We start from the raw sequence: 133,991 nt of genomic DNA, 5'->3' as shown, positions 1-133,991 counted from the left end.
GCTGTGCTGCCATGCTGCCGTGCCATCACCAGGGTCAGGACATGGTTGTTTCTCCCCACACCAGCATCAAGGAGAAACAAGGGGGTGCTCCCCGTAACCCTGCATTGGGTGCACAGGGACAAGCACTGCAGGCAGTGCAGACCCCGGTGAGGGATGTCTCCTCTCTCCGTCCGCTTTGCATCCCTTGGTAGGACGCCAGCCCATTATGGGAGCTTGGCACCATTTATTACCAGGCTCTGTTCTTCTAATGAGAAGCAGTTTCTCAGCCCTAGTGCCGTGCCTGTAAAAATGAATCTGTGGCTGTGCTTTTGGTGCCATGTGCTTTGCAGCGATAGCAGGGATCTGCGGAGCGGGGTGGCATGGGGCAGCGAGGGGGTGGCATCCCTGTGGGTGAGCACCCCCGGGCTGCTGGGAGCCTGAAAGCTCTGGATGGCAGCCAGACGATTCCCACACCACCCTGGGTCTCCAGGCTGGGGACTTCTCAGAGACGAGTGACATCTGTCATACGTCCCGACCTCCTCTAGAAGCCACTGCGAGAGGATGGCTGCGACGCTGGCGGCCCCCAGAGCCCACCCCCCTCGGGGTCCCCGGGAGATGGGGAGAGGAGCCGCCGTGGACAGTGTTGTCCCAGGACTGGACTCGCCTCTTCTGTACTGCACATGTCAGACACGAGATGGTGCTGCCGTTCACTCCTGTTTCCCGCCTGGAAAACCAGGATGCGCTGAGCTGAGCCTCGGACCTTGTCCAGCTGGGAGAGCACCCCGCTGCTAAACACAGCCTCTCCTGGGAGACAGATCCAGCGTCGCCCGCGGTGTATGTGACCCTGCCATCGCTTCCCGGAGAGCTGGCAGCTCCCCTTGGCCACCGTGTCTGCGGGGTGCAGGCAGGCGGGTGCAGAGTGGCTGGGGGGTTGTGGGGTCTGCGCCGTAAGAGACCGTTTTGTGCCGTGTCTTTGCCAATGCAGAGCCCCACGGGGACGGCTGCTGTGCTGGCCTCTTGCTGCCAAGGGGGAGGGAAGTGGGATAGATCCGGCCATGTGTCTGCAAAATCATGCAACTGGTCAGACCCTGGGTGTTGGCACTTGCTTGACAGAGCTGAGGACTGTGCAGAGCATGTGGTGTGGATGATGCTGTATAATCATTAATAATAATACATGGCTTTATTTGTATTATGGTAGTTTCCAGCATCCTCAGACGAGAGCGGGGCTTAGCTTTGCAGGGGGCCACGTATATATACCCTACCAGAGGGGATGCGTTACTGGACCTATTGGTCACCAACGCAAGTGAGCTAATCAGAGACATCAAGACTGAAGGCAGCCTGGGCTGTATTGATCATGCACTGGTGGAGTTCACAGTCCTCAAGGATATGGGACAGGTGAAGAGTAAAGTCAGGGCCCTGAATTTTAGGAAAGCAAACTTCCAGCTGTTCAAGGAGTTAGTCAATAGGACCCCCTGGGAAACTGCCCTCAGGGACAAGGGAGCGGAACAGAGCTGGCAGATCTTTAAGGATGCTCTCCATAGAGCGCAAGAGCTCTCGATCCCCACGTGTAAGAAATCAGGAAAGGAAGGCAACAGACCAGCATGACTGAGTCAAGACCTGCTGGTCAAACTAAAGGGCAGGAAGGAAATGCACAGGCAGTGGAAGCAGGGCCAGGTATCCTGGGAAGAGTATAGGGACGCTGCCCCGTTGTGTAGGGGTTGGGGTCAGGAAGGCCAAGGTGCGGCTGGAGCTGAACTTGGCAAGGGATGCAAAGAATAATAAGAAGGGCTTCTACAGGTATGTCAGCTAGAAAGGGAAGGTCAAAGAAAGTGTACACCCTCCCCCCAGAGGAACACGGCTGGCAAACTGGTAACAACGGACAAGGAGAAGGCTGAGGTACTCAAAACCTTTTTTGTCTCAGTCCTCACTGACAATCCCTCTTCCCACACCTCTTGAGTTGGATGGACTTCAAGGCAGGGAGTGCGGGAGCAAAGTCCCTCCCACTGTAAGCAAAGATCAGGTTCGAGACCACCTGAGGAACCTGAACGTACGTAAGTCTATGGGACCTGACAAGATGCATCCCAGAGGCCTGAGGGAATTGGCTGATGGAGTTGCCAGGGCATGCTCCATGATATTTGGAAAGTCGTGGCAGTCACGTGAAGTCCCCAGTGACTGGAAAAAGGGAAACATTGCACCCATTTTTAAAAAGGGTAGAAAGGAGGACCCTGGGAACTAGCGACCTGTCAGCCTCACCTCTGTGCCTGGGAAGATCATGGAACAGATCCTCCTGGAAGCTATGCCAAGGCACATGGAGGCCAGGGAGGTGATTCGAGGCAGCCAGCATGGCTTCACCAAGGGCAAGTCCTGCCTGACCAACCTAGTGGCCTTCTGTGATGGAGTGACTACATCAGTGGAAAAGGGAGGAGCTACAGATGTCATCTATCTGGACTTCTGTAAGGCCTTTGACACGGTTCCCCACAACATCCGTCTAAGTTGGAGAGATACGGATGGACTATTCGCTAGATAAGGAATTGGTTGGATGGTCGCATCCGGAGGGTCGTGGTCAACAGCTCAATGTCCAGATGGAGATCGGTGATGAGTTGTGTCCCGCAGGGGTCCGTATTGGGACCGGTACTGTTTAATATCTTCATCAGTGACATAGACAGTGGGATCGAGTGCACCCTCAGCAAGTTTGCAGATGACACCAAGCTGAGTGGTGCGGTCGACACGCCAGAGGGACGGGATGCCATCCAGAGGCACCTGGATAAGCTCCACAAGTGGGCCCGTGTGAACCTCATGAGGTTTAACAAGGCCAAGTGCAAGGTCCTGCACCTGAGTCAGGGCAACCCCCGGTATCAAGACAGGCTGGGGGATGAAGGGATTGAGAGCAGCCCTGCTGAGAAGGACTTGGGGGTACTGGTGGGTGAAAAGCTGGACATGAGCCAGCAATGTGCGCTCGCAGCCCAGAAAGCCAACCATATCCTGGGCTGCATCACCAGCAGCGTGGCCAGCAGGTCGAGGAAGGGGATCCTGCCCCTTTACTCTGCTCTGGTGAGACCCCCCCTGGAGCACTGCGTCCAGCTCTGGAGTCCCCAGCACAGGAAAGACACGGACCTGTTGGAGCAGGTCCAGAGGAGGGTCACAAAAATGATCAGGGGGATGGAACACCTCTGCTATGAGGAAAGGCTGAGAGAGTCGGGGTTGTTCAGCCTCTGGGGAGACTTTCTTGTAGTCTTTCAATACTTAAAGCAGGCTTATAAGAAAGATGGGGACAGACTTTCTAGCAGGGCCTGTGTCGTGGTTTAACCTCAGCTGGCAACTAAGCACCACACAACCGCTCGCTCACTCCCCCCCACACCCGGTGGGATGGGGGGAAGCATCGGAAGAGTAAAAGTGAGAAAAACCGTGGGTTGAGATAAAAACAGTGGTTTTTATCATATAACAGGCGGTGGCATGGGGCACGGGATCTGCTTCCAGCCAGCCGGTGGTTGCCTCCAGCATTGTAAGCACATGGCGCTTGCCTTGGCGGGTTTGTGGGGGCGTGATCTAACCGACCTGCCAGGCCTCCCCGTATTTCTATTTCAGCCATCGTCCTCCGTACCGGAGGGGCTTTAACCGCTTGGCTTGCTTGACTGCAGCGCACGTTTCACAGTCATGGCTAACCCGTGCAATAGTGGCCATGGTCAAGTCCACCCCTCGATCACGAGCCCATCTCTATGTTGCATCTCTTCCTTGATGGCCTGAGGTGTTGTGGGCCCACCGAGCTATAAATAATTCACCCTTATGCTGCCAGTCCAGAGCCACCCGAGCCACTTCAGTCTTAGCAGCCTGACCCACCTGTTGGTTGTTTTGATGGTCTTCAGTGGCCCGACTCTTGGGTACGTGAGCATCCACTTGACGGACTTTGACAAGCAGGTTCTCTACCCGGGCAGCAATATCTTGCCACAATGCGGCAGCCCAGACGGGTTGGCCTCTGCGCTGCCAATTGCTCCGCTTCCATTGCTGCAACCACCCCCACAGGGCATTTGCCACCATCCATGAGTCAGTATAGAGACAGAGCACTGGCCACGTTTCTCAGTCAGCAATGTCTGAAGCCAGCTGGATGGCCTCTACTTCTGCAAATTGGCTCGATTCACCTTCTCCTTCAGCTGTTTCTACAACTTGTTGCATGGGACGCCGCACAGCAGCTTTCCACCTCCCACGCTTTCCCACAAGGCGACAGGACCCATCAGTGAACAGGACATATTGCTTCTCATTTCCTGTAAATATGAGGCAGAAGTCTCTTCGTTAGGATCAGCAGTAAGATCGGCCCTTCTACTCTGTCTGGGGAACTGCCCGCTGGAAACTGGAGCGGCAGTTTTCCTGGAAGAACCCCCTTTTGTGATTGTTTTTCCTTGCAACTCACGTACCCGTGCCCCTAGGGCTGAGGCAGGTTTTCCATCCCGCTTCCTCATGTCCTCTGCGTGGTCATGCAGGTAAAACCACAGGGTGCCCCGTGGTGTGTATCCTTTATATTCTCTCTCTTGATCAAAAGAACGCTGACTCCTAATAGCCGAGAGACTGGTCTGTACAGGTGGGGAGTAGGACGTAGCCTCTTCGAGTTGCTGGACCTTCCAGGACAGTTTCTCCACAGCCGAGATGAGGGAGGAAGAGAGACTTTCTTCGTATTGCTGGAGTTGGCCGGCCAATTCATCCACCGTTTGTCCCTCTCTGCCTTTCCAAGTCATCACTGCCAATGAGTTGGCATACGATGATGGTGCACTCCATGCAAACTTCCACACAAACATGGGTCGTGTGCACTTGACTTCATATGGATCTTTGGATAGCTGCTCGTTGTTCAGGTCATCAAAAATCACCTCCAGCATGGCTAATTCCCTCAGGTACTGGACATCTCCTCTCCATGGTGGTTCACTTGCCTGGGTGATACATAACATCTTCCTTGAAGGGGTACCTTTCCTTCACACTTGACAGGAGTCGCCTCCAAAGGCTGAGGACTTGTGTCCCTTTTCCAATTGCTTTGTCAATGCCCCCTTCCCTGGAAAGGGATCCCAGCTGCTTGGCTTCTTTACCCTCTAATTCCAGGCTACTGGCCCCATTATCCCAGCATCGGAGCAGCCAAGTGACACTATGCTCGCCTGGACAAACGGCTGAAATCTTTTCATATATCTCACAGCTCACTCAGGGATAGAGAGCGGGTGGTTACCGCGTTGTTTATGAGTTCTTCCTCTTCTTCCTCCCCGGGCGGCGGCCAGCTCTCCTCCGCCTGTTCTCATGATAGCCCTACTCCGGGCCAGTCCGCCTCGTACACTTCTTCCTCCGGCTGCCTTGTAGAAGAAGTTTCTTCCTCCCTTACTACGCGAGTCGCCTTCCGCTTCCAAGATTTCTTCTTGTGTCTAGGGGCGACTGATACCGGCACAAGCTGGTTCTTTGGTCCAGCCGCAGGGCCCGTCGCCGGGGTTAGAGTGGCCGCAGGTCACTTTATCGTCACAGCCAAAGACCTCCTCTTCCCCTTGAGGGCGCTGAATGGTGTTGAACAGGGCTCGGTAGGCATGGGCCAGGCCCCAGCACGTTGCCGTGATCTGTGCTCCCCTGGAGCTGGCAACTCCAGCATAATGACATATGGTGACATAATGGTGACAGCGTACTTCTTCCAACTAGTCTATGAATTTTTCAGGATTCTGCACTTGCTCAGGGGTGAAGTGCCAAAACACTGGGGGTGCCCACTGGCCTAGGTACCTGCCCATGCTATCCCACACACCCCGCCACTCAGAACTATCCAGCCTTGGGGCAGATCTCTGGATGATATTCTTAAATTGGTTATTGACCTTAGACAAAACCGAAACAATAGTCCCAGGAGATACCAACAGAAGTATCTTAACAACTACCCAAGGATGTCCAAGGTACTGAAAAGTTACTGTAATGAAGGAGGAAACATCATAGAAGAAGGTAGCGATGCTGCCATTCTGTATTTCCTCCATAAAAAAACCTCTCACAGGAAGAACCATAATCGCTAGTTTTCTCCACGAAGTACAGTAACGCTTCAGTACAAAGCTCAAATACCAGGTTAAGCTCAAGGCCAGTGTCTTAATAACAAACCTCCCAGGCAAAACACCACTAATCGCTGCAGGCCACAGCGAACTGCAAAAACCAACGCTGATCTTTAACTCGTACGGACAAAAAAAAAAGAGCACGATGCAGGTCAGATAAACTAATATTGAGAACAGATGACCCAACATTGTGACCCGCAACTGTTAACAGATACAAATTAATGCCCTCTGGTTAATCTGTTGTTATCTCAAACCCTTTGTGCCCCGTGTTGGGCTCCAAAAGACAGTTGTGGTTTAACCTCAGCTGGCAACTGAGCACCACCCAGCCACTCGCTCACTCCCCCCTGCCCACCAGTGGGATGGGGGAGAGAATCAGAAGAGTAAAAGTGAGAAAATGGGTGGGTTGAGATAAGAACAGTTTAATAATTGAAATAAAATAAAATACTACTACTACTAGTAGTAATAAGAAGAAGAATATACAAAGCAAGTGATGCACAATGCAATTGCTCACCACCCATCAAACGATGCCCAGCCAGTCCCCGAGCAGTGGCCCCCCCCCGGCCAGCTAACCCCCCACCCCCCAGTTTATACTGAGCGTGACGTCCCATGGTATGGACTACCCCTTTGGCCAGTTGGGGTCAGCTGTCCTGGCTGTGCCCCCTCCCAGCTTCTTGTGCCCCTCCAGCCTTCTCAGTCGGTAGAGCACGGGAAACTGAAAAGTCCTTGACTAGTGTAAGCACTGCTCAGCAACAACTAAAACATGGGTGTGTTATCAACATTGTTCTCATCCTACAACCAAAACACAGCACTGTACCAGCTACTGGGAAGAAAATTAACTCTATCCCAGCCGAAACCAGGACAGCCTGTTGCGACAGGACAAGGGGTAATGGTTTTAAACTAAAAGAGGGCAGATTCAGACTAGATATAAGGAAGAAATTTGTTACGCTGAGGGTGGTGAAGCACCGGCCCAGGTTGCCCAGAGAGGTGGTGGATGCCCCATCCCTGGAAACATTCCAGGTCAGGTTGGACGGGGCTCTGAGTGACCTGATCTAGTTGAAAATGTCCCTGCTCATTGCAGCGGGGTTGGACTAGATGACCTTTAAAGGTCCCTTCCAACCCAAACTATTCTGTGATTCTATGATTCTATAAGCTTAAAGAGACCATCTCCATCCAGAGAAACTCCCAGGTGAAGAGCTAAGATGGGAAAAGGCTGGAAGAAGGTGCTTACCCCAGTCTGGCAAATGGAGAAGCTGAGGTCTGGACCTGTGCATCACAGATAGATGAGCTTTGAGGACTTCACGGCTTGCTGGAGGGTGGAGGGGATGTTTTATGGGGTGGACTGAGCACTGCAGACCAGGCATGGCAGATCTGAAAGGCCAGTGCGGGGGGGCCAGGCTTTGCACAGAGAAGTGCAAGGGTAGAAGCGGAGGCAACTGGAAGGGGAAACTCACCTCTAGCACAGGAACGGGAGGACAGTTTGGTGCTCTCTGTCTTTGTTGTCGCAGCCAAGGGTGTTTCCTGACTGTCCATGAGTCATTCCCAGTGGGGTCTGTCCTTCAGCCCCTCTTGTGCAGCGGTTCTTGGGGCTTGTGTGTATAACCAGCACCTTGTGCTCCTCCCAGGTGAGCTAGGGTGGCTGACACTCAGTGCATCGACAGCTGCCATCGGGCCCCACAGCCTCCATCCTCATGGCTCTCTGCAGCAATTGGGGTCTCCACTGGTGCCGGCACGGCCAGTACAGCCCCCTTTCCTGGTACCACAGGCTCCATCCTGCCCAGTCCAACCCAACCCTCTGGTTTCAGCTCTGCCATCAGATCAAAGGCAGGGATCTCCCTGGCTTCACCCGTCCCAAACCCCCTCTGCGAGTTTGAAACAGTGGCTGAACCACAGGGCTTGCAAATCCCAACCCGCAGCCACGGGGCGCTTGGCAACAGGCAAACAAACAGCCCGGCGCTGAGCTCGGCTGCTGGGCTCTGTCACACTGCAGCCCATAATTAATAGCGAGGACGGAAGGGCCCATTCTGCTGCTTGGCCTCTCCTGCCTGGGACAAAACCAAGACGAGGCACTTTTACATCACATTTTTCCTTTGATGTTAATCTATTCATTTCCAGCCTCCGCTGCCTTTTACGTCCAAACCCCATTAAGAAAACTCCCATTGCTCCTCCGCCCACGTACCCAGAGATGCTGCAGAATCAGCTCAAATTAGCAGCGCCAGCGAGCCTCTGCCGCATGGGTGCTCCGGCTTCACCCCATGTTGCCGGCCTGCGGCTCCCCTTACAAACCATAGCCCGGGCACTCCCGCTGCCATTTTGGGGGCTCTGGTCCCTTCCCCGGAGCCAATATGCAGAGCTTCCCCCCATGGGGCAGATTTGTTCACCCTGCTTTGGGGAAAGACGTTTTTGCACCCATAGCATAGACGAGAGCAGCCTTGGGGTTGCTGTAACTCTGCAGGGTCTCGGCTGGAGCAAGCAGGTAGTAAATCCTGCATCCCTCTCACTCAGATGGTCTGCGCCATGCTCTGACCATGGCTTTGTGCAACGTCCTGCTCTCATTTCTGCAACGGAGCCCGTTTCTTTTTCTCCTTTAATCTGCGGGACTACCCCAGCACTTCCGTTTTGCACTATTTTGAGTGCAGGTTTTTTTTTATTTCGCTTTTTGCAGCACTAAAGTGTGGTAAAGCCAGCCAGCCCACATCCCTCTCCTCTCCCGCCCCAGCAGAAAAGCTGAGCGGTGCTGGGAGGGAGGGGTGGTAGTAAATGGTGGGAAAGCACCCCTGTTGCAGAAAGCTCTGTAAAGGGAAATGAATGAAAGGCAGCTGCTGACGCACCCGTCTGGGCTCACAGTGTTTGGCCGGCGCAGCTTTCCCTGTTGATGGGTTACAGGGAGCTCCAGGAAATACAGGGGGGTACAGAGGATGGGAGGTGCTCGGCTGCCAGCAGAGCAGCTCCCACCGCCCAGGCCCTGAGCACGGCTTGTGTCCCCCCCCCCGGTGCCCAGCAGTGCTGCGGGAAGGTGGGTTCCCTCCCCAGGAGGCTGCAGCCCCAGCACTGAGAATCGTGCTGCTCCGAGCAGCTCTCCACCGCAGGAGGAACCCAGGGGACGCTCAACACGCCAAGTGCAGGGGGAGTGTGAGTCAGGCCTCGGGACCGGGAGATAAATCGCCATAAATGCTGTGTTTTTCCCTTCAGGTCCTGCTCGCTGAGCTTTTCAGTGTTGCTCGGTCACACTTTTAAGTTGCCTCTGCAGCAGCAAGGGTTTCAGATTTAGGAGGAAAGAAGGGAAGAATTGAGATTTCTGTATCCCTGTGATTCAGAGCTGAAAGAAGCAAACACCGTATTTTGTATGAGAAAATGTCTGGGACGTTTCTCACAGCATGTAATGAAACTGAGGAGTTCATTGCTGTAGGATCCAGGGTGGCCAAAAGGACAAACAGGCTCAAGAAAGGGATGAGATGGTGTGTTTGGAGGACTAGTGAATTTATGAAACATCTCTGGCATAAGAAGACCTCGAGCTGCTGGTAGCTGGGTGTGCTGGGGCTAGATTTCCTTCTGCCGGTGTGTGAGATGGGTCATTCGCTCTGCTCCCGGGTGGACACGGATGCCAGCATCTGGAGATATGACCCCTTCTCCAGGGAGCTGCCAAGAAGTGACAGAAGGAGCCATCCCCAGCTGTGAGACGGTGGCACCTGCCCAAGGAGACGGAGCTGCACGGGGACTGCTGGGGAGGTGGGGAAGCTGTTTGGAAACACGGAGTGCGTCCGCTCTGTCCCATCTGCGCTGAGGATGCCAGGAGGGACGTGCTGAGGCTGGTGTGCGCCAATGCTCACGGGCCACCCCTGGCCTCTCCCTGGTTCTCCCTTTTAAAGGCAGCTAAAAGGGATGTGAATATCTGCACAGTGGGTATGGGGCTCCAGCTGTTTGTCGTGGCACTGTCCCAGCTCATGTACCTTGTCCCTGTCCCCATCCCTGTCCCCATCCCTTCCCCAGGGCCGCAGGAGTGAGTGAGTGATGCCCAGAGGCTGCTCTCTGGTACAGGGCAGCCTGGCCCCGCACAGCCCCCAGTAAAAGGTGTTTTTTAATAATCCCTGTAGCTGCCCGCAGAGCAGGAACAAAGCTGCTGGGCTGGACGTTGTGTACAGGGGCAAAATGTAAAAGTAAGAGAGGTCACCTTAGAGGCAGGATTAGTTCATCCTGAAACCACCCCTGCAGATATTTGTCTCGTGGGATCCTAAAAGCCCCAAGCAATAGAGACCTTTGAGCACATGGCTGTTTTACTGCAGGAGCAGCAACAGCCCCTGGCTGCAATTTCTTGCACCCGCAGCCTTGGGGCTTCCCCGGGGATTAAGGAAAGGCGCCGGGAGCACTGCCAACCTGGGGACATTTGCCCTGAGGCCAGGTTTGGGGCTGGGCTGGAGTCATGGAGGATGCTGGGGAAGCTCAGCAGGGCCGTGGTGAGCCCTGGGGGCAGAATGGCTTTTATCCACCTTTCCTGTGGGCCTGGGGGAGGCTGAGCACCACGAATGTCCTGGATCTTCTCCAGCTCCATCCTGCACAAACATCCCCTTTGGCACCTCCGCTGCCCTGCGAGGAAGCTGGTGAGCTGCCGCCCCGTTGACACAGCCGGGGATTTCTCTGGCCTGGGATGAGGGCAGGCAGATCCGCATCCTGCCCGCGGTGTTGGCTGTCGGACCTGCCAGGGCTCGGAGGCTCCGGTGTTTTGCATGCCAGGACGAGCTGGCACAGACCACACAGGAGGAAAACCTCCACAGCCCTGCAAACCACATCCTTGCCCGTGCATCCCTGGCCATGCCACAGGCTGCCCACGGCTGGGCGAGAGGCAACACTGCAGGACTATCCTCAGCCCAGACCAGCTCGAGTCATGGGGGGGGGGGGGGGGGGGGCTCAGGAGGGAGCCCCCAGCCCCGTGCATTGACACCACAGCCTGGTTGCAACCAGCCCATCCCTACCTAGGAGTATCGTAAGGGACGTGGCTGCTTTAGACCTTTTCATAGCACAAATAGTGAGAGCGGCCAGGAATCACCACTAGCAACTCTGCTTTTTTGTTTGCAAAGCCTCTGGTCTCCCCACTCTGCCCTGCCTCGAGGCACCACATGTCTATGGAGAGCACCCACTGTGGGATATCCCCCAGCTCCCCACCGCAGCAGAGATGACTCTGCTGCCGCCTGTGTGGGAAGCAGCGATTAATTTCCAGCAGCGGTAAGGTTCCCCTAATTTGCCCCAGGTGTCTGGGCAAAGCGCAAAGGGATTTTTTAACTCCTTCGAGCCCCCTTCCAGATCGATGGGGGTGAGCCAGGCTCCCACCGCTCAGCTGTGGGTATGGGTGTCGATCCCGAGGTGGCATTTAACGGGGCACATCCCAGGCTGGTGCGTATGTGCGTGCCTCCGTCCTCTACCCCACGCCGGCCTGGGCTGGCGCCAGTCCATTGTGTTCGTTTTTCCTGCGTGCGCCAAGCTCGCTGCTTGGGGAAAAAATGGTTGTTAAAATGTGAGCATGACCCCAACCCAGCAGCGCCAGGGGGTTGTGGGGAGCAGAAAACTGGCTTGCTCAGGATTTTACACTCAGAAACTTGCTCCTTTCAGTGAAATGGGATATTCCGGGTGGATGTATGTGTGGTCTACTGACTTTATGGAAAATAGGTTGATCCTGCTCTATAGGAACGACCCTCAGCAAAGTTGGGAAAGGGGCAGGAGAGCTCGGCATCCCATCCACCCCTGATCCCCAACGTACTTAACGTGTGGGTTGGGTAACGGGGCCACAAAGCAACGCGACACCAAAACAGCTTTTCCTTTAAAACCCTCCCCTCCTGGGGAAGCCATGAGATGTATTTTCCATTGGGCTGCCTGGAGCGGCTGCGTCTTGCCACTTGGCAGCCCAGCTGCAGCACCAGCGCTCCTGGGTTTGGCGAGAGTTTGGGGGAGCGCAGAGCATGCTGCAAGCCCCAGGGGATGCTCCCCTCTGCCCCAGCACTTTGGGTGTGCTCCTGTCTCTGCTGCTGCACCCATGGGTTCCTTCACCCTTGGGTCCCTGCTGTCTTGCTAAAGGGGGATTCAGAGGCTGGATTTTAGGGATGCTTTTGCTCCCGAGAGTGAAGCACAGGACTTGCGGGGGGACACAGGCATCCCCTCGGTTCTTGCAGCGGGGCAGACATCTGCCCCAGCCCAAGCAAACAGAGCTGTTCCCATCTCAGGAGCTCAAGCAGAGCAGAGGTGACTTGTTCCAGTGTCCCAGAGGGACACGGCAGGGACCCTGTGAGCTTCAGTCTGCACCCGTGGAGCCCCATCCTCATGTTTGGTGTGTCTGTCTGTCCATCCGCTCTGCTTTAACACCTTGGCTGCTGATCACAGGGTGGGTTGCAGGTGCTTGTGGTTCCCAGGCTGTCTTGGGCAGAGGGGCTTGAACAGGATTCGTGCCAGAGTGGCTCCGCGGCTGCTCTCATTTCTGCTGTTGGCATATCAGAGCACACCCATCAGCGCTGCCCTGGCTGCTGCTCGCTGCAAGTTTCAGCTCTCTCAATAAATACAACTGGTAAATCTATTAATTTTACAGCTCTAATTGATGTATTGCTGTAATTACCTTTTATAACAAGGCAATTAAACCCTATTAAAGATTATTAGCTAATTAAAACTCCTCTATAGACACACAGCAACCCCCTTATGTGCACAGATTGTTAGTGGGGGGAACTGGAAGCCCATCGCAGTCAGGGCCTTGCAGGTCAGCACGATGCATGGCATGATGTGATGGGTTGGGATGCTGGACGGGGAGATCTGGGTCCCATCCCTGCTGCTACCACCATGTCCCTTTTCATCCTTGGGAATGTCACTTACTGCCAATGCTATAAGGGAGAGGGACTGCTGCGTATGCCCAACCCAGCGATTTTTGGCTGTCTGGGATCAGATGGGAAAAAACTTGGAGGCTGGGATCTTCTCCTCCTGGTAATAGGGTGGTTGGGGATGTAGGGTTAACAGTGCTATGTCTTCTTGGCCAGAAGAGAGGGTTGGAAAGGGAAAATCCCCACTTGGAGATGGGGTGTGTCTGCTTTGGAAAGGAAATAGCTGGAGAAACGGCCCTGTGCTGGGGCCGGGAGTGAGGGGAGTGCGTCGGTTGGGGAGAGCACTTGGAAGGTGTCTGTGGGATCGGGGTGGCTCAGTCCTGGGTTGCTCTGTGCCTGCAAAAGCAGGTGACAAAAGCTGTGCACGGCCTGGGAAGTAAACCCCAGGGGCCTTGGAAAGAGCCAAAAAGAGCTGAAAAGCCATCTGAAAAGCAGTCTACAGGGCTCCCACCTGGGGCACTGCCTGGCCCGATGGTGGGAGCCAGCCCCTTCCCGCATCCCTCCGTGCTGGAGCAGCCGCATGGTGTGGTGGTCCCCAGAGCTGCAGCTCCTCTCGCCACCCCTGACCCCTAGAGCAGCTGTGCTTCATCACTGCCCACGCGTGCACATGTAAGTTTGCATTGTGGCATTTGCAGGCACTCAATGTTTCCAGGCTTTTTTGCAGGCCAAAGAGCTTTGGAGGTTGAAAGGGGTTTGAAATTCCAGGGATGTGACCCCTTTCTGCCTTCTGAGTCACGCTAAGGAAGATACAGCCCATGCTGAGAGCCTCTCCTTGAGCCACAGCAGCCTCCCCGTCCATCCGTCGCCCCTCGCCCATCCCCCTTGCTCTGCTGCAGCGTCATGCACGCCGCTCCGGCTCCCTGAGCACTCGTGGAAACCGCAGGAATTCACGGTTGTGGGCTGAAGCATCACGCTGTGCCCCAGCCTGTGCCGTGCCATGGCGGGGCTGGCCGCAGCAGGGAAGGGAGGTGCAGAGCAGAGCCTGTCCTCCTGGCTCGCCTGTTATGAAGCCTGGCTCATCTGGTTTAAATTAAACCCCTCCTGCCTTGCACAAGTGACAAGCGCCTCTTTGCCAGTTGTGAGCCAGCCAGACCCAGTGACCGGCTCATGGCTGTGCCAGCGATGGGCTCCTCTGTCTCCCCACAGGCGTGCCGGGTCGGGATCCTCCTGCCCTGGTCCAAGGCAGGGCTGAGGGCATCACCCCTGCAACCTTGCTTGGGGCTGGTGGGGAAGACGGAGCAGCGCAGGGCTGTCTGCACCCAGGAGAAAGGGGGTTTGCACGGGTGCAGTGTGGGGGGGCATCACTGTCCTGTCCCAGAGGGGCTCTGCATGGAGCAACTAGTGCAAAGGAGCCAGAGTCTGACCCTCCCCAGGGCCTCTTTACTCCAGGCTGCCAGCACCACCAAGGAGGATTGCAATAGCCCTGCGGGCTCCTCAGCCAGCAGACTCCTTCCAGGCCCTCCATGTCGTCCTGCTGCCCCCAGGGTCCCATGCATGGCAGGAGTTCTGTGGGGTGTGCAAGGAGCCAGGACGTGCCGGGGGCTGCCAGAGCAGGGACAGGCTGTGCCGATGACCCTTAGCTGTCATTTTTAGCTATTGCCCAAGCTGGTCCCTCCCTGCCTTTGCCCTGGCCCTGGTTTCCCACATTAAGGCAAGGAACCTTTAACCCTGCTGTACTTGTCCCAGGGGATGCTTGGACCCTGGCGAACAGCGCCTGCTCGGGGAGCACCGGGAGGCAAAGGGCACAAAGCGCTTTCCTTCCCACCCCGGGGTTACTTTTTAAAACAAAACAAAGCTGCGGAGTAGAAGGAGGGCTGTTTGCGTCCCACAGTGCCCCGCGGCTTGGCAGCTGCTGCGTCAGAGCCGTTGGCCAGACCCCGCCTTCGGCAGCGAGGCTGCGCGGCACGGGCGTCCCAGGGGGCCGCGAGTCCCCAGCCTGGCCTGCCACGGTGCCAGGGCCACCGTCACCACCCCTGTCCATGTCCCTTGCCTGCATTGCCAGGATCCAGGGTCCTGCATGCTTTCACCTCCCTTGGGGATGTGACATGCGTGGGGGTCCCCAGAGCTGCAGTGTGTCGTCCCCCCCCCAGGGAAGGGAATAAGTGCATGGGGGAATGTGGGGGAGGGAAGGCAGCCCAAGACAGGCCAGGAGGCAGAAGGAGGGAGGAAAAGGGGAATTCAGCTGCAATTGCAAAGGAGGAGAAGGACTGAGCAAAGGAGTGGGGTAAAAGAGAGTAGACACCCCCGGGGCCAGCAGGGAGACCAACACTGGGGTGGGTGGTGGCACAGTCACCTCTTGCACACAACACCCAAGGGTGCCTCCGGGTGCAGAGAGGGACCCCCAGCCAGCAGGGATCGGGAAGGGGGTGCAACAAGGCTGCGGGAGCTGAGCACCCCAGATACCCCCTGAACCTCTCCCCACTGCAGTGCCAGGAGGGCTGTGCCCCAGCTGCCCTCCCCCAGCTCTGCCATGGTGCTGGGGTGGCTTTCTGGCATCGGGCTGTTGCTTTTTGAAAGTTGGACCCTGGATTTTTGCTCCAGTCCCTCTCCCCACCCCGCTACTGTTCGCTGGCAGCAATGACTCATCGGTGCTGGGAGAGGAGCGGGGATTAATCATTCATAAAGTGCGCATGCACACGCATGTGTGTGTGTGTGTGTGTGTGTGTTTGCGTGTGTTGCTCTGGTTGCTGTGTGAGTCATTCCCAGCCTGCCTGAGGCTTTGCTGCACTTCGATTAGCTGGGAAGCGAATCGAGCTCGATTGCAGCACAGCCAGGACAAGCTGGGCTGGCCGTGGCTCGGGAAGTGGCACTTTCGCCATGCCTTTGGCCTTGCATCTCGCCAACCCCGGACCCCTCCATCTGCAGGAGATGGCTGGGGTGGGTTGTGCTTTGGGGTGGGCACCGATGCCCAGGCTCTCGCCAGTGTCCCCAGCCGTGGGGTGCAGCTCCCTTTCCAGCTTTCCTTGCTGCTGAGCCCAATTTCGTGAGCAGGAGCCCACAAAGGAGGAAGCTGGAGCCCCCATGACCACCACCTGCCGAGGTCCTGGCTCAGCCCCTCTTTTGTGGGGTGCAAAGGGGTTTGCTCCTCCATTCCCCTTGCCATTCCCAGTTCTCCCTCTCCAGTGCAGGAGGGATTGGCTTTGTAGTGTAAAGCACGGGGGGGATGAAGTCCGAGGAGGGGAACCTCACACACACTACTGCGCTGGGGGGGTGCCAGGAAGCGTGTGGCAGATCTGGAAGTCACGAGCTGCTGAGTCTCGGCAGCGCTTCATGGGAGGCAGGGCACCCTGCTCCAAGCTGGCCAGCAGCTGGGAGGACTGGAATCACCCGTGCTGGAAACTGGAGATACTGGAGGAATGGCTCAGCGCTGGTGGGACTGGGAAAGGCTGGCATTGGGAGGTGGGAGACTGCGAAACAGCTGGTGCAGAGAACTGAGGCAGGAGAAACTGGACTCAACCGGTGCTCAAAATTGGGGGAGTTATAAACTGAGCACGGCTGGCATGGGAAACTGGGAGAAAGGATAAAACTGGGCACAGCTGGTACTGGGAAGAGCTAGGAAATGGGGGCAGCCAGTGCTGAGAGAACTGGGCAAAGCTAGTGCTGGGGAAACTGGGGGGAGGGGGTATCCTCTGGTGCCCCAGGGCTCTATGTCTGTGATGCCTCGGGGTGCTGGGGTACCCTAGCCAATGGTGTTTTGGGTGACCCAGGACTCTCTATTTGGGTCCCCGAAGCCCAGAGTTTGGGGTGCTCCAAGGTCCTGTGCAGCCTGGGGCTCCTGCATTCAGGGTATGCCAGGACCCCCCGGCACCCTGGGGTCAGCTGCTGAGATGCTACCTGCCCTATCCTGTGGGGCAGAGATGTCCTGGGGGTGCCCGGCTGCACCCCATTGCTGCAGCCTCTCTCAGGGTGCACTTTGCCCTTGCCAAGCCCCCCCAAGCTGAAAGCCAGCTTCAGCTGGGGGAATTGCACTAGAAAAGGGGGGGCACGGGGTGTTTGCGAGGGGGTCACCCTGGGCTGCGCGCCCCAGAGCCGTCTTCCCGAGGCCCCTTTTCCCAGGGATGCTTTTCCAGCCTTTCCCAAGCAAGGGCCTTGACTGATGCAAGTGGATTGTCTCCACCCAGGTTTCGGATAACTCCACCCGCCTCCTCCTCGCAGCTCCTCCTCCCAGTGCACAGCCCAGCTGGGATATAAGCAAGTCACTCAGACAACCAGGAGCAGCCGAGACAGCTGGGTGGGTGGCGTGGGACGCCGAGCTGTGACCTGTGCCGTGTCCTTCGCCTTGACGCCGGACCCCATGGCAACGCCTTCGCAGAAGAGGAGCACCCGCAGCGGGGCTTCGGGGACACCCTTGTCCCCCACCCGCATCACTCGCTTGCAGGAGAAGGAGGACCTGCAGGAGCTCAATGACCGTTTGGCCGTCTACATCGACAAGGTGCGCTCGCTGGAGCTGGAAAATGCCGGCTTGCGGCTCCGCATCACTGAATCGGAGGAGGTGGTGAGCCGTGAGGTCTCGGGCATCAAGGCTGCCTATGAGTCGGAGCTGGCGGATGCCCGCAAGACCTTGGATTCAGTGGCCAAGGAGAGAGCTCGGCTGCAGCTGGAGCTCAGCAAAGTCCGGGAGGAGCACAAGGAGCTGAAAGCCCGGTGAGTGCCCTGGGGACAGGGGGGAACCGTGGCAGGACGGTCCCTGTCGTCATGCTTGGCAGGGAGCCGGGAGGGAGGAAGGAGTGACCTGGAGGAGGCAGGGAGAGGGGAAACCCGTGACCCGGCTGGGGCAGGAGTGTCTGTGGCAGGGACCAAGAGAGGAGGGAAGCTCTCCCAGCATTCCCGCTCTCCCTCCAAGCGCCATCTTTGGCCGGGATGCCCTTGGAGGGGGGGATCTGGGAGCAGAGCTGCGAAAGCTTGGGGCTGGGGCTGAGCAGATGCGCCCTGGGCTCCTGGGGAGGGTCTGCGCAACGCAGGGTGCGAGCGCTGGGCTGGCGGCCCCTCCACTTTCGTCATCCTGGAGCTATTCCTAAATGCGCTCCAGCGCAGACCGGGAAGCGGTGCCAGCCAGCTGGCTCTGTCCTGCCCACAGATCTTGCCTGCTCGTCCTATTTTCCTCTGCTGTCTTTGGCACCAGTTAAAGAACCTGCTCGGGTTTTGTTTGCCTTAACCCTCCCTGTGCCATGCTGTTCCTGCTCTGCGGGGTCCCCTGCTTTGGGGCAAGCAATGCTCGGGCAACGCCTGCATCCCTTTCCCATCAGCTGGCTCTGGGTGATGTGTTCCAGGTCTGATTTGAGGCTCGAATCCCCCCAGCCCCTTCCCATCAGGTTTATATCTTTCCCTTCCTGACATCAGAAATGCCCACCTCATTGCCACCTCCCTGCTGCTGTTGGGTGCCTCTTCCCTCCCCTCCTCGGGACTGTGGGAGATGCCCAGCGCAGGTCCCCTGAGGATGCAGGTCCCTGCACAGGGCTCCCTGGCTGGTGTCACGCTGCTGGCCAGGCGGGGACCGGCCACTGGGCTTCCCCGGGGCTCTACCAGCCCATGCGGCATAGGGACCGCAGCCCTGTCATGCTCAGCTCCCTGAGTCCCGCTCCACAGAAGGAGCGAGCGGGTCCCCTTCTGTCATCAGCTGTTGCTCAGGGCAGGATCCAGGCTGGGCAGTGGTGGAACAACCCCTCTACCTCCATTTGATCTTTCGCCTCTTATTCTGGACACCTCATTTTGAGTCTGTACCAAATGAGGCTAAAATTAACTGCCTCAGAAGGTGCCATAAATATTCTACCTACTGGGAAGGGAGTGAATGTGCAGCCTTTTACAGCTGTCTTTGAAAGCTGTGCGGTGTTTTATATTTAGCTTTCTATTTCCCGTGCGCTGCTGCGGCTCTGTCCTTAGATAAGGCGGCTTTGCTCGTCCTGCTCGCTGCAGGGCAGATCCCTGCTCGCCAGATCCCAAGGATCTGAGAGCTGGCAAGATGAGGAGCTGTCTAAAGGCTTTTGCTGCCTTATGCAAACCCAGAACTATCTTGGCCGCGATCTTTTGAGGGCTGGAAAAAATGCCCGGCCTGCAGCTGTCCCTGGCTGAGAGCTGCATGCTCAGCCCGGAGCTGGTTGTGCTGTAGAGCGGTCCCTGCAAAAAATATGTGTTAAGCTTTTTCCTGAGACGGGCTGCGCTCCTGGAGCTTGCTGTGCTTGTTCCCTAATGCTGACAGATCCCCCTGAAAAAGTGCTTTGACTCGAGGGGATTCCCAAAGAGCAAGCTCTCGGTTTGGAGGTGGGTTTCAGTGGCGTTTCAGACTGCCGGTTTTTGGAGAACGGGCGGTGAGCACGGTTTCGGAAGGAGAGAGGTGTTTCAATGTGTTGAGTCGTCTCTGAGTCATGGTTTGTGAGATGGAAGACCGGCTCCGCCGGGGGAAGTCGGTGCTATTCATTCCTGCCTCTACCATGCCCCTGCTTCCTTGGGCGGCTGTATCAGGGCTGCTTTCCAATCCCCAAAATCCTTGCAAAGGGGCTGCAGCTCATCTTGTGTCACTGGGGACCTTCCTGGTGTGGCAGAGCTGCTCAGAGAGGGGCACAAATCAGCTGCCAAGCCGTGATGTTGCTCCTAGGGCTCAGTTTGGCTGGGGTGCCCCAAATCTTTCAGGAATGGGGGAAAGGGGCAGCTGCGAGCCTGACCCTGTGGATGGGTCAGAGCCATTCACGGGGTCAGGAAGGATCTGTGTGCTGCTCTCGTTGGCGGGGCCTGGCGTGGGCGTTGCTCCACTCTCTGCCATCCGGCTGGGCAGGGAAGTACCGGTCCTGCCGGCTCTGCCTGCCCACCCCGAGCCCCTGGGTCAGCGCCTTGTCCTGAACAGTTTTGCTGACCTCGGTTCAGTGATACTTTGCTTGGCTAATAAATAACTCGGCAGCCCTCTGCTCTCCTCACTCTCCCCCATCAGCCCTGGGGGAAGCGCTAGGTATCTCCCCCGGGGCAGGCGGCTCTGGGGCCACGTTATCAGCACCCGCAGCATCGCCGCTGCCCGCAGCCGGGGTTGTCTCGCCTGCGCAGAAGGGAGGGTGGGGGGCTGGGGGTGTCGGGGCATGGCATGTCTGGTTGCGGGCATGGTGCCCAGCACTGGTGGAGTCAGTGGGTGCTGGGCCCATCCCAGGAGGGGGAGAAGCTGGGTGCTCCGTCTGGGGTGGGGGAAGAGGTGCTGGCTGGAGGGGGACAGGTTGTGCAAACAGGAGAGCAATCTCACCAGCTGCTGATGTACTGGTGCAAGAGCTGTGTGGGTGGAGGAGGGTCTGGCCAGCCTGGGGCAGAGCTGGGTCGAGAGGTGCAGGCAGCTGCCTGCTCTGTGCCTCCCGCCACCCCTCTCTTCCCGGCCGGCTGCTCTTCCCTTCGGGCTGGACCCTTCCCACTGCCTGTTCGGCTGCTCTCAATGCCAGTCCAGGAGGGGTTTCCCAAAGCACCCACACCGGCTCCTTGCACCAGGTGACCCTCATCCCTGTGCAGCCTGGCACTGGCTGTGCCCCTGGACAGGGGGCACCTCTTTGGGCACCGCTGCCTGCCCTATGCCATGCGTGTCCCCAGCCCCTGGGCTTCCCTGTCTGCTCCTCAGCCCTGTGTGGCCTCTGGCTGTGCCGGAGCCATATTTGAGGCGAAGCAGAGGGTGCAGCGAGGGTAGCTGGTGACTCAGGGGTGCTGGCAGCGCCTGGCATTGTTCTCTCCCAGACGGTGGGGAGAGCCAGGACCAGCCTGAAATGCCCCTGTCCCAGGTGTCCCTGACCTGCGGTTCCCGAGGAGGGGCAGGCAGGTGGTTTTGGAGGGCACAGGCTCCAGCATGGCACGGGGCTGCTGTGGAGAGATGCTCTGCCCCCCCGGTCCTGCCCATCGCCCCCTCTCCCTGAGCTGGCTCCTGACTCACGGGGTGAAAACAGGAGTCACAGCCCTTGCCTTGCTCCACTGAGGATTCACCTCATCCCAGATCCTTGAGGCAGAGGTGTTTGTCAGTGCAAGCCCCAGTTTGGGAGTGCAGGGGTGTATGGATACAGCCCTTGGGCACCTCCGTCCCCAAGAGAGGAGCCCCGGGGGCGGGGGGTCTCGGTGCCCCGCTCCTGTGGGCAAGGGGTGGCTGTGCTGTGGCCGGCTGCGTCCTCCGAAACAGGAACCAGGCCCTCGTTAGCAGTGCAGCTGATGAGCGATGGCTTCCTGAATTGCAGCCCCTAACCCGATTAAGCCAGTGCTTTGGCAGCGCCTCTTCCTCCCCAGGCCCAGATCTCATCCCTGGTCCTAATGAGGAAAAATCTCCTGTTTTCCAAAAGTCATTGCAAGGGGGAGCTCGTCCAAGGGCAGAGCAAAGGAGGCAGCAGCGAGGATGCCAGGAGGGCTGGGGTGAACCCCACAGCCCTTCCTTATCCCAGGTGGATTTTGTCCTGTGCTGGGTTCAGTGATAACCTTCCAGGAAGGAGCAGGCAAAAAGGACCTGTTTACTGGAAAAAGAAAAAAAAAAAAAAAAAGCCTCCCTGCCGCTGGGCTGGGCGCTGCCTCTGTGCCGCCTTTAGCAGCAATGTGCTTGGGCTGGAACATTTTGCGTGGGGGAGAAACCTCAGGCTCCTGAGCTGTTTTCCCCCCCCTCTGTCTCAGAAACCCTGCCAGGGAAGGAACGGTTTGGCTGGGAGGAGGCTTTGCCCTTTCGGAGCAAACAAAGAACAGCTTGTGCAGCCGGGTGATGCTTTGGGGGAGCAGGCGCCGTGGAGCCAGGGCTGGTCTGGGACCCTCTTAAACACGCCGCCCCTGAGTCTCCAGCGCTCTGGACAGACTTATTTTCCCCTGACATCCACACCTGGCAGCTCGGGATGGCTGGGCACGCCTGTGTGCTGTGGGGCTGAAAGGCTCCATGGCAAAAGCCCTGTTGCTTCGAGGCTGAGATTTTTTGTTAGCCCCTGGCTATTTCTCTGCGGCGGTATTTCTTGTCTGTGTGAACATCCAGCCCCCTTTTTTCCCCGGCTCCCTGAGCAGGATGATCTCAGGTGGAGGAAAAGGCTCCAGCACTTTAGTTTTGTGGCTCTGCTCTCATCTCCGGCTGCGTTTGCCGATGTCTTCCAGACACTACTGTTACCCCGTCCTGCTACAGCGCTGGGCTGTCCCTTTGCTGTGTGGTGTGTTCCTGGGGATGAGGGTAACGAGAGGAAATCCCGTTGCCTTAAACATTTTTATTACGATAGGATCCACCCTGGCAAATTAGCGACCTTAACCTCAGAGCTGGGGGATTAAAGAGAAGCAATTGCAAAGGGAAACAGGGCTGGTTTTGGTGTGGGAACGCATCCATCCCCCGTGCAGTGCCTAGCACAGCACGTCCCAGCCTGCCCTGGCTGCGCTTGCTGCCACAAGTGTTTTTCAGCCTCGTGCGCGTCACTTCAGTTGTCTGAATCCCATTAACACTTAAACTTGGGAGCTCAGCAGAAGTGAGAGCCTTTCCCGGCGCAGCGCTCAGCAGAGGCATGTGAAGAGCATGCCGGGGTGGGGCACGCCGAGCTGCTGCCAGCTCCTTATTTTGCTAAATCCGTGCCCTTTGGGAGCAGCAGTTTCCTTCCCTGCTGCTGGCAGCCAGGATAGGAGGAAGCCACTGGAGCTCTCCCCCTGCTCCTGGCCAAAATTAGGGCTGGCATGGAGGAGTCCCTGGGAAGCATCAGCCCAGTGGGTTCGGGATCAGCTGCCCTAGGGTCGAGCTGGGAATTTCTTCCCTCTGTCCTGCCACCAGCTACGTTACCCATTTCCCCATCCTGCTCTCTTTGCGAGGCCGTTTGCTGAGCCTGTTCCTCTGTGACCTATATCTGTCCACAGCCGCCCTCAGTCACCCGCAGCCCCTCACCGGCATGTCAGGGCAAGGGTGCCCACCTGCCTCCGCTCCCTTCCCCTCCCTGTCGAGGGTTGAATAGCCCCAGTGTGAAGCTGAACAACTGCAGGGGGCTGGCACGGTCCCCCGGCCCCGCTTGGTGTGGTGGCAGCTGCAGCCCCATGCACCAGCCCCCTAGTGCAGAGGCCGCTGTGCTAACAGCCTGGCCCTCGGCCATCCTGGAGAAGCCCTGTTTCGGTATGTGAAGGGCGTCGCAGCATGTCTGTGAGCCCCATGGTGCGATCTGGGGCAGGGTATTAAGGAAAGGCAAAGGGGGTGGAACTTGGTTAATGAAGTGCATCGAACCGAGCCCGCAGAGATGCCACAAAACCAACCTGGGGTTAGGACACCTCTGTTCCTGAGCGACGCTGAGTCAGCATCGCTCGTTGTCAATCGTAAACCAATTTCCTTTCCACAGTGAAGGCGAAGGCGCCTGTGGCTGGGGTTATCCTCCAAGCCATAGCCGGCTGTGATACGCTATTGCTGCCTTCCTTCCCGTGTTTACAGCCAGGAGGTGCGATAGCAATAGGGACAAAGCTCCCCCAAAGCCCGGGGAGCGTGCATGGTGAATGCCCCACTGCCTGTACTTTACCCTGCTTAATTACGGGATTGCGCCATTGCAGGTGTTGGCGCTGTGTCCCTGCAAAGAGGTGATTAAGCCAGGGTTAGGAGCAAACAATGGCTCTTCTGAAGCTTTTGAATTTTTGCATCAGGGCTGTGAGTTGAGTGGCCCAGAAGCACCTCTGTAGGAAAGGGTTTCCGATAGCAGAAGTCCCTCAACCCTCTTGAACAAAAGCCACCTCCAGCCACTCGCTCTGGCTCCTGCTTTCAACATCTGCGTCCTCCTGCCATCCAGCTCGGTGCCCCTAGCCCTGACTGAGCAAAGCTTGGTGTCCCCCTGCCATGGTGCTCAGCTGGAGGCTGAGCTCAGTAGTGCCAATCTGTTGGGGTTTTATTTAATACCAGTTAGGGACATGCTTTCTCCATTAAAGCCCCAGCTCTGAGTCATGTGAGCCCCCAAAAAAGTCCAAGCTCTTGACATGGATGTGTTAACGTGTGGGCTTCAAAGGGACAGGAGCCCCAAGGAGACTTGGCCCTAGCGCTTACGGGCACCCGTCTGTTTTCCAGCACTGGGGGTGGCCAGTTGCCCTATTGCAGCTCCCAGTCCCCACTGGGAAGAGCCACTTGTCCCCCTCTCCTTGCAATATGGTGGCTGAACAGAGCTCTGGGCTCGCCGGTGGCTCTGGGGAGGGCTCTGGATCCAGCCCTGGCTGCACTCGCAGAGCCTTTGCAACCCAGTTGTGAAGGAGGACGTGAATGGTGGCAATAAAACCTCCCTGCCACTCTCCATGTTTTTTTAACGCCTGTCCCCCTCCGTGGGGACAGGGAGGGAGGTTGCACCGCGGCAGGAGAAGGAGGGTGAAGACCAGTACTGGGACACGAGCAGGGAGATGAGTCACGCTCAGCTGCACGTCTTTGGGCTGGAGCAGGGTGCGGCCGCCGCAGGGCCATGCTTTGCCGCGTCTTCGGGAGGCCCCCGCCACTCCAACAGTCACGCTCGCCTGCCCATTCCTTCCTGGCACGATGGGTGCTTGCAGATAACCCGTGCCCCAGCAGCATCTGTGGGGTGCAAGGATGCCCCCCCCCCAGGGCACCGTGCTGCACTCACTCACTCCCCCAGTCATCTCCCCGCAACCCTGCGGGCACTAGGAGAAATTAGGGAGAGTTTTGCAAAGCTGAGCCTTCATGCCATGGGCTTTAGGGGGGAAGCAGAGTGCTGGGGAGAGCAGATTTGCTCCTTGGCATCATACTTTTGCAGGCTGGATTGCAGCCGGAGCCCCCGTTTGCAGGGCAGAGATGCAAACTTGCAGCATGCGTGTCCCAACTATCAAGCGGTGCTGCTTTTTGCAACCCAGCCTTGCCTCTGTCGCTCCAGTGTAAAAAGCTGCCGGACTAGGGCTTGGCCTGTGGTGAGTGCTGTGCGGGCACGTGGGGCTGAGCAGGAGGGAGGTAACGGGGAGGCTGAAGCCTCTTGCAGTGGCCCCGTTTGCAGGGCGATTCTGTGCATGCAGCAATTGGGGCTAAATTGCACTTTCTAGGGATGCCTCGTCTGCAGTCCTCACTGGTGGGGAGGTGGTTATTTCCTGCACACACGCCGAGCAGGTCTGGGCTTCATCCTGGCACAGTGCGTGCTGGCAGGGAAAGTGGGCAGAGGTGTGCTGGGAGCATCTGCCACACCCGCTGTGTATGGCAGAGCGCAACAAAACACCGGCATTCATCTTTGCTGCCGCTCGTCCCTGCGCTGAGCTGCGTTTTCCCAATGGCATCGCATTCAGACCCGTCCTGGCAGCCACCCTGCCAGAGGCGGTGCAGCCGGGAGCTCGCAGCGCCGGCGGTGACTCACACCGGCAGCCGAAGTGGGCAAACAAGGCAGCTCCAGTGCAGTCCGCGCTGGCCTCGCCACTGCTGCATGCAAACAAACCTTGTGGCAATGTAAACACCTCGCCCGCCTTTATCTGCACTCTCGGAGCTGGGATAGCAAACCCTTTTGTTCCCAGGAAGATGGGTGCCAGCTGGATCCGACAATCCCCCACTTTGTTTCTTAAGCAAATTTTGCTGGCCGGAAGCTTTGCTTACCCAGATTTATGGAAAATGGGGTGAGCTGCTGCTGGAGAGGAGAAAGGAGACCTTGAGCTTGCTCCCTGTTTTGCCTCTTAGGTCCTCTCCGCCTTGTCCCATCTTGCCCAGGGACTCTGTTCCCAGCTGTGGATCGGTGCAACGCAGCAGGCACTGGCCGGGGTGCAGCTTTCTCCCCACAGCGTAGTTGGGACAGCGATGCCCCCATAAGCAGAGCAACCTCCTCATTGCTTTCCCTCACCCCGCTTAGGGGCTGCAAAGCTTTGCATTCGGAGATGCCGTTGGACCCACGTGCGTGTGCAGAGGGAAAGGAGGCGATGCCACATTTGCATGGTGGCAATGCGTTTCCTTGCTCCTGGGGCTGGGATTTGCATCCCTGCTCCTGCTCTGCTGCCCCAAGTCCTGGCCGCATCACCAGTTGCCAGGTCACAGCGAAACACGAGCTTACAGCTGTTTTCTGCCCCTGCCCCAACGCTCCCAGTCCCGAAGACGTGATAAATATGAGTGACTCAGCTCACTGTTTTTAACTACATTTGTAAGGCCTCCCCCCCACCGTGTCAAATCCGCCAGGGAAACACTGGGAAACTGCAGTTTGTCTTCATCCTTTAAGGCGGTATTTTATAGGCTCTGCATTTCTCATTCATCAAGAGAAGGATGTATTAAATCTGATGTGCTGGGATTTCTATGGAGGTGCAACACTAGGAGTCATTTTAGGTGCAAAAAAAAAAAAAATTACATGCAAAACTTTCCCATTAAGTTTGAACCCAATTATTGCAAAACCTGGAATTTGCCGTGTCGGGGTAAGATAGTCAAGATTGAGCAAAATCCCTTAGATTTCATTCAGTCCAAAATGTCATTGTTGTGTGAATGTTTGTGCATTATATTAAAGATACGAAACTGCACTTGTCACCATTGTGAACGTTCACAGTATTGCAACAAATACTTTGTATTTCCTTGTTCTCTCCTCTTCCCAAAGGCAGAAGCATGCACAGTGCAGGGTTAAGCTTTAAACAGGCTTGTATATTATATACAACACTACAAATTGTTAGTAAATTCTGGATTGGAAAAACAAGCTTTCTTCTTGTGCCTTTTCTACTGAAACCTTGTCCTCAGAAGATGGAAAGTGAGCAACGTGGAAGGTGGTGTATTCACGTATTTGAGCTACGTCTAAAAAAATTGTCTTTCCAGCACAAGTCCAGTCTTTTTTTAGAGAGTTCCTTCTTCCTGATGAAGGACGTTATTGCTTTAATCTATATTTAAGATGGTTTCAGTCCAGGCCATCAATTGTCTTTTAGATAACCTGATTCAAAATTCTATGGAAAGCCAGCAAAAGGCAAGCTGGCATGTTCATAATACATGGGTTTGGGCCGTGCCAAGCTTGGGCTGGCGAGTGGGGATTGATCAGTGTTTGATCGTGGTTTTCCAAGCAGTTGAGATGTTCAGGTTTGTAAAGTCTTCGGTGATTTTTTTCAATGGAAAACACAGTTTTTGCAAGCGAGGAACCAGCCCTCCCTCTGGAAACTCCGGGATCAGCCAATCCCCTCGGGACCTGCACAGACAAAAACATTGGCCAGGTTTTTTCCTGTGCGCCATGCAGACAGATTGCTGAGCTCTGCGATAGCAGCTTTGGGGACAAACCTGGGGCTGGACCAGTTTCGCTAAATCAAGTTTCAACTGGTGGCACTTTGCATGTAATCCCAGCCTGGAGGCCTGGGTCTCTGCCGTTCCAGGTAATCCAGGGGTTTGGTGGCGAAGGGAATCCGTAGGGAAATTCTGGCCTCGTTTTGCTCGCTCTGCATGCTCCTGGCACTGGTGGCTTCCAACGGCCGATGCTCACTTGCGCTTTCCCAGCTCTTTGCAGCCTTTTTGCATCTGTCTCCTGTGGCTTGCTGCACCCTGGAAAAGTTAAAGGCAGCTGTGAACGGGGGTTGCACAGGCAGCAAGGCACCGGCAGACCTGGTGGGAAGTTGTTATGCCTGCTCCACGCTGGGGCACGTGTCTGTGGAGAGTAAATCCTGCCCCTTGTCTACGCAGACACGTGGATTTATGCCTGATGCAAACCTCGCCTGGGGCCCCCAAAAGCGCGGCGCAGGCAGCGGAAAGCCAAGTCCCGTCTGTTCCCCCATCGACTCCCACATGGGAGCCGGCAAAACCCCCTTTTCCAGCTATAAAACCCCTCTGGTAATACCATCCGCCCTTCAAAACCATGGAGCCCTCCTGTTACTAGGGGGGACCCAGCCCAAACAGTAACGTCACTTGGTGACTTGGGATTTCCATTTCGAGCCGCTGGCGAAGGCTGGGATGAGTCACCAGCACTGGCGTGACAGCCGGGGATGGGGAGCGAGTGATACTGGGGCTCCCCAGCCAGCATGGGGTGCATGAGGCTTTTAATATGCTATTTATGTTCTGAAATCACGTTTCCAGCTTTTAAGGAGTGAGGGGGGGGGCCATCGGTCCACGCCATGGTCACGTGCATCGATCTGTTGCAGCGCTGATGAAGTCTAATTGCTTTTCCTCATCATGAGAGGCGAGGCTGCAGGGAGACAGTGCGTGTGTGCAGGGCGTTTGCTCTGGCATATCCAGTGAAAGGAGAAAAGCTCCTAAAGGCTTCGTGGGGAGTATTTGTAGCTGATTCCTGGAGGTATCAGCTGTGATTGGGTCCAGTCGCGCTGGATTTTGTATGCGCCCGCAACTCCCAGCAAGGCTCCTGGTGATGGGGTTTGTGGAGGGACAGGAATGACTTCAGATTTTGGGAACCCCAGACTGAAGGGTCCGTTTGCATCCCTGTGAAATGCTCTTTTCTGGTTCCCAGCGAAGCAGTGGTTCTGGTTCATTTTTAGGGTGCAAGGAAAGGCCAGATCCCAATTCCAGGAGGGGAAAGCCCAGCTCTTAGGAGATGCCAACAAGCTGTTCTCGCTCCGCTGGGGCCTCTGGAGCTGAGCAAGCCCCTCGGCCCCAGGGATGAGCGTGCCAGGAGCGCACGGCATGGCCGGCACCAACCCTGGCACCGGGAAGGGGCTTTGGCACAGCTGACGCTGCAGGGTGGGGGCTGTTTCCGTGCATCCTTGAACACAGGCAGCGCTGGCATCCCCCGGCTGCCATTTGGCAGGGGTTTTGGTGCCTAACAGGATGCTGGCTCTGTGCAGATGTTGTCCTCGCTATACATCGCTCTGGCTATTTACAGCTCCCCTGCTAGGAGACCGACTTATGTTTATCCTGGTGATTTGGCAAAGACACAGCGGCACAGATGAGTCAGGAGCTGGGAGAAGCTGCTTTGCCACATTCCCATTGCCCCACTGCAGAGGTTTTCCCAAGACCGCCTTTCTTCATGCTGTCCCTGCTGCTTGCCCTGTGGGGCCCTGGTCCCTGCGATGGGGGAGCGATCCCTGGGATAGGGGGAGCGATCCCTGGGACTGATCCCAGGTGCTGGAGGCAGCACAGCGCAGAGCAGCAAGCCCAAGGTGGGGCGGAGCAGGTTTTCTGGGTCCTCCCAGCAATCAGATCCATCACAAACCTTGTGCACATGATGCCTCTCTTGCCTCAGTTTCCCAAGCTGTAAATATGTCATAAAGCCTTTTCCAGGGTAGCGTTTCCCCAGTCTTGTGGCAGGGTTGCAGGGGAGCAGGCTTGTGTGTCGCCTGGCTCCCTGGTAGCAAAGTGGGAAAGAAACCCGCGGCCCCTGGGGATTTGCAGATGTGCAAAATATATAGATGGTGCATGAGCCTGCGAGCTCCCCTGACTTGGCACCTTGTCTGGGGTGGGGCGGCTGCGATTTAGAGGCAGGGAAGGAGGGGAACGCCCGTTTCTCCCACTGGCTCCATCCCACCCTGTTGGTCACCTTCCAGCGTGCGAAGTTCGGCGCTGCCCAAGCGCCGCCGCGCTGAACGGCAGCCGCTCTGCCCGTGGGAGCAGCCTCGTGCTTCAGAAATGGCTCGTGGTGATTAGTAGTAGGGTGAAACCAAAGGGTGTTTCCTAAAATGCATCTAGTGGGCTTTGGCTTCTTGGAGAGGGTTGGCACCTTTCCAGTGCTTGGCGAGGCATGTGCCCAAAGCTGCTCGCCTCCCGTGAGCTCCGACGGCTCTGGCCTGTCTCAGCTTTTCCAGAGGGAGAGCCCAAATCTGCCAGGTTTCTAGGCTGGGATTTTGGGGCAGAGCGAAGGGGAGCAATAGCAGATCCTGGGCACTGCTCTGCAGGGCTGCCCCTGAACCTTCTGCAGGGACGCGTCCGCCCCGAGGGTCTTCAGCCCTGGCCCTTTTTGAAGCCATCGCGTCAGCTTTGCAGGCTTGTTTCTGTGTCTGTGCTGAGTACAGTCAGAGCGGGTCCAACTTTCCATTAACATTTGGATTTTCTGGCAGCTCAGCTGCAATTTTTTTTTTTTTCCTCCTTCCTGCTTTTAAAAGCTAAAAATAAAACGTCTTGAGGCCCCTTTTCCCTCCATCTTTTCTCTTGAGACATTTGTTTCTTGAGGATTTGGTGCCTCTGTTGTGTTTTTTCCTCTTGGCTTCGATAAATGCTTGTTTTTACACCCGACTCTCCCGGCACAGGGGATCAAATCCTGCGGGAGGCTGAGCCCATGTCCCCTGGCCACAGGTACGCAGCCCTTCAGGGTCAATCTCTGCTTCCTTTTTGGCTGGCAGACGATTTGGGATCTTTTAGGCTCTAGCAGGCAGGATGGGGAGACCAGTGAAACCCTCCAGGGAGGAGGAGGAAGGTCCCCATTCATCCCCTTGCCGAGAGAAGTGGGAGTGACGCAGCTGCCATGAAAGTTTTTATTTTTAGCCCAGCGCCAGCTGGAGCCCTGGAGGCTGCAGGGGAAATAAAAGCAGGACCCAACGGGAGGCGAGGGGAAAACCCAAACCCTGGCTGGGATGGAACGGGGAGCACACAGGCTTGCATGAACCGGTGGGCACAGGGGTCCTGGCGCGGGAGAGGACTTGCATGAGTGCTGAAATCTCATCTGGAGGCTGCCGCATTCAGGGTCAGGGCTGTGTTTTGAAGGAACGTGGGGGGAGATGCTCAGGTCCCAGTGAGCCGTGTCGTGCAGACCTCCGGACTCACCGGAGGAAAGGAAAGGACAGGACAGGGTTCGTCTCACCCCTCTCCTTCCTGCAAAACTGCTCCCAAACTCAGCCCTGCAGCCCAGCCGGTGAGCTCCGAGCTCCTGCCTCTGCTCCTCCGCAGTGTAACCCAGAGCTGAGTACAGGAGGCTTTTAAGGAAAAGGGATTTGTCCTTGAGTCTTCTGGGATTTACCGTGGGGCTTTCTAGGCATCAGTGCATTTTGCCCTGAGCCCTGGCTCCCTCCAGTCCCTGGAGAGGACGAATCTGTCACCACTGCAGAGACACAAGCGTAACCATCTAGTCTCAGCATTTTCCCCTCCGTATTCCACTTAAAAATGGAACTGGTGTCCCCTAAAGAGTCAGAGGCTTCAGGATGTGCCTGGCACGGCACATGCCACAAGCCCCAAGCGTGCCACATTCCCAAGAGCCAGTGACCCCCAGCTGTACCCAAGTCTCTGCAGCTGACATGGTGAGCAAAGAGCTACAGAAGCAAAACGCCAAGGGCAAGCTCTTCCCAGAGTTAAGCGGCGGTTAACTCGATCAAGGACAGCAGGATTAAACCCTGCCGGCAGTGCCGGGGTGGCCACGCTGGCTGCAAGGGTGAGCTGCTGCCAGATGGGAACACTCAGCCTCAAATGTTGCTTGCAACGAGCTGAGGAGGCTCCGGATCCGCTCCCAGATGGCATTTTTGTCCTATGAGTCACTGGCATGAAAGGAGTGGGTTGCACGGGAAGGATCCGCCGGCGTGGCGCTCGGGCGGCCTGCTCCGGCAAGCGGGACTGTGGTTCCCCGCGAAAGGGGGCTAATCAAGTACGGCAGGGCCTCGTGTGATGTGAATATCTCGGAACAACTTCTCCATGCTGGCTCAGGTCAGAAAGCAGAAAGAAATGCAGGACAGTCTGCTGTTGGTCAAGCAAGGAGCTTCCCACATACGTGCAAGTCTGGGAACGCTGGTCCCTGCCCATCCTGGGGTCCCAGTCCCCATGGACAGGAGGAAGAAGAGTCAAACCGCCTCCTCAGCGTCTCGCTGCCAACGTTCCCCATCCTGCCCTGGGGCCGCATCCTGCAGCTGGGGCAGGCTGAGCGCCGTCTGTGCCGCAAGCCCCTCCCTGGTATTTTTTACACATGATCTAATGGTGCGGGTGTGTGCTCACCGCCCCAGGAACGTGCACCACGCGCCGGCATGCAGCCAGTGCTTGCCCACGGCCGAGGGGGCACTGCAGCTGGCACCGGTCCCCAGGCCCATCCTGCCTCCACAAGTCCTACACCCAATTTTGAGGGAGGTGGGGTGACAATCTCTGTCATGAGCCGACAGTGCAAGCCACCCCGGTGCTGACGGCCACTGGGTGCCGCAGAAAGAGCATTGGGTCTTTTCTTTTTATAGGGCCTACCAAAATAGTGTCAGGTTGCGTTTTCATGGTTTAGTCAGATCAAATTCCCTAGGCACACAGCAATGTGTCTCGGGTCTGCTGCCTGTAAGAAACGGCCTTGACCTGCTGTTGGAGCATTTAAAAAGCAAGGGGGGAAATGGAGGCATGGGATGGCGCAGGGGCCCTGAGGTTGCACAGCAATGCTAGAGGCCAGGAGACCCGTCCACAGTCCTGTGCTGGGAGGCTGAGCCTGGCCTGGGGCCACGAGGGGCCGGCATCGCTGCTCTGCACCCACCAAGTGACAGCAGCGGGCTGAGCTCATGGTGAGGCATGTCTGCACCTGGGGCAGCCCCCGGCCCCAGCTCATCACCCGGTGCCCTCCATCTGCTCCAGGGAGAGGCACCAGCTTCCCAGCACTGGCAAGGTGTCGCAGGTTTCTCTGCCCTACTGCTGCCTTGGTTGGGCAACTCTGGCTATGGGGCAGGTTCTGCACGCGCCAGCACCCTCGCTCCTTCCCAGCTGCCGCCGCACCACGTAACCTCGTGCTGCACTGTGCTACACTATGCAGCACTGTTCCGCACTACGCAGCACTGTTCCGCACCATGCCACATCGTGCCACACCATGCTGCACCGCACGCCACTGTATTACACCATGCTGCACTGTGCCACACCATGCCGCACTGTGCCACGCCACCCCGTGCTGCACCGTGTCATGCCACGCCGCACTGTGCCACGCCACCCCGTGCTGCACCGTGTCCCGCCACGCCGCACTGTGCCACGCCACCCCGTGCTGCACCGTGTCCCGCCACGCTGCACTGTGCCACGCCACCCCGTGCTGCACCGTGTCCCGCCACGCTGCACTGTGCCACGCCACCCCGTGCTGCACCGTGTCCCGCCACGCTGCACTGTGCCACGCCACCCCGTGCTGCACCGTGTCCCGCCACGCTGCACTGTGCCACGCCACCCCGTGCTGCACCGTGTCCCGCCACGCTGCACTGTGCCACGCCACCCCGTGCTGCACCGTGTCCCGCCACGCTGCACTGTGCCGCTCCGGCACTGGCCTGGTCCGCACTGACCTCTAGTGGGTGCAGCCAGGCCGTGGGTGTACATATTGCACACGGGCGTTACAGCCCTGAGACACCTCCTGCTCACCCAGTTTTTCCCAGCCCTTTCTGCTTTCCGGTATCTAAACCGGTGCTGGACACACCGGGTGGCCGGGACCTGCCGGTCCCTTTGGCGGGTGGGTGTTAGGTACAATCCTGCAACTCTTTTGGGGGCAATCAGAGGGGTGCGGACGTGATGCTCGGTGTGCTTGGGGTGGGGGTGCAGGCTGCAATGTGTGGTTTCTCTCTGCTGTGCCGCTCACCTGTGCTGTCCGGTGTGTTGCAGGAATGCCAAGAAGGAAGGGGACCTGCTGACCGCTCAGGCGCGCCTCAAAGATGTGGAGGCTTTGCTTAACTCCAAGGAGGCTGCGCTCTCCACAGCCCTGGGCGAGAAGAGGAATCTGGAGTCTGAAGTGCGGGACCTGAGGGCGCAGGTGGCCAAGGTGAGTGGTGGCAGCCCTGTCCCCAACTGCCCCAGGGACCCCCCAGGTCCCCTCTGTGCCAGGGGACTGTGGGGCAGAGGCACGGCTGGGTGGTAGGTCCCTGGCCAGCGCCGGGTGCTGTGCCTGGATAGTCCCCAGGAGCCGGCCGTGACGGTCCTTCTCAATTCCCTGCAGCTGGAAAGTGCCTTGAGCGAAGCCAAGAAGCAGCTGCAGGATGAGATGCTGCGCCGCGTGGATGCTGAGAACCGGCTGCAGACGCTGAAGGAAGAGCTCGAATTCCAGAAAAACATTTACAGCGAGGTGAGCCGCGATGAGCCGCTGTGGTGCCAGGCTCGCTTGGGATAACGCCTCCCGTGTGTTGTGTCCCCATCCCCAAGCCGATCCCACTCTGAGGTGACACTGTGTCCCCTGACCTGTCCCCAGGAGCTGCGGGAGACCAAGCGCCGCCACGAGACCCGGCTGGTGGAGATCGACAACGGGCGGCAGCGGGAGTTTGAGAGCAAGCTCTCTGAAGCCTTGCAGGAGCTGCGGAGCCAGCACGAAGCCCAGATCAGGCTTTACAAGGAGGAACTGGAGAAGACCTATGGGGCGAAGGTGAGCAGCACCCACACGCCGCCATCCTCTTCCCACCCTGCCCTGCGGAGTGCCGGTGGGCAGAGGGTGCTGAGGATGCTAACCCACCCGTCTTGTCCTCCAGCTGGAGAATGCCAAGCAGTCGGCTGAGAGGAACAGCAACATGGTGGGTGCTGCCCACGAGGAGCTGCAGCAAACCCGCATCCGCATTGACAACCTGTCCTCTGAAGTCAGCCAGCTGCAGAAGCAGGTGAGTCAGGACCAAGGGATTCCTGTGGACGTCCTCCCCTGGGGATGGTCCCCTCCTGGGGATGGCCCCAGGTGGAGCAGCCACCCTCACCTTCCCTCCCCACACAGCTGGCCGCCAAGGAGGCAAAGCTGCACGATTTGGAGGATATTCTGGCCAGGGAACGCGAGACCAACCGGCGCCTGCTCTCTGACAAAGAGCGGGAGATGGCTGAGATGCGGGCACGCATGCAGCAGCAGCTGGACGAGTACCAGGAGCTGCTGGACATCAAGCTGGCTCTGGACATGGAGATCAATGCTTACCGCAAGCTGCTGGAGGGCGAGGAGGAGCGGTGAGCACGGGGCGCTGCACCTGGTGGGCTATGTGAGTCCCAGCCTTCGTGTTCTCACTGGCTCCATCTACCCTTCTCCTCCTGCCCAGGCTGAGGCTGTCCCCCAGCCCTTCCTCCCACAGAGGTGGATCCCGTAGCCACTTGTCCACCCCGGGCTCCTCCAAGAAGAGGAAGCTGGAGGACAGTGAGAGTCGGACCAGCTTCTCCCACCACGCCCGGACAAGCGGCCGCGTCGGCGTGGAGGAGGTGGACTTGGAGGGCAGATTTGTCCGTCTCAGGAACAAATCCAATGAGGTGCGTTTGCATTCGGGGAGGAACCCTGGGATCCCTCGGGGTGTAGTTCAGCCCCACTTCACCCCGTGGGCAGGAGGTGAACTGGGACAAGCTGGGGAGGAATCAGGGGATCTCAGGGTTGCTGCTCGCTCTCTCGCAGGACCAGGCAATGGGGAACTGGCAGATCAAGCGGCAGAATGGAGACGATCCCCCCATCACCTACCGCTTCCCCCCAAAGTTCACCCTGAAGGCTGGCCAGGTGGTCACGGTGAGTCACTGCCCGGTGAAGGATCCAGCCGAGATCCCAAACCCAGCTGGGCTGTTGGTGACGTGGAGCGGTTGGAGCCAGGGCGCAGGCTCCTTGGCGCATGGCTTTTTTGGGGGGACAGACCCACGTCCCCGGGGTCTGGGCTCTGCAGACCTGAGACGTTGCTTTTCTCTGTGCTTTTCTCCCTAGATCTGGGCCTCGGGGGCTGGGGCGACCCATAGTCCCCCCAGCAACGTGGTGTGGAAAGCCCAGAGCAGCTGGGGCTCTGGGGACAGCCTGCGCACTGCCCTGATCAACTCCAACGGGGAGGTGAGAGCCTGATGGCAGCACCGGGTCAGGGCACAGGAGGGTTGGCAGACACCAAACCCCTCCAACTCCTTTCCTGTCCCCCGCAGGAGGTGGCCATGCGGAAACTGGTCCGCACCGTGATCATCAACGATGAAGATGAGGATGAGGACGACAATGAAGTTAACATCCACCACCGCCATCACCACGTGAGTATGGCACCAGGGAAGGCGCTGGTCCCGGGGGTTCTGTCACAGGGATGCTGGGGGAGCTCGGGTCCAGTCCCAGTCAGGGTGGGAGGCAGCTCAGCATCACACAGGATCAGGTCTTATGGGAGAAGGCAGTTGGGAGGCTGCTGTGGAAACGACCACACGGGAGAAGTCAACAGACCTCTGGCACCTGGAGAAGATTACTGCTTGCCAAAAAAGCTCTAGAGACCTTGCTGGAAGTAATCTCCAACCCTGAGCAACCTTGACCTGCTGCGAAAAGGGCTGGAGGAGTCGGGAGGGAGGCTGAGCTCGCACCTCGCATCGCTTGGAGGTGGAGGACAGGATGGTGGGAAGTTGATGGATGACACTTCTCCGCGGCAGCTGCTTCATCCTCTCTGCTTCACAAGGGTGCTGGAACAAATCCAGAGGTGACTTTGTCCTTCGTCTCAGCCCATCGCTCCCCTCACGGAGCTGAAATATGCACCAGGAAGAGCAGCAGGCAGCAGGCAGAGAGCAGGCAGCGTGCCAGGAGCAGAGCTGCAGCCGCTTCTCCCCATATCAAAGAAAACGTCCCTGGCTGCAGCCCAGGAGCCCCCACCAGCCCATCCCGCAGGGAGAGATCTGTCTTGCACACGAGATGCCCACAGGAATCATGCACGGAGAGATGCCGTCACCGCCACGCTGTGCCTCAACACTGGCGAAAAATCTTCCAGATGCCACTCCCCAGTGCTCTGTGTGACAGAAGCAGGATGGGGCGTCCATCATCCGCTTCCTCTGAGTTCTCTGGATCTGAAGAGCCGTGCCAAGACGGATATCGATTATCCCTGGGCAGAGGAGCCAAGCTCCTGTGGGCCAGTGCTGCCCATCCATCTGGGGGCTGAATCCTTTCCAAGAGTGAATTTCCCATTGGAAAGCAGTCAGCCTGCACTCTCCCAGGCAGTGAGGAAGAGGATGCTCCTAGATAAGCACAAGAGAAACACGGTTAAGATGTCTCCTGTGTGCTGAGAGCCCGGGGTGCAAGGACAGGGCAGCAGGGACAGTTCACCCATCTGCAGTGTGCCAGCCCCAGTAATTTGGGATTGTAAATACAATAATAATAATAATAATAATAATAATAATAATAATAATAATAATTTATTATTTTTAAACCACGTGATGGAGAGGATGGGTGGAGTGCGGACCCTCTTTGAAGACTAACTTGAAGAGCCCTCCTGGGTCACACCGGTGCTGCCGTGGTGCTCAGGGCAGGGTGCTCAAGGCAGAAGATGCTTGGGTGGGTGCTCAAGGTCGTTTTGTCTGTCCCCTACCATATCTAGGGTAGCTGCGGTGCCTCTGGGGACCCCGGTGAATATAACCTCCGCTCGCGCACGGTGGTCTGTGGCACGTGCGGTCAGCCGGCTGAGAAGTCGGGCAACCAGAACACTGGTATCAACACCATGTCCTCGGGCTCGTCCACTTCCAGTGTGACCGTCACCCGCAGCTACCGCAGCATTGGCGACTCTGGCAGCATCGGCCTTGGGGACAGCCTGGTGACCAGGTCCTACCTCCTGGGGAACTCCAGCCCCCGTAGACAGGTTAGTGCCGTTTCCAGACCCCGGGTCCAGGCTGTTCCTGCATCATCCTTTCTCAACGAGGCACCGCTGCGGGGGTCCCTTCCCCTCCTTTCTCTCCTCCTCTCTGCTTTTCCTCTTGCCTCCGGCACCTTCGGGCTTGCACAAACCTCTTTGTAAGGGGAGCATGGAGTCTGAGAGGGATTGGAAAAGGATGTGGCCGTAGCGTCTCCCCACCACATCCCATGCTCGGCCCCCTCGGCAGCCCCGGAGCATCCCTCATCCTCCGCGGCTCTTGTTCCACCACTGCCGAGCATTATTCATGCTGGTAATGTGAATATTTCAGCCCTTGAATATTAATACCCTCAATATTAGTCAAATTAGTCAATATTGTTACCCTCATATATACCCTCATATATTACTAATTCTCAAATTTCTGACTTCGGTGCTATAAATACCCCAGCCAAGGGGTATTTATTATACCCCGAGAGCCAGGGCAGACGAAAGCCAGGGGCACACGTGGTCCAGGCACCATGGGCATCCAGAGGGTCCCACTTGGACATCGCTGCCTCCTTCGCAGCCAGAGCAAATGGACAGTGACACAGGGTTATTTTTAATTTTCTTCTTTTTCTTTCTTCCTCCCAGGCTCAGGCTGTGCAAAACTGCAGCATCATGTAATTCTGTGGCACCATTCCTGTGTTTCCTGGCCATCTCGAGCTTTTTTCCCAAAGCAAAAGAAATTTTTTTTTTCCTTTAAAAAAATTATATCAAAAACCAAGGTTGGGTTTTTTGTTTTCTATAGCAGGAATTTTATATATATATATATATATATTAAAGATGCTAAAAGATGCTTTGATTTTTTTTTTGTAAAGAAAAAATCTATTTCTATAAAAAAAAAACAAACAAAAAAAGCTTTTCAGCTTCAAAATTTTTTTAAAACTTCAGCCAAAGACACCGAGGAATTGTGTTTACCTGAACAGCCATGCAGGAAGAGATTGTAGTTTAATAGGTCTTTAGATTATATCTTTTTTGCCAAAGCTTTTTATATAGGATTGGGAGAAGCAAAGCCATCCCCGTCAGAGCTGCGCGCTCCTGCGCGCGTCGGGCATTGCGCCGTGGCAGGAGCGGATCCGCAGAGGTGCTGGGGCAGAGGCTGAGCTGAGAGCCCCGATGCTGTTGCAGATCATCCTGACTGCGCTGGTGGGCACGTGCCATGGAGGGTTGCTGTCTCAAGCAGAGCACAGCGCCTTTGCAACCTTTTTTTAATTTTTTTTGGAGCTGAACCCAAAATTCCCTTTTCTTTCCTTCTTTTTTTTTTTTTTTTTTTTTTAATTTTTTATTTCACTGCAGTGCTGGCGCGGGGGGGGGCTCCCGGCAGCTTGTGGGCAATGCCCCATGTCTCTCCGTGGCCGTGTGGGCATTACCCCTCTTCCCAGCCCCTTGCCCGCATGCACTCCCGTCGCTCCACGTACTGTATCGCCCATCTGAGGCACCTCTTGCCCTTTGGGTTTTCTTTTTTTTTTTAAGCAGCCGAGTTGTGCCTTAGCCGAGCGGGGGGCCGCTCCGGAGCAGGGCTGGGAGCCCCGCGGGACCCCGCATGGCATCGAGGGTAGGTGGAGTAGGGGAAGTGAAAACCCGCTGGAGCTGCATCCCGGGACCAGATGGATTTGGCGGGTGGGATGATGGAGCTCGCTCCCATGGGCTCAGACCCAGTGGGACCCCCTTGGACCCTCTTTTTGGGGGCTGCTGCATCCAGTGGGGTTCACCCCTGTTTTTCTCAACTGTGGTTAGTTGGGCTCTTCTCCAGTGGTGGGAGCTCACGAGCCCATTTCAGGGCAGGATGAGGCCAAGGATGCTTAGTCCAGGACAGGGCTGGTTTGCCAGGAGGGCACTGAGGAAGGCTTTTTGTTTGAGTGAGGGGGATTTTGGGGTCCGGCACAGGCAGCTCCCCTCTCTGCAAGGGTCCATCCAGCCGTTGACAGAGATTTCAGCTTTTTGCCTCGACTGGGGAAGGCCCGCAGCACCCCCTGCCTCGAGTGCAGCCTGGGGGCAGGATCAGATCCCTGGCACAAGCCCCCCACTCCGGTGGGATCTGGTGAGACCACGTATGTATCTGTGCTTGCAAAGCTTCTGTATTACTGACTGTATTTCCTTCCAGAATCAATACAGCCGAACCTTTCCCACCCTGTGTGCTGTCGTCATTGCTGTCCTGGGGGGGGGGGGGGGGGGGGGGGCGCTTTGCTGCACCCCAGCCTGGCGCTCACTCTTGGCCTGGGGGGGGGGGGATCTCTTTTAGCCCCGCAGCCAGGGCTGGGGCTCAGCACCTTACCATGGATAGGGGGGAAAGCAGGGTGGCTCCGTGCACCCTGACTCACCCAGGGGGGTGCCCGGGGTGGGATGCTGAGAGCTGGGCCAGCCAGGGTCCTTGCAGGGCCAGGAGCCCCCTGGACCCGGCACTGATGCAGAGAGGGGCTGGCGGGGAGGGGCTGGAATCTGGGGAGAGGGCTCAGAGATTTTCTCCCCCTGAGGTTCTGGGGAGTAGACATTCCCCTGGATGAGATGGACTGGGGGGGGGGGGGGGGCGTGCAGAACCTGAGTGAGCCCCTGAGTGCAGGTTTGCTCCTACCATGGGGATGGCCCCGGCACCCCGCCAAGGGGACTCGCCTGCCCCCCCCCAGGGCCGTGCCAGGCACTGGAGCGAGGCGGGAGGAGATGCTGGGGAGAAGGAGAGAGCTGTAAAGCCGGTGTGTAATCGGCTTTACCGGGCACAGAGCTGGGGAGCCACGATGTGAGGGAGCGCAGGCAGGCGGCCGGGGCACAGGCACAACCAGGTAAGTGCCCGGGGTGCCCATCCTGGGGGTACCCCTCCGCCCCAGTGCTCGGATGCCTGGGTCCCCCCAGCCGCACGGGGTCACATCGCCCTGGACTTGGGTGCAAGCAGGGCTGAGCCTCGTGAGGGCAGGGGGTGCCAAGGGGTCTCCGGGGCATCACTTCCACCTTCCAGCTTTGGGCTGGCTTATGGGGACCCAGCGAGGTACCCATCTCCCCTCCCAGGAGAGGAGGTTACAGTGGGGGATCCCAGAGGTAGGTGCTTGCAGGGTGGCAGGGGACACACTGGCTCCAGTGCCACCCCCTCCCTGTGCCCCATTTGCCCCCTGTCTCTCTGCCAGCTCAGGGATGCCAGTGCCACAGCGCCGGGACAGGTACCCTGCACAGCCAGCAATGCCAAGGAGCTGCAGTGTGTCCCCTCCGTGCTGCATCTGGCCCCCGAGGTGGGAATCCAGCCTGACCCCGAGCCCTGCATGGCTGGGCCCCAAAAGTCATGAGGTTGGGCCCAAAATAGCAGGTTATTGAATGGCGGGGGGAAGCCAACAGCGCTGCTGGGACCTCGTGCTCCTGCCCAGCCATGCCACGGGGAGAAATTAGGTCATGAGGCAAGGGGAAATGTCACAGGTCCTCCCCATGCTCCCCCTCGGGACCCAGGTGTCCTGGCACGGCAGGGCTGGGTCACACTGGTGAAGGGCTGAGCTGGCGGCATTGCTCCATGTCCCTTCGCCATCCTCGGTGCCCCACTGCTCACACAACCTGTGGGGTCCCTGCAAGGCCTCATGGAGACCTTGCTCAGCCCCTGGGGACCTTGCACAGCCCCATGGGTACCATACGCATCCCATGTGGACCTTGCACAGCCCCGTGTAGATCTTGCATGGCCCCATGGGGACCCTACATAGCCCCATGGGGACCATGTACAGCCCATGGGGACCTTGCACAGCCCTGTGGGGACCTTGCGCAGCCCACGTGGACGTTGCAGAGCCCATGGGGAGCATGTATGGCCCATGGGGACCTCACACAGCCGATGGGGACCACGCACAAGAGTGCCTGTGACAGAACTGCAGCCCCGCTCCAGACGAAGCACCAAGTCAGGTCAGTCCCGCAGGACTGAGGCAGGCTCTGGGCTCTCCCGGGAGGCTGGCAAGAGGGAAACGGGAGCCCAGAGCAGGGGGCCATGACCCGGCCTCGCTCACTTGTGCACTGAGTGTCAGGGTTTCCATGGAGGCACCCTGGGGTGCATGGCTGGGTGGGAGCACCAAGGTTTGAGCACGGCAAACAAACACAGGGGGGCACACGCTGGGGACCATCAGGCTTTTCGGGGGAAAAAAAAAAATCTAGCACAAGGAGCCTTGGAACAATCACTGGAATGGGGTAGAGCCAGGACTGACCCCAACCTCTAGCAGCCGCTGGGGTTTACCGGGCTGGGGCATGGCTGAGTGGGTGCTGGGGGCCCCCGCGAGCCCCACGCGGGCCCCTTCCAGGCCCCTGCATGCCCGGGGGGATTAAGGTCAGGCCACCCCGCTAATCCCAAGGGTGGTTTAAGATGTGAGCATGTACCCGCTGTCACACCCCCCCCCCCAGGGTTGCACCCCAAGGTGCTGCACATTGCCCCCTCAGGGCACCCCTGGGGGGACCAGGCAGGGGTGGGGAGCTGCAGCTCAACCCTTGGGGTGGGAGGGGGCCAGGGCAGCTCTGCCTCCCTGCAGCAGGCTTCGGCTAAGCCTCCAGTGCCAGCGGGCCGGCAGGCACGAGGCACAAGCTCCTTACGACTCCCAGGCAAAGGGTCCCGACCTCCTGAGCCCCATGGGAAGCGGGGCAGCAGAAAGAGGGGAGCTGCTGAGAGGGCACTCAGGTCCGCTCCCCAGCCCTGGGCAGGGCAGGTACCCCCAGTGTGGGGTGGAAAGGGGCCCCTGGATGGGCCTGTTTCTGGCTTTGCTGCTTTTGAGGGTGTTGATACTGGCACCCCAGCTTGTGCAAAGCAGCAGGGCTGGCACCTTTCCTGGGTGCCTCATGCATGCTTGTGCAATTGCAAGCTGGGGACAAAGCGACTCACCTGAGGTCATGCAGGGAAGGCGGTTGCAGAGGGAGGAAGCAGCGATGGCGGGGGATCCTGTTTTGGGGCTCGGGGCACCCAGCTCCCACACGGAGGGCAGGTTCCAAAGGAGAAGTGGGATCTGCTGGCGCCAGTTGGGCCAGGCTTCCCCACAAGGGAAGTTTCGAGGGGGGGAGTGCCGTCAACCATAATTGGGTGCTGTGGGTGCTGTGGCAGTGTGGGGATACATGTGGCCTGCTTGGGACCAGATCCTGGCAGCTGCTGGTGGTGCCACAGCTCGACCCTGAACCCCCTCCTGGGACCCCCCCAAAGCCAAGCAGTGCCAGAGCCAGCACAGCTCATCTGGGACGGATGAGTGGCAACGGGGGGGGGGGCTGAGACAGGGATGCAGAGGTGGGGGTGCAAGGATGCTGTGTGGATATGGGGGTGCAGTTTTGGGGGTGCAGGGATGGGGGTGCAGGGATGCGGTGTAGATTTGGGGATGCAGGGATGGAGTATGGATATGGGGGTGCAGAGATGGGGTGCAGGGACGCAGTACGGATACAGGGATGCAGAGCTGGGGGTGCATGGACGTGGTGTGAATAGGGGGGGAGCAAAGATGGAGTGAAGTGACACGATGTAGTTATGGGGGCACAGCAATGTGTCAAGAGAGGCGTTGGATGGGACACACGTGGGTGCACCATTGTGTGCATGTGGGTGCACGGGGGTGTCTGCGCCTGTGTGTCTGTCCACACGTGCGGGGGGGGGTGGGGGGGGTGGGGGTGGGGTGTGTGTGCATGTGTGTGCACGTTCATGTGTGTGTGCATGTGTGTGCAGGTCTGTGCGTGTCAGCGTGCATGCCGGTGTGCGCCCATCCGTGCCTATGCATGAGCGCAGGGTGCGCAGCCGTGCGTCCATCTGTCGAGCTTGTCCGTGTGTCCGTGTGTGGCTGCGTGTGGGGGTGAGGCCAGCCGGAGCCGGCCGAGGTAAGCCGTAGCCATGGCGACAGGAGCGGGATCCGGTGGCCCCGCAGGGATGCTGGTCCCGCCAGGCCTCCCCGGCCGCCCGGGCGCGGGTGCTGCCACAGGTCGGTACCACCGCAGCGGGACCGGAACGGGGCTGGGGACGGGCTGGGGATGCCTCCTCGGGGGGCGTGAGGCAGAGCCGGGGCTGGAGGCAGTCGCCATAGTGGGGATGGGCTTTGGGGACCCCCAGACAGCTCCGATGCTGCCAGGCAGTGACAAAGGGGCTGTGGTCCCAACCTCAGGGAGACCTTCCCTGCATCTCCCACCTTGCATCCTTGCCTTTGCATGCCTCCCATATCCCCCTTTCTTCTTCCCGTATCTCCTTTGCATCCCTCCATGTCCCCTCTACCCTCCAACTCCCTCCTGTGCATCCTCCTAGCTCTTTCTTGCACTACCCCACATCTGTCCCCACTCTTTGCATCCTGCCCTTTGCATTTCCCACCTCTTGAATCCCTCCCCTATCTCCCCCCGCACCCCCCAGATTCCTCCCCTGCATCCTCACATATCCTTACTGCATCCCCCTCCTCCCTTGCTTTCCATCTCCCCTACACCCCCTCCTGCTCCAGGTCTGGGGGGGATCAAAGGAGCCTCCCCCAGTCTGAGCCAGGCTGCCCCAGCCCCTGACTTCTGCCTGGGTGTTGGAAGCATCCCTGCATTCCCCATGCCACAGGGATGCTCCTGGGGGGCAGGACACGGGCAGGGGTTTGGGGTCAAGCAGCAGAGAAGGACCATACTCTTCCCTGCTGCAGGGGGATCCCAGTTCTCAGCCACTCGGGAAACTGAGGCATGGGGAAAGTCTCGGCAGCCAAGAGATGGCAGTGCTGATGTGGCCACCAGCTTCACGACTGCCCTGTGCCACCGTGTCTCACCTTGCTGAGCACATTGGGCTGGGTCTGGCTCTGTCCCAGGGCAGGTTAAACAGCTCTTTGCAGGGAGGATGTGTGTTTATTGGCAGCATAATATTCCTCAGCTTGGAGGTAATCTGGAGAGTGGGTGGGACAGGGGACCAAGTCCCATGGAGCCACAGCCGTGGTGAACCCGAAAGCACCAGGGAGAACGAAACCACCCCAATGTTGAGAGGCCCTTGGTGACACTCGCTTCCACTTGCCAAATCCTACGCAGGGAGGCTGTAATGCCCCCTCCCCCGCCATGTCCCCAGACCACTTTGGCCAGGGGACCCAGAAAGGAGGAGGGACAGGGCTGTGATGGAGCTTTGGCTCCCCATGCCACTGGAGCAGCCTTGAGGCTGCTCTCGCTTCACACCTTGTATCAGAGCTGGCTCACACCAGAGGCACGCTCTCTGGGGGCTTTCCCCAGCCCTGCCACCGTCCCCCTGAGCCTTCAGCCTCGCTGAGGAGCCTCCGCTCCCTTTCCCATCCCTCCTCCCCCTCTGCTGGCCCCGGTGGCTCCAGCCCAGGGCAGAACAATGCGACCGGTCCAAGCCTCCGTGCGGCCCCGTTTCTCAGCCAACCCTTCGCCAAGTGGGAAATCCGGGGCAGAGTAACCTAGTTTCTGTGCTTACAAGGAGCTTTCTGTCTTGGCCAAGCAAGGTGGTGGGGAGAGCGCTGCCCTCCTGGGGCTTGGTGTCCTGGCAGATGGTGGCACCGGGGGAGGCAGGTAAGGAGGCCCCGGCAGGGCAGGATGCTCCTCAGCCTTGTCTGGAGCGGGATATTGGGGTACCTCAGATGTGGCTATGGTGTTGGGGGGACCCCAGGGCTTTGGCTTCGGTGGGTTTCTTGCCCACAGCCATCCCAGAGCAGCCTGGGGTGGAGGATGGAGCCTGCAGGGAGCCTGGCTGCCAGGACAGCTATGGGCTGTTTATGGGGGGGCGATGTTCAGCCTCATGGGACTGTTTGTGGGGGCGATGCTCGGCCCCAGGGGGCTGTTTGTGGGTGAGATGCTCAGACCCGCTGTCGTTCCTCACAGTCAGCAGGAGAAATGTTGCTTTGCTCTCAGCCCAGAGATTTCCCCAAAGCTGGGAAGGGAACCCAGGCATCCGGGCGTGCCATTCCCCCCCACATCACTCCCCGGGCACGCCAGTCAGAGGAGCAGAGCACCCCGGCTCCCATCCCAGCTCCCTCCGCCAGGCTTCGCTGCCTTCCCCGCGGGGATGCAATGCAGGCGAGGCAGGAGCAGGCGCCTGCTGCCCCAACCTGCTGAGGCTCGTCCTCTTCCAGCAGGACTTTCTGGTTCCTGCAGTCCCCGGCGGGGCCACGCTGGGCTGGGCTGGGCCGCAGTGAGCCCTGCCACGAGCCGGGCTGGGAGCCTGGCAGCGCGGCTGGACCTTGGCTGGGCCCTGGGCATGGGCCCGCAAGGGTCTTCTGGCCGCAGCCCCCTGCGGCCAGGCGCCTGCCGGGTGCCGATGCTCCAGGGGCGGAGGTGAGCCAGCTCTGTCCTCGCCTGCCGGAGAGGTAATGCCGCTCGCTGGGGACACGGTGACTGCCCGCAAGGGGTCCTGGGGACCACACAGTTCTCAAGACATTGCTGTTTCCCCATTACTTCTGGCAAGAGCTGCAAAAAGAGCTGCAAGAGGCGAGTGTCCCGTCCCCCCCCTAATTTTGTGGACCCTCTAGCCACTGATGGAGCTGCACGGAGGAATCCCTGATGGGGACGGGGACGGTCACTGTGGGGCTCTGTGGGGGCAAAGGCAGGAGCATCTGGACACCCTTGTGCCAGGGGGGTCCCAGTGCAGGGAGCCCAGCAGGGCACGGGGACGTGTCCGCCTGTGCCGGGGTGGCAGTGGGAAGCTCTCACCCATACTCGCCACGGGCCACGAACAGCTTGAAGCGCCGGGGCCCCGGGGCCCCCCCGCACCGGGTGCTGGCTTCCCCCCTCTCATTTCCGCATGGTGACATACAGCCCGGGCGGCGCTTGCCCTAACCCTCACCCTTCACGCAGGGATGGTGCCAGGACCCTTGAGGGGTGCATCCCTGCTGTCCCCCGCCATGCCCACAGCCGCCCTCCGCCTGCTCTGTGGTGTGGTGATGCCGGCTGCCATGCTCTGCGTCGAGCCCCTGCCCCGCGTCGCCTTCCTCAGTGGTGAGTACAGCACTGAGAGAGTAAAAAGGGCTGGGGAGGGGATGGGGACGAGCTGGGTTGCAGGGGGACAATGTTGACTTGGGAGAGCGTCCGTCCCCAGGGTTGAGCATCCAGCATCAGGGACCCACGGGCTGCTCTCCATCACAGCCTCCCCGTCTCGTTATTCCTCTCAGCCCTGCACAGGGCTGGGGCAGTGGGACGGTGGCTACGGGGCTGGGGACGGGTGCGGGTGGCAGCAGGGCAATGCAAAGGGCTACGGGGCCACTGCGGGGACAGATGTAATGAGGCTGGTTGGCACCCAAACACTTTGGGAGTGGGAGCTGGGTGCACCCCAGGGTGTAAGCTCTAGCAGAGCGATTTTGGCACCCACTTGACACCCAGGGATCTGCTCGGGGCCACCTTGGATGGAGGAAAAAGCTGCCTCCTCGGCGGGACAGGGCCTGCATGTCCGGCCAAATGGCAGGTGGCAAGAAAGGGGTTTGGCGGTGCTGTGGGATGGTGGCGTTCGGGCAGGCAGGAGCGGTCTGTGCCCACATGGCAGGCCCACGCTGTCCCGAGGCCCCTGCCCACACTGCCACTTCCCCTTCCCCATGCAGCCATTCCGAGAACTGCAAAATCTCCCTTTTCTTTTTCCCTGTTTCGGTGGCTGGCAGGGGCAAACAAGAAGCCTGCAGCCCCCAGCTGTGCTTGAGGGCGCCGCGGGGGCTTGTAACAACCCCCCCCCCCTGAGGCTGGCACCTTGGGGCGGTGCATCCCCCAAACGGAGCCGTGGCCGTGACCCTAAAGCATCACGGCAGAGCTTGCAGCCCAAGAGGAAAAAAATGCACTCCGTTTCTTACAGGACAGCAAAGCAGTGTCAGAGGGCAAGGGATGCACGGGCTTTGCAGCCTGGGGACGTCCAGCTCTTGCAGCAGGACCCAGAGGGGACGGGGCGGGGGGGGGGAGGTGGGGATCTGGGGAGGGAAGTGGGGACGGCGATGGGGGGGGCCGTGGGGGAAGCAATGCACCCCATTTCCTATGTGAGAGGCGACATGAGCCGCAATGGCAGCTGCTACCGCATCCGCCCGGGGTTGATGGTGGTGGTGGTGCTGGGACATGTGTGTGTGTGTGTCCCTTGGCCCCTGTCATCCTTCTTTGCTCCTGCCAGGGGACCCCCGACGGACCCTGACCCATTTCAGCCAGGACAACGTCTCCCACTATGACATCTTCCTCTTGCATGAGAGCGAGGAGGAGCTGTACGTGGGGGCACGTGACCGCGTGCTGGCCCTCACCGTCGGCACCCCAGGCAGCATCCGTGCCAAAGCCTCGGTGAGCAGCAGCTGCTTTTGGGGAGGCTGGGGGGGGGGGGTGTGCCCTCTGCTGTGCCTCAGTTTCCCCACTCAGGCTGGGCGCTTGTGGCCTGGCTCAGCAGCTGTGGACCGTCTCCCTTCCCTCCACAGATAATGTGGGGACCCACAGCCGAGAAAACCTCTGAGTGCGCTTTTAAGAAAAAGAGCCAGGAGGTGAGACAGCACCAGGAGGGGCTTGGGGCAGGTCCCACGGAGCTGCAGGGATGCCCAGCCCCTGCCTCTGCTCTTTCCCCCCTGCAGACTGAGTGCTTCAACTTCATCCGGGTCCTTGTGGCCCTGAACCAGACCCACCTCTACGTCTGCGGGACCTATGCCTTCAGCCCCGCGTGCACCTACATTGTGAGTGTCCCCTCCACCAAGGACGGGGACGAGGGGGGCTCTCCGGACATGTTGTGGCATTGCCGCGAGAAGCCACAAAATACTAGCCCAGGAGCCCCAGTAGGATGGGGGATTTGAGCTAATTGCATCACGGGAAGTCCCCTGGGATGTGAGGTGCTAGGTGCCCCCCACCACCCAGGTGCATCTTTGCGTTTCATGCACTAAAGGAGCCCATGGTGTTTCTAACCACGGCTGCCAGAGACTTTTCACCTGCCAGGTCAGATACAAGGTGGTAAACCTCTGATTTTGGGTCCCGGTTCCCTCAGGTGACCCCAGGCAGCCTGTCCTGCCTCAGTTTCCCCACTTCGCTGAGCACGTGGTGAGCACCGCAGCTTCCCCACAGGCCAGAGGGAGTCCACAGCCATTTCTTGCAGATTTGGAGTTTGGTTTAACTCCATCAGCTGATTTTTCTCCCCTTTCCCACAGCACCTGGAGAACTTCACACTGATATCCAGTGGCAGAGGACAACCTTTCCTGGATGGGAAGGGCCAGTGCCCCTTTGACCCCCAGCACACCTACACGGCCCTGCTGGTGGGTGAGTATGAGGCCAGTGGCCCCCACGGGTGGGCACCCATCCCTGGGATGGAGTGGAGGGTGACGACGGGGGAGTCCCTGCTGCAGCTCACCCCCCTCCCATCCCCGAGCAGATGGCGAGCTCTATGCCGGCACCATGAACAACTTCCAGGGCAACGAGCCCATCATCTCCCGCTCGCTGGGCAGCCGGACCCTGCTCAAGACAGATGCCTTCCTCCGCTGGCTTTCGGGTGAGCAGGGAGACGGTCCTTGGGAGGACCCCCTGGCCCCCCTCACCCTCCCCGTGCCGGGGGTGCCTGCAGCAGCCCCCCCCCCTCATTCCAGCTCCTCACCCACCTGCCCTGGCTGTGCCCCACAGCTGATGCTGCCTTCGTGGCCTCCTTCAGCATCCCTGGAGATGACAAGGTCTACTTCTTCTTTGAGGAGACAGCTGATGAGTTTGATTTCTTCGAGCGGCTCCTGGTGCCGCGGGTGGCCCGTGTCTGCAAGGTGGGTGCAGAGACGATGACGAAGGACGATGACGGGGGACGATGGGGGTACCCAGCTCCTGTCGCCCCAGGGCTGAGCATCCTCCCGGCTCCCGCAGAGCGATGTTGGGGGTGACAAGGTGCTGCAGAAGAAGTGGACGACGTTCCTGAAAGCCCAGCTGGTGTGCTCGCAGCCCGGCCACTTCCCCTTCAACGTCATCCATCACGCCTTCGCCCTGCCCCGCCGCAACGGTGGTGCCGACTTCTACGCTGTCTTCACCTCGCAGTGGTGAGTCCCAGCACCCAGGGGTGCTGTGGGTGCACTGGGGACCCACGTCCTCCCCATGCCCACCTTGCTGTCTCTGCAGGCAGGCGGGCAGGGCGGGCAGCGCAGCCGTCTGTGCCTACAGCCAGGAGGCTCTAGAAGAGGTCTTCGAGGGCAAGTACAAGGAGCTGAACAAGGAGAGCTCCCGCTGGACGGTTTACAGCGGCCCCGACATGAGTCCCCGGCCCGGCAGCGTGAGTGCTGCCCACCCGGGGGACCAGACCCTCCTGGGAGACGATACTGGTCCCCATGGGGAGGGGTTTGTCTGTCCCAGTTTGCCCTGTGTGCTCGCGTTGGGGTGAGATGGTGGTGGTGTCGCAAGCGGGATGGGAAAGGTGGAGGGTCCCTTTGCAGCCAACTGATGCTGGCACGGGGCAGCCTGGTGCGTGCCCCCTCCCTCCCCCTGCCTCAGTTTCCCCACGCCAGCACTGACTTCTCTCTCCCTGCAGTGCTACATGGGTCCCTCCTCTGACAAAGCCCTCACCTTCATGAAGGACCATTTCCTAATGGACGGGAAGGTGTCACCCACCCAGGGGCGGCCGCTGCTGGTGAAGACGGACGTCACGTACACACGCATCGCAGTGGACGAGACCCGTGGTGTCTCGGGGTCCACCTACCGTGTCATGTTCCTGGCCACAGGTGGGTTTACATGGGGGTCCTCACAGGCCACCTGGTCACCCCTCCTACCCTTCCCTTGGCTCCCCCAAAACACCAGTGATGTCCCGTGTGCCCCCACAGCGGAGGGTTTCCTGCACAAAGCAGTGGAGCTGCCTGGGGGTCCCCACATCGTGGAAAGCATCCAGCTCTTCGGGACGCCGGAGCCGGTGAAGAACCTACTGCTGGCCCCGGGGAAGGTAGGGGCTGGGAATGACCCAACAGCCCACCCCAAACCCAGCACAGGAGGGTGGGGGGGAGGCTCAGCCCTGCGCCTCTCCCTCCCCAGGGCATCCTCTACGTGGGCTACTCCGGTGGCGTCCTCCAAGTCCCGTTGGCCAACTGCAGCCTGCACCGGAGCTGTGCTGAGTGCGTGCTGGCGCGGGACCCATACTGCGCCTGGCACAGCCTCGAGGGCTCCTGCCAGCCCACCCGCGCCGCCGCCGCCGAGGACACGTGAGCCAGAGAGGCAGCGGGATGAGGATGGGAAGGGGGGTGTGAAGGGGACCGGGATGCTGATGCCACTCTCCCGGCCGCAGGAGCGTGTGGCTGCAGGACATCGAGGCGGGGAGCCCAGCCACCATGTGCCACCGCGGGAGGAGCGTGGCCATGCCCCGAGCCTGGGGGACACAGGAGGATCCCGCCGCAGAGAGTTGAGTATGGGGGTGTGACGGGACGGGGGGGGGGTGCGGCGGGAGGGGGACCAGAGGGTGGGACAGGGCACGTGGGGTGCACTGCATCACCCTACTCTCCCCCTCTGCACCCTGCAGGGCTCAGCCCCCCACTTAACGCCGTGGTCCGCCTACCGTGCCCCCGCCGCTCCGCCCTGGCCACCTACAGCTGGCAACAGCCCAGCAGCCGGGGGGGCCGGGGGGACACAGCGCTGCTGCCTGACCACACGCTGGTGGTCATCATGCAACGGGGGACTGCTGGCACCTACAAGTGCCAGGCCACTGAGAATGGCTACACCTGGACCGTGGCTCATTACCAGCTACGGGACCCCAGTGGGGCGGCCCCCCAGCCGGACGGGCTGACTGAGGAGGGGTTGGCCTGGGCATCCCCAGCCCCCGGCACCCCCCGGTCTTACTGGCCCCAGTTTGTCACCGTCACCGTGCTGCTGGCTGTGACGCTGGCCGCCGCCGCCTGCCTGGCCCTCCTCACCTACCACGACCAGCTCAAAGCCAGGAGCAAGGTGCGGGGGTGCAGCACGCCCCACAGCCCCCCATCCCAGCGCCGGGAGAAGGTACCCCTCAATGGAGAGACCGGAGAGCCCCCGGCACCCGGAGTCCCCACCGAGGAGGAGGAGGAAGGCTCCCGTGCTTGCTGCCTCCAGCTTGATGGGGACATCGATGCTGATAACAACAGGCTCCGTGTCCCAGCGGGGGACACAGCGTGATGCCGCCACCGGGTCGGGGAGACCATGGGGAAGCAGTGGGGTGTGGGAGGGGTATGAATGTGAAGGGTTTTTTTTTCTCTTTTTTAATTTAATACACGTGTTTTAACATAAGGTAACCTTTTGGGGTAGTGGCAAGGGGCAGTGGGGTGGGATGGACCCCTGGGAGCAGCGGGGGAGGCAGCAAGGGGGTGGCATGGGGCAAGGAGGTGGGATGGGGAGAGAGTGGGGGGGCGAGGGAAGGACACGGGGACAGGGAAAGGACGTGGGCACAGAGGAGGGACGTGGCCATGGGGCAAAAGACATGGGGCCGAGGGCAGGACGGGGCCGTGGGGCGAGGCCGTGGGGTGGGGATGGGCAGAGTTGGCGGATGCCGACACAGGAAAAAAACCGCTGGGGGTCCATAAAAGCTCCAAAATGGGGAAAGCCGAGCCTGGACGGGCTCCATGGGCCGACCCCACGGGCACCCACCCTGCACTGCCAGACCTCCCCACCCCGCTCCCCACCACCCTGGGTGCTGGGGGGGACACCTCATCGCTCTGACCCCCGACAGCCGAGGCGGTAGAGCCCCCCACCTTCTCACCAGCTGGGCCCCCCTCCCCCCCCCCCCCCCCCAGGGTTGGCCCCTGCTGCTTTTTTGATGACGTTGAGCCTTCTTTTTTTAAGACGAACCAGCTGTAAATTTTCCTGCTCTTTGTACATTGGATTTTTTTTATTAAAAAGGAAAAAGCTACTGCGTTGTGCCGCTGGGTCCAAGGAGCAGCCCCAGGAGGGCGGCGCCAGGCCCCTCGGCCTCAGGCTTTCAGGCGTGTGTGGTGCGCGTGCGCATCTGTGCAACATGGGGGGTGTGCAAGATGTGCCGGGGGGTGTGCGTGTGCAAGGGGAGGGTGTGCAAGGTATGCGCAGGCGCAACATGTGCATGCACGCGCAGCGTGCGTGCGGGGATTGTGCATTCATGCGCAACTTGGGGGTGCGCAAGGGTGCAACGTATGCATGCGCGTGCGACGTGTGCGGAATCTGTGTGCATGTGCAACGTGGGGGTATGCGACGTGTGCATGTGCAACGAGGGGTGAGGAGCCGGGGGGGGGGGGGGGGCACACCCACCCCCACCCCACAAGAGGGGGGAAACGGCCCTCTTACCCCTGCCCATCACTCCCTTCCTTTCGGTGCATCCCTGCTGTCTTCCCCACCTCGCCGTGCCCTCTGCCCTTCCAGCAGCCAGCACGTGAATTCTTCCCGGGAAACACAAGAATCGCACCCAGTCGTTAAAGGCCGCTGGCCCTTTAAGAGGTGCAATTCGGCGCTGTCCCTTTAAGGTGAGGGCGCGGGCGAGGCCTCCCGCTCTGCGCATGCGCTCTCCGTTCCCTGCGCGTCGTCCCGCGGCACAGCGAGCGGCCGTCCTCTTTACTGCGGCCGGAAGTGCGCGAGGTCTCTTCCGGAGCGGCGTCAGCCCTTCCCCAAGATGGCGCCGGTGCTCGGGCGCTGATTGCTCGGGCGGCGCACGAGGCCCCGAGGCGCTGCCGCCGCCGCCGCCGCCGCCGCCGCCGCCGTTCACTTCCGGCCGGCGGCCGCCGAAGGGGGAGCGGCCATGGGGGTGGCGGGACCGGCCGGCGGCGGGGCGGGGCGGGGCGGGGGCTTCCCGCCCGCCGGCCTGAGGTAAAGGGGCGGTGGAGGAGGCCGGGCCTGGGCCGCGGGGCAGGGGGCTGTGGGGCGGGAATGGGGGGCTTGGTTGTGGGGCGGGAAGAGGAGGCCTGGCCTGGGCGAGCGGTGGCCCGGCTCGGGGCCGGTGCTGGGGGCGGCTGGATGGCGGAGGGGGGGGCAGCTGCTGGGAAGGTGCGGTTGGGGGTCCCGGGGCGGGGCAGGGGGGGCTGGCTGTGGTGGGGGTCTGCGGCAGGCTGGTGTTGGGGAGCGCCCGGGGCAGGCTGCGGAAGGGGGGGGCGGCTGGCGGGGGCGTGCTTCGGGACGTGCAGGGAAAGCGGGGTGAGGGGGAAGCGCGGGGCCGGAGCGCGGTCGGAGGGGGGCGGTTTGGTGCGAGACCCGCTCGGCTGAGGAGGTGGGTGCTGCGCCACTGAGGAGCCCAGGGGCGCGCGGGGAAGGGGGTGGAGGTCCCCTGCGCCTCCGGGGCCGCAGGAAGCACGGCTGCGTGGGGGAGACGCCTGCGACACGAAACCGGGGCGCTGGGAAAGGCTTCTTGTCCGCACAGCCGCTAATCTGCTCGGTGACCTTGAGCGGGTCCCGTGCCAAACTTTGCACGCGTTCGCTGCCTTTAGAGCACGTTGGGGGGTTTTGGTTTTTTTTTTTTGTCTGGCCAAACAGAAGCGCTGATGGCTTTACCTCTAAGGTAGGAGGGTGGCTGGCTGCACCAGCTGCCCGCCTCCTGCGCAAGGCCCCCTGCGTGCAGGAGGTGGGGGGAAGGCAGCACAAGGCTGTGGGTGTGTTGGGAAGTGCTGGCCTCGGAGTGTCTCTGCCTCATCGTTTACAGAGAGGCAGCTGCTCGCGGAGGAACTGCAGATCTTCAGTGAGGCTGTTTTTATATCCACTTCCATCCTGGGGTAAATTTAAGGAGTGCAACTGTTGAAGATTATCTTAAGTTTTACTGAATCTTTCTATGTTTGAAAGATGACTTACAGTAACACAACAGTAAAGACTTTAAAAACGGAGCTGCCTACTTAGACCAGGTTCGGCGTAACGTGGCGCAGATAAAAGGCTTCAAATTTGAGAGACTTGCAGTGGATTTGTTTGATCTCGTGTTTTCCTACTTGAGAGGATCTCCACAGGCAACCGCATATAGCGGTTGGGGCTTGGAAAGGCGGCCTCACCGCCTGCTTCTGGATGGTTCCCAGGCCGTCGTGCTAAGGCATTAGTATGCTGAGCAGGAGACACCCTTGGCCAGGGGTACACAAAGGCCCTGTCTTTATTTGCCAAAGAATCATATTTAGATAACAGCTGCAGTGAAAACAGTTTGGAGAACGGATTGATGGGGCTGCATTAAAAAGGAGGTAAATTGGGGGGGGGGGTTCATACTAAGTTGCAGTCTGTGTTTAGGAGACTGAAGCTGTATCCTGTAGGTCATACTGCAAACTAGCAAGAGAGCAGAAGCAGGTACAATCTGCTTGGTAATCCTTCGCTTTAATTTCTAGGCAGAAATTCAAGAAATGCTTTTCTATTCATGGCGAGAAGTCACCGTCTGTATAGCTCTATTGAAGTGTAGTTTTGGCACGGCAGCTGTTCAAGGGGTGAAGTACAGAATGGCTCCGTGACCTGGGAGGGAAGCTGGTGTACTTGTATTTCGTTTTGGAGGGCAGGTCAGTTCTTTTGAGATTTAGCAATTACTTTTATATCGATCTCCCCAAAATTACTTGAAAGATCGTCAAAGAGTTACTGAAACTGGATGCGACAGGATCACTGCTCTGAGCAAGGCCCTAGATTTAATTTCTGGAAGAATAAATGCTCTGAGCAAAACTCTCCTCCTGGCAGAGCAAGAATTGTGGCCGTGGTGGTCAAATTGAAGCATCTCTGGTGATGCCAGGATGCCTTCCCTCTTCACGTCCCCACAGGAGGAACTTACGGCTTTGATTGCTTGTGGGCCCTGGGATTAAAGTGACATTGTCTTTCTAATTTAGATCCTGAATGAAAGTAGTTACTAGTAAGAGTCCAAAGAAAGTACAGTTATTTCCTCAAGGAGGTTATGGCTAAAATTCTAAAACCAAAGCACTATAGCCCATAAAACTAAATAAAAATCAAGGATACTTTTTCTATTATTATTTATTTGTTTTCCTTATTGCAGCAATGAGGATTTTTCTTAGCAGGTACACCTTACCTTTCACGTGGGGAGCTCTGTTATTATTTGGATGTAAGGAAAAATGTCTTTACTGAAAGAGTGGTGAAACATTGGAACAGGCTGCCCAGGGAAGTGGTGGAGTCCCCATCCCTGGAGGTATTTAAAAGACGAGTAGATGAGGCGCTGAGGGACATGGTTTAGTGGGCATGGGGGTGTTGGGTCGACGGTTGGACTCGATGATCTTAGAGGTCTTTTCCAACCTCAATGATTCTATGATTCTATGATTCTATTTATTTGTTTTCCTTATTGCAGCAATGAGGATTTTTCTTAGCAAGTACACCTTACCTTTCACGTGGGGAGCTCTGTTACATATGGTTCAGTTTTTGGGTGGCAGAGGAATTTGGAGTGCGGACTAAACCCTCAGGCTTCACCAGGAAGTTGCATTGGCTAGGCTTTATTTTATTTTATTATAAAATATTAAGCTAGTGGGACTCCTAACAAGAACAAAATAACGTTTTCATAGGTGCTGTGTGCAGATAATTCCTGTGTAGGAAGCTTTATGCTGTCTAATTGTGCATGTATTAGCAAGCCAGTAATACTGTAATTACAATTAAAACAATACAAGTTTTGTTTAGACAAGCCATGGTATTTGTTCTGTGTTATCTGTCAAGTCAATTGACTGTAACAATGAAGTGTAGTTTTCTTTGTACTAGGTAAAATAGGGTTTCCCTCGCCCTCCCTGTTGGACCCAGGTGCCCTCGGGTATTTTTTTCACTGTCCATCAGCAGGAGCCGTGGCAGCCTGTAACGCTGTTTGCTGAGATGTCGAGCAAATATTTTGTTGGCAGATAGGCAATGAAATGGTCTGTTAATAGCACCTCCCCAACATCCCCCCCCCGTAATTTCTTCTCCGTGCCAGAGGTAAATAATTACCAGTTGTTTTGTTGTTGCATTTCTAACCAAATGGCTCTTGACTGTTCGAGCTCTCTTCGTGAAGCCTGCAATTCGGAGACATTTATGCTCTGGCCTTTCTGCATTACACTGATAATGTAAAATGGCCCCTAAATTGGCGTATGGTGTTGACTGCATCTCATGCTAAATTTGAGTTCTCACTCGGTCTAGATTCAAAGTGAATCTGTTTTCAGATCTCTGATTTTGGCACGCTTGTTCCAGTTTCTGCGTTTGCAAGTGGAGCCACTTGGTATTGCTGTGCTCTCCAACAGTTCAGCTTGTGCCTGTGCACAGACTTCAAATTTCCATTTGCCAGAGCCTGGAATATAAGCTGTGATGCGGCTGCAGTCAAGCCCTTTCTAATAATTTAGCAGTCTGCTATTCCTGAAGACCTGTAGGCTTTTTCTGATGTGGGAGGAAAGTCCTTGTGGTCAGTGAAATAATCAGTTTCATGTTGGGTTGATTCTTTGAGGTGCTCCTCTCTTTTTGCTTGTACATGCCTGGCCCTGCGAGGAGGTTAGCTTATTCCAAGCTTGGTTAAACCTACACCAAGTTAGAGCAAATTACAGCCAAAAGGGAGACGGGTGGAACTACCGAGAGTCTCGTCTGGGGAAGCAGTTGTTGGTGACTGCCTGCGGGCTGAGACATGGCGATAGTGCATCAGGGGCAGGAGCCAGGCTCAGGAAGGGTCTGCCGGAGGAGTCTGAACCAGGACCTCCCCTCCTCGTCCTGCAGTTCCTGGTACTCTGAATGCTGCCAAAACTGGAAGGTTGGCAGGTTTGTGAGTGTTATCATACCAGAAGCGATGATGCAGTATTGGAAGTGAGGATGAACTTTGCCCACCTTAGCTGGAAAAGCACATTTAGGCACTGCTCAACTGAGAGATCCCTGGGCCGTGATTTTTAACCCTTTCTTTTCAGGGTCGTGGTCATCAATGTGGAGACTCTACATGGCTGTTTGCATTTGCCTTGTTCTCCCATTGTTGCTCCTCTTTTCACGACTTTCTCTTCCCTGGCTTGCATCACCCTCCAGCTTTAGGAAGGTGAAAATGGAAATGCCCAGAAAAACATGTCTGATTTGTGCAGGGAATCTGGGAACACAAGTGGACACTTGTCACTTCCTTCTTTGTACAGAGCCTGGAACTGAAAAGTGACATCCTGACATCTAGGAGCATCACAAACACGGAATGACTGGGGAGAAGCTGCTGCTTTGGTTGACAATCCGTATTCCTGCATGCTCGTTAAAAGGTAGTGCTTGCTGTTGAAGCAGTGCTCTTCCTCTGTGGATCTCAAACTGCTTTGCAAAGTCTGGCAAGCTTTGCTTTGCAGCAGAGTAGTCTGGACCGTGGTGAGAACTGCCATGTGTGCAGGCTGCTGTTAGAGTTTAACAAATAGCTACGGTGACGTCAGAAGGTGCTGCCATCCACCACGTGATACGGCCCTGCTTCCTGAGGTTACAGTCCCACCGCTCTGCCAGCAGAATGGTTTATGCAGGGGCTTTCTGTGTACTTCAGGAAAATCAGCAAAGTTAGGTGACGTAGGTGTTTTAGCTAACTTAGGTGCTTCATCATCTACTGAAAGTGTCTCTCGTTTCAGATGCCAGCACTTCCAATCTAGTCAGTCAAGACTGGGCTGAGCCTGGATCTGCTCTGTACTTTTGAGGTAGATCTGGGGCATACCGTCTCTCCTACGCCACTCCAAGGAGTCATGGAGGACAAACGCAACATCCCCATCATTGAGTGGGAGCACCTGGACAAAAGGAAATTCTATGTGTTTGGGATTTGCATGACTATGATGATCCGGGTGAGCGTTTACCCTTTCACACTCATCCGGACACGGTTGCAGGTTCAGAAGGGCAAGAGCCTATACAACGGGACTTTTGATGCCTTTGTGAAAATCCTGCGGACAGAAGGGACAGCTGGGCTCTACCGTGGCTTTTTGGTCAACACTTTCACCCTGATCTCTGGACAGTGCTATGTGACAACATATGAGCTCACTCGAAAGTATGTATCACGGTACAACAACAACAATGCCGTGAAGTCTCTGGTGGCAGGCGGCTCAGCCTCCCTGGTGGCCCAGAGCATCACGGTGCCCATTGATGTGATCTCCCAGCATCTCATGATGCAGAGGAAGGGGGAAAGCATGGGCAGGTTTAAGGTGCAGAACCAAGATGGCAAGCGGATGTTGGTCTTTGGCCAAACCAAGGACATCATTGTACAGATTTTCAAGGCCGATGGCTTTAGAGGCTTCTACAGGGGCTATGTGGCCTCGCTGCTCACCTATATTCCCAACAGTGCAGTCTGGTGGCCCTTCTACCACTTCTATGCCGGTAAGTGGAAGGACACTTTGAATGTATCTTACTCCAGGAGACCTAGAAGCCCCTCAGATAGACTCCGAAACTGTGGACCCAGCGTGATTTGCTTTCTCTCTCTGATTTGGGGTGGGAGCAGAACCTGTCTTGAAACAAATAGCTGTATCCAATTTAAAGGAATTCTGCAGATGTTGGGTGGAAGTTTAACAGAACAGCATGGTTTTAAATTCAGAGTTAAAGAATAGGGGTCTGAGTGCTAGAGGACTTAAAACTAGGTGGCTCTAGGCAAGAGGGACTTGATACTTTAACTTTCTCTTCCGCTAATCCCAAATAATGCTTACTTTCTGCATGGAAGTGAGGAAAGCTGTTGTCTGGCATTGGGCAGAGTTTTGAAGCCACCGTGTAAGTATAATTCATCTTTCAGTTCACATGGACTCAGGAGTCTCATATATGGCAAAAAGACTTCTAGAGCCACAAATCTCATAGCAAAACCAAACAACAGGCAGAGACAAAGGTCAAATCTTCCATGGTTTTGTGTCTTAACATTGTGCTTCAGTTTCCGTAGCTTTAAAACTGGCACCAAGCCTTGTGATATAAAACTACACTTAACAGTATGTTCTCTCTCCCTAGCTCAGCTCTGGTAATCCTCAGGGTGTTTCCCAAATACTAAAGATATTGGCCAGCTAAGATTTATCCCCCCCCCCCCCCCCCCCAATAATCCTTTAGATTTCTGTCATGCAGCTTTGCATGTGACTTTTAGACTAATATTTACCTAATAGCAATCTGCCTAAAAGTGGTGATATCGAGAGGCTTAGACTTCACTGTACTAGGCTTAAAGTATATCTTGGAAATCACCTGCTTTTAAAAATACAGGTGTCTCGAGTGTCTAGTTTGCTTTTCAGATTGGGCACATTCTGGTAACAATGGGGAGCACTGGTTACGCATCAGTGCTGCATTTAAATGGCGAGAGCAGCTTGGGATGTTGGTCCATCCTGAACTTTGCAGGAGCTGTCCCTTCACTCTCCGTGTCAACAATTTTTAATACCAAAGTCCACTGTATTAATTGTAAAGCTTGCGTGCCAAAAAGGTTCAAAAGTGGACATCTAAGAACAAGCAAGTTGATATGGAGAGAACGGAGCTTGCCTCTTTCAGACGTTTGCTCTCTTTCCTAGTCTTCTGCAGTGGAAATCAAGATGACACCAAACGTAAGCCCCAGGTGTCAATACATCTCTACTTTGGCTGCCTTTTCTAGTCCTCTGTCCCTGGATAGTGTGCTGGTCTTGGCTGGCAGCAGGAGGAGTCACTGAACCTTCCTCGGGGCTCAAAGTACGCTGCTGGCAGTGATTCAGATCGGTGTTCTGGGTCACGAACAGAGCAGCTTCCTTCCCTCTTGCCAGATAGACACAACCACTACATCATCCAAAGAAACTGGGACTTTTGGACTGTCTTCCGTACAACTTTAACCAATAAAAGCGTGGGAGATTCAAATCCCGTTTGCCAGGTAGTAGGAGCAGAATGAGGAAGTCCCTGGGATGAGCAGTACACAGCGCTTTTCTCCTTAGAGATCCCACAGCGGGATACCATGTAGATATCTCTTGGACAGTGTGTTTGGTGGTAGTGACAGCTTTCTGGATCTGTGCAAATCTCTGCGGACAACTTCTGATAGCCTTGTCTAAAGGTTTCCCCCCCTGCCTTTTAAAGGGGGGCGAAGGTTTCCGTGCTCTGTTTTGGGGACATACAAGCTTATTCTGCCCTGTTTGCCCAGCAGGTCTGAGAGCCTCTGTTGGAGCTGATCAGAGAATGTATGATGGAGCACTGAGCCGCCAGGGTGTTTACGGGCTTGTTCCCTGTGCTTTGCTAACTTTCTGGTTGATGTAGAAAGCACCACTTAGACATGCTGTGGGAGGAGGTGACAGGCTGTAAATCAGGGGTTCTGCCCACTGCAAATCAGTCTAAATTAGCAGGTGGAGGTAAGGAACTGATAAGCAGCCACTTGTTTGAAACTTTTCTCTCTCTCTCCCATTCCCAGAACAGCTTTCTAGCTTGACTCCTAAAGACTGTCCCCATCTCCTCCTGCAAGCTATATCGGGGCCACTTGCAGCTGCAACAGCTTCCACGCTCACCAACCCCATGGATGTCATCAGGGCTCGGGTTCAGGTAAGAGCTCAGCCTGCTTGGCATGTCTGTCTGCAACAACAGCATGACGCAGGGGTGGGGTTCGGTCTCAGCTCTTTGATCTCTGTGGCTTCAGGTAAACGGCTCCCCTTCTCTCTCTGTTTGTAGGTTGTTTTGTCCTAGATATGCTGCTTAATTTGCACTCGGCGTTAATAGGAGACAGCTCAGGTAGCAAGGCTGGCTTCGCCTACCTGGACTGCTCAAATGAGGTTCCCTAGCAGATGTGGCATCCTTCAGAAAAGGAGAGGTGCTTCTAGCAGTGTCAGTTTTAGTGAGACTCAAGCTGTCGTGTTGATCCAGCCCCTTCTACATGGGGGCAGATGGGAGGAAGGAGGAAACAGATCTAAGAATCCCACTTACTGCTGCCTCTTTAGGACTTCTTGTTTCTCCCCCCCTCCCCCCACAGGGAATTCTGGATTCTAGATCAAGGTTGGCTGGACTGGCTGATCTGTAGTCTCTAGAGTCCTCAGTTGGAGCAGAACCCCAGAGCAGCTCAGCATGAAGTCTGGCAGCTCTGTGAATATTTGTTCTGGCTTTGCAGGTGGAAGGCAAGAGCTCCATCATCCTCACCTTCAGACAGCTCATGGCAGAGGAAGGTCCCTGGGGCCTGACTAAAGGCCTCTCTGCCCGCATCATCTCGGCCACTCCTTCCACCATCGTCATTGTGGTGGGGTATGAAACTCTGAAGAAGCTGAGCCTCCGCCCAGAGCTGGTGGATTCGAGACACTGGTAGAGGCAGCTGGTAGAAGAGGAACCTTGTTTTGAACCCTCTGAATTTGGACCATCACAGTTGAAAGCTCGGGAGGAGAGGCAGCTGCTGTCTCCTTTGTCTCTCGCTGGTTTCACGGTACAAGGCAGAAGCAGGAGCAACTGCAATTCACCTCTTTAGATTTGTGATACAATGCTCTGCTGCTGTTTCTGCTTAAAACCATCAAAATGTGACCTTTGGCAATGCTGTTTGCCTGTGACAGTTCACTCAAGAGCAGCCAGGTGTGCGAACGCATCCGGGCAAGTTCTTAATTCCCTTTTTTTAAATTAAAGACTTACTGGCTGAAGCAAAAAGCCAGTTTATTCTTTAAATTATTTTAATCTTTGCCAAACTTCCGAGGAAGAGAGTCTAACGGACTGCAGCAGAGCCCTCTGGTGGGTTGGGTGCTGATCGCAGTTGTACTGTGGGAAGCTGGAAGAATAGAATAGACAAGTCAATTTCTCCAATCGCCCACAGTTATTTCTAGAAGATGTGAGATGAGAGTAACCTGGAACTTAAGACCTTATTTACTGCGTTTTGAATAGATCTGTCCATACCTTTTTTGTATGTTCTTGGAAAACGTTTCCTATCTCTCATCCTTCAAACAGCAAGCTGGCTAATAGGCAAGTTAGGAGTCGAGTTGGCTGTTTGTGATTAGCTGATGGCAATTTTGACACCTAACCTATGTTTTTAATCCGTTGTTATTTAATTTTTTTATTTTAGGGAAGCTTATTCTGATTTCTGGGGGACTTAGTGGTTGTTCTGTGGCCTTGTTCAATGTGAGTGTCAATACTGCATGTTCAGGTGGCTGCTGCCACTTCCCACCTTTAGTTAGTTTAAGCACAAACAAATGCAGAGTTTGGAAGTGTCAGATTGCTGTGCTGCCAGGAGCCAAAGCGAGAACTGAACGTGATTTGAGCTACAACTGGATGTGAGGTGGGGAAGGAAAAAAGCTTGTACTGGCTTTTGATCCAGTTCAAACCTGATTGGCATGTTCATATTGAATAAGAAGTAATGGTTCACTAATACTTTGTAAGTTTAAATCCTGCTTGTCCTGTTTGGGAAGGGCAAGGACAATTCTTTGCAGACTCTTGCTGGATCAAAATCTTAAGCTATGGTCTGTGTTTTTTTACCAGATGAAAACTTGCAGTCGAGGGATGAAGCGGGAGGCTGCTCGTTGGGGAGGAGGAATGAAGGGATTGTTTGACTTCACTCTGCTGGTCTCAGTATTTGAGATTTGCCTCTCATGATGCCAGCCCACACGAGGTGCTTGTCCCAGTTAGTTGTATGTCCGAGAGGCGAGAGATAACACCTCTGAATAACAGATGTATTGCCGCCTCTGTTCATCTCACTGCCATAACGAGGAATTCTTGGTTGTAGCGTTGATCCTGCTGAACTGTGGCTGCCGCCAGGCTCTTGGCTGTCTTTTCACCTGGGACTTGCTAAATGTTGCTCTTGCCTTCATCCCGACGTCTGCACTTCAGCCCGTGCAGAGACTGGATGTGCCACAGTTTCTGCTGGAGGTGGAACAAGTACAGACAGATGCTGCTGAAGTCGGAGAGAGACTTTTATGTTTAAGGGCAGAACTTGGTTATAAGATACAGTACTCTTTGATGGGTTTGCAGATGAGTCATCAAAGGCCTTTTAATCCCACCTTTTGTTTTCTGCAGCATTAAATAAGGTGATGTATGCCCGAGCCGCTGACAGAGCTGTTCCAGCAGCGTGTTCTGCAAGCTGCTCCTCTGTCATGTTTTTGTTGTTTGAAAGACGACGCCAGTCCGCTCTTTCTGTAATAGTGGATTCTGCTCTACGAAGTGGAACAGCAGCATCACAAGATTGCAAGGAAGTATCCCGAGCGTACGGTAGCCCTGTTCTCACACAAAGGCGGTAGTAATACCAATATTAAAAGAAACAATAATAACCAGGCTCTGCTGATTCCCAGCAGGGTGATTCTCGGTGTGTGTCGCGGAAGTGGCAGACAGCACGAAGGTAGGGAGACACCCTCAAGCTTAATATTCCTCTCTTAACCAGCGAAGTCCTTGACAACTAATAAACTTCAGAGACCTGCAGTTTGACACCCGAGTTTAAAAGTGCGTTAGTCTCAGTGGGTGCACTTGCCAAGGGAGCCGGCCAGTTTCTGTCACTTCCCAACTGTGGTCGCTGGTTTTGATGCTTTGCCTTCTGAGTAGCACTAGGAGAGACCTGACCGGCAGAGGCTGCCTGAAAAAACAATGACAGTGACTGCGCACAAAGGTGAACGAGCCAGAAAAAACCAGGGCTAAAGCAGGTGTAGTACCTGAAACCATAGGTCAGTTGCCAGCCCAGATCTTCCTTTACAAACCGTGGTTAGTTCTGGTTAGCTCTTACAAGCAGTATCTTGACAAGGGGAAAATTGCTTTTCCCTCTCTTTCCACACTGAACTTGGATTATTCTTCCCCTTTTGAGTTCTTCAGGCTTGATCGTTTGTTTAAGTGATGGAGAACATCGGTTGCTCTGGGAGCGGACTCAGGTGGGTGTTTCTGCAGGGATCATAGAATCATAGAATCATTGAGGTTGGAAAAGACCTCTAAGATCATCGAGTCCAACCGTCGACCCAACACCCCCATGTCCACTAAACCATGTCCCTAAGTGCCGCATCTACTCGTCTTTTAAATACCTCCAGGGATGGGGACTCCACCGCTTCCCTGGGCAGCCTGGTCCAATGTTTCACCACTCTTTCAGTGAAGACATTTTTCCTCACGTCCAATCTAAACCTCCCCTGCCGCAACTTGAGGCCGTTTCCTCTCGCCCTATCGTTTGTTCCTTGGGAGAAGAGACCGACACCCACCTCGCTACAACCTCCTTTCAGGTGGTTGTAGAGAGCGATGAGGTCTCCCCTCAGCCTCCTCTTCTCCAGGCTGAACAACCCCAGTTCCCTCAGCCGCTCCTCATCAGACTTGTTCTCCAGACCCCTCACCAGCCTCGTTGCCCTTCTCTGGACACGCTCCAGCACCTCAACGTCCTTCTTGGAGTGAGGGGCCCAAAACTGAACACAGTGTTCGAGGTGCGGCCTCACCAGGGCCGAGTACAGGGGCACGATCACTTCCCTGCTCCTGCTGGCCACGCTATTTAATGATGGTGCTCTTTAATTCACTGGACAAGATTGTGGAGAACCGGGAAGAGCCCGCATGGTATGGACAGTCTTGTGGAAGGTAGTCTGGGGAGCGTGTGTGTGTGTGTGTGTGTGTGGATCTCAAGGGGGGGGGGGTTTATTGTACTTGTCACTCAGCTTCAGGGGTTGGCTCGCTGTTTCCTGCCGTGGTGCGGCGGATGGACCCTTTCAGCCCCCCCCTGTGATCTTTATTACTGGGGGGGGGGGGGGGGTTTAACGCTTGAGCCGTTCTGCCCCGTCCCGGGGCTGAGCTGCCGCCGGCCCCGCCGCTCGCGGCCCTAAAGGCGCGTCCTCGCGCCCCTCTCCGCATGCGCAATCGGCGTGGGCGGGCTCCGCGCGGTGGCGGCGGCCAATGGGCGGCGGCCAATGGGCGGCGGCCAATGGGCGGCGGCGGCGGGGCCGTTGGGCGGCTGGACATGGCGGAGGCGCGGAGCGGCGGTGAGGAGGCTGCGGCGGGCGGCGGCGGCGGCGGCCCCCCCCCATCCGTACCGGCGGCGCCGGGCCGCGCCCAGGTCTTCACCACCGTGGTGGACACCTTCCTGGAGAAGCTGGCAGCAGCCGGGAGGTGAGGCAGGAGCGGGGTCTCGCCAGGACGGGCCGCTCTGTGGGAGCCGGGGCCCGGCCGAGCCCTGCCCCGAGGAGGCCCCGGCCCCTGGCAGTGACACCCCTGCAGTGACACCCCTGCCCCTCCGGTCTTGCAGCTACCAGAGGTTCGCAAACTGCTACCGCTGCTTCTACAAACTGCAGCCCGAGATGACCAGGAGCATTTACGATCAGTTTATATCCCAGCTGCAGTCGTCCATCAAGGTGAAGGGGGAAGCAGGCCCTTCGGGGCAGGGGCTCGGGGACGTGCGTGCCTTCGGAGGGGCTTCAGGCCCTCGGCGTGAAGGCGCTGAACGCGTTGATATTAAGGGTAGCAAATGCATTTCTCGAATGGCGAAACCAGAAAGTTAAGACTGCTCCCCAGGGATTCTTCCGGACCTCTTTGTCTTCCCCAGAAAGAGCTGTAGAACCATAGAATCGTTTTTAGGTTGGAAAAGACCCTTAAGATCACCAAGTCCAACCGTTAACCTCGCGCTGCCGACTCCACCACTAAACCATGCCCTTGAGCGCTATGTCCACACGTCTTTTAGGTGACTCAATACCTGGCAATTCCCAGGATGTAGCCTCCATCCAGGGAAAAGCGGGGGCTCGCAGGCGGAATGATGCCCGTGTCAGTTCAGTTTGGGTCCTGCTGAATCCCTGTGGTGTCCTTTCTTCACAGGAGGAGATCCAGGAGGTAAAGGATGAAGGGAATCTGGAGGCGCTCTTTAATTCACTGGATAAGATTGTGGAGGAGGCAAAGAACCGGGAAGAGCCTGCATGGTATGGACAGTCTTGTGGAAGGTAGTCTGGGGAGCGTGTGTGTGTGTGGAGGCGTGCTCCTTCAAGGGCAAAAGTGTGATGTTTTGGTCATGTTGATGTGTCCTGTAGGCCTTGTGCTGCAAGGGGATATTTTTAAACCTCTTGTATCTTAACAGTAATGTTATTGTGTCTAAAACATCCGAAAATAAGTTTTATCTGTGCTTCTCTAGGTCAGGTATCTATGCTTCCTCAGTGCAAGGAGGAGGTTAGTGCTGCTGAGACCAGAGGGGAGGTAAACTCAATTCTGAATAATTCAAAAGGCTGACGGCGTGTTTTAGCCACGGCTATTGCTCTAATAGCAGAGCTCACATCAACGTGTCTTGTCAGGATGCCTTGCTTAAGGACTCGGCAGACGCTGGACGTTGTACGCTCTGCCTTTTGTTTGCCCTGAAGGCAGGCTGAGTCTTTTAATCAAAAGCGTCATCACGATTTCTTGTTTGGGGAAGTTAATTACATCCTGCCTGCCGCCAGACCTCAACTAACAGCTGGGTTTTGGGAAGGACTCCTCCCGTTCCTTCATGTAGGGCGTTCGGGGGCTACGCAATGGGGGTGCCCGTTAGAACCACATGTTCTAGCTGTCCTCAAGCATCTGGTGCCAGAGGTAAATTGCTGGAGTCGGTCAGCTGATACATTATGGCAGCAGCTCAGCTTCCAGTTGAGGTGCGCAAGACTAATTGCTGTGCAAGATTGTTGCCCTCTGGTTGCTTCACATCCCAGTTTGTTCCCAGGCGTCCCAGCGGGATCCCAGAAGAGGACGTTCGCAGCGCTATGGTGCCATACCTCCTTAAGCACAGGTCATACTTGCGGAAAGTCCTAAAGGAGAAGGAGGAAGAGAACAGGAAGGTAGCGGAGTCTGTGCTTGCAGGGAGGGATAGGATTGCAGAGCTGCAGCAGCTGATACAAGCTCGCAAACATGCCTGGCAGGTAAAAATAAACAATAAACAAATAAAAGCCCCTTCTCTTTGCAGCATCAGCCTGAAAGAAACACTATTCTGTGGCTTGACTAGCAAATGGCTGCGCTGTATTTAAGCCCTCCACTTGTCAAAGGCCTTACCAGGAGCCAAGTACTGCTGAAGTTGACTGGGGAGGCCCGGGTATTTTCACTGGAGGTCTTGGATGTTTCTGTGGGTGAGCGTGTGGGATTAGCGGGTTGTGTTCCGTACGTGCTGGGGACGGCAGTATGTATGACGCTCTGTGTTATATCAGCCTGCTTTGTGTCCTGAACTCTGGCATCTGTGGAGAAAACCACTTTGCTGAGTTCAGTGGTGGGTGTTTTACTTCCAGGCAATTAGTAAAGAGCAACGAGAACTCATCATGACATTCAAGGAGCCCCAGTGAGGATGCGGGAAGATTCTGCAGGGGGGAGTTTATCCTCATCTCGGAAGCACTGACAACGCGTTGGGAAGCGGGACTCTGCGCATGGCGTATACGAACCAGGCAAACTCGCGTTCCTCTTGTCGGGCCGGAAGAAACTTGAAGCGGGACTGCAAAGCTGCTGGGCTCGCGCAATTTGATCAAAGTTTGTGAAGAAATAAAAAAAGAACACATCAGGGTCTTTGGAAATAGATGACAATTTCCTATTCCCCGCCCAGCTCAACAGGGAGGAGAATCCTACAGATCTGATAGCCAGAGCATGTCTGTACACTCACACGCTTCTTTAGCGCTGCGACGGGCGTGATTCTAGCTTACCAAAGCCAAATTTGTGGCCTTGAAGCTATTTCAGATGTGCATTAGAGAAAAATCGGTGTCTTATGCACAGAGGCTGTGCTGTGCACAGGAGCGAGGAGCCAGGGAGCTGTAGCACACGAAGCCAGCCACCGGGTAAACGCTACCGTGGCATTTTGTACAGCTGGAGTGTAAATAGCCACATTGGACTCTTTTGCCGCATTTTTGCAAGTGTTCATTTTCCGTATCTGCATCTTTTAAACAATTGTCCGCCCGTGACCCATCAGAACAGACATGTCAGCAGCTGCTTCCTTGTTGCCATTTATTCTTTTTTTCCAGTTACTTTCCAACCCTGCTCCCCTCCCAGCAGATACACGCTGAGGGCTCTTCTCCAAGGACCACAGTGTGAAGGAGCCGGGGATGTGCTGTTCGTGCGTGTGGAGACGAGCAGAGGTTAGAATGGTCCTGCCTCGACTTTGTGGGCTCGTGGCAAAGGGATTTGATGTTTTCCTGTGAAACCTCCATGTTGACTCCTGGAACCAGACTGGGTTTGGTTTTACCCATCTGGAGTTGTTCTTTACCATCTCATCAGAAGTTTGCCAGCCAGGGAAGCAGGGACTCGCTGGAGTCTGCCTGCCGGGGCGTTAGTGAAAGCCTGCAAGTGAGGTGTTCCTTCAAAATGAACAAGAGGGCCTTCCTCCGGGCTGGGCAGATAATGAGGAGAGTCTTACTGAGCCTGACAAGGGCTGACTGTGAGTCTGTTTCCAACAGGCACCAGGGCTGCCAAGGGCGGCAGGTTCTCTGGTCACCTGTCGTCCTCTGCGCCTGTTACATTTTTCGGCTGTTAGTGCATGCTGTCCCAAGGAGAGGCTGTGCCCTGCGTGGTGGGGAAGTACAAATTCTGAGAACAATGGTGGCGATTTCCACCAAGCACAAGCCCCTGTTTTCAATTAGAGGTAGCCAGAGCCTGCGATTGACTGACTTAGGGCATATTTTCCTTCTGTCGTAAACAAGCCTTCCCTCGCTGCATTATAATCTAAATAAATTGGAGCTGTTGTTCCCCCGGTCTTGGCTCCCGCTGTGTGCGCTTGGCCCCCGTACTCTGTAGTTTATGGGTTGGTTTGACAAAGGCTCTGGCTTCAACATTTCTCTCCTCCTCCACCCCAAAGCCTCCAGTTCCGCTTTTCAAGACAGGGCTGGGATTTATAGGATCTGAAAGTCTGGAAAGTGGTCAGGATCCTAAAGAGGAATGTGACCCCAGGCGGCCCTGGGAGCTCCCGCTGCTTGGAGCCCTCCTGGAATTAAATAGGAGCAAACTCTGGAGGTGGGTGACCGCCCTGAGCGTTGCTGGGGTCTTGTGGAGAGTAGGAAGCAAAAGGTGGGATGAACGAGAGATTCTGCTTCTCCAGCAGCTCCACTCCCCTTCACCTCTGCTCGGTGCCTGAACCACACCAGCAGCACGCTTTTTTGTTCTCGCAAAGCCCTGTTTTGGGGTTTTAAGAGGTGCCGGACCTCTTTCTGAGGTCCTGTTCCCAGGAACAGGTGCTGCCTGGGGCCCTGGCCCTGGCACACAGCATCTACCCATGGGATGCGGTGTGGGAGAGCTGCATGGAGCCCGAGGGCGAGGGCACCTGCTCGCCCTCTCCTCCTGGGTCATGGCAGTCAGCCCCAGCAAGGGGCTGTGATGACGATGCCACAGAAGGAGCACGCACTGGGCCCCGAGGCAAAAAAATTGGCCGACGAGTCCCTGTTGGCCCTGCGCGGAGAGGAAAACCCCGCGGGTTTTGGCAGGAAACTCTCCTAGCGTGGCAGCAACGCTGCTGGGATCCAGCAGCGGGAACTGGGACAGACCAGTCAGTGACTGAGGAGTATGGCGAGGAGTCCCACCAGCGCCCCGTCTCCCATCCCAGTTAGGGGCTGGGGGACCGGGTGCTGCCAGGCCGGCAGGGCTGGGCCCACCAGCAAATCTCCACTGGCCTGGGGCTGCGTTTTTCCTCCCTCTGGGCTCTGGCTGGTCACGGGGGAACCAAGTTCACCCCAAACCACAATTGCCGCCTGTGCTGGCGGCTCCTGGCCCCAGCGGATGTGCTGGAAATAGCTCTGGCAGGGCCACAGGGCCCCTCCTTGACAGCAGTCGCAGCACCCTATAAAGCTGCTCAGGGACCAGGGGCTGCACTGAGCACAGCGCCTGTGCGGAGAGGCACCATGAGGTCCCTCGTCCTGCTGACCCTCCTGGCCCTTCTCACCCTTGGCCTCTGCCGCAGAGGTAGGGGGTGTCCAGGGAAGGCGATGGGGCCCGGGGCTGGGGGAGGCTGTGCCCCAGGCAGGGCTCTGCTTTGAGCTGGAGGGAAGCAAAGGGGCTTGGAGAGAGATTTGCTGAGCCTTGGGGTGGAGGGTGCAGGGCTGGAGCAGGGGAACAGGGATTGGGACTCCCTTTGCCAGGTTGGGAGGGGGTCTGGGTGAGGGGTCAGAGCCGGGGGGGGGGGGTGGGCCGAGAGCCCCAAAAGGAGGAGCAGGGTGAGGGCACAGCCTGCACAGGGCCCTCCCGAGCCCACCGGCTGCCACGACCGCTCTGCACCATCCCTCACAGCTGCTGACCGCTCCATCAGCGCAGACGACTCGCCCAGCTCCGAAGGTGAGTGTCAGTGACTGGATTCGGCCCTGCTGCCCCAGGGATGGGGGGACCCAGCTCTCCCTGACCCCCTGCTATGTCCCCGCAGCCTTCGTCTCCAAACGCGCCAGCGCCGAGGTGGTGCGGAGACACAAGAGGAATTACATCTATGACAGGTAGCGCTTGACCCCGTTGTGCTGGGGACCATGTCCTCCCGGGTGACACCAGGGAGGGCATGCATTCCCCATCCAGCACATACAATGAAATCCCATTTTTGGGAGGGGGGGGACCCCGCTGGCTGGGCCCTTTCCCAGGAGCCTCCAGCCCCCACAGGGCTGGGACCCTCCAACATCCCCCACACCCCTCATCTGTCCCCAGCAGTGTCTACGGTGCCGCGTGGGACCCACTGGAGGCCAAACGCGAGGTGTGCGAGCTCAACCCCAACTGCGATGAGCTGGCCGACCACATCGGCTTCCAGGAGGCATACCGGCGCTTCTACGGCCCCGTCTAGCCCCCACTGCCCCCCAGCCATGCTGTGGCCCTGCAGGTGCTGGGTCTGAGCTCAGAGCACCAAACCTCCTGCAAGCAGCCCTCCTTTTACACCCCTTTCTGTTAACCGTGGAAAGAAATAAATGCACAAATGGTGTAGCCAGCTCCTTCCTGGTCTGAGGGCGTGGGATGGGTGTGAGACCGCAGCGGAAGTACCCCGTGTCATCCCCATGAGGCTGAGGACCCCCGGCCCCTTCCTCCCTCTCCCAACACCCAAAGGCCCTGGGGCAGAACGGTGTCCATCACCATCCGACGCCTGTCCCTGGCAATGATGAGCCCAGCGCTTGCACCGCCGTTATTCCAGTTTAATTTAAAGCTGCTTGTCCCACGCGTGGGGTTATTAGGGGGTAGCGGGGCTGCTCCATGTGCCCCAGAGCCCTGTGCCCTTCCCAGTGGCAGGGTTGCCTTAGCAAACCACCATTTCATTAAGGCCGGGGCTGGGGGGGGGGGGGGGGGGGGGGGTGAAATGGGGGGGAGATTAGGACCCTAGTCCCATGCATGGTGCTCTGCCCAGCCACAGCCACAGCATCCCAGCCCTTTGTGTGCGTGCACACACACACACACACACATATGCTGGGGGCTGCTGGGTTCTGTCTCTCCTATCCTCCCTGAACCACCTGCAACGTTGCTGCTGGGTCCCCACACGGGGCAACATATCGCCCCCCCTGCCCCAAATTCATCTCCTGTATGGCCCTGGCCACAGCTCCTGAGGTCCCACAGCACAGGACCCCTGGCCCACGCTGCCTGGCTCAGCCAGGGCACTGGGGCCAACTCCATGCCAGGCACTGACCCCTGCTCCCATGTGCATGGCCTTTGTGAGCCCCCTGCGTGCTCACCTCAAACCCAAATCCCTCAGCTCCGCATCCAGCCCCAGTCCCCGCAGCCCCCAGACACCCAGTGCCTGACACTGAGCAATGGCCGTGCTGCAGCTAGAGCCACCCACCCCACACCCCCCCCCGACACACAGACAGACAGACAGACACACACACACACACACGTGTCCCCAAGGTTACTACATTGAACCTGCTGGGAAAAGGGCCAGTGAGGTGGTCCATGGATTTGGGGGTCCCACGCCCTGGGGCTGAGGCTGGGTGCCTCCGTGCGGGGCTGCTACATGGGTTAGGTGCAGCATAAGTGCACTACAGTGGCCTCCCTGCAGTGATGAGTAAGATTAGCCATATTTAAAAGGTGGGGAAACTGAGGCACTGGAGGGGCAGCTTGGCTGGCTGCAGAGGGACCGGGGCTGGGGGACATGCCTCATCTTATGACACCCCAAGACACTCAACAGCAGAACCCAGGCATCTGAGCCCCTCACACTCTTCTCCCCACACTTGGGGGGGGGAAAGCTCTGGGGGGGTGGTAGGACATCTGGGTCCCCACAGCCCCTGCAGCCCAGCCACTCACCCTGCAGTGTCACGGGTCCCTACAGCGCCCAGCCTCGGTGGGGACGCTTGGGGGGCTGACAGAGCTGCCAGGCACCCAAGGCAAGGCAGCGGTGAAGGCGCCGATGATGGCAGCATTGCCCAAAAGGGCCAGTCCGGCAGTGCCAAAGGTGCCGGAGAGCCCGGGGGCGGGCAGGCGGCCCCGCAGCCAGGCCCGGCGCGAGCACGCGTCACAGAGGATGGCCTCCAGCTGGAAGTGGGTGCCCAGCACAGCACAGATGTGGAAGAGCTGGTGGCTGTGTCCTGCCCGGGGTGAGAGGCCAGTGTCACCCTGGGTGCTGGGACTCCTTGCCCAGCTCCTGCTGCAAGGGGTTGCTCTGGGGGGCAGGGGACTGGAGCCGTGGCACTGGGGGCTGCTGCTCACCGATGTAGTCAAAGCGGCCGGGCGCCAGGCGCTCAGGCAGGTGGGATGTGAAGAGGAAGCCGGTGAGCAGTGCAAAGAGGAGGTGGTAGCAGTACCCAGCCACAGCCTCATTCCAGGCACAGTTGCTCCAGAAGCAGAAGAGGAGCTGTGGGAAGGCGGGTGAGCAACAGACGGGGGGACACCACCTCTGGAAGCACCCTGTGGTGGTGGCACCTGACCCCTGCCCCAGGACACCCTGACTCACCCGGTAGAAGAGTGGGATGTTGTCGTAGAGGAAGGGGTACACGAAAGCTGCCGTCCGCAGCACCTTGCTCAGCCGGGGACGCTCCAGCTCAGGGAAGCTGTGAAGGGGGAACAGGGCGGGGGGGGGGGGGGGGGGGGGGGGGCATGGACCCCTGTCAGCCCCCACAGTGAGGACCCTGCAAGCACCTTGGCTTTGGGCCAGACCCACTGCCTGAGCAGGGGGGACCACCCCCAGAGACACTCTGCAGGACCCCAAAGCTGAGGAGGAGGAGCCCCAGTCTCCACCCAGCTGCAGTGCTGGTGCTTTTACCCAAAACATACCGGGAGTAGCAGGAGAGACCGGTGCAGACAAAGGAGTTCAAAGCAGCCGCAGGGACAAAGTAGTGGTGCAAACCACCGCTGACCCAGTGGTCTGGCATTGCGTAGGCACCGTATGCAAATGCACAGCCTGCAAGAGAAATGCAGCATCATGGGGCCAGGGGCTCCCCGTCCCTGCCCCCATCTCTGTCTCCATCCCCGTCTCCGTCCCCATCCCTATGCCAGTCCCTCTCTGCGGTGGCTCACCCAGGCTGTAGAGGCTGAGGGCTCCATAGTCACAGAAATAGCAGATATGGCGGGCGCGTGCCGACATGGAGCTGAAGGTGTGGGCGCAGCTGGAGGCGAAGGGGTAGAGGCAGACGAGCAGCAGGTAGATGAGCAGGGGCCAGTGGTAGGGCTCCTGGCAGAAATCCAGGGAGGATGAGAGCACCAGGAAGCGCCACACGAAATACCTGCGGGCACAGCATATATCGGGGTGAGCTCCATCCCTGTCCCTATCCCCATCCCCGTCTCTGTCCCCGTCCCCATCCCCATCCTTGTCCCCATCCCCAGCCTTGTCCCTATCCCCATCCCCATCCTTGTCCCCATCCCCAGCCTTTTGTCCCCATTCCCACCTCCAGCCCCTCCTCATCCCCATGCTTGTCCCCATCCCTGTCCCTGTCTCCACACCTGTCTGTCCCCACACCTGTCTCTGTCCTCATTCCCATTTCCATCCTTTCATCATTCCCAGCCTTGTCCCTGTCCCCATATCCATCTCCATCCCCATTCCTGTCTCTATCCCATATCCCCATGCCCATCGCCATTCCTGTTCATGTCCTCGTCTCTGTCCCTGTCCCCATCCCCACCAGGTCGGTAGGAAGTGCGTCCAGATGTTGACTGTCTCGTTAGTCATCTGGAAGGAGCTGAGGATGCAGTCAAGGGCTGAGCTCTTGGGGTGCCGGTACCCTGACATGATCCCATCCTCCCAGAAGATCTGTGGGGACAGTGGGGCTGGTCAGGGGACACACCAGGGGGAGTGGGGCAGCCCCGGAGAGCTGTTCTGGCCTCATGGTGGGTGGGGAAACTGAGGCAGGATGGGCTGGGAGTGTCTCACCAGCTGGAGCAAAGGTGGGTGGGGACACCAGGTGATTTTTCCACCTTGGATGAGGGAACTAGGGGGAGAAACCTGGGGGCAGAGCCCCACCATCACCCAGCCACACGTACCCGAGGCACCTGATGGACCCTGAAGATCTGCGGCAGCTTTATCGTCAGCATGGCAGGTCTGAGGCGCTCAGGGCTAGAGGTGTTGGGGCACCAGGCCACAGCCCATGTCCTGCGGAGATGGGACAGAGCCCACTGGGTGACGGGGATGGGGCCGCAGGAGCCAGGACAGCCGCCCCCCCAGCTTGGCTCTTGGCTCAGGTCAGCATCTTTTTCCAGGGATGCGATCAGCAAAGCCTGCTCCCCCTTTGACTCTTCCAGAGAGCCACAGCGGGTGGTGGGGGGGTGTCTAAGCAGGCTCATCCCCAGGCCCAGGATGGGGGCGAGCACGATGGGGCCACGGGTGGGGGCTGGCAGCAGTTGGGGGGGTTGCAGGAAAGAGCCAGACCCTGCCCTCGTCCCCTGTCCCACCACATCCCCCCTCCCCGTGGTGGCTCACAACCCTGTTTACCTGCTCTGGGGATGTCCCTGGTAGACGCAGGCTTAGGACCAGGCCACCACAGAGGGGGAAAAGCCCCATGGACGCCTTGCAGGCTCCCCGAGCCCTGGCCCAGCCAGAGAGGTTGTGTTACGCAGGGGCCAGGATGAAGCTGGACACTGAACTGGGCGGCTGGGCAAGTGTTTCCCCAGTGGGGAAACTGAGGCACGGCACAGGGAAAGCACGAGGGGAGTCCTGAGTGTCCCCACCCACCCCCCAGCCCAAAACTCACCCAGTGGTTTAGAAGGGGGGGAGAAAAAGGAAGAAAACCAAACAACCCGAAAGCATCCGGAGACACCTCCCACCACCCTGCGTGGAGCAGGAGCAGGAGCGCGGAGCCAGCGAGGAGCACTGGTGGGATGGTGGTGGGCGATGCCGTGCTGGGCGTCCCCCTCTCTCCAGCCGCCCTGCGGAGCCCCCTCCTTGCCACCGCAGGCCGGGGGACTCGGCCCCACCACTGCCGCTTGCTGCCCTTCTCCCCGGCTGCCTCCCCGGGCTGTGGTGGTGGAGAGCGGCCAACGGGTCCCTCCCTGGCAGCTCCTGCTCATTGGCGGAAAGGGCAGTCGGGGCCTCTCCGCAGCGGCTCAAAGAGAGCTTTGTGCTGGACACGCCGCCTGCCTTGCCACGGGCCTCGCTGCCTGCTTTGGCTGAAATCCCCCCCCAAAATCCCCCCCCCGGAGGCAAGACTCCTCACTGTACGTGGGTGGGGTTTGCCTCCAGTGTGCTGCCGGAGGGGCACATGCACCTCCATCAGTGGAGGGACTATTGGAAAGTGGCTCCGGGCATCAGACTTGAAATGCCAACGAGCTCTTCAGCTGGGAGAGCTGGGGTGCGTGATGGAGCCAGGTCCACATAGGGACCCACAGCAAACAGCAGCCAGGTTACACCACGGGGTTCCACGAGTGCTGCAGATGGGATCTGGGAGATGGAGAGAGGTGGAGAAAGCAAAAGCAAGTTTGGGAAAACATCCCCAACTGACCTGACCGTGTCCCGCTGGCACAAGGAGGGCTGGAGGTGGCTCAGGCTCAGTCCGTGGGAGCAAATGCCAGCAGAGGCGTCCACGCTGCCGTTGGATGCAGTCACTGTTCAGGAGGTGGAGGGTCGAACTGTGAGCGGGATTGATGCTTTCAAAGCCCCCGTCTTTGGGGATTTATTTACCCCCGGAGGGCTCATGTTCCCAGCTCAGCCGTGGGTGCTGGGCACAGCACGGGGAGCCGCAGCGCCCCAGGACAAGCAGCTCAAATCCACCACGCTCGGTAGGAAGAGCCGCAGGCGTGGGGCTGCTCTGCATACAGGGCTCTGGTGCACCAGCAGCCCCAGCCAAGGGGAAGCCGCATTTCTCCGGTCAGCGTTGCCAGGAGGGCGGTGGGAGGGTTTGGGGCCTCATTGCCTGCCTGCAAAGGGACCTGCCGTATCTACACAGGGATGCAGGCCCCGGTGCTGAAAAGCCCCTCCAAAACAACCTGCGTGAAGCACAGCAAACCCTGGGTGGGGATGTACCGGGGGCAGGGAAATCACATCTCTGTGCAGGGAGAGGTGGGAAGCGGAGGTGCGGAGAGGGAGGGGAATGGCTGGTGAGCGGGACTGGAGAGGGGGAGGCTCCTGCAGCTTTCTGAGAACTTGGCACCCCAATGAGCAGGACCAGGAGTCCCAGCTCTTGATCAGTGTTGTAAGGCTTTTGTCCCGCTTCAATTTTGTGGGAGAAAACCCCTCGGTTCATTTCCAGCGCGAGGGGTGTGGGCCGGACCCACACCGCTGGGGCACCCCTTGCAGCCTACGCTGGTGCCTACGCCGACTGAAAACAGAGGCACAGAGAGTTTGTTAACAGGGCAGGTAGCGCAGCCGCAGCCCCCGCCAGGGCCATTAATGCTGGGCAGCATCTTGGCACAGCCCTCTCGAGGCGCAAGAGGCATTTCCAGCCCCTTTGGAGGGGACAGAGCCGGCAGTGACAGGTCCCTTTTGTGCCACTGCAGGCAGCGGCATTGGGACGCAAGGCACATCTCGCCCCGTGGGAAGAGGTTGCCCACAGCCTATTGTTCCGCTAGGGACTGAAAGCCGGATTCGCCTTTTCACAACCTCCCTCTCCGACATTCCCACTGCTGGCAGCCTCCGAAGAACTGGAGAGGGAGAGGAAATTATATCGGTGCCTGGCTCAATACTTTCCACTAGCAGAGCAAATAGAGGAGCTTTGGTGTGAATGAATACAGGGAATGGAAGACTTTTTTTTTCTTCTTCCCCTATAAAACACCGCCCTGCGGCTTCCCTAGTCACCAGTGCCTGGCCTGGACCCTCAGAGCCTGACTTCAAGTGTGCTACCCAGCTCTGGCCCTGAAACCAAGCCTCTTAAAGGCACTTCAAATTAACACTTAAAAGTTGCACATTTTTAAAAATGTATACTTTCCAAACCCCCTTTTAAAACCGAGCTGAGAAGCCGCCCAATAACCACGGTGGTTATTTCTGCTGATCCCAACGTTGCCGGCGTTGGGGATGCTCCTGTGGGCAGCAACATGCAGAGTCCTGGCAAGAGGACAAACTCATCCTGAGCCACAAAGGCAGTGAGCAAAGGGGAAAAGAACAAAGGAAATACTATTCCTGTTACAGGGATAAGGAAGGGACCCACCTACATTTCATCCTATCAAATCAAAAGCAAACCAAGGCTCTGCCTTCCTTCACCCGAGACAGGTAACATTCAAAGGGGTTGGGAATGGCAAAGCTTTTTTTTCTGAAAAGCAGAAAGTTTGGTCAGCAAAGCATACCTTTGAGGGTGGATTCACATATCAAAAATGTACCCGTCTCTGGAGCTGTGTAGGAGAAACACGGGCTGGGCTACGAATCACCACGAAAGAAGAGGTACAAACATCTTGTATTTTATTAAGCTAGTCAATGTGTTCGGATCACAGTCAAGACACATGCTGTGAGAGCCCCCGAGCTCCTCCTTGTCCCAGCTGGGGTCCAACAGCCATCCCGTTGGTCCCCCAGCAAGAGCTATCTGAGCACAAATCCACAGGCTGGGCTTTTTTTTGTGCTACAAAAGGACTGAGGGAGAGATGATTGTCCCTCGCCTCAAACCAAGCAACAGTCCTCTCCCTGACAGAGGCAGGACCAGCGACACGGGGATCCTGGGCCGGCCCCCCTTCCTTTCTCCATTCTCACGGCCACCCCGTTTTCCCCACCCTATTTTCTGCCCCAGCCAGACTGGCTAGCTCTGCTAGACATCAAGAAGGAGGAGAAGGAGAAAAAAAAAAAAAGAAGATCTAAGATGCAAGCAAAAATCCAAGGCATTGCAGGTGGCATTGAGCCGAGCAAGGATGGGAGCAGAAGGAAGAGTCGCTTGGCACAGCCCATGAAAACCACTGAGCAGAAGTCCAACAAGGACCAGAGTGACCGTGTCCGCCAACCATGGCACGGGGACAGGCCCTGGCCCCTGTGCTGCCTCCACGGGAAACCCAGCAAGCCTCAACCACTGCAAACCTGCGCTCTCCCAGCTTAGGGGCAGCCCATAAACTTCCGAGAGCTCAACATGGTGGTAATGAAAAGAAAACCCAAAACCAAGAAACACACAAAAACAATGCTTTCTGCCCACAAGATTGTTTTTCTTTTTGCTCTCCTTCCCAGTACAGTGGGCTTTACGGGACTAGCTTGGAGCATGTCTCAGCAAGCTTTGAGTTGGTCCAGAAATGGCACCATAGGGATTAGCAGTGGACCAGAGCTGGCTTTCACGTGGCTCAATCGTTGCATGACGCTAGCTTGGCAAGTCAGTTTGCGGCGCTCTCAGGCTGGCATGAGTATGCTGCGGCGAGCTCTTGGGAAACCCCAGCCACAGCGCTCAGGAGCCATGGGCAGAGCAGTAAGCCAGGATACATGGAGCCTCCCCACTGACCTTCAAGTTTTCTTTAGCCCTGGAGAACTGCTTAGCATCAGCAACCACAACGAACACAACAGGCCGGGGAAACCAGCCTCCTGCTTTTGGCTTTCTCAGTTGGGATTTGGAAGCGATGCACCAAATCCCGTGTGGGGCAAACTGGCACAAGCCCTTAGATGCAGCAGATCTGTATCAATTTATACCCAGGGAGGAGACTCCAACTCATCATGAGTGCTGGGATTGGGGCTAAGAAGTGTCTTCCTTTACCCCAATCTTAAAGACGTCAAGTTGAACCCCCATTAGAAGGCAACACTTGCCGGAGGACACAGCTTGCCATCTTCCCTGAGGCCGCTTTGCAGCTGCGCTGTTCCGGAGCTTTGAAGTCTCCCACTTTTTCAGCTTCATGTATCTCTGACTGGGGACGTGCATCCCAAAAGAAAAATTCATCAGGTCCTCAACCATAGTTGCATGTTCTGGAGAGGAAGCAGGGTAGCACAGGGATCTTTCAGGTGCCTTTTTTAAAAGGTTACTATCCCACCCCGCTCAGCCCAGAGGTATGATGTGCTGAAAGATGCCACTGGGCAGTTCAGATTCACTGTTGAAGGGGCCTTTTCCTCCTCTCCAGGTGTGCAAAACTTCAGGGTAATATTAAAACAATCCCTCAGGAGACCAGGTCAGTTACTAAGGGATGGTTACGAGGAAAGTAAGGCAGCAGCCCTGCTGCCTTTTAGAAAGAAGCCCTCTGATTTCACCGTGTGGGGTGGCCTGGGCTCACTGCAGCTCAGCCAACCTCTTGTTACAGAAATGTCAAGTTTATTTACTTTTGTTCTTAAACTGCCTTCCGTGTCCAGCCCAAACAAGCCATCAGTCTGATTCAGGACATGGATGGACTGTGTTAGCCCATCTTCTGCACTGGACTGTGACCCCTTGCTCCCACCCTGTTCAGTGACAGCACCAACCTCATCTGCTGCCCTGACCCCACAGCACTTGGCTCCCAGCTCTCACTCTGCACCACCGGCAGCCTGGGGAGCTGTACGAACCGAGACACTCATGATCGGCATGACAGGCATTCCCTTTTGGTTGCTGCTTTATTTGCATTGCTCTTTTCTCCCCTCAAGATCCAGCTGTGGCCACGGGAATACCTGGCCCAGAGCAAAGCTGAGGAATGCCTCCAGCTCCTCGCTGTTTTGATTTCAGCCAAGCAACGCTCTTTTCTTTACCGACCCCAAGTGCGCAATTTGCACTGTGCAGCCAGAAGGGAATGACAATTAGGCCTCTCAGGACTGCAAACACAACCAGGCTTCAGCTCAAGCAGACCTCCAGAAGGGAGCTGCAGCCTGCAGACCCTTCTGATGTGCTTTGCAGTAAGGAGGTGGACGGTTTTCTGAAGCAGCACAGTCCACCAGCTATCCATCCCACTGAGCCAGGCTTCCACTGAACAAGGAGCGTATTTCAGCATAACTGAGCAGCACTCTCCAAGTTAACGGAGGGGCAGAAGGGGAGGTGACTCTGCTCTCCACTTCACCACATTGCTCTGGGTCATACACTGAAGGACAAGTCCCACAAGGCGATCCTCTTTTCTTTTCCCACCCCATCAAACAAAAATAACAAGCTAGACAAACAAATGGCTTCAAATAAAAACACTGGCAGCACTGGAGGAAAGAGTGACTGACAAACTTCACAGCCCATCTTAGACCTCTATGAACACCCAAGATGAGCCAGAGTCTTTGACCTGCTGTTCTGCTTATGTTGTTTCCTTGGCTTAGCCTAGAAAAGCACCGTGAGTTTCAGGAGAAGCTGCAAAAAGAAAAACCTGTAGGGAAACCGTGCCACCCTACCCCCTCCACCTGCCTTTCAGACCACAAGGTATGGACCTGGTAGGGCCAGCTCCAGCTGTAACTTAAAGCTCAGCATTTCTCTCTGCTGTGCTACGAGGCTGCATGCTGCAAAGGAACTGAAATTGGAATATAAATGAATCCTCTGGGACTTGTGCTGGTTTTTTTAGTTTTTACCTGAAAACAAGGAACATCCTGCCACTCCAGTACAATGCATCATGCTAGGAAGTCTGCATAGATTGGAGTATGTTACTTGTCTTTCCGTATTATGCCCCTTTCGTAGCAGCTTCTGGCTGGCCCATGGGAAAAAACACACAAACATAGAAGACTAGTGGTTTTTACTTGCATAGCTGCTGTTAGTTCATGTGGATGGAGACATCTGTTTCTTGAGTACATTGACACAGATGAACTAAAAAGAGGCCGTTCAGCCTATCTCCCACCGCTCTGCTGTCCTGGAGCAACCCATTTCTTCATTTCCAAGCATCAACGTGTGACAGGATGTCAGACACAGGTTGCTTGAGATGCTGTCAGGATGGAGGTCTGAAAGGTCCCTCACAGGTCACATGGGGAATTAGCTCTTCCAGCATCCGTCCAGGTAGCATCATCCCTTCTTTTTGGGATGCTGAAAGCACAACGGTTTGTGAGCTCAGTCCTGGGCAGCGGCAGTCACTGCGCTGCCTTTGCCTTCCCTGGAGGGATGTGAGGAGGGGGGATACAAACACTCAAGTTCTGCCACCCTCTCTAGCATGGCATAGCAGCAGTGGTGTGTTGGAACAACCAGCAGAAGAGATAATGGCTTTGAGATCCTCCTTCCTCCTCCACACCTCACTGCAAGATTTAGAAAAGAAAAAAAAAGGGAAAAAAGAGAAGGGGGGGGGGGGGGGAAAGAGGAGGCATTGGATCCTTCGGAGATACCTGCTCCATCCCAGGGTCACAGCACTCAAGCCAAGTGGTTGAGCCTTATCAGTGTTTAAATCCCACACGGCTCTCCTCTCTCTTCGAGCAACTCTGCTGGATTCTACTCCTTTTCTCCAAGGTCTAATGCTGGAAGCAAAGAAGCGGGAGGGACTGGGGAAGGAGGAAGAGCGTCCTTTTCACCTCTCTCAAGCAGCTTGGCCAATCTCTTGCTGCTCATGAAGCATGCAGCTTGTAAGGAGAGCAAGAATGTGCACCAAGCCCATCGGGGCACTTCAGACTGCTCTCTCCTTGCAGGCCAACATCCCTTTGCACTGAGCCCGCTCCATGGGGGACAGGGAAAGGAAATAAATATGCTTGTTCAAAGAAAAAAAAAGAAAAAAAATTATATTAAGAGCTTTCCCCCCCCCTTTTAAATAGCATAATTGTTTCCTTTTCTCTCTGACATTGGAAGAGTATCCAGAACCCCAAAGGAACTCCACTTTTTCTTTTTTAATATTATTTATATATATAAAAACTAAGAATTAAAAGGAAAAAACCCTTGAAAAATAATTAATTCAAAGGGGGGGGGGGGGGGAAGAATATCTGCTTTCCTGTCACCAGATTGCCAAACAAGAGCTAAACACTCCTTGGATCTTCTTTCCCAAGCTAAGAGGGCTCCATTTCTGCTGCGCTGGTTTGGTTTCATTTAAGTAAAGTCCACGCTTTAGAAGCCGCCTGCCCATTTCAGATGACCAAGCAAGCTTTGGGGAGGAATGAGGGGGGAATGAATGACTGCCCGTCTCTCGCCCATCTCTGCCGACTGGGAGAAGGGCAGAGCTCTGCCTCGGCCGTGCCGAGGTGCCTCTCTCTTCTCAGAGCAGTTGGCGCCGTCGGAGATGTACAGCCGTCTGGTCAGGATACAGGTGGAGGGTGTCTGTGTGCGTGCCCAAATTGGATTTTTTTTTTTTTTTGGTAGATATTTTTGTTATTGTTGCTGCTGCTGCTTCTTCGTGTCTAAGTGTCACCCAGATTTTTGTTTCCTTCGTTCAGACGCTGCACGTTCCGAGAGGGGGAGAGAAAGGTACACCAACCCGATGCCTTTCTGAACATCAGCCCATCTCTTTCCACTGCTTGTAGAACTCCAGAACATTTTTTATTTCTACGCTGGCATTGGCGGCTGCCTGGATGGCAGACTGCAAGCAGAGACAAAACAGGTTATTTTTTTCTTGCCCTGTCAAGAGGACTGCCCTTCACAACTTGGAGATTCTCTGGCAGAGTTTGTCATGGCTAAAAGGCCCAATTCTCCTTCATGCTAAAGTTGCTCTGGCATGAGAGGCCTGCACAGACATGCAAATTACTTCTCCTACCTCCCCCAGGACACTTTGCACCACAAAAGCATGACAGATCAAGGGGCCTTCAAGGAAATAGGAACCACGACTTATAAACTAAATTTGGGAAATCCAGGACAGTTATTACCCAAGGCAGAAAACATTTAAAAAAAAAAAAATCCCTTGCCAATCAGCCAGATTTTAATCTTGCTAGGAAGCAGAAAGGCTCAGCTCAGCCAGCCAAAGAGCTACTGACCTGCATGGGCACCGAGAACGTGCTTGGGTCCTCCAGCTGAAAGCCCGTGATGATGGTGACCATTCCTGTGGTGTCGTCCTCCCCGCTTCCTTGGGACACTGTCAGTTGTTTGCAGCTGTCCAGTATTTTATAGAGATTCCTGCCAGACAGATGCAAGAAGAGAAACAAAGGGGAAAGTCAGAGGGAAGACCACTTGTTTGTGCAAACATATGCTCAGGAGAACATGTGGAAAGCAGGACTGTTTCTCTGGCGCCTGTTGAAGGCTTTTCTGAGACCCTTCTTAGCACCAAGTGTTTGGTGCTATGTGAGATGCACAGATGGATGGATGCCCTAACACCCTCTCTAAGGAATTTTATAATTACTCACATAGAGCACCAAATCAAGCAAGCTGCATGATGGGTCCCAGTGCTAACACCTCTCCCCAAAGCCACCTGCCTGCTGGGAATCAGGCTCAGACATCTCCAGATGCTGTAATCTTACCAGGCATCTAAATCTTGTCTCTTCAATTTATGCCTCTCAAAGCTCTTCCCAACATCTTTCTGGCAACGAATGTACCTAAGGAAAGATCAGAGTCACTGAGCTCACATGGAGACCATCACACAGACTGAAGTCAGTGCTCTACAGCACTGCTGCGTGACTACCAGATGCTGCAGGACCCTTTCGCAACGCTGGCTTTTATCAACCAAAGTAACACCCAAAGGCCTGCCCAAGGAATCCCCTGTAAGGTCCCTTAGATCACCTCCCCTGTCTCCTCCTCATCATCGCTACGTGCGGTTCACAAAACCACAAGTGGCCCACCAGCCCTGACATAGGCCTTGAAGATGCAGTTTGTCTTCACAGAAGCGCAGCTGTTTGTCCTTCTACAGCTAACTTGGGCAATAATGCCGTACAGCTCTGCCAGCACTCCCAGTGCATCAGTAAAAGGTACTGCTCAGTTTTATACACTGATAAAGAGATGCCACTCCCTCCATTCCTCAGAAGCAGCTACATTTCATGGCCGAGCAGCAACTACAAGCGTATCTGGAGAACCAGATGCCAAATCTGTTACTTCACCACCTTCCCTCTTGCCAAGTGCATTCCTGAGGCCTGGCTTTTCCCTTGGCCCACTCCTCACTCTGCTCCAAGGGATGCACAGGCTGCTCCCACCATGGACATTTTCTTCCACCCCAGAATATACCCATTCCAAAAGCAAGGGCAAATCGCATCGCTCTCCCACTCTCACCTGTTTCCCTTTTTAAATTCTGCCTCCAGATACCGGATGCTGTCCCGAGCACCTGCGTTCTCCTTTTTCAGGAAGTCTAAGCCATCAATCACTAACAGAAAAAAAAAGAAACAAAAACATCTGGCTTACAGCTATACTGCTGCAAACTAATCCAGATGTGTCAAGAATTCCTCATCCCACTGAACTGTCTCTGATGCACAGCAGCAGTGGCTGCCACAGGAGGCAGACGAAGCAGAGGGTGAACAGGGCCTCTCTCTTTCCAGCTGTTCTTCGATACACGATGTTAGATTCCAAGCATGGGCCACACATAAAACAGGCCCCAAAAGCGACATGTGGAAACAGCGTTTCAGCTGCTCCAGCCGAAGTAAAGGACAACAGCAGCAGGAGAGAAAGCCACCATCTTGGCCCACAGGGCTTGCTTCCTAGCAAGGAGGGAACGAAGGGAAGAGAGGCTCAGTTATTTGACATGGAGTCCCCATACCTGTTCGAGGGATGATGATTATGAACCTCCCGCTGGTGGCCAGCTGCTTGACAACAGCCAGGTGCTGGCAGAGGGCCTGGGTGTCCGGGACAAGATAAGGTGACATGGCTGACTGCGCTTTGGGCTGCTGGAGACTTCCCTCCAGCTGAGAAACCTCCAGCTGAAAAAAACACACATGTAGAGACACTTGCTTCACATTTATGCTGAAGCAAACAATCAAACAGGGCAAGACTCGCCCTGCAAAGCTCCGTCAGGTCCTTCCAACCTCCCAGCACATGAAGCAGAGGGCTGGATGCAGTCAGAGGGAGGTGACTGTCCCACTCTACACTGCACTGGTGCAGCCCCACCTGGAGTACTGTGTGCAGTTTTGGGCACCTCAATGTAAGAAGGACATCAAACTATTACAGTGTGTCCAGAGAAGGGCGACCAAGATGGTGAAATGTCTCAAGGGCAAGACTTAGGAGGAGCGACTGAGGTCACTTGGCTTGTACAGCTTGAAGAAGAGAAGGCTGAGGGGTGCCCTCATCGCAGTTTACATCTTCCTCAAGGGGGGCAGTGGAGGGGGAGGTGCTGATCTCCTCTCTCTGGTGACCAGCGATAGGACACGAGGAAATGGAATGAAGCTGCGTCAGGGGAAGTTCAGATTGGACATTAGGAAAAGGTTCTTCACTGAGAGGGCGGTCGGTCACTGGAACAGGCTCCCCAGGGAAGTGGTCACAGCACCAAGCCTGTCAGAGTTCAAGGAGTGTCTGGACGATGCTCTTAGGCATATGGTTTAGTTTTAGGTAGTCCTGCAAGGAGCAGGGAGTTGGACTCAATGATCCTTATAGGTCCCTTCCAACTTGAGATATTCTATGATTCTGTCTTTGCAGAACAGACTTACTGCCTACGTGTGGGATGGGAGCAGAGAGCTCCCCCTTCCTTTCCTACTTTCAGACATCTCAGCCACTACCCTGCCAGTTTTCAGGAACCAGCATCTCCTACCTGCAGTCGAAGCTGAGCCATATCTCTCATTAGCCTGTTCCGACGAGCTTCCTCTGCAGCCTAGTTACAAAAACAAACTTCCGTATCAGTTAGCAGGAAGCACACAAGCTGACACTAGCACATGCTTCCACAAACAGGGTGAAAAGGGGACACCTGAGTAGCTTTACGGAGCAAAACGTTCATCTCCCACCAAAGATCTGTGATTACAGTTACAATCTAACAGTAATCTACAGGAAATTGTGCCAAGTACAGAGAATTAGCCCACCTCTGCCAACTCACCATGTGAAACTGGGCTTGGGCCTGGTGCAGCAAGTTGTCTTGCTCCGACTGTGCTATGCTGATGAAGATCCCAAGCTCTGAGTTGAACTGCAGGATGCTGCCTTGCAAGTGGGTTATGAAGTGGCCAAAGCTCCGAATGCAGCAAATCCGAACAACAGACTGCAAAGAAGCAGACAGGCAATCACTAGCCATGTCTCCCCATGGGGGTTGTAGCCTGAGCCAGCTCCGACCCTGCACGCTTTTGGAAAAGGCAGAAACTGCTATTAAAAAAAAAAATCCAAAGGAAACATTTCTGATGGAAATGTGCTTCTGAAGACAAAGACTGCAGGAGAGGGCTGCAGGAAAGCCTACACTTGGCCAGAAAGCTTAGAAGTGCTTGCAGTCTGGGCTTCCCCAACTCAAGAAAACCTCAGAAAACATCAACAGGCTCTCCCCCATAAATCTCTGGTCAAGCCCCCAGTGCTGGGAAAAGGAATCAAACAAAACAACAATCTATATCTGATTTTGGGGCAGGCACTTCTCTTGGCTGGGCTGCTGAGCAAAGGCAGCAAAAGGTGAGCTCACGTGGGATGCGAGATTGCTGCACTTTGCTCCAGCTGCCCCAGCAGCTTGAGATGACATTCAAGACCTCAGCCGGCTGGACTGTGATTTAACAAACATGGGTCTCACGTCACGCATCAGAACAGCGCCCTTAAATCAAGGCAGAAGATGGAATATATTCCCCACTCCAAAGGAATCAGATTGGTCTAGCAAGGCAAGACAGGAGAAGAACAATTGCCTTTTTCTGCACACCTCCGCTACCCAGAAACGATCACCTTGGCCCTTTGTGCTTGGGAAAACAGGCAGAAGTGCTCTACGAGGGCACAGAGTGCCACATGAAGTGAGATCTCACCAACTTTTGCATTTGCTAGAGAAGGATCACAGGAAGTATCCTGCAGCTCCAATCAAATTCTCTTCATTCAAGGCAGGGCAGAGATAACAACGCTTCTGCCCAGCCAGGGAGGTCAGGAGACTTCATGCAGCAAAGCTGTCAACATGTGACTGTACTTCCTTTCATAATGACTGACAGGGAAGGGAAGGCAAGGCAATTTTTTTGAACACTGATTTTTGGATAGACAAACGACTGCAGCAACCACCAATAACATGAGCCCATCTCAGACTCAAAAGTTTGAATCAGTTTGGGGTCTTTTTTGGCAAGAAAGAACTAGATCTTCATCTGCACAGCTAAGACAGGCTGCACCTCCAGAAAGGTAAATGCAGCTTGTGCCGAGATTCGCGATTTACCCTGACTCACCTCCTCAACTGCTGAGAAAATGGGCCGGTCCTGCTCAAAGTTAAACCTCTTGTGTGCATTTTTCAGAGGGGGAAGATTTCGCAGGGCCACATCTTCTGGGAGCAGCAAGTTGGCTTTCAGGTCTGGGAGCTCAGCGCCACTCAGAATGTCCTTGACTTCATTACATAGGGCCAGCCCTGGAGAGGATGGAGGAGGTGCACAGCAATATATGGTGACTTAAACAACTGATGTGGGGACAAAGAGGAAAACTGCTTTAAGGCACGCAACCTGTAATGATCGAGGGCAAAGGTTTTAAATTACACATGTACTGTGAACACGTGTTGAAGGAGGAACAAAAAGGCCACCCACAACATAAAAAGTAACTGTCCCCAACAACCTGCTAAGGTGCACCACTTCAGAAAAAACTCTAGTTTGGAAGTTAGCTTTCCCATTCATTCCAACAGACAAGCATCCCTGTTTAAACTATGCTTCTCATGAATCACGGGGTTCTTTAGGCTGAGGTACAGGGCACATCACAAGCATTTGGAGCTTCAAAACTAGTTTCCACGATCGCCGTGAAAAATCATACTCTTACTTATGGTCTTGACAGTTAATTACAATCATGTTGGCCACACAAGGATTTCACACACACAGGTGCGAGTGTTTCAGTATATTGTCAGCCATATATAATGCATTAATAGAGCTAAAGTCTACAGGACAGTATTTAACTGGAATGGTGTTTAAACACAAAAACAACAACACAGGCATGGTGTCGCTTCCCATTGTGCTTATAAGCAAACTGCTACTGGCAAATCTCTCACCCCAGGATCTATCACACACCATGGAAATCACTGATGACTAGGCTTGCTGAAACATTACATTGCCACTTCCTTTTCCAGTACCTGATTCCTGCAGGTCTGCAGCAGAAGGCAGAAGGTTGAGGAGCACAGACAGCCTATTCCACAGGCTCTGAGAGCTCTGCAGGAACAAAACACAGAAGGCCACAGAAAACATCAATGCAGATGTATGCAATAACCAGGCTGCTTGGGCTTTCCAGCATCTTTCACAGACCTCAGAATGCTTTATAAAGAGTAAACTACTACACTTCTTAGGACAAGATTATCTTAATTCAGCTGGTGGGGTATTTAACATCACCTTCTGTCCAGGACTGGGACAGCAGTTTCAATATGCCCCTATCGTCCCAGCCCAGGGGAACCGAACAGACGCAGCCTTGGACCGAACACCGAGCACAGTTCCCACCTGAGCACACATGATGATGAGGTCCGTGTTTGTCCTCAGCCAGTCCAGGAACACCTTGACAGCGAGAAGCAGCCCTTCGTTGGTCATGATCTCTAGCTTCTCCTGAAGGGATCGCTCATTCCTGCAGGATTTGTTACTTGAAAAGCTTTCCTCAGAGTCAGACACATCATCTGGAAAATGAAGGGAAAAGCAGGATGGTAGGCATTAAACCCCTTGAGAAGCCAAGCCCTACTGGTATGAGAACAGTGCTGGGTTGGTAAGAGTTGAGTTGAACTTCTCAGTGCCTCCACACATCCTCGCAAAACCAGTTCCCCATCCCCTGTGCTGTTGATATGACTGTATTACTGTTGCTTGTTCTTCTTCGTTGGGAGAAGATTGCTAAAATCTCCCTGTGAAAGTTTGACGAACGCCTTAACCCCTCCAGCAGCTTCTGAGACGCTCGCTAACAGAGCAGGGGGAAACAGCATGTGCCACCACAAGGAACCATATCATTTACTGCAGAGAACAGAGCCAGTGATCACTGTTTAGGTCAACGTGCACTAATCTTCGGGCTAGGCAAGAGAAGAAAATGGTAGGGCTATTTCATGAGCCAGGGCCCAGGTGAATTTAAATATTGAATATGCTTTGCCATCTTGTCATTCTACAGACCAGAGGATCTCAAAGCCACTGCCAATGAAATTGCATGCTAGCTACATGAGTGACCTGAGGTCAAGGTAGCAGCAAGCTGGGAATCAACGATGCATTTTGCTACAGTCCCTTATTTTAATTGCACAGTCACTTCTGCCTATTAGCACAGCAATTATCACTCAATAAACCCTCAGAATCAAAAGGGAGGAAGTAATTTATTCAGAAACCATCCCTGATAGAGTGTTAAGACCATTACATAGCTCAAGTTTTGAAACAGTACAGCTGAGGCAAAGAGAACTCAGCTAAAAAGCCCATGGGTTAATTCATTCAACCTGGTTCATTCAACCTCTCATTTTCTACATCTATAAAAGTATCATGGCCACGCTATTCAAATACATGCCTGGAGCTGCAACATCTGTGTAACCCACTGAAGGAAAATGTTAAACAGACCAAAAATCGTTTGTTTCTTCCTTTACCCCCATCTCTTTCAAGTGGCTATGAAGCAATGCCAGGAGTCAGTAAACATTAACATGATCTAATACTCCCCCTTCAAATCCTGGCCCAGGCAAAGCCTGAATCTTGCCAGTGCTGCAGGCCCATTGAATTTGGCAGCAGGACACAAAAATGTTTCCTTGCTCCAGGGAAGCTGGGGGGAATGACAAACAAGACTGAACAGGCCCGTGTGGTTTTATCTGAAATACAAACAACTCCCTGTAGTGCATCAGATCTCCCTTTCAAGCTGTTTTTTCCCAGAACGTTACTCAGTTGTCTAAGCTGTGTGGCAATAGAGACATTGCAGCTCCACCTGCTGTGCATCTGCAGTTGGGTTCAGCCCTGAGCACTCAGCGAGGCAGCATTCAGAGGGTCACAGAAAAAGGCCCTCAACTCGCATGCACCTAGGTCACATCTTACAGACAAGCTCCTTTGACAAGAGCTTTGCAGAGTTGGTAATCTGACATCTCATGGAGAAATTCCTGGACCGCATCTGCACTGTCCATCACCAGAAGGTCTAGTAAGCATCTGATTACAGAGATTTTACATGGGGAAAAAGGAAGATAATCCAAATTTTTAATACCTGCTGGAATTATCCTCTGTATTATCAAAACTGCTCAGCATTTAGCCTGTTGAGCAGAACAACAGATAACCCCGGCTGGCTGCAGGTGTTTCCTTTGCTCAGTGCACATATTCCTGGATGTCGAGCAGTAAGAGTAAAGTTCCTCCTTCAGGAAACACCCAACCCAAGACCTGCCCAGTACTTGGGCAACCTGCTCCTCCAAACCTGGATGAAGGAGAACTTGAACCATGAGAAGGGGTGGATTTTAGCAAACAGACTGCTATAGCTTGCAGTTTTCTACACAGGGCTGCAACAACAAATATTTTGAATGAGGTTGCTGATCCTTACCTTGCTCTGACAAGCTGGGCTTCTCCAGATCTCCATTGATACATGGCTTGCTTTCTATTCCATCCTTCAAGACGGGTGGTTCACTGTTCGGTTTCAGAAGGATGTTGCTGAAAGTGGGAGCCAAGCGAAAGCAGCGTTTGGTCTGAAACAGCTGGGTGGACATGGCCTGGAGATTACTGGCTATGCTTGCGTCATTAGCGCTCAGGGAAGCTGGCCCATTGACTGCTGGATCCAGAGCCTCAATTTTAGAGATGCTTGGGCTCTTGGAGTCCCCCAGCCCACTGCCATCCACACAGTTTTTTAAGGCCTCTTTGGGCCCACTTTTGCCTCGGCCACTTCCCTCCTCACCCGGCTCATCCTCCATGTCCTCCAAGTCGGACCGAGATTCTTGGCTGTTCATGTCAGAGTCCGTCTCCACATCAAAAGCAGCTTCTGCTTCCTCGTCACTCTTCTCTGAGCCACTTTCTGAGCCATCGCTGCCCTTTGTGGAGCCCTGGCTGGAGTCAGAGTCAAAGCCCTCGCTCAGGTCACTCTCATCCACCTTCTGGGGGTGGCGGCGGCGACGCAAACAGGAGAGGCGGGAGTATTTCTTGCTTTTCTTGCAGTCATTCTTCCGTTGTTCCTCGCTGGGCTGATGATTGGCCAAGTCAGCTTCAGCTTCCTTCTCAATCAAGTTCAATGGCTCCCGTGGCTCCTGGTCATCTGCAGGCATTTAAAATGAGACCACAAGTTAAGAAAGTCCCGATGCGTCACACAAGCTGCTTGCCAGCCCTGAGCCTGGGGAACCAGTACTGCAAATTTCAGCCATCACTTCTATTAGTGTCTTTAACCAGAGAACAAGTAATGGGCAACCCTAGAAGAATGACTCACTTTCTAAAAGGCGCCCAGAAAGACTTGGGAAGCCTGGATTCCTACTGCCCAAGCTGTGCTGCTCCGTTATCAGGCAGCCCCAGTGCTGAATGCTGCCAGACCAACATAAAATACACAGTTGCATCTTAAATCTTTTCCCCAGCTTTCTACAGACCGAGAACCAAGTGACCCACCAAGCAGGGCAAGGGCATGTGCCAGTCAGCTGGATTAAACCAGCCACTCCACCCTGTAACTAGACTGAGTTGATCTAATCCCTTCCTTGACCAACATGCTCACAGACTTTCCAGCAGCCCTATGTCACCCTGACAGCTTCAAAACCCATGCAGGGGAGGAGTCATTCATTGTTGCTTTTGACGAGGTAAACTCTGGTCCTGCGTTCGGTGAAATATTACAAATTGACTGTTTGCAGGGAAAAGATTCAGCAGTTTCATTCTCTGCTCAACAGGATCCCCCGGAAACTAAAGATCTGTTTTTGTCTGAGCAGAGATGAGGTGTGCTGAGCAGACACTACTCTGCCCAGGTGTTTCACCTGAGATCACCTCCTCAGTGGAGAAGAAAAGAGTCCAGTAAATAACAGCAAATAGAGAGACAGAAAATAAGGAGCACAGATTGGGGTAAACAGATGATGAATGAGCTGCCAAGAAATACAGAAAGATAACTCCTTACAACAAGGAAAGCAAACATTTTCATCCTGTGATGATTCTGATACTCACAGAGAGCGTCTAAGTGGAGACTGTCTCAGCAGATTACCTATCTTTGGGGATTTCAGCCCAGCAGTCAAAGATCAAGATGTCTCTAACACCACTCAGGTACTATACTACAAAACGCATGCCCAGGAGATTTAGGAAAGAAAAGTAAAAGCCAGCCCTACAGGCAGGCAACTGGGGAGACTCAGCTTATACTCTGTTCTCTTACCTGTACCATCACTCTGAAAGGCTGGGACTGGATTCTCCCCTTCTTCTAGCTCCGCCTGCAGGCGAATATTGACGTGATTTATCAGGTGAGAGAAGAGGGCCAGCGTGAAAGCGATGGCTGCACTGTACTGCTTTGAACCTGCAACAAGACAGCGTAATGAGGTGGAGGAGGCTGACCACTAGTCCAAAACATGAATGCCAATTAGGACAACATCTTCAGCCTAACTGGACTGCTGAATGTTAATCACTAAATTTCTGAATGAATTTGCTGAATAAAGCACTGGTTACCTGCCCTCTTGAGGCTGTGAACACTCATAAGGCAGATGATCACCATGCGAAAGATCAGGAGATCAGGAAGGAAGGAGTAGCCGCTCTCATACTCTTCTTCATCTTCACTAGCTGAGCTCAGATTAGGAGGAGAAGGCAGGTAGAACAAGCACAGGTTGAAATCCTCCAGCACAGACTGGCAGAGAGATGTCAGCTCAGAATCCAGAGAGCTTAACAAGAGGCAAAAATAAACAAGAGTTATTATTCAAGACTCAAGCTCCTGGCAATGTCTGCATGGAAACTGAACCAAAACTGGCAGTTAGGCTATCCTTTAGCACTAGACAGGATGAAGCACCAGGGAATATACTGTAGGCAACAACAGCTATGGGAAGCAAGTGAGATGAATCAGATTATGTTTTCCTCTCCAAAGCTGCTAAACTAAAGACAAACGATACTACAAAGAGATGAGTCACCAAAAAAATATTACTTTTTTACTGGGAGCTCAGGCAGTAGCCATTAAGATACACAGGGCACTTCAATGCTGAAGGTAGCAAAAGTTGCAGATCCGCTGCTCAGTTAAAGGACTACATTGCAGTGCACAAACTGGGGACACAACTTTTCCTCCTCCCATGGCTCTAACTTGCAGCCCTGTAAAAACATTCCAAAATCCTCTGTAGCTATTAGCTACTTCAAAGGAAGCACCCACGGTAATTCAGTGTAACGGGCTATGGGAGTCTCCTAGTTACAAAATAAACCCATCTGCAAAATATCTAGCAAATCTTTTTCAGGGGCAACGTGCTTGGGAAACTGAAGTAATTTCCAATTTTCTTACGTGCTAAATATGTGTTAAGTGGATATTAAATGAGCCTTGAAGTTCCACTCCACTATAAGTCAATATTTGAAAGCTAATCCCATACTGGGCTTCATTAGCAAGGGCACAGCCAGCAGGTTGAGGAAAATGATTATCCCACCCTGTCTGGCACTCAAGAGATGGCATCTGGAGTACTGCATCCAGTCTTGGGGTCCCCAGTACAAAAAAAAAACAAACAAAGAGATGCTGACAAGCTGGACTTAGTCCAGCAGAGGACTGTCAAGGGGAACAGAGAACATGAGGTATGAGAAGAGGCAAAGAGAATCGAGTTTGTTCAGCCTGAAAGAGAAAAGGCTCAGGGGGTATAATCTTCTGTTTTCAGATGCCAAATAGGTGGTTCTAGAGGACTAAGACTCTTCTCAACGGTGCACAGCAAAAGGAAGGGAAGTGATGGGTACAGGCTGCAGAACAGGAAAATGAGACTAGATGCAAGGAAAAAAAAACACCACAGTGAAGGTGGTCAAACACTGGAAGGGGGACCAGAGAGGTGTGGAATCCCTGTCCTTCGATCCATTAAAAACTCAGCTGGATGAGGCTCTGAGCAACCTCATCTGACTTCGCATTTGAATCTACTTTCACAGTGGACCCTACTTTGGGGGAGGACTGGACCCCTAAGAAGGTCCTTTCCAACCTAAACTATTCCATGATGAGTTTAACTGTAGCCTGTGTATAAGCCCTTTAAAACACCTGCTCTATTTCAAGCAGTAAGAGGTTAATTTACAATCACCTGAAAACCTCCCAGCAGAGACAGAGAAAATCCAAGGGGGGGTGGGGGGCGGAAATCACACAGAATAAATGGAAAGCTTTGCACAGCTAACATGAACGGGCTATGCTATTTGTTTCTTTGAACAAGGTATTTGGTTACAGATTTCCAAATGCAACGAACAGCTCTGCACACGTACAGACGGTGACTCTTTGCTGTCCTATCAGCCTAAATCCAGTGCTTGCCAGGAAGAAGCATTTGATGACTGAACAAGGCAAGAAAACACCAAAGGCATAATACAGCACAGAGATGAGCTGCGAGACTCAGGAGTTCAACATTCACTCAGCTACTGGCTTGATTTAGCCAGAGTCACAAAGTATTTAACCCTTTGGTATTTCAGCCTCCCTTGGAAGACAGTCTCCTTCACTCTCCCTGCAAGGTTAGAAGACTAAAGTCTTGGACCTTTTGGCAGAAAGCCTCAGCACAGGCACTGTTATCCTACAGGGAACAGTCTCTTCCAATTCTGAATGACTGCTACTGTGAGTTATCAATAGAAGATACAATCTACTGTAACCTTACCTGCTCTTTGGCTGCAAAAGACTCTGCAGGTACATAAAGCTCACCAGCAACCTCTTAATGTCTTTGCCTCTAAAAAGATTGAGAAGAAAACACTGTAAAGGAGGTAACCCATCACAGAGATGGACTAGACTAACAGAGCTCTATTAATAGGTAGATCAGGTCTCAATTGAAAACTACATTCTGATGAAACTGGAGAAAAAAAGACAGCTTATACACTTTTAATTTTCACCAGTATGCCTCAACCCTCATAAGCAGTCTCCACCTCCAGGGGAGAGTGAGAAAATCTCTCACCTCAAATTCTACACCTAGCCAGCATTTAGCTTTTCTCCTGAAATTATGACCTGAGAGATCAAGAATGGGATCTAGACTGGGGCTCTCAAAATTCTGGGAACAGTCACTGCCTCGAACGGGCCATCTACCAGTTCCCACTTCCCAGAAAGACACTACTCTCAGCCCAGAGGATGACACTGGTGGCATTGCAAACCCTCACCCTGCACCCCTCTCCTTTTCTTTTCCCTCTTACCGTTTCTTGCTTGGAGACAACTTCCTGGTTTCACATTTCTTCAACTGGTGATACATTTTGGCTGCTTTGTCATACAGCCGCTTCAGGTTCCCATAGGCACCTTCAAAGGACACTTCAGACTGGATACTGAGATACCAAAATAGAACACATCAAAAGTTACTTTGCCACAAGGTTGCTCACATTTTATGGCTTTAACTCACTAGAAAGTTATTCAGACATCTAAGCACCAAGACAGGTACCTAGTGCTTTTGTTTGAACATGCTGGGCTATTTAACTCCCACTGATGTCTGCAAACCCTACTTCAAGCTGCACCACAGCTCTATCTGCAATGTTTACACACCTTTTCAAATTTGTGCCTTAAGGTCATGTTCAGATAACTGAATTCCACCCACCTCACTATGCAGGGTGCCTCACTCAGCACCTCCACTCCCCTTCAGACCTGGCTCTCTAGCACAGGCAGAGGGTCTCAGATGAAACCCTGCCCTCCAAGTGCAGCCCTGCACATGTATTTTAGCGACCAGCATGACGCTTTGGTTTGACCAAGGCTCTTTCCTATTATCAGTCCTGCTCAAGGGTGAAATAAACCCATCTCTCTTCCCCCTCCCCTGAAACTCATCCGCTGAAAACAGTCACAAATCCAAAGTGAAGGAGAAAAGAATCTGGCACCAGCAACCACAGTGCACTGATTCTCTGTCCAGAAAGCCAAGATCCTCACAGACACTCACCAGCGTAAGTAGCAATACGTAGCTTCCACATTGTAGTATTTGCTCCCTGCCAATGTCCCCAACTGGTTAAAGGGCATGCCTGTCATGAAAGAGAGGGGCAGTGGAATTAACTTACAATTCTCCAATGGCCCTGCTAGAAAACAGATCCTTTCCCTCTCACCACATTTCCACACAGGAGGGAAGCCAGGAGACACAAACAGTAGCAAAGCTGCAGTACAAAGGTCTGGACTACTGGATCCTTTTGCCACCCTGGGGTTTTTTTTTCTGTTTTTATGGTGCTTTTAGATCCTCCCCACCTTCCTGCCAGTTATCTACATAAGAAAGCAGAGCAAACAATGCCTCCTCCTCTGTATTAATGCTGCCATGGCCTTGACACTGTATTCCTCTTGACATGGACATCACCTTATCAGCATTTAAGAGTTCTGTTCCAGCTCACTATGGTACATAAATTTTTGTTGGTATTGGTATTTGGGATCAGCCTATCAAACAACTCAGTGAGAACTCTGCAAAGACAGCACAGAGAAAACATTTTTCTGGAATTGCACACTTTTTAAGATGAGACAGGCCCTCAACTCTTGCCACAATGTGTTCTTATAAGGTAGTCACTTCCGAAGGAGAAAGCAGCACGTGAGATTTTTTTGCAAGGGTAAAAAGAGGGAGATGACCAATAATGCTCTGCTTCTGGCAATGGACAGCTGGATCTTCCCTTAGCCGGACAAGCACAACTTTACCATATTCAAGGAACTCTGAGCTTCTCAGAGGTTATCAGATGACTAAGTTGAGGTCACTGGTGAAGAGCACCTTTGCTTTAACTCCTCTCTTTGGCTTGCCAGCAAGAGAGAGATTCTCAAAGAAGGAAGTAATTTTAACCAGAGGATAAAACCAGTCCTCTCTCAGCAGCAGGATATAAACCTGACCAGCATAGTATCACGGAGTATTGTTTTTAGGTTGCAGCAACATGATTTTAACAACTAAAAATTCATGGTAACTCACTCACCAATTTGTGGCGCAACAGAAAGGGCTTGATAGTAAAATCGCTCAGCCAGCAACTCTGTGTCCACACCCGCCAGTTCATTCTGATAGCGAGCTGAAAGAAAACCACACACCGCACATCAGAAACCAGAAGGCAGTGTCTTCCCTTCTGCAGAGAAGCACGGTTTCCCTACAGATGAAAAATACCACAAAACTAGAAATACTGGCCAAGTCAACAAATCCATCAAAGAAGAACTGCTCTTGGCAAAACACAGAAACGTACAGGGTTTGCCAGGCCCATTTGAAGCACTTTTATTTTAGCTGCACTATTCCGCACATCACAACCCCTGCCACTTCAAGCAAAGGGGATATCCCTCAACACTTGTGGTAGCATGTGAGCAAAAGGAAGAAGTTCTTCTGCTCCATGTGTTAAGTGCTGATTCATTTATCCTTGAAATAACTCAGAGCTGTGTTCCATTTTCCAGTACCTCAAACAGACTATATTCACACAGCAGAGTGTGAAGTCTAAAGCAAGTCAGCTAACCTAATAAAATACCTGGCTGTACCTAGAGTGGATTTTTTTTTTTTTTTTTTTTTTTTTGGACAACAGTAGGCATTTCGGAAACCTTAGGTGAAAGCATTGTGAAGAGGTGAGCACATTTCTCTCACACCAGTCAGGTAAGTCATTCTTACTACCCCCATAAGACATTTATTTGCAATGCCATTTTTAGGCTGATTCACGTGCAACGATAATGCCAAAGAGCTTTCAAGAGCTTGAAGGCTGCTGCGTGTCAAGCACATTTACCCGCGCCACACTTCAAATAGTTGTTTTTCACACAGTTACATGTTTTCTCACTGCCGTCACTCCCACATGTTCACAATCAAGCAAGAAGCTGACACACTTGCCACACACTTCAGGAGGTCGTGACTGTGGGATAGACAAGTCTGCTCTAAAAAGGATGACATGCAGCCAGACACAGTGACAAAGAACATGGGGCTCTGCAGTGGCCTACCACTCTGGATTGATTCACAATATTGCTTGACAAATCTGATTCAGTCACACTTGTGTTGATGACAGCAGCTCCATAAGGCAACCTTAAAGCAAGTCTGAACTGAGAAGTCAGCCCACTTTGAGTTTCCTTCACACTGTCCAAATAATATAAATAAAAGCAAAGGCTTCCATTCTTACATGGCCACGGATACAGCTGTTTATCAATAGCAAACACCTCATCTACTTGCCCAAAAACAAGGCTTCTGCAATTTGTAGTGGTTCAGTTATCGACAAGGATTTCAGCTTACACCAGTCATTGACAAATGTGTCCGAGGGAAACCAGTGTCTGCAAGTAACTATGGCTGGTGCCTAACAACAATGGACACAGCACTGTACAGGCACCATCTTTTTAATGTATTACAGGTTGCCCTGAAAGACGATGCTGTTCTTACCTAGATCTCCCAGATAAACCAGACATCTGTGACATGCCATCTGTGCCCACTCCATCTCCTTCTCAGATGCAGACACAGGTTTCTTGCAGCCTACATGAGAAATATGAAATCACATACACCATTGGGTAAAGGCTGCTGGAAAGCATGAGCAGCCTACGCCTCTGCCTGAGACACCCAACATTTCACCAGATGAAAACAAAGACCACATGGTCAGACGACACTGTTGGTTGCCGCCCATAGCATCTTATAGACCAGCACTGGTTCACTCTTGTTGTCAAAATGTAGAAAATACACGTAGACACTGACGCTCACCCACTCCCCCTTCAATTCCCTAGTGATTAGGGGCAGTGCATGTCGCTGCATCACTAACAGTAACTGAAATGACTGTCACTCAGACTTTGTCTATAAGGTATGCCACGGAGAGCTGGCTCCATTTGCACTCAGATGAGAGGACAAAGGCCAATTCCTGTCTACAAGCCATGTGATCGCGTTAACATAGCATTGAGCACAAACTAATAAGGCCTGTTGAGAGGCTGATTTTGTCAGCATGGCTAATGAGGCCTTTGGACAGGAGCCGGCGCAAATCCCTGGAAGCCAGAACGAAGTCTGGGCACACTTGCCCCTGGCAGTAGCATACAATATGGATGTACCCTCCCCGACAATGAAGATGGAAACAAACTCATTGTCTCAAGACTGAGATCTAGATTTAGGACTGGCCAACCAAAAAGGGAAGAAGAGAAGTAAAACAAGGAAAAAATCAGGACAGCAAATCTGTGTTGTAGACAGGGCAGCTACAGTCAGTTAGGAAGAACTGTCTCCAAACAAAACTGCCTTTGCGTCCAGAGGAGGGCAACAAAGCTGGTGAAGGGCTGGGAGGCATGTCCTCTGAGGAGCAGCTGAGGACTTTGGGCTTGTCTAGTTTGGAGAAAAGGAGCCTGAGTGGCGACCTCATTGCTCTCTGCAGCTTCCTGGGGAGGGGACGTGGAGAGGGAAGTGCTGATCTCTTCTCCCTGGGATCCAGCGATAGGACGCGTGGGAATGGTTCAAAGCTGCCTCAAGGGAGGTTTACACTGGACATTAGGGAGCATTTCTTTACCGAGAAGGTGGTAAAACACCGGAACAGGCTTCCTAGAGAGGTGGTCGATGCGCCAAGCCTGTCAGCATTAAAGAGGCATTTGGACAATGCCCTTAATAACAGGTTTTAACTTTTGGTCAGCCCTGAATTGGTCAGGCAGTTGGACTAGATGATCGCTGTAGGTCCCTTCCAACTGCAATAGTCTAGTCTAGTCTAGTCTATACTGAACTTAAAAAAAAAAAAAGCGCAGTTCAGGCAGTGGAAAAGTGTCAAAAACAACAGGGGAAGGCTCCAGCCAGCTGATCTGAACTAACTTAAGCCATCAAACATGACTCAGTTCCTGGGAGGGACTGCTGCTGGCAAGACCGTGCTTCCCATCTCCCCATCAGCACCTTCTCCCCAGCCAGCAGGGCCATGGTTCAGCCAGAGATCAGGAGGCAAAGGCTACCACGTTCACGCTTCCTCTCCAGAGAACATTTACTGCCACCGGGCAGACCAGTATCATGGATTCAGTCTAGGTTCAGTCTTCCTGTTGCCAAGGACTTCCACCTTCTGGAGGAGAAAATTTCCTCAAGCAGGAATCCCAAAGGAAGACTTTTAAGACCAGTCCAGCCTGCAGTCTAAGTTGCTCCCCTCTTGGCTTAGTTTAAAAGAGTGGAAGTGAAATCTGGAGGCTTAAGTGACCAGTGAGGAATGGTTCCCATGTACTAATGCGCATTGTATGAGATGCATTATACAAATACATGGCCTTCAAATCTGTCCATGCATGCTATTGGACCTATCCTCCCTTTCTTTTTTGCTTTGAATCCTCTTGCTCTCATTTATATAACCATCAAGTTGTGTCCACCCTAATTTGTAGTCCATACGGGATTCCTACACACCCATCTTTTCCGCATATGCAAGGTTACATCTCTATTATCCAGTTACATACTCATCTGCTGCATCCTTTTAATTAAAAAGCCTAAAAACATTAAGAAGCCTGAATAAGGGGAGCCTTCCAAATGCAATCACGCACCACAGGGTACAAACCCATCTGGAATGTGCATTTCGAGAATTTATTAATTCTGCAGTACTGAGATACATTTCTCAAAGCAACAGTTGCCAGGGACATCTGCCTTTTAAACCGACATTTCAAAGCCGATCATGATACAATCATCTCCCAGAACTAAGAATAGGATACCAGCAACTAAAACATTCTATTGCTAAAGACATACCAACTTGTCTTATGCCAGTTTCTGCTGTCCTCCCCGCTGCCAGCTTTAAGAATGTCAATTAAACCCTTGCTAATACAGTTCACAAAACATACAGAGGCTCCGTTTCTCACCTGGACCCACCCGAACAGAAACACGTGCCTTGAGGCCACTGAGCACAACCCAGGAGCAAACGTGAACAAACCATTACAAGGTAATCGAGGATGTGAATGCATACGCAGCCTTGAGCTGTTTCAAGACTGTAAACACTCTTATTCTTCCTCCCCTAATAGGTAAGATACCTCAAATTACCCTGCATCTAAGGGCATGCACAGAGGCGGTTACCTGAGACAGCTAACATACCTTACTGCGTTACAGGAACTTCCTCATGTTCTCAGTCCAAGATTCAACAGCAGTTTCAAAGCTACACACAGTACAACTAGGATGTACGTGAAGGGAGCACAGACAGAAGGGGCACCAAGAGGAGAAGCAATATTTTACACCTAGTGAATAGGATGTGCTGACAAAAATCTGTTGATTTCAAGAACCCATTCCCCCAATGGCCCGTTTGTCTGCTTTAATTAAGCTTTTAAAAACATTCTGTACAGCCAGAAGAGCTCTTCAATTTTCCATAAAAATCTGCCATCACCAAACACTTACTAAAGAATTTTCTAACAGCATTGTCTTCCTGTTAGAAACCCTTCTTTCTTCCCTAGTTTAGTATTAAAAAAACAACAAAACAGTGCCATAGAAAAGAGAGTAGGACAGACAGTCTGTTCTAAACAGAAAACTGGCTAAACAGAGGAGGGGGGGGAAGATAATCCCTTGAATGCTGAAACAAAGATGGACTAGTGCAAGGGGAAGCCTCCTGACTGGGATTCAGGCCTTGCCCACGAGTCCAACACACTAAGCACTAACCTATTAGAGGGTCTGTTACGTGCGTCCAGTCAATACAGCACTGCAGCTCCAGCTGATAGTGAGACTGAATGTAGAGGAGAAGGTGCTGGTAAAACCCTATGCCAGCAACTAAGTGAGTCCGGTACGCACACTCCAGAGTGCTACGGCTGTGAATGTGCTGGAGGGAAGAAAAACGAGACTATGTTAATGCAGTCCGGGTAACATTTTAGGCTGGCCACCAAAGTTATACCAAGTATGAAGCAGGATAGTGGGTAGCTCAGCTGTAATTGGTTTTGCACAGTTCTGTACCTCCTCATGCTCAACAATGTTGTATCTAGTGGTATTTACTAAGAGTCAACATCAAGGAGGAGAAATACTTGCTGCAACAACAAATAAAAAAAAAAAAAATCAAGGTGCCTGGTTAGAGCACCTTAAATACATTCAGACAACCAGATCACCAGGAGAGAGTTCATGGCGTTAGAAAATACAAGTGTGAATACTGTGAGTATTTTCCAGTGATCAACTCTAGTAAAAACAATCAGCACTGACAAAGCCTCTTAAGACCATCGTTCTACACGGAGATGTATCTTTTGAAGATGGGAAGACAAAAATTAAGCAAATTATGTTGAAATATCCTCTGCAATGGCAGCTCTCTCAGCAGATCATTAAAGCTTACCTGCCCACAGCTAGACAAAAAGTATATGTCAGCTCCAAGATTAAAATTGAGGAGTGCCTGGCTTCCTGCCCTGTGTTCAGACCACAACTTCTCCAAGCAAATGAAGCTTTTAACTTGGTCTCACCCATTGCAGAGCCAGAGACTTTCTCATGCCAGAGCCATAGATACCTGCCTTTTTATTTGTTTTAATGAGCTGGATAACTTCATAGTAAACTTTTCTCCAGAGCAGTTCTTCTGCTTTTCTTCCATAATCCACTGGATGCAAGAACATCAGCTTCACACACAGCTCCCGCAGCCTGAGATAGACAGCAGAGAATTCACATTTAGCTACAGCAGCTTCAAATACAGCTGCCACTACATAAGCACGGAAGAGGAAAATCTGAATGGATGAGCTAGGCCATCTGGTGATGGTACAGCTTGTATCACTCCCACACAAGAGCATGTGGAAAAGCCATACACCTAACCAGCTACCTTGGCTCAGCTGGCCATCGGTAACTTCCTAAATTGCAGTAATGTCAAGAATTGTCTTGACAGCTTAAAAAATTAGTAAGAAAAATCATCCCTGCTAGGCACACTCTGAACCCGATAAAAGATTTCACACACACATAAGAAGTTTCTTCACCACACAGGCTTTTTTATAGATAATTACAAGGAAGGCATTGGCCAACATGAACATGACTTATTTGTATTACGACGACACCCAGGAAAGCCCCCAGCCATGGACTGTATGGTTAGGTGCTGTTCAAATACAGATCTGAAATCTAGCCTCTGCTTCAAAAACCTGGAGGGATCCCAGGTCAAAGGTATACTACAAATCGAATACACGGTGAAACTGCAGATTCAAAACCTCCACGTGTTGCTTCACATGGATTTTTCCCAGCCAAATATAAAAAAACAAGTGCCCTGCCCAACTTACTTGTTCCTCAAGCTGATGTTCTCCGGCTTGAACACTTCTTGATACGCTGCCTTATTACCAAGGATGAGATCCAACCGATGAACGGCCTCTACCACTGCTCTGCAAGGTAACACAGAAAGCAGAGTTTCAGAACAGCAGGCTCTCTGGGATTATTTCATGAGATCTGGGATGTCTGCTCAGAACCATACTAGCCTAGTTAATTCCATTATTAGCAAGCCGCATTATACCACCACACCACATTAATTGATTTCCCTTCTGCACTCTATTTTAAAAAGCTTATGGAAAGAAGAAGAAAGCAGAATTACATACACTGTAATGATTTTGCTGCAAATCAGCTGTTTAATCACCAGTTACCACTGCCTGTCTGGTCAAAAACGTCAATTATTTCTACAGTAGCAAAGTCAGAAATGTCTTTGGACATGTTAGCAATTTTTAACCTCAGCAATTAAATCATGCTATACATACCCTCAGATTAATTTAAACATCTTAAACTTTATGCATAAAAAATTGATTGATTTCTAGCAATTACTGTTTTGATAGGGTAAGAGTCAAGCCTCCACCAATTCCTGTTTCCTTACCAACTTGTCTATGAAAGAAGGCAACTCACGTCATTCTCATTTGCCAAAACTTCCTGATCTTCATTACAGTGATTCATTGATTAAAGCCCTTAAAGATCTCTCAGAGATAGGTAACAAAGAGATTCAAAACCAGCCTAAAAGATGAAATTTGTTATAAGATTTTTTCCCCTGAAAGCCAGCTAAAAGACAGATCAAGCAACCTCCAAACCTCTGAGTCATGCAAAAAAATACTTCTGTGAATCACTGCCCAAGACTCTCCTCCTAGAGGAGGAATACCACACCGTGTGTAAGATCTCAAGCACTCAAAAGTTTGTAGCTGCGAACAAATCAGACTACAATTCAAGAACGTTGCAGTGAAATAAAACCAGGGACTTACAGAAGCATCAGTGCTGACAGAAGGTACCCTCATCAATATCTGATGGACAGTTCGATAAAGCAAAATCGACCAGCCATGTTAAACGCTTCCTACCAAGAGAGATCATCTCTAAACCTCTGCCTTTGTCAAGCCTGTATTTGAGGTCAATAAACTGACTCCTGAAATTAACTTTTCCCAGGTGTTGACTCTATATGTTCCTCTTTAAGAAATATGTCCTCCAAGCCATCCCCAGTCATTAGCTATCAAACGCCACAGGTACTTGTTCCCTCCTCAACTTCACATTCATCTACCTGTCATTCCTCATTTGTTCTAATACCTTTACTGCTGAGCCTGCCACACATGGAGAGCTGTTTGAACAAGAAGCTGAAGACAAGCAAGATGCATTGTAAATACAGAATGAGACAGACCTGATCAGAGCAAATTTCTGCAAAGCAGAACAGTTAGATTCTGCTACCAGCCTGCTCCCCCTCCCCAAAATCTCCATCGTCTGCAGAACGCAAACTCCCTCATCACACTCACAGCGCAATGCAATGACTGAACCTTCTTTTCGTGCACATGCACAAACGGTAGCCAGATTGAATACAGGGCACTCGCATGGCACTTGCAAGCAAGAGCATGCAAAACCATATGCTAAGGAGGTAGGTTGAAACCACCACCACTTCCTTGAAAACTACAGATATTACTGTAAAGTAACCGACGGTTTCATATACCAGCCCCTTACTAGCAAGGCAAATCTCTTTTCACAAACCCACCACACCAAAAGGAACCTCCCTGAAAAAAACCCAGAACATTCAGGACCTCGAAGAGAAAATGTCCCATCTCGTGCTATGTCACGGGAAGCCTTTCATCCAAGGATAACTGGAAATCTCATTTGTCTTCAGTAAACCACAGAACCCGACAGAAGAAGAGAAGCGTAGGGAATAGGACTGTCTTACACAATGGCTTGGGAGATCAAAACACCACAGAGCTGAACCAACTTCTTCCTAAATGATCATGAAGAAAACCAAGAATAGAGTAAGAAGCACACACAAGTCTGCTACCAACCTTGATATCCACAGCCACTTCTGCTCACTAGCATCTTTCTCACATGGCCTGAAGGTCCTTTGCAAACTCTAACAACCTAATACCCTCAACAGCAAGTAAGGCAAGCGAGTAAAATGCTTTTTGGTTTAGAGGTAAAAGGCAGTAAGTATGAAGCATTCATCCAAGCTCACAGCGTACTGGCAGGGGGAGAAAAAAAAAAGCCCCACATACACATTTAGTTTCCCCAAAATAGATCTCCAGAAGCAGCAGGCAATACACATATCCTTATTGCAACCTGTGATTAATGTCCTGTCACCGTATCTCTCAAAGACCCTCAGCAGGAAACGAACAGTGTGGCTCACAGGGAACTGATTTGTTTCCTATGCAGAAGGGTGACCAGAAGAAAGGGGAACTGCTGATTCATTTAATTCCCAGAGAGAAGTATAGGAAATCTATCCTCTTCTATTCCCAAAACAGGCAGTCTCTACATCTGCAAAATAGCTGTAAAAACGTGTTCGCTGTGCACCGAATCAGCAGCCGCTGTGTGTCTGATACAAGCTCACATGTCACTGACACCTCAAGGTGGGAAATGATTTTACAGTGACTACAAGCAGTTGACACCTGCATCCAAGGACATGGTCAGCCCGTAGGGTGGGATGTTGCACGTGCAGGTGTGAACCCGCGTGTCCAAATCCTCATGTGCAAGTTAACTGTATTCGAAGGCTCAACACTGACTCCTTCTCCTGCCACTTACTCAATTCAGATTCCTTTATGGGCACATGGTCCAGGTTCTCTCACTGCTCAGTAGCTCACATGCCAAACAAGCCTCTATTTTTTTTATACCTAAAAAAAAGGGTCACAAAACCTCATCTAAGAATCCTCCTGAGTTCAGCAGTGACAGAAATGCATCTTGATACTGTGCAGCATGACACCCATGAAATGACAGGAACTACTCAAAAAGCAGTTGCCAGAACCCCCTTTCCAAGTTGCCAGCAAACAGACAGCTATTTGGCTGCCAACAGTATCGGTGGGCAAGAAATGTGATCAAGCAGTTAAGGAAAGCCTACTCACATGCACCAGGACTCAAATGCCTGCCAAATGTGAAGTACAGAAGAGTTTCCTTCCAGGGACTATGCGAGCAGTGATACTGGAGGGTATTTCACCTTCCCCTCGAGCACAGGGTGGGAGGCATCCCGAAGGGCATCTCCCATACAACCCTGTTTCCTACAACAGTCAGGGATGGGCACATGAAGATACCAGTTGCTTCTGCTACTTTTTAAAGGTTCATAAAGACACAGAGAGTTGGTGACTTGAAAGCAGCAAGGTTTATCTTTTAGGATGTGGGTTCCTGAGCCGTAAGGCAGAAGGCAGACCCCACACTAAAATGTCTTCTTATCAGCACCAGCTCCATGGTGCTGCTGGAGGAGGCGGAGGCAGGAGTAAAGAAGAATCTGTGACAGCCAGTGATGGCCTGCAAGGATCCTGTGTCCGCAGTGGTGAGGAAAGGGGACACAGTGAGGACAAAAAGGTACAGGAGCCAGCCTCACTTCAAAAATGTTAGGAAACATCAACACAGGTGCTATAGACCACGCACTGGCTAAATTGCATTTTAATATTTGTGCCTTGGGTGGCTTGAGACCATGGGCTGAATTTTACTTAGAAGTTAAGAGGCCAAATTTTGTCCCAATACCCGTTTTTATACCTGCTGGGTTTAAACGTTGCTTTCAGACAGCACATCAGAACCATAGAGGAGGCAAATCAGATGCCAGTCTATTAAAAGAACCAAGTACAGCACATCATGCCAAGCAGGGTGGAAACGGTCCAATGCGAAGTCCTCTTCAGCCACGCAGACACTGATCTACCACTTTCCTTCTGTGCCATTAACATTCTGGGATGGGGCAAGACGGCAGGAAGAATTATCTGTCCTCTCTCTATTTCTTTATTTAATACATCACTAAGAGCCACAGTCTCCGAGAAGTAAGACATTTCTCAGAGAAAAGAACTGCAGCCATTCATTTGTATTATGGCATGTGTCAGTACACAAACAATACTGCCCAGAACAAGGCTGGCAGACAAGAATAGTAACGCAAAGCGAATGAGCTAATGGTTACCCAGAATCTGGAAAAGAAATCTGTAAAATAAATCCGGTCACCCTACGCTAAAACATACATTGCAAAACAGCACCCAGGATAATCCAGTTGCCACATTCTGAGGTGAAACTTGGGGATTATCAATCCAGGAAGACTTAAATGGAAAAGATCAAAGACCATCCTATGAACAGCAATGGGCAACCTCATCTCCAGAAGGACACTCCAATGGCCAACATACTTGCCAAGGACCGTGGAGACCTGAGCTCAGCTCCCACTGCTCTCACAAGCAGACACAAAGCTGATCCCATGTGAGCACAGTTTATAGCTGGGACTGTGACATTCAAAAAATCTGTGATTCAAAGGCACTGTTTAATCCGATGGCCAAAAATTTCCAGAGACAGTCAGCCATCACACAAAGTACAACGTGCTTCTTAGAGGACAGGAAGTTACCGCTTCATCTAACTGAACTTCAGGCTGAAATAAGGAAGAATTGACAAGAGACTGTTAAGATAGAAAGCTTGCTAAGAGAGCTATCAGCTATGTAACAAGAAAATTTGTGGCTGCTGCAGGTATTATAAATCCTGCACTAAAATCACAATACTTACTTCCAGCTAAAAGAAGAGCCATCTCTACAGGAGCATGGTTTTCTTTTTCTGCTGTAAAAATGCTATAAAGCAACCACACACCTTATTCCGCCATAAAAAATTTAAACAGAAAATAACCGCTTCCTTGCCTTGATGACCAAACCAATCTGGCCAAGGGACATTCAACTGTGAGCTCCAACGGCACAGTGAGGTACCGCTTGTCAGGTGAGCTAAGAAGCACAGACATTCCTGGTCCACTGTGACCGCAAAGTAAAACACATCTTAAACCATGATGAAGGTGATTTAAACAAAATGCTTTCTATTTTGCAAGCAGGAGCACATACTTCCTCTCCAATCCTGTCCACCACACCTCAGGTGGCAGTGGGCAAGGCGTTACGCTGCACTAGCTCAACTACTAGCAGATGCGGGAAGCCACCCCTGAGATCAAATGGGGTATCTCAATGTGACAGCAGATACAGAGCTCCACAACCCTGGAGGCGCTGCCAGCACGACAGCGCAGCCCACACCTCCGGTAATCCAAGCCATTGTGTTTTACCACTGACCTTGCAATAAGAAAAAGAAATGCACCTAATATAACTTCAAAGTGCAGGGAACGTGCTTGTACGAAGCGCATCATGGGAATAAACAAGTTCTAGTAACTACTGCTCAAACCTGCTATTACTGCTTTGGACTTTTGAGCAAGGATATTGCCAGATTTCTCAGAGGAAGGCAAGCCTTGCTCTGTTTTAGAGGAGGGCAGTGAGGTTCCACAAGATGAAAGGACATGCCCAATGTCACTGAGCAAGTCAGCAAGACAAAAAGAAAATGGACCCCGACATAAAAGCCATCTCTTGCCTTCATCATTTTGCTCATCTTCGAAACCACACTGTTGCTGCTGAAACTCCACTATGAATCTGCTTTACTGATGGAGAAACTGAGACAGAAGGGAACAATTTCTGGGCCACACTCACAAAACAAGTCATCAGCAGAGCAGAGGCCAGGCACCTCAGCGCTGACAGCTTGGCACCTCATCCCTGCTGAGTTGAGCTGACCAAGGCCGTCATTATCTCCTGAATCTTGTCTTCTGACGCTATTTCCAATACACAGTGCAGGGATGTAAGTAAGAGTGGAGTCCCGGTGAGTGTTTTACTGGGAAGATCTGCAGCTAGAGCAGTCTTGCCCTCCATACAGCAGGAAAGTGCCCTGGCTCAAGCTCCTGCTCATCACATCCTCTTCTCCAGCACTTCCCATGTAATCCCTATCTACTGCCAATGCCAGGGACCCCCTCTCCAGCCCCCCTCTCCCTGGATGCCTCCCACATCTTGCCCTTGTCCCACTGCATCCCCACAGCTCCTTCACTCTCAGCCCCCATCATCTCCTACCCCACCTCCCTGAATCCCGCGTAACTCCTTCCTCCATCCCCCACGTCCTGACCCATCTCCCTGGGTGCCCCATGTCCCCTTTCCCCTGATCCCCTTCTTTCCTTCCCGCCTGCCTTCTTCCCCCCATCTCTCCATTGTTCTCCCATCTTGCCTGGATCCCCCACAGCTCCTTCCCTCACCACCCTTTGTTTTGACTCATCTCCCCTGGATCCCCCCTACTTCTTTTTCACCAGTGCTGCCCCCCACCCCGTGTATTGCTCATCTGCTCTGGATCCCACAAAACCCCCTTCCCCCTGTTCCCCTCTCTCGAGTCTTCCCTAAATTTCCCCCTTCTCCTTTCCCTTAGCACTGCCCGCTTCCCCTGGATTCCCTGCAATTTTCTTCACCTCAGTCTTCCCTAAATTCCACCATCCCCTTCCCCTGTTTCCCCCAATCTTCCTTAAATCCCACCATCTCCTTCCCCATGGTTCTTCCCCCATCTTTCCTGAATATCCCTCCAACCCCCTTCCCCCTGGTTCCCCCCAGTCTCCCCTGGATTCCTCCCCTCTCCAGGTTCCCCTCCAATCTCCCCTGGATCCCCCCTATTCCCTCCCCCCGCTAATCCCCAGCCTTCCCTTGATTCTGCCATCTCCTTCTCCCCAGCCCCCCATAATCTTCCCTGACTACTTCGCCCATCTCCTTCCCTTGAATCTTCCCTAAATCCCCCCAGTCCCCTTCGTCTTGGTCCTCCCCAGTCTCCTCTGGGTCCCGTCCCCCCCGCCCCAGTCCCCTTCACCCTTGTCATCGCCAATCTTCTCTGGATCCTCCCCGTCTCCTTTCTTCCCTCCCGGTCTCCCTAAGCTCCCCCGGTTCCCCTCCCCATCCCCTTCCCCCGACCCCCCCCCGCCGACCCCCCCCCCAACCTCCTCTGGACCCCGCCCCATCTCCTTTCGGTCCTCTGGTCCCCCTAGTTTCCCCTGGACCCCCCTCATCTCCTTTTCCCGGTCCCCTCATCTCGCCTGACCCCCCTTCATCTCCCCCCGGTCCCTCATCCTCCCCCCCATCTTCCCCTCCCCCGACGCCCCTCTCCTCACCGGTACAGCCGCTTGGTGTGCAGCACCTTGGCCTCCGGCTCGCCGCTCTCGCCGGTGGCCCCGCCGCCCTGGCTCATGGCGCCCGGCGAGGGCAAGGCTCGGCCCGGCCGGCCACGGCCCACCGCCCCCTCAGCACCGGCCACGCCGCCCCCCCACTCCCCGCCACCGCCGCCGCCCCCGGCCCCGCTCAGCCGCCATGGCTGCGCGGCTGCCCCCTGCCCCGCGCCGCTCTCGCGAGACTTGCCACGAGACCGGAGAGCGGCGGGCAAACATGGCGGCGGCGGAGCCGGCCTCACCTCGCGAGAGTTTACCCTCTCGCCTCACCAGCACTTAGTGCTGGCAACATGGCGGCTGCGCGGCGTCATCTCGCGAGAGTTCCCCGTCCCCCCCCACGCACACACGCGGCCGCCGCGCCAGCACTTAGTACTGGCAAATATGGCGGCTGCGCTGGCGTCAGTCAACGCGCTTTATTGGTCGCCCTGCGCGCCAGATAAGGGCAGCGGCGCTGGTGGCCGGAGCCGGGCTGGGGGCTGCGGGGGTGACCCCCCCCAGCCCCGGGGAGACACCAAACGCCGGTTCCCACTGTGGGCCTGGTGGGCCCTCCCTACGGCTGCCCCACGCCATGGGCCTGGCAGGAGCTGTGGGGCAGGCGTCCCTCCACCTTGGTGCCTCAGGGCTGCCGGGACCTGTCAAACAGAGGCCACCCTGCATCGTTGTGGGGGCTGTGGGCGGCCCAGCAGGACGGAATGGTGGGAGGAATCCCTCCCCAGTCCCAGGAATCCCTTCACGCCGCCGTGTAGCACGAAAGTCGGGTACTGCTGGCTGGGGCGGGGGCTCCCCAGGGCCCCCCGGCCCTTTGGTGTTTCACCCCTTTGGCATGGCCATGGCTCTCACAGGAACAGCCCGGACAGAGACCCAGGCCGGTCCTGTCGCTGCCGTGGCAGACAAGCACTGGGGCTTCTCCTTCTCCACCAGGCCCTGGCCCTGCTGCCAGCCCCCCCCCCCCCCCCCCCCCCCAGCGCAGAAACCCCCTGGAAGGGGGATGTGCTGCCCTGTGCTTGCCCTTACGTGGTGGCTGTCCCACTCCGCGGAAGGGCCTACTGAGGACATGTCCCTGAGCGCGGGATGGGCTGGGGAGCCGGCAGAGGACTGAGGGGGCCGCCTGCGGGCTCAGCGCTGCGTCGGGCGAGGCTGCTGCGCCTGCCCTGTTTGGCCTGGCCCCACCTTAGCTGGTTAAACAGGTTTGAAGTCCAGACGGTGGAGAGACCGTGGAAGCGTTTTGCAGGCTCCCAGCACAGCTGCCGCCGCTGCACAGCCCCTAGGCCCATGGCCTCTCGCCTCTCTCCAAGTAAGTTTTGCAGTGAGGGGAGCCCGGTGCCAGCTTCCTCCCATGTCCCATGGGGCGATTAGTGAGTGGGGCTGGGAGAGGGGAGGTGGAGGTGGGCGAGAGACAGGAAACTGCTTTAGCCATGCTCCCTTGTGCGGACCTCGGATGAAGCCCCATGCCACTCTGTGCCTCAGTTTCCCCCTTCCCCATGGCCAGGCCAGGGCTCTTTCTGGGGGTGCAGGGATGAATGCGCCCAGAAGGGAGGGAGAGAGAAAGAGATTTTCATGCAGAAGGCTCCCGTGCCCGCAGCCAGCAACACCTGGGGTGGGCTGAGAGACGGGGATCCCCTGCTAAGAGGGAAAAATGTGAGATTTCTGCCTGGATCTCCTGCTCCCCCACAGCAAGTGGCACCTGGCAGCCTCCTGTGCCCGCCCCAGGTCAGTCTCAGCCACAAGAAGCAGCAAATCTGGCTTATCCTGGCTTTAGCTGTGGTTCTTAAATGTGGCCTGGCTAGCTCTCCCCAAGTATCGGGGCTCGGCTGATGCTGGCGTGGGACAGAGCTGCGGGTGGAGCCAGTTGCATTGGCCAAGCAGTGTCCAGCTCCCCCGAGTCACAAGGCTCGTGCCCAGCCAGAAACCCCAGGATGTTTGGCCAGGTGGGGAAGATATTCCCAGGCTGCCCCCATTTTGCAGCCAGACCCTCACACCTGAGGCTCACCAGGCGCCCAGCTCTGGGCAATGGTGCCCACACATGTTACCACAGCCCTGATCCCGCTGCCATGGGCTGGGTGCGCTGGCGGGGCGTGAGAGCATGGGGACGCTAGGCTCTGCTTTCTCCTAATAGTGGAAGGGCAGGCAGGTGATGGGGACTCCAGGGGTGGTGGCTGCCAAGTTGCACCCCATGTTGTAGCTGGGGCTGTGTGCATGACCCCAAACCTCTCATTTCTGCTGTTTTTTTGTCTGTCTCCTTTCTCCTGGCGCAGGGTGAAGCAGAAGAGACGGGAACCCAGTCCCCTCTTGGCACGCCAAAACGCAGGAGACTTTCTTGCCAGTCCCCAGCTGCATCCCCAGCGGTACTGAGCCGGCCACTCTCATGGCTGCTGCTGACCCCATCCTGCCCCCTGAGGAGGTGGCTTTGCTGGAGCTGGGGAAGGTGGCCCTGGCTGCCCCGCTGGACAAGGTACCACCAGCCCCGGATGAACACCCAGGGGACCCTGATGCCACCCTGCCATGGGACCGGTGCCAGCACAGTGCCCAGGGCCAGTCAGAGCCCACGGAGACGAAGAGGCGCTCAAGTCCTGAAGGGGGCCATGAAGATCTGGAGGAGGCTGCTCTCACCTACCCCCCAGCTGAGGCCAAAGACGAGGAAGCCCCCGGGCTGCCCGTGATGGCGGCCCACGTCTTTGTGCCCATCGACCCACAGTGCATTGAGCGGACACCCGGCAAGCAGAAGCAGCAACCCGCCCCATGGCCCCGGGAGGAGGGCAAGGGGGGCTATGTCCCCCACAGCGACAGACCCGACAGCCTCCGCCAGAAGCAGGTCTTCCTTCCCATCGGCCCCTCGCACTACAGGGACCCACTGGGCTTTGAGGGGCGAGTGGCCAAGCCACCGACCGAGGGGCCACAGTGCCCATGTGCCAGGGACTGCAGCACCGGCAACCTCAAGGCTGTGGCCTCGGTGGTGGGGGCCCTGCTCCTCTGCCCCTGCCTCGTCTACGGGGCCTATGTCTTCCTGCCTTTTGACGCCCCACTGCTGCCCACCGTCAGCGCCCGCCTGGTCTACACGCTCCGCTGTGCCGCCTTTGCCACATTCCCCATCATTCTGGGTGAGCCATGGGGTTGGCATACAAAGCCCTTCGCCCCCATCACTGGGCTGCATTAGCCCCAGGGGAGCGGGGGCTGTGGGGAGTGGTGAGTAGAGCTGGGGCTGAGCTCTTTGCAGCTCCACTGCTCCCACCAGGAGCAGCAGACTGAGTTTTCCTACCCTCTTCCCACCCCGTTGCATCTCTCTCATGAACATTACTGTGTTCAGTTTTGGGCCCCTCACTCCAAGAAGGACGTCGAGGTGCTGGAGCGTGTCCAGAGAAGGGCAACGAGGCTGGTGAGGGGTCTGGAGAACAAGTCTGATGAGGAGCGGCTGAGGGAACTGGGGTTGTTCAGCCTGGAGAAGAGGAGGCTGAGGGGAGACCTCATCGCTCTCTACAACCACCTGAAAGGAGGTTGTAGCGAGGTGGGGTCGGTCTCTTCTCCCAAGTAACAAGCGATGGGACGAGAGGAAACAGCCTCAAGTTGCGCCAGGGGAGGTTTAGGTTGGACGTGAGGAAAAATGTCTTTCCTGAAAGAGTGGTGAAACATTGGAAGAGGCTGCCCAGGGAAGCGGTGGAGTCCCCATCCCTGGAGGTATTTAAAAGACGAGTAGATGCGGCACTTAGGGACATGGTTTAGTGGGCATGGTGGTGTTGGGTCGACGGTTGGACTCGATGATCTTAGAGGTCTTTTCCAACCGCAATGATTCTATGATTCTATGATTCTCTCTGGTCCTCCCCCAGCCCTTGGGCCCCAATGCAGTTTCACTGCGCGCCTGCTCAGCCCCTCTCTCTGCCCCCCCAGGGATGATCGTCAGCGGCATCTCCCGCCTCTGCTCCTCTGCACTGGAGCCCTTTGGGGAGCTGCAGCGGGAGGTGGAGATCCACCGCACCTACGTCTCCCAGTCAGTCCATCTCTTCATCCTCTACTTCTTCAACATGGCTGTGCTGGCCACCTACCTCCCACACGAGGCCCTCAAGCTCATCCCCCTGCTCACAGGGCTTTTTGCCATCTCCCGGTAAGTGGCTCCTTCACACTACCTGGGCTGCAGCAGTGCCCAGCGTGCAAATGGGGTCTGTCAGTGCTTGCAAACACTGTGACTTGGTGCAAACTCCCGCTCTGGCAGTGCCTCATCTGGCCAATGACAGCCAGGAAAGCTGGCACAGGGGAAGGGTTGCTCCATCCCTCATCCCACTTCCCGCAGCGGCCACGCCTGGCAAAACCTCACTGGGGTCAGAACGCCCGAGCGAAGCTGGGTGCCAGTCCCAAGACATCGCCCTCGCTGAACCCATACCTCTCTGCCCTCTCCAGGTTGATTTACTGGCTGTCGTACGCCATCGGGCGCTCCTTCCGTGCCTTTGGCTTCAGCATGACCTTCCTGCCCCTCCTGGCCATGCTACTCTGGAACCTTTACAGCATGTTCATCCTGGAGCCTGAAAACCTCCTTGCTGTGGCAGCGCCACAGCCTGAGGACCGCTCCAAGGATAGTGGAGCCAAACTCCGGTACTGGGGGTGAGAGAGACTCTGGGAAGATGGGGAGCCTGGACCCTGCGGTGCAGGGGGGTTGAGCCCTCCTCACTGCCCTGCCTTGTGAGCCCTGAAGGTGGCGGGGTGTAGGCAGATCTGGCTGGGCCCCTGCTCCCTGCCCAGACCCAGCAAGGTTTTGCTGGGCACCCGGGGCTGATAGAGCAAAGCTGTTTTTACAGCTCCCTCTGTACTGGGAGTTTCCTGCAGGAGGGTGAACAGGGCCTGGAGCAAGACCCAGTGAGCCCTGTTCCGTGAGGATGGGTTGGGGTGGGAATTACCTAACCTCCTGCTGGAACTGGCTTTGCCTAATAAAGCCCTTCAACAAATGGCTCTGTGGCTGGTTTGGGGAGGGTGGGTTAAATCACCCTAGGAATTGCTGCTGCCAGGACTTGTAGCTTTGCCCACGGGATGCCATCATCCAGCCCCAAAATGATGTTTCCAAGAGGGGACAAAATGATGTTTCCCCAAACTGTCCATCTTCCAGTGCTGCAACAGCACCCCAGCCCTGCATCCTGCTCCTGGGTCCCCGCATGGTGGTGTGGCCAGTCCTGCCCAGCTTGTCCCTCCTCCTCTTCCTCCCGGCAGAGATTCAGCACCTGGTTCACAAACCAGTTGGCCGGGTAGGAGGGAGGGAGCCCTGCCCCAAGGAGGGATGCGGGGAGAAGCTGGGATGGGCGAGATGGCACCAGGCTCGCCGCTGCCTAGGGCTGGGGACGGCCGATCCCCTCCAGGACAGGCACCCAGCCTGCACCCCTCAGGGCACCGGGCCCCACCTTGGAGTCCTTTGCAGACGTGAAGGGACCCCAGGGAGTCCAGCCCCATGCAAGTCTGATTGTCTCGGTTCTCTGATTCTCAGGCATAACCCAAACCAGTTAAAAATCCACCAAATAAAGGGAAAGCCCCTCCATCCCTAGATCTGCCAAATGTTTGGCTTGTCCCGCCTCCCATGCCCGAATGCTGTATCACAGGAGCAGTTCACCCGCTGCAGCCCAGCCGAGTCAGAGAATGGGAACAGTCTTACTCTTTCAAATGCACTTCTCAGCAGGGATATGGCCCACAGCCTGGGCTCGCGCTGACCCCACGGCTCACAGGCAAAACCACCCCAGAGCACCACAGGCTGCTGCAGGGCATGAGTCAATCCGGGGGCAGGGAGCCTCCCTCCTCTCGTTGGCTCCTGCTGAGCTCCAGCACCCTTTAATTCCTGCGAGGCCCGAGAGCTGCTCTCCTTGCGCTCGCCCATAGTGCAGTGTTTCCACAGGAAACTGCTCTTAGAAATCCACTTTATTTGGTCAAAGACAAGTCAGTGATAGAGAACATGAAAACCCAGCACACCCCCGTGTTATGTGGTACCTCTGCAAACACCGAGCAGCCACAGACCACGCTTGCCCCATGGCTTCAAGCACCTGGATAGCACCTCTGAGCCAGCCCTGCAGCGCCAGCGGCTGCAGCTGACTGAGGGCAAGGCGAGATCAGCCCTTTTTGGGCTGACAGGACGTACCTGAGCTCAAACAGCTGCTGCAAAGCAGCGCTGGGTTTCCCTCTTGCACCAGCAGCCCTCACCGAGGCCAGCACAGCAGAAAGTGCCTGTTGGGGACTGAGGAGTCCATGAGTCCCAGGTGGGTTGAGGGGGGCTGTTCTGGGATGCCCCCAGCACGGCGAGACGCAGCAAGGCACCCTGCTCACTGGCAGGAGCAGCACCGGTCCCCAGCCCTGTCCTCCAGCCCTGCTCCTGGGTCGGAGCCACCCAAGCAACCCTGGAGTGCTCTGAAAGTGGCACAGGACAGGGCACAGCCAGTCCCAGCCGTTGCTTGGCTGCAGACATGACAACAGTGGTTTTATCCCTTGGGAGAAGGAGGATCTTTCCGTGGCTCAAGGCAACCCTGACCAACTCCACCCAGTCACTTCCCTTGGCTGGATGGATCAGGAAAAAACAGCAAAAGAAGTGTAATCAGGTGCAGGATCTGGGCAGTAGGAGGGAGCAAGACAAGAGGGATACTCGACGTGGGCAACTGTTGCAAACGTTGCCCTGGTCCCCTCTGAGCCTGGACTGCAGGGACGGAGCGGAGGACAAAGAGGAGATTGCAGGCATTGGAGCCCCTGCAGCAGCCGCGGTCGTTTCCTGGCGACAAGAACGATCCCGGGGGTCTCTCCAAGGACCGTCCCATTCAGTTGATGGGCTCATACTCAGAGTAGCGTTTCCTCTGAGCAAAGAGGACCACGCAGCTGCCCACCAGGAGCATCACCATGGGGGTGCCCAGTGCCACGGCCATGATGGAGATGACGAGGGGGGAGAAGGTGTCCTTGGGGGGCTGCCCAAATCCCAGCAGCGCCGACCTGCAGGAGGGGATGAGACAAATCAGCCATGGAGATGGGGACCAGCTGTGTCCCACGGGTGGAATATCTGGGGCTTTCTACCCCGACAGGGTCTGATCAAGATTTCTTGGCAGGATCCCGCGTGCGGCAGGAGAGGGTCTCCCAGACTGGGGGAGGGGTGAAGGAATGTGCCAATAAACTGCAAAACTCCTTGCTGTGGGATCACAAGAAAACACGGACTTTTGAAAGGAGACAAGTTATTAGAGAAACCCTCTAACACAGCAGTTCCCCAAACTGCAAGTTATTAGTGGCTGGGAGAGCATAATTTCATGCACAATGGAGCCCACTCACCAGCTGAGGTAGCGCTTCTCCTGGTAAACCTTTCCGTCCTCTCCCCCAAAAGAGATATTGATGGCACTGACGGTGTAGGTGCTGCCTACACCCTCCCCAAAGTAGGCGTGGACAATGCCGGACATGGGCAGGGTCCAGTTGGCTGCTTGCAGGCCGCGAGACCGGCACTGGATGCTGTCTTCGCGTCCGGGGGTCTGGGAGCCGTAGGCTGTCGCCTTCCACTGCAGGAAGCTGAGCGTGGAGCTGTCATTTTGGGACTTGGCTACCAGGGAGAGCATCTGGTGGAGGGAGAGGAACCGGCGGTGAAGTGAGGACAGCAGATGGTCTTCATGCCAGGGTGAGCCATAGCGGGGAGCCACGGGTTGCCCAGGCTGCTTGCTCCAGATCCCGCTCACCCTCGTTCCTGCAGCAGGGGATGTCCCCAGGCCCCATGCTCACCCCACACTTACCTCGAAGATGGTGGGAGTGTACTCATCGTCGATGGAGCGTGTCGAGCGCAGCTTCTGCACCACCCCTGTCTCCTCCACCGTGGCCAACTCCAGCACAAATCGGGAGCTGTTGCCCCGCGGCGCCACCCCAGCCAGGACAAACTCCACTTTAGAGCTGTTTGCCGTGTGCAGGAGGCTGGGCAGGGGCCCGTCACGGCCACTGGCCTCGTAGGCTGTCACCTGCAAGGGACACAGGTCAGAGGGACAGCACGATCACCGGTTGGGACACCAAGGAGCAACATTCCCTCTCTAGAAGGTGCTTTGGACACGATATTCACTGTGTTCTCCCTACAACATCCCAGCGCAGTATATACTCGTTCTCTGCCCCTGTGGACTTACCCGAAATGCCAGGCTGCCGTTGGAGAAGCTGCCACTGGGGTCAGTGGCTGGGATGCCTGTGAACTCAGCCGTCAGGGCCGTGTGGTTCAGGGTGTGATTGACGCTGTCCCAGGAAAAGTCAGACAGGTCGTATGTGGGGTAGAAGAGCTCTTCTAGCGTTTTGGCCTCGCTGTACTCAAACACCTAGGGAGAAGGAAGGGGAGAGGGGCTGGGAGCCAACAGCAGGTGCCGCGCACACCACCACTTTGTGCTACGGTCCCCGGGCTGCCGTGCACCGGGCTGCCACTGCCACCAGGGATAGGAAGGAGCTGCCTTGGCCAAACATCTCAAGGCACCATCGCAGCTCAAGGCAGAGACAACCAGGGTAGGACACACAAGGGGCCATTTCGCTGCAGCTGGGAAAGCTGCCAATGGACCTGCTCTGCCCCAAACAACCCCCCGCGCTCCCTCCGCCACAGGGCAGCTCTCCCGGAGCAGGGCCACCTTCCTCAGTGGTACCTTGGTGAAGACAACGGCAGTGGAGTAGACAACACTGCTGGGAGGGTCGATCCAGATGGCGCCTGCAGGAGTGGGCGAGAGCAGCTGGGTCCAGTTGACGCACAGGGTGCTGCTCCTGCTCGCTGTAGCCACGAGCAGCACCGTGGGGGCCCCAATACTGCTCCAGATGTAGTGCAGGGTGTCACTGGGCCCAACCGCCCGCACATGAAGCAGGTTGACAGAGGAGTTGTTCCAGCCAGGGTTGTACTGCATCGACACCTGCAGAGGGAGGACAGGTCTCAAGGGGACTCGGTCCTACCCAGCGCGGGACAATTCCAAATGCACGGCTTCCTGTGGGGCAGGCAGCCCCGGTCTGGTTAGACACGGGCACGTGAGCTGCCTCGGCTTCCCTGCGGGCTCTGCAGGCAACGAAGCCCTGCCGTGGCCCAAGTGTTGCTAAACGAGCTCGGTCAGCATTTCGCATCCGGCTGTTTCGGAACAGCTTTCGGGCAGCGAGCCACTTCCCTGCCCACAGCCATCGTGCTCCCACCGGATCGGGACACAGTGGGGAGACAAGGGACAGAGGCGGGTGGCACCGGGATGCGTGGCAGCAGGACAGGGGCTGGCAGCAGAGGGTCCCCAGACACGGGTGACGCACAGCGTCCTGTGTGGCAAGACGGAGGGAAGGGCAGGTTCCCTCCAGCTCTGGCCTGAACCCCGGGGGTGGGATTTGCTTGGCGCGGGGGCAGGGAGACCCGAGGAAGCCCCTCTCCTCCCCAAACCCCGAGCGTTTGGGCCGCAGCATCGGCATCGCTGGGGCCGGGCGGGATCGCGGGAGGGCTCCAGCCCAGCCCCCTGCTCCGAGCAGGATCAGGCCTCCGAGGCTTCCCCCCGGGCGCTCCACGGGGGAAGGCGGGTTACGCGAGGGCCCGGCCCGGTCCCACCCACGGGTCGCAACGCAGAGGGAACGGGAGGAGTCCCAGACCAGAGGCTGGAGACCGTGGCGGGCGCTCCGAGACCCGGTGCCCCCCACTACCGCCCGTCACCTCCCGTCCCCGCTGCCCCCGCTCACCTGCCGGCCACCCCCGGCCCCGCCGGGCCCCGCGCCCCCCCGGCCGCCCGCCGCCAGCAACGCCGCCAGCAGCTGCACGCTTGCCGCCATGTTGCGATCCCACCCGCTCACGTGACCGCTCGGAGACCTGCCCCCCCCCCCCCCCCTTAAGGCGCCTCGCGGGAGACTCTTAAAGGAGCCGCCGCCCTCCAGAAAGATTTTGGGGGTGGAGAAGGTCGTGCCAGCGGCCGCGGGGGGTGTCCCCTCCCCTCCCCGGGCCAACCCAGGCCCGCACCATTAACCCTCCCAGCAGCACCCGGCCCTGCGCCCTCCCCCCGACCTGCATTAATCACGCAGAGGGGCTGAAAGGAGGCGGTTTATTTTTGAGGCAAACGGTAAGGAGATGTTACGGTCCAGAGACTTAAATTAGCATCAGTATGTCCACCCGGAGCAGGGGCACTTACACGACCCATCAGCCCTCTCCCCACCTCTGTGGGTTTCCCCCCCCCCCCCCCATCCCTCCCCCAGACTCGTGACAAACATTTCCCCAGCTCAGCCTCAGGACAGGGTTGCTTCGTCAGGCTCTTCCCAGTCGAGTCCGAGGTGCCCGGTTCTTCCCAGCGGCGACTCAACCCCTTATTCCTGGGCTGCCTCCGGCGCAGCGGGCTGCTTGCTTTGATCATCACCCTTCTTTTTGTGCCCCGAAACAATGTCATCGATGCGGAGGAGGAGAACTGCAGTCTGGGGAGAAGCCCCATACCCAGGGCTAGTCAGGAGCTCATCACAAAGAACAAAATCCAATCCACCCAGCTTTCACACCAAAAGAACCATCTGCCTTTGATTAAATGATTCTCTCGGCACAGCACATGGCGGCACAGCACGATGGAAAGGCCACGGTGCCCATCAAGGCAGGTGGGAGCAGTCAGCGGCTCCGGCACCTGGCAGGGACGCCCCATGGAGAAGGGGACACCGATTGTTTCTAGTTGACTGACAAGAAAGGGACGCAGCATCCCTTCAAGCAACTGCCTTTGATCCAACACCAGCGAGTGAATGCTCAAAATGTGATCTTTTAACAAGGAGAGGGCAGCTTACGCAAGGCCGCTCAGACGATCCAGAGGACAGAAGCTCCCAGGGCCGCTGACTGGATTCCAGCACATTGCTGGCACTGAATTTCTCAGTCACGGCTCCGGCTGTCACTCGGAGCAGCCCATCCTTGTGGGACTAACTAGCTGGCACAGTTTGCAGAAAAAGGTGGGATGGAACACAACAAATTTTAGCCACAGATCCAAAAAAAAAAAAAAAAAAAAAAAATCAACCCTTCTGAAAGCCCGAATATGGGCTCCCACGGGTGCCGCATCCCTCATCACGCCTCCTGCGTCAGCGAGCTGAAACACTGGCACGCACCACGCTCAGTTTGTGGTGCTTACCCAAACATCCAAGGGCACAAGCACTGACATTCCCCTCTCCCAAAAGACGTGCTGCAGAGGCTCTTCAATTTCTGCCCCCCCCCCCCCCCTTACCTCGACCGCTGTTTTGTAGGTTTGCAATTTGACTGCTAAAGGCTCCCAGATGCCCAGGTCCTTCATATCAACCAGGGCACCAGTCTCACCATTCACTCCCCACGTCTGGCTGCCTTCTTGAGTGTGTTTTGCCTGCAAGCAGAACGACAGGTCACCACCGACGGAGTGAGACAGCAAATTCACCTTTGGAAACTCAAACCGACCACGGGCTCAGGAAAATAGTAAAAGGTCATTAGAGTTTTCTCAATTTCGGAGTTTATACAAGAGCACGTTACCGAGCACCACTTGAAACGCTTAGTTATATCAGAAGTTAGACTTGGAGATATTCCCTCTCGTGCCATCCAATCTAGTCTCAAAGGAAGAATTTTGATTTTGTTCACCCTCAGGGTTTTGTTGTTTTGGTTTTGAACTGGTACCTCAAACAAGCTATTTAATTCCATTTTCATGCTTTCAAATTCAGCACAAAACTGCAGTAAAAATGTTTGCAGCCCAGCTAATGCAAAAAAGAAAACAACCAACAAGCATCTTTCGGTCACCTTCAACGGATCGGTTACTTCAACACAGGTTTCCTGTCATGTTGCCTGCAACCTCAATGATTCTATGATTCTACTAAAAAGCTGCACCCTCACAGCCTGACAAGCTGCCCCCACAAGGGCACTGCTATGGAAAGATGATCGATCTGAGGGGCAGGACACAGCAGGAAGGGGCCGATCTCTTCAGATGAGCCCATGCTACACGCCTTACCCTGAGCGAGGTCAGCACACGGATGGTACTAGCACCACAGTTCTGGATCAGTGTTCGGGGAATGACTTCCAGAGCCTGGGCTACCGCACGGTAGGGCCACTGCTCCACGCCCGTCATGCCTTTGGACTTCTCTGTCAGCGCGTGGGAAACGGCCATTTCGGTAGCTCCCCCTCCTGGCACCAGCTGCGGGTCGATGAGGACATTGCGACACACCTGCATGGCATCCTGAAGGTTGCGCTCTACCTCCTGCAACAGGCATAAGGGCACAGATTCATCGGTTGCAGGGAACTGTAGCACACCACCAGCTGAAAGTACAGCCCGCAGTCTGCCGGGCTGGTTCCTCTGCAGCGTACGAGTTTTGCCTTCACTGTACAGCCCAGCCCACAAGATGAGAATTCTTTGTTGCTCTAGGACCCAGAGGAAAACTCGCGCTTGCTTTATTTGCACACAACAGCTGCTCAAAGGCAAGCAATGACTTACTGACACCAAGAAGGTGGCCAGGACCGGAGGGGAAGCAGAACATGTAATAACTTACTGCCAGGATTTCCTTGCTGGCTCCACGCAGAATGATAGTGCAAGCCTTGGGGTCTTTGCAATCAGTGATGAAGGCAAAATACTCGTCTCCTATTTTTTTAACTTCAAAGAGCCTGGCTCCAGTTCCCACATCCTCCTCCCGCAGCTCATCTGTGCGACTCACAATGCGAGCTCCGCAGGCCCTAGCACACAAACAACAGCCAAGTTAGACGCTCACAAATAAGAACTGGGGAGAAAGGGGAGAGAAGAATGAAAACGCCATGCCACAGACAGCAAGAATGGGCTCCAGTGAGGAGACAGCGTTCACCTGGCAATCCTGTTATTGTCTGTCTTTCTCACTCTGCGGATCGCGGTGATGTTGGCTTTCATCAGGTAGTGTTGGGCCAAGTCTGAAATCAGGTTTGTGGAATTTTATTGATGAATCAGCGGTATCATGACAAACTACGTGTCTTTGAAGTAAAAAGGGTTACGGAAAGAAAAAACTAAATGCAGCTTCTTAAACCAAGCTGCAAGGCAAAATTACAGTGCAGCTTTCCATGGTTTGCTAGACTCATCCTCACTTATATTTCGATACCGTTTTCAAATGCTAGAAAAGCAAAATATTATTTTAAGTGTCCATGAGGACACTTAAAGTGTCCTGAAGTGTCTTGAGGTTTCAAGAACCAACTTCAATGCCTGCAACGTAGAACTATTTGCTAGAAAGCTAAAAACCAAAACAAAAACAGGGTCACATTCAAAATCAGGTTTGTGTTGTGGGGTGGTTTTTTGTGTGGTTTTGGTTTTGTTTTTTTTTTAAAAGTTACTGAACGGTGCATTTAATACAGCGTGAACCTTATTAAGATGAATTCAACACAAAGAGAGATCATGTGTTATTACCAGAAATTCCTTTTTCTGTGATGACCAGATCTGGCTTGACTCTCATCAGATCCTCGCAAATCTGCTGAATGTACTCTTCCTCCATCTGCAGGATGCGGGCAAAGTCTTCCTCCCGTGTTATTTCAATATCAGTCTGCACAGAAAGAGGTGTAAATATCTCACTGTATTCCTCCCAACCCTTCACCAAGTTAGACACAGATCCCCCGGCTTGAGCGATCTTAACTCCTCCAATATTGCCTGGGGAAGAATTAAGGAGAACTACACAATGAAAAATACTGATCAAGTAAACTGTGACACTGTGCCAGCTTAACATTAGTGTTAATTAAAGCACAGAAATATTTCTTCGACTCTTGACCATCCCTTAGATACAGAAATCACTGTAGCTACTTCAGTGAGTAAAAGCACTGTAGCCTCGGTTATATTTTTCTACCTTTTTCTCCAGGGTACTGAGCCCACAACAGAATTAGCCTACACGTGCAAAAGGTCTCTGAAAGGCAGAACACGAAGACAGCCTTCTGCCACTCATGCTTTTAACTAGCTACCTGGATTTGTTCACTTCACTAGTCTCAAATCAAGAGTTGCGGACATCTCTAACAGGATTTGCTTTACCTGGCTCTCTCCTTTCTTGTACTCCAGTGAACAATCCAGAAGGACAATGCGTGGATTCTTAATAAGGCGACGCATCCTGGGATGAGTTACATCCTTATTCACCATGATTCCACGCAAAACACACGACTCTTCACTAAAACCACCTGGAATCTGACAGACACAAGAAAGGGGGAAAACGAGGCAAGTCAGTCTACTCTATGAAAACCTGTATATCTGTGCTCCTGAAACTACCCATCCCCTGCGTGGAAAAAGGAAAACTCTCTCAAGTAACCATGATGCATCCAGGTCACAATCTGAGTTAATTTTAAGGGCATGCTGACTTAGATGAAGTGAAAAGCCGTCGAAGAACTTGAGAAACTGCTCACATGCTATTGCCTGGCAACACGTGTTTGGAAGATGGAAACCGAAACAACTTAAGTGATCTTTTTGACAAATATTCTATAAGAGTTGAAATAACTGCCCCTGTTTTCACTGGAAACCAGCAAGGCTGATAGCACTGACTAAAATATCCTCAAGGGTTATGTTGGCGGACTGCAGATCAGTAGCACAAAATTCTTCCCGGGGCATCCTAGGAACAACTAGTTCAGAATGAGAAAGGGGCACACAGATAAGAAATGGTTCAGGACACACTCACCTTTTCTACTTTTGCGTATTTTTTAATATCAATTTCCCTTCTGCCATTTTCTTCAAACTCCACAGTCTTAACAGCATCAAGAGCAATGCTACAGGCCAAGTCAGACCAGCGGTTTATTGCCTTGGTATTTATAGCACTCTTTATTATTTTAAGCATCATCTCTTTGTTGTTCACATCCACTGGAGTGCTGACACAAAGGAAAAACAAAACAGTAAACTGAGTATTACTCGAGGCTACAATCTATTCATAATTCCATCGAGTCCCTCTCCAATTATTTTAAGTTATATTTTACTAACATGATTCCCTGAAGAATCATCTTTAAGCAGTACAGAAACCCCATATCCCTTCTCTCTAACTCCCACCAGCCCATACTTACCCAATTTTCTTTAGAATACCGATCATGTCATCCAGAGCCTTACGATAAGCCCCAATGATCACAGTTGGGTGCATCTGCTGTTCGAGGAAGTGTTCGGCAACAGAAAGCATCTCTCCGGCTAATAAAAAAAAAAAAAAAACCCAAACAAAAAACATCAAAATTCCCCAGGTAAGTTAGTAGAACAATCAACAGTCAAGACAGGACAACAGCATACCAGACAAAAAGTATCTGCTGTCCACGTAGAGAGCTCCAACGTCATCAATACCTTTCTTTATACTTAACTGAGCTTATCTCAGGGAAAGAACACAACTTTCCAAAGCACGGAGCTGATCACCTAAGGGTCTAATGAACCTAGCATTCTCTTTTACAGTAAAAAAAAAAAAAAAGAATCAATTTTAGGGTTGGTAAATAACAAGTATCTGTCTCATTAAGGCACGCTTACTGGGCTGTGATGAGCAAAAAGGGAGAATTTCAGCCTTAACCCTTTATAAAAAGCATGTCTTATTCACTCTCCTTACCAAGGATGATTACAGATGTGGTCCCATCTCCAACTTCTTCATCTTGAGTACGGCTGATCTCTATCATTGATTTTGCAGCTGGATGCTGGACTTGAATCTGTACCGGAGCAAGGGGTATGTTTTTGTTCCAGAACACTAAAGCTGAAACTTCTCGCATTGCTCAATGGAACAAATACCACACCTTTTAAACAATCAAAGGCATTCTGTCCCAACTACAGCAAAGATTTTTCCTCCTTTTTGAGACTGAAAATAAGCCCTTGTATTTTGCAATATTGTATCTCCTGCAGTTTTTCAGGCACTACGATTTTTGGAATGTTAGTTCATCAGCACTTGCACCAGAAAGACGACAATGATTTTTTGGTCTAATTATTTAGCATTGTAACAGCAAGCATCTACTTGTAACGTTTTGATGCTTATTACAGCTACAATTACAATGGAATTTACACCAGTCTTGTAAAACCTCCATGAAAACTTACCACCCTGGGATCAAACCTAGTTTTCTGAGGAGGAAGAGCATTTGCTGGAAATATTTAATTCCTCCCCAGTAAGCACCCTTCTTGGTACTGCTGTTTAGTACTCGCTGGCTCTCAAGACAGGAGACGAAATAACATAGTTCCATTGGCAGCTATGTAACTGTACCCTGGAAGATTCCGACTCACATGTTAAGCAAGACAATCCTTTAGAGGAAACTTACTTCTCTAAGAATAGCATTGCCATCATTGGTCATCACAATCCCACCCATGGGGTCCAAAAGCATCTGCAACCGAAAGAGAAGCGGTATTTGCACTGACCTATAATACGTGTAGTGTTTCTAGTCAGTATGCAGCACAGGTCTTTCAGCAAAAGTTCTTACCTTCATCATAGCTCTTGGTCCTAAACATGTTCGGATAATGTCAGCAATAGTCTAGGGGGAACAAAAGAAACAAGGCAATACAGGAGGACATCAAAAAGTCTAAAAGAACCATAGTCTCTATGAAACAAGCAGCCACTGCAAAATTTAAGTGACCCAATAACTGCAGTTGCTTAGATGCAGCAGAAGTTAAGAATTGTGTGGGAATGAGAACACAGGGATTGTAAGAGCACTGGCACCACACTAAATTATTATCTAAATCAGATGTCAAAACTTACACACTTTCAGATTTTGCAGAGAAAGAGGTTTTGGTGGGTTCGTCCGTGTTCAGTTACATTGCACCTATTATTTTAACACTGAAAATTCATTTTCTATGCTTCTACTCTGGATTCATACAGACTAGAGAAAACATGCTTCAGATCCAGTTTTCCCTCTTAAATATATATATATATATGCACACACACACACTAGGAAAAAAAAAAAAAAAAGAATCAAAATAGCCTGACATGAAAATATGGTACCTTAGCAGCAGTGATGTTTCCAGTCTGGACTTTTCTTCCAGACTCACGTTTCATATTCTGACCTGAAGTGCATAGAAAAAAATGTTAAAGCACATATATTACTTAAATCTGATCTTACTAAGAAGTCCAAGACTGATACTGACAATGCATCAAAGATACCCCTCTCAGTCACACACACTTGATATAGGACCAGTTCTAAATTAAGAATTTGCGATATGAATACCACAGCCACTATAAGAAAGCATATTCATAGAAGAGTGTCGGTGAAAAACAACATTCCTTATTAAAACAGAATTCCTGATTAGCATCATAATTCAACCGAGACAAAACTTTGCAACCCTGAAATATAACCTATTCCCCCAAGAAAATCAAACAGCGGTGACTCACTAGAATTTGCAAGATCCCACAAAGCCTAGGAACTGCTGCACAGTAGTTTTCAGTCAAAAAAAGTTACAGATGCTCCCGCACAGTAAGTACAACAAGTGGTTTAAAATTAGGCTTTATACATCAGTGTTGCGCAGCCTTTGGCACGTTAGGGTGAGTAGCCACTGCTGTACCATAGGCTCACAAGCCTGTCTGGGGACCAGCTGTCAAAAGAGTCTGCCCTAAAGAATCTCTAGGCTTGGTGCTGCTTTCTTTTATTACAAGCCTAGATTGGATGAGCATAGATTTACTTCAGGAGTGGATGCTTGCGCACACAGATTTGTAAGACAGAGCAAAAGAAAGCAACGGTAAAAAGCAGTGCCAAGAATAAGGTAGGCGGGCCTACAGCAGAGGGGCCCTGGGTCACAACAGCCCGCCTCTTGGGTTAACGGTGAACAGAGCAGATGGCGAGGCGAGACCGAGAAACCCCAGCAGAAACAGACCCCCCAGGAAAGCCTCACGCTGGAGGGTGGCGAGAGTATCACAAAGCGCAAGGGGTTCAAATGGGACAGCACAAAGCAACACACGAGGAGACAACAGCTGAGAGAAGTCGAGATCCGTCAGGAAAGGTTTATGAGGAGCGGGGGCTCCGATGCCCCGAGACCTCCCGCGCAGGGAGCAAAGTGGGGCCGCGGGTGGAGGGGGGCACGGCCCATCAGGACCGGGCAGCGGCTGTGGAGAGCCTGCGGGGACCGACACGAGACAGTGAGGGGGCGGCTCGGGGCGTGCCGGGGGCGGGAGCCGGGGCCCAGCGGACCCCCCCCCCCCCCCCCCCCCGGAGGAGAGGGGGCCCGCGGCCCGGCCGGGGGTCTGTAAGGGAGTCCCCGGCCGCGAAGGGGAAGCAACATGGCGGCGGGGGATGTCAGAAGGGAAGGGGGACCCCTCCCCACCCCTCCCCTCGCCTCGCCCTCCGCCCCCGGGAGCCCCCCCCCCCCGGCAGGCCGGGCCGACCGGCGGCGACACTCACTGAGCACGAGGACAGGGCGCGGGCCCATCATCGCGGCGGCGGCTCGAGCGCGGGACCCGGCGCGGAACCTTCTGGAGACAGCGAGCGCGAGGCGGCCGCTTGGAGAACTGCCGCTTCACCCTGCCGCCGCACCCTACCCCGCCTCCCGCCCGCGACGACCAATCCCACCCCGCCCGGCGGGCCCGGCGTCCAATAAGGAGGCGGTGCTCCTCCCCGTCGCTCACAGCAGGTTCGGTTGAGAAGAGACGCCCCAGCGCATGGGGCCGCGGCGCGGTACTGCGCATGTGCGGGCTGCCGGCGCCGAGCATATGGACTGTGCGGGGGGGGACTCACTGCAGATACGCAAAGGGGCCGGAGGAGCAGCCGTTGGGCGGTCGCGTAGGGGACACTCCCCTGCCGCGCTCCCCGTTGCATCTGGAAGGCACCGGAGCCGGAATAAGACGGTTCCGCAGGCGAGCTGGGAGGCGGATCGGGGTCTCTGAGAACCGTGCGTGGAAGGGAAGTCCTCAACGTTCGCCCCCCTTCCTGTCTGCGCTATGGTCTCGCCCGCGCCGCGGCGCACCATGGGAGCGACAGGCTGCCGCGAGGCATGCTGGGAGCGGTAGTTCCTGGGGCAGCGGCCGTCCCCTGCGGCCTTCCCCAGCCGCGGCCACGCCGCGGCCCGGCTGCTCCTGAAGCGGAGCTGCCTGGCGGGAGCTGAGGCCCTCCCAGTGCCCCGGAGGCTCTGGTGTCCTCTCAGAGCAGAGCTCCTCGGCCTGCGGTTGTGAGGCATCCCCACAGCAGCCATTTCTGTCACGGTGCACTTTGTCAGGCCCGTCCAGTTGTTCCGTGTTAATTACAGGGAAAGAGGGCACAAAGCCGGTTCCGTTTGCCCTTTCACAGCCTGCACGCCTAGTGAACGGTTTCCAGCTTGTCTGATGGTTTTTTTTTTTTCCCCCCTCAAATTGTTCTGCTCAATAAATAACACGGCTTTTTGTCTTCCTCTCTCATAGCTACTCGCCTCTCTTCCAGCTCACGTGGACCTGCCAACTGTTAGCCAGGAAGAAAAATGTTTAGAAGTAGGTCGGATGCATTAACCTGATAGCCGACTGCTGCTTGAGTAAGGTGCTTTGTAGAGAAATTCAAGTTTCTTTGTAAAAAGCTCTAAGCTGCTTAGGCCAAGGATGGGTATTGGAAGAGGCTGCCCAGGGAAGGGGTGGAGTCCCCATCCCTGGAGGTATTTAAAAGACGAGTAGATGCGGCGCTGAGGGACATGGTTTAGTGGGCATGGGGGTGTTGGGTTGACGGTTGGACTCGATGATCTTAGAGGTCTTTTCCAACCTCAATGATTCTATGATTCTATGATTCTATTTTCTCGGTGTTTGTGTGATGGGGTCCTGGTCTATCCCCGCGCTGCAGCAAACCCTGCTGAGGTGTGGGAGAGAGAGAAGCCCAGCCCATGGTTACGCTGCCTCAGCGGCAGGTGGCTAACATTGATTTGAGCTCTGTGATGCTTTTCCATAGTCTGCAGCTTGGATAAGCTCTGCGTGCTTCAACAGGGAGAGAAGAAAGCGGGTGTGGGGAGAGCTGTTGGCAAAGGTTGGGAGCGGGGAGCTTCGATAAAGAGTACATGGTGGTACATGGAGCCAGCGGCTGGGGCCCAGGAGAGGTGTATTTGTGGGCGTATTTGAGGTGTATTTGTATTTCTGTCACGGTGCACTTTGTCAGGCCCGTCCAGTTGTTCCGTGTTAATTACAGGGAAAGAGGGCACAAAGCCGGTTCCGTTTGCCCTTTCACAGCCTGCACGCCTAGTGAACGGTTTCCAGCTTGTCTGATGGTTTTTTTTTTTTCCCCCCTCAAATTGTTCTGCTCAATAAATAACACGGCTTTTTGTCTTCCTCTCTCATAGCTACTCGCCTCTCTTCCAGCTCACGTGGACCTGCCAACTGTTAGCCAGGAAGAAAAATGTTTAGAAGTAGGTCGGATGCATTAACCTGATAGCCGACTGCTGCTTGAGTAAGGTGCTTTGTAGAGAAATTCAAGTTTCTTTGTAAAAAGCTCTAAGCTGCTTAGGCCAAGGATGGGTATTGGAAGAGGCTGCCCAGGGAAGGGGTGGAGTCCCCATCCCTGGAGGTATTTAAAAGACGAGTAGATGCGGCGCTGAGGGACATGGTTTAGTGGGCATGGGGGTGTTGGGTTGACGGTTGGACTCGATGATCTTAGAGGTCTTTTCCAACCTCAATGATTCTATGATTCTATGATTCTATTTTCTCGGTGTTTGTGTGATGGGGTCCTGGTCTATCCCCGCGCTGCAGCAAACCCTGCTGAGGTGTGGGAGAGAGAGAAGCCCAGCCCATGGTTACGCTGCCTCAGCGGCAGGTGGCTAACATTGATTTGAGCTCTGTGATGCTTTTCCATAGTCTGCAGCTTGGATAAGCTCTGCGTGCTTCAACAGGGAGAGAAGAAAGCGGGTGTGGGGAGAGCTGTTGGCAAAGGTTGGGAGCGGGGAGCTTCGATAAAGAGTACATGGTGGTACATGGAGCCAGCGGCTGGGGCCCAGGAGAGGTGTATTTGTGGGCGTATTTGAGGTGTATTTGTATTTCTGTCACGGTGCACTTTGTCAGGCCCGTCCAGTTGTTCCGTGTTAATTACAGGGAAAGAGGGCACAAAGCCGGTTCCGTTTGCCCTTTCACAGCCTGCACGCCTAGTGAACGGTTTCCACGTTTGCGTGTGTGTGTAGGAATATGTGTGCAGAGGTGTGGACTGGTGGCCCCTCTCCCACCGCAGGTCTGCAGGCAACTGCCTAAGAAACACGGGAACAGGTGACCTCTCACAGCTTCCTCCAGCGCCAAAAATCGTGCCCAGTGGCTTTCTGTTTTGGTACTGGTTTTGCAACAGGGAGGTCAGGACATTTCCTAATCTGTCAGAAACAGAAGGGTGGAGCCTCTCTGGTGTGGGGTTAGTTAAGCAGAGCATCCCGAATACATGAAGGTATAGTTTTGGGGTCTGTGCACGAGGAGAGGTGTCCCACCTGACGTTTGCAGAATTTAACCCAGATCCTCCTCCCTGCTCTCATCCTCTTCTCCCTCATCGCTTTACAGAGCCTCTATGCAGTTGGCAGCACTGGTGAGCTGGGCAGAGCTGCTGGCCATCTTTGTCTTAGGCGTACTGCTGCTCCTCATTGAAGTGCTCTTCCGAGCCATGGTGGTCATCGGGCTTCTGCTCTACATGCTTGTCACTAACTGAAGGCGAAGTGGGGAGGGCGCTTCTTTTTCCCCCTTTTCCCCGGAGCTCTTCAAGGAGACAAGAGGAGAATCACACCAACCTCAAGAACAGATGGAGAAAACCGTGAGCAGTAGCCAAAGGAGGAGGGGAGGTATGGCCTTTTTCTGGGTTTCTGTGTTACATGCTTGCTTGGCAGCTTTGTTGTCTTCTCTCCCAAAAGCGCTAACTTCAGCAACGGGCCTCCAGCAAACCCAAATCACAAGTTCAAGCTGCTCGTCCCCTTCTCCCTAAGGGGAAGCAGTCCTGGCAAGGTGCCTTCCTCCAGCCGCACCTTCCAGGTGGAAGCCTGTCCTGCCGCCTGTCAAAACCCCGGTGTCCCTGCCGCTCTGGGACCTGCCGTGCTCGGGGCGGCTCCGCCGCGGGGCTTGGGGCCCTCCCCTGGGGCTGCGGGGCCTGGGGTAGGGCAGGACGCAGGGGGCAGTACTCTTGTGTTCTCCCCCAGAGGGTTTATAAGTAGCATTTTTGGGCTAAAAGCTGTTGTTTTGCAGACGCTTCTCGGAAGGTCGTTCATCCCCCGGAGGGAAGCCCCGAAGCAGGAGGCAGGGCAGCGGCAGGAGGCGCGCTCTGCGCAGGCGCGGTGTCCCCCGCTGGCAGGCGGTCTAAGACTACATTTCCCAGCGTGCCGCGGGGCGCCGCCGAGGCGCCATATTCCGGTCTGAGGTGATTCCGCTGCCTCTGCGCTGACTCGGCCTTCCGTTGGGCGCCGCGGGGCAGGGACGGTGAGGGGCCGGGGGCTTCGTGGGGAGGGATCGGGGGGCGGGCAGGAGCTTGGTGGCGTGTTCCCGGGTTTCTGGAGGGGGGGGGGGGATCCTGGGAAGGGTCTGTGGGGGTGGTTTGGGCGTGGGTTTTGAGGGGCTTGTGAGGGACCAGCCGGGGTCTGCTGCTGGAGTGTTGATGTCTGGGTGTCCTGCAGGCAGCAGTCGGTGAAACCGGGCGATTCTTTGTTTTGCATGGAGCAACATCCCTGAGCTTACCTTTGGGTCTTCTGGGCCGTGTGGATGTGTAGGATCAGCCTAGGGTGGGGAAATGCTGGTGTGAAGGCTGTAGCAGGGGAGTATTGAGGGGAAGGAAGGGTCCTCTGGCATAGAGAGTGGAGGCTCTGACATGTGAGCAGTTTTTGCATTTAAAAGCACTAGCAAGTTTCCTAATGGGTTGCACATATAATGACCGTGTGGTCTCCTTGCCCTCTCAGCAGGGCAGCTCCAGAGATGCTGGGCTCGGGGAAACTGGGACACGTGGCCTGAAGCAGGGACTTCTGGGGACCAAAAGGCCGCTGGAGGAAGTTGGTAGTACCTCAGTGGCTGGAAATAGGAAAGAATAACAAATGTTGGAAGTGAGGAGCTAGGACTTTCTGAGAAGAACAGAATTTGATGGGGGGGAGAACTAAGCCTGTTGTGTAAGACAGTGCTGGAAAGCTGCCATGCTTTGCAATGGCAATTAACTGTTAATTGCTAAAACTGGTGAAACCGTTAATTGCTAAAGCTGTTGCTCTGAAAGTTACTAGAAGAGGCTTTGTGATCCGAGACCTTTGCCAATTATTAAGATGTGATAAAGGGGAGTGATGCTTGCCAGAGCTTTGAGAAGGGAGAAAACTGTCATCTTTTCTTCCACGCCTGCCCATCTGGGACACCACTGTGCCACTTCTTAACATCCTTGCAGGAAAGTGTACAGGTATTTCAGGGGGAGTTGCAGACTTGTGTGGAGCCAGGGTAACTTTCTGCCAGCTTGTGATAATCCTTTATCAATACTGCTGTGAAGTATACAGCTGTTCATGTCTCACTACACATGAATGCCTGAATTGTCTTGTTTCGTTCTTCTGTTCATGTTCCTTTTGCAGTTAAATTATCAATGACATTCCATTTTCTTTTGCTTCTAGATGAAGCTCCTGATTCTCACTGCGTTTGCCCTGTTTTACGTGGCCCACTGTGAGGAAGGCGCCAGGCTTCTGGCCTCCAAGTCTCTATTAAACAGATATGCAGTGGAGGGCAAAGACTTGACTTTGCAGTACAACATCTACAATGTTGGCTCCAGGTAAGCCTTGTCCAGGCTTCTAATACTGACCAGGAGCAAACGTTATGTGTGTGTGTGTGTCTGCAGGGTGTGAGACTATTTCTGTGCTCCATGATGTGCTGTTACCTTTGCTCCCCCTAACTCTGAGCTCACCAGCAGTGCTTGAAGGTCTGACTCTGCAATTTGCCTTTTTCTTCCTGTTCTGTTGTCCCTGCTTTCACTGTTTTCTGCTTTCACCTCATGGCTGCTCTAGCTGTTGGTCCAGCATGGTGTAGTTACTTTTGTGTCTTGTGACACTCTGCTCCCCATGCACGCAGCCTCCCTTTCTTAGCTTCGTGAGCTCTCTTTCACATCTGGTTTCCTGTCTTTTTTGCAGTTTCTCTCAGTTTTGCCTTCCTCTTTCTGTAGTCTCCCTGTAATATACCTTGACTCTCCTTCCCATCTTCTATTGGTGCCTTTTTATGTTTCAAAAATCGGTTCTTCAGGCTGCTGAATTGTCAGTATGGGACTGTCATCCCTCTTTGGTGCAGTCC

The 133,991-nt window shown here is 54.6% G+C and overlaps 11 protein-coding genes and 1 long non-coding RNA gene across 21 annotated transcripts in view; 7 read left to right on the top strand and 5 right to left on the bottom strand.

The window, feature by feature from the left end:
* The first annotated feature begins 17,074 nt into the window (after positions 1 to 17,074).
* Positions 17,075 to 39,270, top strand: LMNA (lamin A/C). Its single transcript, XM_076360098.1, has 12 exons — positions 17,075 to 17,521; positions 33,195 to 33,351; positions 33,526 to 33,651; positions 33,775 to 33,945; positions 34,049 to 34,174; positions 34,282 to 34,502; positions 34,592 to 34,796; positions 34,936 to 35,043; positions 35,233 to 35,352; positions 35,439 to 35,537; positions 36,854 to 37,111; positions 37,733 to 39,270. Exons 1-12 carry the CDS (start codon positions 17,172 to 17,174, stop codon positions 37,763 to 37,765), a joined length of 1,974 nt encoding a protein of 657 aa, XP_076216213.1. The 5' UTR covers positions 17,075 to 17,171; the 3' UTR covers positions 37,766 to 39,270.
* Positions 39,271 to 42,960: 3,690 nt separating this feature from the next.
* SEMA4A (semaphorin 4A) lies at positions 42,961 to 51,223 on the top strand. 3 transcript variants are annotated; one of them, XM_076360096.1, is made up of 15 exons: positions 42,961 to 43,035; positions 45,872 to 46,012; positions 47,160 to 47,320; positions 47,452 to 47,514; positions 47,602 to 47,700; positions 48,166 to 48,274; positions 48,387 to 48,503; positions 48,632 to 48,762; positions 48,860 to 49,029; positions 49,109 to 49,259; positions 49,515 to 49,704; positions 49,804 to 49,919; positions 50,009 to 50,175; positions 50,259 to 50,371; positions 50,490 to 51,223. In XM_076360096.1, exons 1-15 carry the CDS (start codon positions 42,984 to 42,986, stop codon positions 51,113 to 51,115), a joined length of 2,406 nt encoding a protein of 801 aa, XP_076216211.1. In that variant the 5' UTR covers positions 42,961 to 42,983; the 3' UTR covers positions 51,116 to 51,223. The 3 variants fall into 3 exon arrangements, with proteins under 3 accessions (XP_076216211.1, XP_076216212.1, XP_076216210.1); XM_076360097.1 differs by lacking the exon at positions 42,961 to 43,035 and adding an exon at positions 44,514 to 44,590; XM_076360095.1 differs by lacking the exon at positions 42,961 to 43,035 and adding an exon at positions 45,261 to 45,505.
* Positions 51,224 to 52,707: 1,484 nt separating this feature from the next.
* Positions 52,708 to 63,151, top strand: SLC25A44 (solute carrier family 25 member 44). 4 transcript variants are annotated; one of them, XM_076359745.1, is made up of 5 exons: positions 52,708 to 52,768; positions 56,977 to 57,090; positions 57,439 to 58,171; positions 60,183 to 60,310; positions 60,870 to 63,151. In XM_076359745.1, the coding sequence occupies exons 3-5, from the start codon at positions 57,550 to 57,552 to the stop codon at positions 61,059 to 61,061; spliced, it is 942 nt and encodes a 313-aa protein (XP_076215860.1). In that variant the 5' UTR covers positions 52,708 to 52,768; positions 56,977 to 57,090; positions 57,439 to 57,549; the 3' UTR covers positions 61,062 to 63,151. The 4 variants fall into 4 exon arrangements, with proteins under 4 accessions (XP_076215860.1, XP_076215863.1, XP_076215862.1 ...); XM_076359747.1 differs by lacking the exon at positions 52,708 to 52,768 and adding an exon at positions 53,428 to 53,664; XM_076359748.1 differs by lacking the exon at positions 56,977 to 57,090 and having other exon boundaries at positions 52,741 to 52,768.
* A 1,456-nt stretch (positions 63,152 to 64,607) lies between these two features.
* Positions 64,608 to 68,356, top strand: PMF1 (polyamine modulated factor 1). Its single transcript, XM_076359991.1, has 5 exons — positions 64,608 to 64,792; positions 64,929 to 65,034; positions 65,492 to 65,592; positions 66,360 to 66,555; positions 66,916 to 68,356. Exons 1-5 carry the CDS (start codon positions 64,608 to 64,610, stop codon positions 66,967 to 66,969), a joined length of 642 nt encoding a protein of 213 aa, XP_076216106.1. The 3' UTR covers positions 66,970 to 68,356.
* A 1,145-nt stretch (positions 68,357 to 69,501) lies between these two features.
* Positions 69,502 to 70,548, top strand: BGLAP (bone gamma-carboxyglutamate protein). 2 transcript variants are annotated; one of them, XM_076360015.1, is made up of 4 exons: positions 69,502 to 69,562; positions 69,887 to 69,931; positions 70,017 to 70,083; positions 70,289 to 70,548. In XM_076360015.1, exons 1-4 carry the CDS (start codon positions 69,502 to 69,504, stop codon positions 70,416 to 70,418), a joined length of 303 nt encoding a protein of 100 aa, XP_076216130.1. In that variant the 3' UTR covers positions 70,419 to 70,548. The 2 variants fall into 2 exon arrangements, with proteins under 2 accessions (XP_076216130.1, XP_076216129.1); XM_076360014.1 differs by having other exon boundaries at positions 70,286 to 70,548.
* An 874-nt stretch (positions 70,549 to 71,422) lies between these two features.
* Positions 71,423 to 75,984, bottom strand: PAQR6 (progestin and adipoQ receptor family member 6). Of its 2 annotated transcripts, none has more exons than XM_076360092.1 (8): positions 75,481 to 75,984; positions 74,027 to 74,135; positions 73,669 to 73,796; positions 73,070 to 73,275; positions 72,827 to 72,953; positions 72,507 to 72,603; positions 72,263 to 72,407; positions 71,423 to 72,141 (listed from the first exon to the last, which is right to left on the bottom strand). In XM_076360092.1, exons 2-8 carry the CDS (start codon positions 74,075 to 74,077, stop codon positions 71,870 to 71,872), a joined length of 1,026 nt encoding a protein of 341 aa, XP_076216207.1. In that variant the 5' UTR covers positions 74,078 to 74,135; positions 75,481 to 75,984; the 3' UTR covers positions 71,423 to 71,869. The 2 variants fall into 2 exon arrangements, with proteins under 2 accessions (XP_076216207.1, XP_076216206.1); XM_076360091.1 differs by lacking the exon at positions 75,481 to 75,984 and adding an exon at positions 74,734 to 74,967.
* Positions 75,985 to 77,352: 1,368 nt separating this feature from the next.
* Positions 77,353 to 81,667, bottom strand: LOC143171005 (uncharacterized). Its single transcript, XR_012997121.1, has 2 exons — positions 81,114 to 81,667; positions 77,353 to 81,026 (listed from the first exon to the last, which is right to left on the bottom strand). It is a non-coding gene; the product is annotated as an uncharacterized LOC143171005 (long non-coding RNA).
* A 30-nt stretch (positions 81,668 to 81,697) lies between these two features.
* SMG5 (SMG5 nonsense mediated mRNA decay factor) lies at positions 81,698 to 110,023 on the bottom strand. Of its 2 annotated transcripts, none has more exons than XM_076359721.1 (22): positions 109,935 to 110,023; positions 102,829 to 102,927; positions 102,085 to 102,208; positions 101,258 to 101,414; positions 98,075 to 98,164; positions 96,657 to 96,746; positions 95,660 to 95,738; positions 94,935 to 95,060; positions 94,412 to 94,480; positions 92,280 to 92,488; positions 91,993 to 92,130; positions 90,208 to 90,909; positions 88,179 to 88,348; positions 87,821 to 87,896; positions 86,940 to 87,115; positions 85,646 to 85,804; positions 85,367 to 85,426; positions 84,383 to 84,542; positions 83,902 to 83,992; positions 83,160 to 83,234; positions 82,680 to 82,818; positions 81,698 to 82,288 (listed from the first exon to the last, which is right to left on the bottom strand). In XM_076359721.1, exons 1-22 carry the CDS (start codon positions 110,009 to 110,011, stop codon positions 82,205 to 82,207), a joined length of 3,150 nt encoding a protein of 1,049 aa, XP_076215836.1. In that variant the 5' UTR covers positions 110,012 to 110,023; the 3' UTR covers positions 81,698 to 82,204. The 2 variants fall into 2 exon arrangements, with proteins under 2 accessions (XP_076215836.1, XP_076215837.1); XM_076359722.1 differs by lacking the exon at positions 109,935 to 110,023 and adding an exon at positions 104,718 to 104,746.
* Positions 110,024 to 111,184: 1,161 nt separating this feature from the next.
* Positions 111,185 to 114,919, top strand: TMEM79 (transmembrane protein 79). Its single transcript, XM_076359886.1, has 4 exons — positions 111,185 to 111,282; positions 112,244 to 113,086; positions 113,871 to 114,084; positions 114,378 to 114,919. The coding sequence occupies exons 2-4, from the start codon at positions 112,354 to 112,356 to the stop codon at positions 114,580 to 114,582; spliced, it is 1,152 nt and encodes a 383-aa protein (XP_076216001.1). The 5' UTR covers positions 111,185 to 111,282; positions 112,244 to 112,353; the 3' UTR covers positions 114,583 to 114,919.
* A 937-nt stretch (positions 114,920 to 115,856) lies between these two features.
* On the bottom strand, positions 115,857 to 119,723 carry GLMP (glycosylated lysosomal membrane protein). Its single transcript, XM_076360063.1, has 6 exons — positions 119,634 to 119,723; positions 118,583 to 118,840; positions 118,085 to 118,267; positions 117,707 to 117,925; positions 117,258 to 117,535; positions 115,857 to 116,927 (listed from the first exon to the last, which is right to left on the bottom strand). The coding sequence occupies exons 1-6, from the start codon at positions 119,721 to 119,723 to the stop codon at positions 116,759 to 116,761; spliced, it is 1,197 nt and encodes a 398-aa protein (XP_076216178.1). The 3' UTR covers positions 115,857 to 116,758.
* Positions 119,724 to 120,119: 396 nt separating this feature from the next.
* CCT3 (chaperonin containing TCP1 subunit 3) lies at positions 120,120 to 128,305 on the bottom strand. Its single transcript, XM_076359834.1, has 14 exons — positions 128,185 to 128,305; positions 126,795 to 126,856; positions 126,277 to 126,327; positions 126,118 to 126,180; positions 125,424 to 125,520; positions 124,906 to 125,023; positions 124,530 to 124,716; positions 123,896 to 124,045; positions 123,287 to 123,419; positions 122,718 to 122,799; positions 122,412 to 122,592; positions 121,877 to 122,122; positions 121,133 to 121,264; positions 120,120 to 120,353 (listed from the first exon to the last, which is right to left on the bottom strand). The coding sequence occupies exons 1-14, from the start codon at positions 128,213 to 128,215 to the stop codon at positions 120,249 to 120,251; spliced, it is 1,638 nt and encodes a 545-aa protein (XP_076215949.1). The 5' UTR covers positions 128,216 to 128,305; the 3' UTR covers positions 120,120 to 120,248.
* Positions 128,306 to 132,088: 3,783 nt separating this feature from the next.
* Positions 132,089 to 133,991, top strand: part of SSR2 (signal sequence receptor subunit 2) — a 3,993-nt gene continuing 2,090 nt past the window's right edge. Inside the window, exons 1-2 of one of the 2 annotated variants that reach the window (XM_076359783.1) lie at positions 132,089 to 132,108; positions 133,325 to 133,479. In XM_076359783.1, the coding sequence (XP_076215898.1) occupies positions 133,325 to 133,479 (155 nt within the window). In that variant the 5' untranslated portion in view covers positions 132,089 to 132,108. Of the gene's footprint in view, positions 132,168 to 133,324; positions 133,480 to 133,991 lie in introns of both variants that reach the window. The other variant, XM_076359782.1, reaches the window with a different exon arrangement.

Source organism: Aptenodytes patagonicus, chromosome 26 (assembly GCF_965638725.1).
Source record: "Aptenodytes patagonicus chromosome 26, bAptPat1.pri.cur, whole genome shotgun sequence".
NCBI classification, from domain to species: Eukaryota; Metazoa; Chordata; class Aves; order Sphenisciformes; family Spheniscidae; genus Aptenodytes; species Aptenodytes patagonicus.
The sequence above is the reverse complement of the archived record's forward strand: the minus strand, read 5'-3'. Positions and strand labels throughout refer to the sequence as shown.

Bases quoted from the DNA above. Each gene is read 5' to 3' on its own strand.
- BGLAP (XM_076360014.1), top strand. From the start codon at position 69,502: ATGAGGTCCCTCGTCCTGCTGACCCTCCTGGCCCTTCTCACCCTTGGC. The intron at 69,932-70,016 runs GTGAGTGTCAGT...ATGTCCCCGCAG, and splicing joins CGACTCGCCCAGCTCCGAAG to CCTTCGTCTCCAAACGCGCC. The intron at 70,084-70,285 runs GTAGCGCTTGAC...ATCTGTCCCCAG, and splicing joins AGGAATTACATCTATGACAG to CAGTGTCTACGGTGCCGCGT.
- LMNA (XM_076360098.1), top strand. From the start codon at position 17,172: ATGGCAACGCCTTCGCAGAAGAGGAGCACCCGCAGCGGGGCTTCGGGG. The intron at 17,522-33,194 runs GTGAGTGCCCTG...GGTGTGTTGCAG, and splicing joins CACAAGGAGCTGAAAGCCCG to GAATGCCAAGAAGGAAGGGG. The intron at 33,946-34,048 runs GTGAGCAGCACC...CTTGTCCTCCAG, and splicing joins AGAAGACCTATGGGGCGAAG to CTGGAGAATGCCAAGCAGTC.
- SEMA4A (XM_076360095.1), top strand. From the start codon at position 45,388: ATGCCGCTCGCTGGGGACACGGTGACTGCCCGCAAGGGGTCCTGGGGA. The intron at 49,705-49,803 runs GTGGGTTTACAT...GTGCCCCCACAG, and splicing joins TGTCATGTTCCTGGCCACAG to CGGAGGGTTTCCTGCACAAA. The intron at 50,176-50,258 runs GTGAGCCAGAGA...TCCCGGCCGCAG, and splicing joins GCCGCCGCCGCCGAGGACAC to GAGCGTGTGGCTGCAGGACA.
- SLC25A44 (XM_076359745.1), top strand. From the start codon at position 57,550: ATGGAGGACAAACGCAACATCCCCATCATTGAGTGGGAGCACCTGGAC. The intron at 58,172-60,182 runs GTAAGTGGAAGG...TCCCATTCCCAG, and splicing joins CTTCTACCACTTCTATGCCG to AACAGCTTTCTAGCTTGACT. The intron at 60,311-60,869 runs GTAAGAGCTCAG...CTGGCTTTGCAG, and splicing joins TCATCAGGGCTCGGGTTCAG to GTGGAAGGCAAGAGCTCCAT.
- PAQR6 (XM_076360092.1), bottom strand. From the start codon at position 74,077: ATGCTGACGATAAAGCTGCCGCAGATCTTCAGGGTCCATCAGGTGCCT. The intron at 73,276-73,668 runs GTGGGGATGGGG...CTGTGCCCGCAG, and splicing joins ACGCACTTCCTACCGACCTG to GTATTTCGTGTGGCGCTTCC. The intron at 72,408-72,506 runs GTGAGTCAGGGT...GCCTTCCCACAG, and splicing joins ACATCCCACTCTTCTACCGG to CTCCTCTTCTGCTTCTGGAG.
- GLMP (XM_076360063.1), bottom strand. From the start codon at position 119,723: ATGGCGGCAAGCGTGCAGCTGCTGGCGGCGTTGCTGGCGGCGGGCGGC. The intron at 117,926-118,084 runs GTAAGTCCACAG...TGTCCCTTGCAG, and splicing joins ACGGCAGCCTGGCATTTCGG to GTGACAGCCTACGAGGCCAG. The intron at 116,928-117,257 runs GTGAGTGGGCTC...CCCCTCCTGCAG, and splicing joins GAGAAGCGCTACCTCAGCTG to GTCGGCGCTGCTGGGATTTG.
- CCT3 (XM_076359834.1), bottom strand. From the start codon at position 128,215: ATGATGGGCCCGCGCCCTGTCCTCGTGCTCA. The intron at 125,521-126,117 runs GTAAGTTTCCTC...GCTCCGGTACAG, and splicing joins GCAATGCTATTCTTAGAGAA to ATTCAAGTCCAGCATCCAGC. The intron at 123,420-123,895 runs GTAAAGCAAATC...CTTTCTGTGCAG, and splicing joins ACAAGAAAGGAGAGAGCCAG to ACTGATATTGAAATAACACG.
- SMG5 (XM_076359721.1), bottom strand. From the start codon at position 110,011: ATGAGCCAGGGCGGCGGGGCCACCGGCGAGAGCGGCGAGCCGGAGGCC. The intron at 90,910-91,992 runs GTAAGAGAACAG...AAATGCCTGCAG, and splicing joins CTTTCAGAGTGATGGTACAG to ATGACCAGGAGCCACGGGAG. The intron at 82,819-83,159 runs GTAAGATTACAG...TCTGTCTGGCAG, and splicing joins AGACAAGATTTAGATGCCTG to GAATCTCTATAAAATACTGG.
- TMEM79 (XM_076359886.1), top strand. From the start codon at position 112,354: ATGGCTGCTGCTGACCCCATCCTGCCCCCTGAGGAGGTGGCTTTGCTG. The intron at 113,087-113,870 runs GTGAGCCATGGG...CTGCCCCCCCAG, and splicing joins CACATTCCCCATCATTCTGG to GGATGATCGTCAGCGGCATC. The intron at 114,085-114,377 runs GTAAGTGGCTCC...TGCCCTCTCCAG, and splicing joins GGGCTTTTTGCCATCTCCCG to GTTGATTTACTGGCTGTCGT.
- PMF1 (XM_076359991.1), top strand. From the start codon at position 64,608: ATGGGCGGCGGCGGCGGGGCCGTTGGGCGGCTGGACATGGCGGAGGCG. The intron at 64,793-64,928 runs GTGAGGCAGGAG...CCGGTCTTGCAG, and splicing joins AAGCTGGCAGCAGCCGGGAG to CTACCAGAGGTTCGCAAACT. The intron at 65,593-66,359 runs GTATGGACAGTC...GTTTGTTCCCAG, and splicing joins AACCGGGAAGAGCCTGCATG to GCGTCCCAGCGGGATCCCAG.